Source organism: Perna viridis, chromosome 1 (genome assembly GCF_037379345.1).
Source record: "Perna viridis isolate PV_CMFRI_1.1 ecotype Kerala chromosome 1, ASM3737934v1, whole genome shotgun sequence".
Lineage (NCBI taxonomy): Eukaryota > Metazoa > Mollusca > Bivalvia > Mytilida > Mytilidae > Perna > Perna viridis.
The window spans coordinates 54,447,609-54,549,335 of NC_142445.1; the positions used below are offsets into that span (position 1 = coordinate 54,447,609).

The 101,727-nt window shown below is 31.2% G+C and overlaps 5 protein-coding genes and 1 long non-coding RNA gene across 10 annotated transcripts in view; 4 read left to right on the forward strand and 2 right to left on the reverse strand.

Annotated features, from left to right (window-relative positions):
• LOC148629408 (uncharacterized) overlaps positions 1-5,062 on the reverse strand; it is a 6,090-nt gene extending 1,028 nt beyond the window's left edge. Inside the window, exons 1-5 of the mRNA XM_088550442.1 lie at positions 4,931-5,062; positions 2,547-2,711; positions 1,998-2,094; positions 1,143-1,330; positions 374-479 (exon numbers count right to left, since the gene is read on the reverse strand). Of these exons, the coding sequence (XP_088406568.1) occupies positions 374-479; positions 1,143-1,330; positions 1,998-2,094; positions 2,547-2,711; positions 4,931-4,963 (589 nt within the window). The 5' untranslated portion in view covers positions 4,964-5,062. The remainder of the gene's footprint in view (positions 1-373; positions 480-1,142; positions 1,331-1,997; positions 2,095-2,546; positions 2,712-4,930) is intronic.
• On the forward strand, positions 5,028-16,447 carry LOC148629409 (uncharacterized). 2 transcript variants are annotated; one of them, XM_088550429.1, is made up of 10 exons: positions 5,030-5,151; positions 6,774-6,820; positions 7,458-8,115; positions 8,549-9,238; positions 10,838-10,962; positions 11,215-11,320; positions 11,950-12,154; positions 12,578-12,758; positions 13,685-13,857; positions 14,545-16,447. In XM_088550429.1, exons 3-10 carry the CDS (start codon positions 7,468-7,470, stop codon positions 14,823-14,825), a joined length of 2,409 nt encoding a protein of 802 aa, XP_088406555.1. In that variant the 5' UTR covers positions 5,030-5,151; positions 6,774-6,820; positions 7,458-7,467; the 3' UTR covers positions 14,826-16,447. The 2 variants fall into 2 exon arrangements, with proteins under 2 accessions (XP_088406551.1, XP_088406555.1); XM_088550425.1 differs by lacking the exon at positions 6,774-6,820 and having other exon boundaries at positions 5,028-5,151.
• A 4,153-nt stretch (positions 16,448-20,600) lies between these two features.
• On the forward strand, positions 20,601-36,471 carry LOC148629410 (post-GPI attachment to proteins factor 6-like). 2 transcript variants are annotated; one of them, XM_088550476.1, is made up of 13 exons: positions 20,601-20,678; positions 21,957-22,122; positions 22,469-22,667; positions 23,426-23,550; positions 24,028-24,290; positions 24,715-24,962; positions 25,395-25,609; positions 26,119-26,273; positions 26,937-27,115; positions 28,191-28,460; positions 29,445-29,655; positions 31,302-31,342; positions 32,562-36,471. In XM_088550476.1, exons 1-13 carry the CDS (start codon positions 20,618-20,620, stop codon positions 32,598-32,600), a joined length of 2,172 nt encoding a protein of 723 aa, XP_088406602.1. In that variant the 5' UTR covers positions 20,601-20,617; the 3' UTR covers positions 32,601-36,471. The 2 variants fall into 2 exon arrangements, with proteins under 2 accessions (XP_088406602.1, XP_088406594.1); XM_088550468.1 differs by lacking the exon at positions 31,302-31,342 and having other exon boundaries at positions 32,562-34,332.
• Positions 36,472-37,981: 1,510 nt separating this feature from the next.
• LOC148629411 (calcium homeostasis endoplasmic reticulum protein-like) lies at positions 37,982-91,530 on the reverse strand. The gene is made up of 19 exons (XM_088550488.1): positions 91,395-91,530; positions 88,836-88,988; positions 87,298-87,557; positions 86,809-86,946; positions 86,473-86,549; positions 83,985-84,059; positions 83,015-83,126; positions 82,676-82,726; positions 49,616-49,654; positions 46,229-46,415; positions 44,848-45,026; positions 43,886-44,069; positions 42,187-42,389; positions 41,599-41,732; positions 40,757-41,026; positions 39,890-39,985; positions 39,531-39,640; positions 38,965-39,156; positions 37,982-38,108 (listed from the first exon to the last, which is right to left on the reverse strand). Exons 1-19 carry the CDS (start codon positions 91,420-91,422, stop codon positions 38,074-38,076), a joined length of 2,523 nt encoding a protein of 840 aa, XP_088406614.1. The 5' UTR covers positions 91,423-91,530; the 3' UTR covers positions 37,982-38,073.
• On the forward strand, positions 63,000-64,873 carry LOC148629412 (uncharacterized). Its single transcript, XR_015916163.1, has 2 exons — positions 63,000-63,126; positions 64,709-64,873. It is a non-coding gene; the product is annotated as an uncharacterized LOC148629412 (long non-coding RNA).
• A 122-nt stretch (positions 91,531-91,652) lies between the features above and the next one.
• On the forward strand, positions 91,653-98,315 carry LOC148629413 (MAP kinase-interacting serine/threonine-protein kinase 1-like). Of its 3 annotated transcripts, none has more exons than XM_088550528.1 (6): positions 91,653-91,776; positions 93,143-93,436; positions 93,699-93,957; positions 94,173-94,428; positions 94,644-94,943; positions 95,288-98,315. In XM_088550528.1, exons 1-6 carry the CDS (start codon positions 91,768-91,770, stop codon positions 95,613-95,615), a joined length of 1,446 nt encoding a protein of 481 aa, XP_088406654.1. In that variant the 5' UTR covers positions 91,653-91,767; the 3' UTR covers positions 95,616-98,315. The 3 variants fall into 3 exon arrangements, with proteins under 3 accessions (XP_088406654.1, XP_088406647.1, XP_088406663.1); XM_088550521.1 differs by lacking the exon at positions 91,653-91,776 and adding an exon at positions 92,061-92,271; XM_088550537.1 differs by lacking the exon at positions 91,653-91,776 and adding an exon at positions 92,840-93,012.
• Positions 98,316-101,727: the final 3,412 nt, after the last annotated feature.

A 101,727-nucleotide genomic window follows, 5' to 3' on the forward strand; every position in this document is an offset into this window, starting at 1 on the left:
AAGGTTTGTGGGGTAAAAGCAACTTAAAATGACTGTAACTGTTGTGTAAATAATCCAATCACATTGAAATTCAAACTTGATCTGTATTTTATGATACTCAATACACAATAACTGTACAACACTTGAAAAATATCCTTCAATACTTACTAATATCATTACCTGGAAACCATTGGGGATGAACAGATACTCAACTACAATATTTTTTTGTGTGGTGGGGTAACATAAAAATTGACTGAATCTTTTTTTTTTATGAAATGGAAGCACAAGTTTATGTAGGACATTGAAATTCACAACCAAAATGTATCATACTCTGAAACAGCCACTATTCATATAAATTACTTGCTCACTTCAACTGTTTTTTTTTAAAACTTACCTATATCATTTAATGGTTTCTGGGTATGTTTTACATATAAATCATTAATCTGCTTTTTCATCTTCATTATTTCTTCTGCTTGAATCTGTATGTCTGTGGCTTGGCCCTGTTAATGAGGTGTAACATGCTTGTAATGAGAATGACTTCTCATGACTTGTTCTTGGGTAATGGTTGCAATTCAATTTGTCTTTATTTCACCAGGGTATGACATTAAAGGCTGTCCTATTGCCCTGGACAAGTAAAATTGACATTCGGACAAGTAAAAGTCCAATGATACCTGCCTGAAGGACAATAAATTTCTCTGAATTTTCTAAATGAATTATTAGTAGAGGACAACCTAACTTTTACTTAGGGCACATGAAAATTTCTTCAACCTGGCCAATATGAAAATTCCCAACAATGTTAGAACAATTCAAGGTCTTTTCATGATTTGAGTTATACAAAGAACATCTTTTTTTTAATGCAAAAGTTTAAAAAAAAAAATCGGAAACAAAATCAAATTTTCAACAAAAAGTATACAGACTTGGAGGTTATTATAATTCACTATTCTTTTTAAGTTACAGCAGATGTAGAAAAAAAACTAAAGTTAAATACCTCTGGAATGGAATATTCAAAAGAATACAAACAGAGTCTTTATACAATGGACATAGAAGGGTAAAAGAATTTTACCCACTCTTGTTTAAATAAAGTCTAAGACGGGCATATAAAAATGTCTACACATACATATAAAGGTTATAATGCACATTTAAAAAAAAGAAATAGGCCTTACTGCAGCTTGGCCTCTAGGTTGATGTATCATAATTCTCGAGTTTGGCAGAGCATGCCTCATTCCCTCTGTTCCTGCTGTCAATAACAAAGAAGCCATACTACAAGCTTGTCCCACACACCATGTAGATATTGGAGGCTGTATGTACTGCATAGTATCATAAATGGCTAGACCTGATGTTATTACTCCTCCTACAAAAGAAATGTTACAACTATTAACAAACAAAATTGGGTCAAAGACAGGAATGGCCAGGTTTCTATAAAATATACCATGCTGGTAAATAGGAAGTAAATGTATGACGGACCTGAAATCCAATTCCACAATATGGGACTCCATACTCAAGTTGCATTCAAAATATCTACTGGCTGTGATTTATAGTTACTGAGAAAAATATGTTTTAGTTTCGTCCCCTGCCTACACATCCACTTGACATTCACCATTCTTTAAGCCAGTAAGCCATTTAAGTGCAACAAACAATAACGTTATTGAAATGGTTTTAACTACACAAATTTTATGACTTGGAGATGTGATTCCACACATACATTTGTAGTAACAGCTAGTGGACCAATGAGCTGATTAATATATTTCAATGCTACATCACAAATATGTACAACTCAGTACATCAAGTTTGATGATGAGTTCTTGTCCTCGATCTCCATCGCTTCAATGTTAAAACACACAAATCTGTGAATGTTAAACAAATAAACGAAGTGACAAATACATAAACTGAAATCTTTTATCTCTAACCCAACTGTGGTGATCAAATACTCATTCTAATATTTTATTTCATTTTGGTGGGTTTTTTTTTTGTACTTTTAGGTGTGTAATTTTTTACATGATTTTGAATAAAATACAAACCTGGACTATTGATATACACATTGATTGGATCCTTCCAGCTCTCTGATTGTAAGTAAAGTAATTGTGCTACAACAACACTGGCCATCAAATCATCAATCTGAAAACAAATGTAACATAATTTATGAAATTTATACTAAGTATCTGGTATGGTATTTAGGTTGTTATCTGTGAACGGATAATCCAATACATTGTAACTACAAAAGCCAAGAGGTTTGTTAATGTCATATAAATCAACTTGCATTCTTGTTTTGTCATGAAATATTTGTATTGTGAGTCTTGGCCTTGTGGGAAATTTCTCAAAATTATTGGAGACTCTATGCTCAATCTTTTTGACAATCAAGCCTTATTATTTAAAGAAAAGTCAAAAAATTTAAGCAGAAGAAATAAAAGCAATCAATATGGTTTGTACTAGACCATGAATGGGGGACTTTCTACTTACAGCTAAAATTTTACAAAAGACCTGCATCACACATGTATTATTATTAACGTAAAAATGACATAGAAGATACAGGATTGTTTTACTTAATTTTTCTCACTCAGTCTTAATACCTGTCCATTGATGCACACAATTCTTTCTTGTAATAATCTTGAAAAAATATCCATTGATGTCTCACCAATGGTTGTTTTTCCTATTACTATGGGCATAGACGGCATCATCCTACATACTGACTGATGGAACATTCTGCGTGTACATTGTCTATGGCCTGCTAATCTCTGCAAGGTTAAATATAGATTCTCTTTCAGTATCAAGGGGATTACAGGATTTCTCCAATCAAGATAGTTAATTTTTTTATTTTAAGCCACGAGCATTAGCGAGAGTGGAGAAATCCTTTAATCCCAGAGAGAAATGAGGGAGAATCTGTTTCTCTCATGAATAAAACAATAAAAAATAAATTAAACACCCTAAATTCTCCCAACATCAACTACGTCATCAAGGACCTCCCCTCCAGTCATCAAGTCATTGCGTCATTGATATCACTACCATTATGATTAGTTGATACACTACACTTTTAAAATATGAATAAAATTCGTAAATCAACAAGTATTTAATTTATCAACAATATGAATAACAACTGTAAACATGGTAAACATGGTAAGTGTGGGATTCTTCACATAACATTTTAATTTCCTGACGTGGCGGTAAATTACAAATTTTTCATCACTCGCTCGTGCCGTGTGAATGAAGCCTATGAATGGGAGAAAAAATATTAAATCATTTAATACTGAAAAAAGTACTGTTAGCACAAGGGGAGTTGATTCTTGTGAAAATTACAGCATGAACAACTAAAAAGACTACATGATGTAAAATAAAACTATAATCATACATTTGCATTTCTCATACTATATAAAACTATTTTTCCTAATATGTATAAACTGAATGTCAATCAATACAACTGATTTCTGAAATAAAAGCTTTGATAGATAGTTAAACAGTATCAAACTTTACACACATTTACAAGCTTTGTTCTGTTTCTCCTTTTTCCCAATTTTTTAAAGTTAAAAAAGTTAATTTACAATCACATTCAAATGTATTTCAACATTACAAACCATTACTTTGTAAAGGGACAAAAACCTACAAAAATGTGACCATAGGACATACAGTTGTAGATACTCATGACCTCACTATTCCTTTTGCTAGTAGGCAAATGCAGCACTTTGCTGCATGTACATGTGATGCTGGATATCATCAAATTTGAAAAATTCACTTTTTACAGAAAAGCAATTTTGTGATATGAATGAGCAAATCATTTAACACAATTTAAAAATCTGTAGGCGTCAATACATAATGGCTTGATTACTCTTTGCACAAATGGTAAATGACATGAAAACTGCTTTATCTAAAACCTATTGAATGCTTCGCTTGCACTTAAGGCAAATGCCTTCCTCATGTTATATAGGCTGTGGCTGCTCTTCCATGATTCCTGGATGGGGAGCCTCTACAGGCTAATCGTCCACACATCTGGTTTGAGTCAATTACACAGGGAATCATGATGGAAACGGTTCATTTACTTTAATAATGTGGAAATTGTGAGAAATTCTTTTCATACAAATATATAAAAAATGATACAAATACAATTTAAATAGTAATTGACGTAACAAATAACAACTAAAATTCACTCAGAATACAAAATACACATTAACAAACTTGAAAGACTATTTTATACAAAGTTTGCACATCGAGAAAGATTGTTTTGGCACATGATTCAGTCCAGCACATTTTGAATCATAATGCTGCCATTTCAGACTGGCCCTTCTTTTCAGGAACTAAAATTTGAAGAACATTTCATGCGTGTTTTAACAAGTGGTCTATTTATATTTTTTTTAAACATCTTGTAAAGACGATGCATCGAATTTGGCACCCGTCATCATAACTTCTGTGACTTTTTAAGTGTCTGACTAACATAAAACCTGTCGATTTTCAAGCACAGGGGCTTGCTCCCACTATCAAATATGCAGTCAAACTAGTAACACAAACAGAAAACTGTTCAGTGTATTAAATGTGAACACAGTTTGCGATGACAATAACAGTAATATACATTTGTGAATAAGTTCGACAACATTTTCATAACAAATTTGACGTTTCTGTCATGATTCAGTTTGTTTTCTAGATGTGTAACTGCCTATTATACAAGACATTATGAGATGTTTTAAGAAATTAAGTAATGTAGAACTTGGCAAAATGATAATTTGTTAAATTCATTAAGTGCTTTTCATAAGATTTGGAAATGAAACCAGAAATGTTGGCTTTAATAAATTCAAAACGAGAAATGGTTTCAGAGTGCTGTGTAGTGTTAATCTGAAAATATTGTTTTATTTGAACTATAAATCAAGTCGACAAAGAAATTAGGTGCATACTTGCATCGGTAAATATTCGGCATGCTTTTATAAACATAGATAAACACAAAGAGCAACTATCAACAAACTCTACATACCAAGCAACTTTTAATAACTGAAAAGGTTCTCATGCTGATATTTTCGTCTGTCAAATTTTTACCGGAAATTACTTTCCACTGACACTATTTCCTGTTAAGCGAGTCCAAAACAAACACCTGTCTGCCTTCGACTGCTGCCTAAGAAAATTGGTTCTTGCTTGACTCTATCAGTACCATGACATGGCATCAATGATACGGAGGAATACTTTTATTCTAGAACAGTAAGAAATGTTCTATTTTCAATTATTCAACAATGCGTTAATTTCTTTGTGCCGAAATTTTGGTACAAATATTTGGTTGCTAGGGAAGCATATGGTCAGGATGCCTGTTACTGAGTGAAAATGTAGCTGATGTCTTATCTCTAAAACATTATAATATTATTACTTACCGAATCAATGAACTACTTCATATTGCAGTGTGTTTTCAGTTGTAAACTATAAATACATACAGATTCACATACATTAAAAACATGGAACATCTAATAACTTGGAGCTTGTTAGGTTTATCTAAAGTTGACATGGGTATACTACGTAAATTTAACAGAGAAACACGTAGAGCTCTTCAACCCACCTGGAGCTTAAGCCATATATTTTCATTACAAATAATACTCCACTCAGTATTGCTTTTTCTACGGTTTTCTTACAATGTTAAAAAAATGTGTGTGATTTCTCATGTATTTGTAACAATGTGTTAGACTTAATTGATCCAGCAGCCATAAAAACAGGTATTAATGTTTGAAAATAGTGTTTAATATGGTACATGATTCTCAGGATCTCAGATATATCAATGCAGTTTTCTAAGAATAAAAAAAAAGTAATTGTTCTCATTTTTACCATTCAAAATTTTGCTTGTATGTAAATTTGTTTAATTTTTATGTTGATGAGATTAAAGAATTACCTGCTCTGTGTCTTGATAAATTTGTGTGTTTTCAAACCATCATGCATCATCTAGGTTATCAGTATTCTTGTTTGTCTAAAATGGAAGCTTGATTTATTGTATTCCATGGATATAAACTTATATAAATTTGTATGTTTTAAGTCAAGACTTTATTTAATCTAAGTACCAGGTATTGACAATTATTCTTAATAAAGATACATCTGTTAAGATTTATATACATTAGACATAATATATTTCAAAAGAAATAATTGTGCTGTACAAGTGTAACAGAATAATAGTATTTTATGATCCTTTCCTGATTTTGCAATAGTTTTGTATTGTCTGGTCAATAAATTGGCATGAATGATTTCCATGAGATATCAGAAAAATGTCTTGAATTTGACAGTTTTCAGTTAGCCCCTAGTGTGTTTTGTATGGAATAAAAATCCACTTGGAAGTTTTAAAAAGATATTTTATGCATATGTTGTTTATGTAATTCTGACATACAATGTACATGTGTAGTTTGGAATAACCACTGAGTAGAATTTTTAGAATCTACCAAAGTACTTATTTTTCTAAATGGATTATTGTCTGCATCATAATTGAGAGGAACTATACCATTAAGCCAAATTTGGTTCCAATTTCTGAATTCCAGTAATTGTACAATATTGGGCCAAAATGGTCTTAATAATCATTTTCCTTTTTCTTTATTACATTCTTGAGTTTATTTACTGTATGAAATATTATGCCCTTTTGTTGGTTTTTTTTTCTTTTTTGGAACTTAATGCTTTTTGGAAGCATTAGCTGAACTTTGATGTTACTACAATGAGCAATTGTGAAATTCACGAACAAGTCAAAATTTAGAAGACTAATAATTTTTCTAGGTGACCATGCTGACATATTTGTGATACTTCTTATGATTGTAGTTTCTGGAATAATATAAAATGTATTTGGAATTTTGTTTCAGATTTGCATCTTTGAAGTAAATAAGATTTAAATATTAAAAAGAAAGAGGTAAATTAAATGTGCTGTGCATTTTATCCCTGTGTTTGTAGACCTATATTCAATTTGAATAAACAAGATCATATTGTTTACAAGCACTATAATGCATGTATGGATTGTGGACTGCACAAAATGTCATTAGCTAAATGTACCAGTATACTTGGTCTAATTTAAATCTCTTACATGCAATTGTACTTCAAAGGGGCTCATTTTACAATCATAGATTTTCCCTGTATATGACTTTGGCACTTTGGTATTACTAACTTGCACCCCTGCCAATATTTCCCACTTCTTTGCATGTTCCTCTGTAACACAGGAAACCCATTGTTTATTAAATAAATTTGCAATTGCATACATGTAAAGGGTGGTATGTTTTTTGGAGATGCTACCTCACCATTAAGTATTGGCTTTTCCTACATTCAAATTTTTTTTTCAAAAGGAGTAGAATCTTTACTAGCTAATACATGTACAAAACAATACAATTATAAAGATATGGACCAACCAACTTAATACATTTGTACAGAAATTCTTTTAAAAATAAAGAAACATTTCATGTTTTGATGTTTCTCTTTCTGATTGATATCATCATACATTTTATTCTAAAATATGTGATGTAACTTTAAAGGTATTTGTTATCTTTTCTATGTAGACCACAGGTAATGGAGCCAGCAGTCATGTCGGGTATTGATAGACAAAATATTATGAGGCTTAGGATCAACAGAATTGCCTTGGTCCAGGAACTCAGGGTAGAGTACATCCTTAGCTACCTCAAAGAGTGTGGAATTATCAATGAGGAGGATCAAAGAAAGATTGATATGGGTACAACACCATCTGACAAAGCAAGAAGGCTGATCGATTTATTACCAACAAAAACACACATTCAGGATTGGTACCAGAGTTTCAGGGAAGCTTTACTAAATCCTGATGGTAATGCTGAGGTTAAAAAGAGGTGTAAAGCAATGGTTGAGTTTCTAGACAATACTGTGATTCACAGGCCCACTTCTCAGCAGTCACGCTTCAGTGGCTCTGATGCATCATCCATGAAGCTACCACATTATCAGCCCTTGCCATCTATATCCAAAGAACAGAAGAAAAGTCTGCCACAGAATGTTTTGATTTTAGATGATAGACAGAAAGACCCTGCAAAGGAAGAATACACTGCAGAAAAAGGAGTGAGAGACAATGCTCCTGAGAAAGAAGATAAAATGGTTCCATGGAGTAGTGACAAAATGGAATCAATGACACTAGTAAAGGGATTCTTCCAACAGTGGGTAACCACCCCAGACAACTTTAGATCACTAATACAAGTAAGGAGAAATCTATTGAAATTCTAGATATGAAAATTCCATATGAAGAATTAAGATATTATTTAACAGCATACGAAAATTCAAGAATTTAGAATGTCAAGTTGATGCACAAAATCTAATTCTAGATATACTAAAGGTTTCACTTTTCAAGCATGCTAAGCTAATGAACACTGGAACTGAATCAATTTAACTCATCATTTTTAAGGTGCACATAAATTAGTGCTTTGAATAACTTTATTTGCAACTTCATTATTTGAATTACCCCACAATATTTAAAATTTGTATTCTTTATTGACAAATTGCATTGTAGTTGCAGCTTCATAGAAGATGTCATTAATGTCTTTGTGCATGGTTTAATTGGCATATAGAAAATATTGCAAGGAAGACTCTCTGAATATTTGAGTAGTATTAGATAGTGGTCTATTTTTTTTAGGTTCCAGAGGATGTTTTCAGAAGACTACAAGAATCAAGTGATCCAGAAGATAAACAACAACTGGCTATGGAAACTAAAGCATTGGAGAAAATGAGAAAGTTGGAACTTGTAGCAGTTCTGGCTAGAAGGAAGCTACTTCCTGAAGGGTTTGAATTGTGCATGTGTGATGTTGTTCATGAAATTCTGTTTGATAAAGAAAATTATCACTTTTACTTCAAATACCTTAAAGGTTTAGAACTGTCAGATATCAACTTAATGATTGACATTGTGGCTTCGTTTGGATCCATCATGAACAACATGGAACCACTTAAAGGAGGAGTAAATGTAGAACAAGCTGTAAAGTTAGGCTATAACATGATTGACTTTCTAGCAGAGTATGGTTACTTTACACAGGCAGAGATCATTATGACTGTTCTTTTGATGGTTCTCAGTAAATCTCAGAGTATGGACACCTGGATGGCTAAATATAAAGGCTACATAAAACTCATGCACTTTAGAAACTTGAACTATGATTTTAATGGTGTACAGCTTGCTTATAACTTAGCTAATGAAGTTATGTGGAAAATAGAAATGATGTCATTTGGCCAAGATCTTATCAACAAAGGGGAAATGTACATTGAGTTGAGCAATTTGATGTTAGAGTACGGATCTGCTAACTCTGCCTTTGGTTGGATACACAAGGCTCTAAAAGTAAGCTTGTTATGTGAATTCCTGTTACTGTAATTGTATTATTTTTTGCATTACTATTTTGCTATTGGATTTTTCAAACATTTTTGGGAGTATTACATTGGTGTTATGTTGAAAGTTACCATATGGCGTATTATTATGCTAAATGCTTAATATGCATTATTTATTTTTTTTCAATTATTCCTAATCCTGTTTTAGTGTTAATCACTTTTTTATTTTGAATTTGAAGGCTGTTCATGATATAGAATTTGAATATATTGAAGCAGAAGAATTAGTCCTATTCTTAGTTTTTGTTATTGTTCTTTCTGCCAAATTAATGTCATGATAAAGGAAATAAAAAAATGTATCATTTCTTCTCTACTTTGGTAGTTCATAGATATCATTTTTCTATCATTTTATTTTAATGACTTTTTGTTGCTTATTAAGGAAATCTCTGAAGAGGTAATATTTAAGTAGCAGTCTTCATAAAAATCAGACAGGAGGTGATTCATGCATTTCGAAAACCCACCAGTTTACTTTTATTTCCTATTCAGAATCAGTTCTTGACCACATAACCAGTCTTAGTTTTTCATTTTGGGTTGCGCTTTTAAGATAAAATTTATATAGATTGTACATGAAATTAGCACTTTGCAAGAGTTATTGTTCTTGATTTTGTTTGATTTGGTTGATTTTAGTGGGATGTTAAAGTATAGTTTTCTCAAAAGTACAGATCTAAATACAGAAAGGACTATTGCCACATAAAAATATATCATGTGTACAGCAAAAAAGCATCATCTGATCCATGGGTTTTTCTACACCGTGAATCACCTTACCATAGCCAGTGTCTGAATTTTATATGGACTGGTACTTATGCTTCCAACCACAATGTTAATGTGTATAGTTATTGCTCAATGTTGTCACACCACTTGCCTTATATTTGAGCTAGTGACATTCAAATTGATGACTAATCTGCTTGTCCCTTTTTCCACATTTTATTACCTTCATTTTAAAGACTTATCATTTTCTGGTTTTCTATTGTCCATTCTTCGGAACACAAGTTGTAGGATTAATAAAACATCCATGAAGGCTTGATATTTATTGGATACAATGTCTTTTTAACATAGAAAGAAGTTACCTTATGATTTTCATTGCTTTCCAATTGTGTTATAGACTTGAAAGACTGGAAAAGGGGGAAATGTGTATATCATGATTAATAGCACTGCTGATTTTTTTATTTGCATTTCTTTGTTTGTTAGTCAATCCCTTTGTTTGCATCATGTGTCTATTATTGTTCCCTGCACAAATTTATTGAAAAAAGCTATGAGAATGGAGGAAACAAAATGTAATGATTTTGAAAGGGGAGATATTTTACAATATTTATGATTTATTTTTTAGATTACCAAACCTTCTTGAGTAAAAATCACGATGAGGATGAATGATTCATTTCAAGAAAAAAATTCAGCAAACAATTTCGGATAATAAAATTATTTTACGCTGCTCTTATATATTTCTTTTTAAAGTAATCTATTTTTTTTCCTTTATGAGGCAATACAAGCTTCAAATAAAAGTACAAGGCTAAATAAAAAGTTAAGTTTCTCATTCTTTCTCACTATAATCTTTTAGGAAGTGAAAACAGATGAACCAGCTAATGTTGTCCATGCCTTGTGTGGAGCTGTGATGGTTTATTGTTCTAAATGGCTTATAAAAAGAGCTGAAACTTTGGCTATTGAAGCAGTACAACAAGCCAAGTAGGTTGATGTGTAACTAATGTTAAATAATCTACAAAATCAAAGTAACTTAAAATAAGAAGATCAATCTGTAAATGTAAATAAAAGACAAATTACATTGTTTGGAATAAGTGTTTTCATTAGAAGACATCATATTAAGTTGTGTCAGATGTATGGCCAATAATGTCTTCAAATACAGTTTATTTTGCTTATTGTAACTGTGTATATACAGCGTAACTTCAGTAAAGACCTGGTGTATTGTATATTTTGTAGAGAACACTTTGGAACTAGACATCCATTATATGTGAAGGCTTTGCTAACCTTCAGTCACTTTTCCAGTGAGTTCAAACAGGACCAAGCAGGTGTAGATATTGCTAAGGTAAACTCAGATAGCACTATTCCTTTTTAAGTATCAGGAAAAAGGGCACAAATATTATAGTAAAAAGAAAGCATTTAACATTAATTTACCCAAACTAAAAGGCAGCAATCAGTTTTACAAAAACTCGTACAATGTAAAGTGTTAAGTTGATCATAAGATATGACATCACAATGCTTTAATCTTTTATGATGTCATAAGTTCCGACTATTAGTGAAATTGACCACTGGTGCTCATTAATTTTAAGAAAATATTATTGCTCTGAATTAACCTTTTTTGTTCAAAAAGGCCTTCCAATTTTAAAGTGTTAAAACAGGCAGTTAGTGCTTAGAACTATTTAGAATTTCTGTATTCATACAATAATTAGTAACAAAAATATTACAAGCCAAGAGCAAATACAATGTATATAGTTTTTGATAGATTTTTACAGCATTTTATATTCTAATTTATGAAATAGGATGAAACAAACTTCAGAAACAAATGGAGACAATTCCATTCAATTTCTCTAAATTAAAAAAAATGAGATATTTTGCATGCTTGATAGATACCATCAGTTTTGCTCATAATACTCCATGCATGATTTACTGCTATATTTATTATTTAAATATGTGTATAATTGAATATTTTTGCAGCATGCTTTGGAAACTGCTAGAATAGTATATGGTTGTAACACTATCCAGATAGCATTAGCACACAGAGCATTGGCTAAGGCCTTATTAGTGGTACAGAAGTTTGACAATGAAGACTATCATTTCCATTCTACAGAGGCTTTGAGAATGGCCAGGGGTTTACTCCCAGACAAACATCCTATGTTACATCTCTTCCTTCATACATCAGGTAAGTGATGTGAAATGTTCAGATTAGGTATCAAGTAGTTTTTTTCTAATTATACTTCCCTGTTTGGTCCCAATATTATAGTAAAAATTAGCACATGTTGTAAGGAAATGTCACTATTTTCTTTTTACTATTTCTGAAATCACAAAATAAAATGTATGTGAAATTAACCTTATTATTTAATAGTACAAATGTATTAAGTTGGAGACGCAAATTTGAGATGTTACTAGTACCACTTAATAAAGTGAACTGTGTTCTTATTTTTGAAAAGAATATAATTTCCAATGATTAGTCAATTATAATAAAGGACTTTATTGACCTGATGTTGTGATTAATAAAGAGTACAAAAATTTCTACACATTCCTCATATAACATTTGTAATGTCAATTAAAGTTTAGTGCAATAGTCGGTTGTGTTTGGTTGTAGCCTCAGCTTTACAGTGGAAAGCGCTTCACTCCTCTAAAGACATGCAGATTGCTACATTGAGGCTGGCTGAAACAGAGGCTATAGATGCTTTAGAGATAGTAGCTACTCATTACTCTGAAATTAGTCTGGCTACTGCTAGAATGTGTGTGCTGCTTGGCCAAATCAAGTCAAAGATGGACATGTATGTACCATTATGTATTTTATAAAAGTTTACAATAACTAACTTTGAAATTCTAGTTCTGAAACCAGGAAGTTTTTGTGCAGTGATCTCCATTTGTGGAGTAATTAATTACCATAGACCTCATAGGTCAAATAGCAATATAATATTCTGTGATAAAAATGTTCAAGGCACATTAAGTTTTGCTTTACTAGTTTTACCACAGAAATAAAATTACAGCAAAAATTTCTCAACAAGCAAGTTATTACTTAATATCTTACAAAACAAAATATACGCTTTATTAAGTTTAAGAATCAAGCAGTGTGTGGAACATGGTATGAAAAAAAAACATTATTTTGATAGTGTAATTTGACTATTTGCACCATTAAAATTAGGGAAAAAAGATTTTTTCCATACAATTTTGGCAAATTGATTTATAATTTCATTGAAATGTACTGAAAATGAACATTTCATTTTTCTAAAATTCTATTAAAAAATATCCTGAGCATCAGTGATGCATGGATCAAATAATGGACTTTTCAAATAGAGAAAACATAATTGAGTGAAACTATGTAGTTATATTGTCATATCGGTGGCGTTTTGACATGCATTTTTCTGATTTTTCCCATTTTGCCTGATTCTTACAAATACTTACACTTAATTGGATAAATTCTATCTTGAAAAAATAAGGGTCCCTTTAAACATGGGTCAATGAAACTCATGATATAGCATAAAGCTTTTTACTTCACTCCTAAAAAACATAATGCATTTTAACTTGTAAAATTAAAATTGTACAGCTTTTAACAATATCATTTTTAGTTGATTTTGTCATTACTAATGCCTATATGATGTGCTTTACAACATTGTTTGCATATTTTGGTATCACAAGATTAAAAAAATTATCTTCATTGTATGGACTCCATAGACTGAAAGTTATATTGTTGTTTTAGGGTACCAGAAGCTGAAGAATTACTTAGAAGGGCTATAATTTACATGAAGTTGTGCCAACCACAGAACAGTAACTATCTGCTATTGGCAATGGCAACCCTGGCAACTTTACATAAGATCTTCAATAAACCACAGGAAGCTATTAACTTGTTTAAACATGTTGTTACACATGTTGGTAAGTTCACTTTTTTACTGTTGTAGTGATCATGCATTTATATTTTGTCAAATAAATAAATTTTAATTTTACAGAATATATAGGTTTCATGGATTCATTATATAATTATTACATTCACTGTGCATATCACTAAAACAGGCTAATTTCATTGGATAATTGGCGTTACATATGATGTTGCAAGAGTCAATGAATCACATTTCTATCTATGTATATAAGCCACTCCCTAAATTGCCGGACTACTTTTATTGATCGCTGTGTAATGCATTTCTATAATTAAATTAAATGTAACTAAAACAATATTCACTGGCACAGACGCTAGTGCTCTTCATTGAAAATGTGCTACGGTCAACACTTTTACACACAAATGAGACATCAAAAAATGAAACAATCAATTCTTAAATGATATTTGAATTAAACTATTAAAGATCTTCTGTTATGTTCACAGATACATTTTCACTAAGATTTCTGGTTTCTAAAGTACTTTTAATAACAGTCTATTAAGAATAGTGCCTTTGATTACCAAAGTACTTATAATGTGATTCAAGTGAACATCCATTTAAAGACTGCCCAATGGTCTCATGGTAGCATGCACACTTAGACTGCCGGAGGTCTTGATTTCAACTATTGGCCATGAAATGTATCTGCCAAAAGACTTTTGACCACCATCATGATCCATTTTAATTTCAGATTCATCAGGAGTGTACCTTAAGTGGGTTCATGTGTGCTATGACCACCTTATTAACACATTACAATCCATGAACCAGAATAAAGAAGCTGATGAATTCCAGATTCAGTTGTCTCAGTGGCTACGTGACAATCCTGTCTATGACAAACAAATCACTCTTCAAGAGCTTTCACAGAAACCAGAACCATATTCTAAATTCTTGGAAGAGTTTAATGTCTGGGAAAAACGTACCAAAAAGGTCTTAGACTTTGCTAAACAAATAGTAGCACAGGATAAATCATAAATGTGAGAATATATATTGTAATATAAAAAAATCAATTCCGTATGAATTCTCCATAAAGCTTTACTTATATATTGAAACTTAAGAATTTACTCAAATATGCTTGTTATTAACTTATTGTTGGAAAGATTTTAAATATCTTATTGCTTTACTTTGTATTGATACTCTTATATTTCTTAACTCATGTATAATAGGATAATATCATTGTTTCATTTATGATTGTACATTGCTGATATTCTAGATTACTAGTTAAAGCATTTGAGCATGTTGGTAATGAATGTTTTTTTTAAACATTAAAGATTAGCAATAAAAAAAATGTCCTAATGGTATGATTTAGGTAAAAAAAGTTTACATATGATAAAATAATTTAAACAGTACCAAAGAGGTTTAATGGATTAGTACAACATAATATGGTAAATGCAACAAATATAAATTGGACAGTATGAGTCTTTACCTTTTATTATACAATCATACAAGAGTCAGTGTCAGTTCTGTGCCAGACTTTTATTTGTATGGATATACTCAGTTTATTTCAGTGTTTTTAGGTTTTTTTTATTATGACTGCCTGATGAATGTCTGTACAAATTTGATGTTCATATCACTTGGTAATACTTTGCATTATTTATGTCTTCATTGTATATTAATTATTTCTGAACACTCATTTGGTGTTTTTTTTTTATTTTTTTTATTTTTTTGTACAAACACTTTCATTGTTGCATGTTTGTACAAATACTATCAGTTTCAAATGCCAGATGTTATTGTGTCAAATCAAGACATTATAAAGTGTTGTAGTGTAGTGTAATCAAAGCATTCTGTGATATACTATGAAGTCTCACTTTTTTTGTGGTTCTCACTTTTTTGTAGTTTCACTTTTCTTGTCATTACATTTTTTTAAAATGGATATTTTAAGATCAATTTTACCCTTTTTAATTGACTTTTTAAATAATCATTCTTTTATACTAGCTGTGTATTGGATGTTTTCTTACATATCATTGAGTATAATATTTACCTTGTAATTATGGATTTTCAAAAAAGAAGCATTGCAAAATTGTAATAACTGTTGTTTTTTGTAATAAAGCAAACCTTTCTTGCTTACTGTTTTTCCTACTTTAAAGACTTACTTAAATGTTTTTATATCTTTTAAAAGTGAAAACAAACTCACTTTATTTAGCTGTCCATGCACTGTGTGGTAATTACTTAAACTTGTTGTCTTGTTTGTAGTAAAATGTGTTTTGGAAAAATGTTCTAAGGAGAATTCAATATGAAATGATCGTGACCTACCAATGTATGGCTCATCTTTTTCTTCTTAACAAAAGTACATTTTTTAAAATGCTTTTGTTAAGAGTATACTTTATTATTTATTAAGTTCACAGATTTGAAAGGTTGCATGTCATATTAAGAACTGCAATGTAAAACTCAAATTATTGTATTGTACATGTTTAAGTTGTTAACTATGAAGTGTATTGGAAAAGATGTTAGTGTCTTGTTAATTAAAATCAGGTTCATATGATGTAGATAGTTTCTATGTTACACTTTAAATTTGTTTACTTACATGTAAATAAAAATATTTTATAACTTTATTGGTATGAAATTTGAGATGAAAATAAAATTTCTTATATGTGAAATCTTCTGTGTTTGTGGTACAATTATAAATTGAATAGCATTAATTTGAATCAGGTCTTTTACACATCTACCACAAAACCATTTTTAGCTCACCTTGCCAAAGGCCATGTGAGCTATTGCCATCACTTGGCGTCCATCATCGTCATCGTTATTAACAATTGTACAAAACTCTTCTCCTCTGAAACTACTTGACTGATTAGAACCAAACTTGGTGTAAATGTTCTTTGGGGTATCCTGCATAAAACAGATGCGGTGATTTTTGATTCGTCGAAAACATTGCCGCCGTTACTAAAAATAGAACATAGGGGTTTTTCACATATATCTCCAAAACCGTTAGGTTTAGCTAAATTCTGATGCAAAGAAAAGTGTTTAGCATGATGAGGTCTTTCTCTGGTCAAATTTTGGTTTTAATCCATTAAGCCATGTTGGAGTTATTGCCCTTTTTCAATGATTTTTGCTATTTTTAATGTTATTTCTTTCAAAAATCTTCTCCTCTGACACTACTTGACCAATTGAAACCAAACTTGGTATGAATGTTCCTTGTGACATCCTGCATAGAACTGATGTGGGGATTTTTGATCCATCAAAAAACATGGCCCCCATTACTAAAAATAGAACATAGGGGTCAGAGTAGTTTTTTGCATATATCTCAAAACTATTAGGTCTTTCAATTGCTGAAATGATCCTTATTATAAGCCCTTCAAAAGTCTTCAGGGATCAAAGTTGTCAGGCAACTCCTTGTAAGAGTTATTGCCCTTGAAAGATGAAATTTTTTTTTACAGTTTTCAGCCAATATCTTGAAACCTATGATAGATAGAAAGAAACTTTCAATTGCTGAAGTGATCAAAATTGTTGGACATCTTGTTAAATTTATTACCCTTGAAAGACAAACTTTAATCAGGTGAGCAATTCAGGCCCCTGGGAGCCTCTTGTTATTATAAATCGTACTGAAATTCTGTTAACATTTGACTGATTTGATTTTAATTGATTTTCCTTTAACGTCCTTGTCAGTGAGCTAAATCTATAGTTTTATGGCCTATATTTAAAAAATTCAAGACATCTGAGAAAATTAATATCAATCAAATGATGTTGATAGTGTGCTTATAACATTTTTCATTAATTTTAAAAACTCTCTTTTGTTACCATATATGGGCATTTTCTGAACTTTCTTAACCTTTCATTGGCTCCAAAATTTAAAAGTTAGGTGCACTCAAATGAAGAAGAGAACTAGTAAATAATATGATTATTTGCATCCATGATAAGAAATATGGGTATTGGACAAACATGTGGTATGTGTGTTTGTTTGATTAAAATATTACTTTTTCTTTTCCTCGTTATTGAAGACCTTCTGTTGATCTTTGAAAGGTATTTACTAGTTTGGATATAGGTTATATGCTAGTGCATTTGTTAAATTTCACTATATCAATTCTTTTTTCCATTGTTCAAAAATATCTTAAAATGAGCTTGTTTATTCGGGTATAAGGGTACTGGGTGGGTAGTTTTGTTTACTTTCAATTTTTGAACATTTCTGTGAATAGTTATAAAGTTGCTAATTATAAAGAGAATGGATATACATTGTATACAGTGAATATGTCAGAGACAACAACCCCACGGTGATGAAAAATGTCAGCTCAAGGCCAGCCATGGGTCTTCAACTGAACGATGAAGAAACCCTCACACCACAGGGCAGGTTGCATCTGGCCCCAAAACAATTAACATTATACACAGGTACAGTGAAAAAGTTGCCCCTATATGCTCTAGTAACAAAAAAGTAAACAGAAAGTGGACACAAAACAATACTGCTTCCTTTTCAATGAACATACTAGCTGTCGCCCGTCTATCTGTTGTACAGTAACTAAAATGTAAAAAATAAGTTTACAAAATAATAAATCCATTTTCATTGAAACCGACATGTTTATTTCAATGCAAAAACATAAAACATAAAGAAAAAAATTAAGTTATTAGTCACAGACCCATTTGATTTGGTTTTCAGAGGAGCTGTGACTTTTTAGAAATAATTTTCTGGCTCAGATTTTGTCCATAAAAAATAAACGTCAGCCAGCATCTGGAATGAGAATATTTTCTAAAAATGTTCTGGTAAACATTTTGCCCATCGGAAAAAATAACTTTCCAAAATAAAGTTTCTTGTATTAATCATATGAAAAAGATAATCTGGCCAATATGCAAATCCCAGCCAAGGTCTGTGCCCTACATACAACAACTTAATGTGGAATGAATAAATATAGTATATCACAGGCAGATCCAAAAGAGGGGTACCCCTTTCTTATGCTAAAAAAAATTGGTTCATTATATATAGGGGAAATGAAATCACTTGGCAGCCTCAAGGACTTTATAATAGGCACCATAATATCTGAGATATTTTTGAAAGACAAATATTGATTTTACTTGGAAGAGAAATAAAAAAAATATTTTTCAGTTTCAAGTCACAAAATTCATGATGTTATAAGGATCAACTAAATAGATATCAAGATCCAGAGACTTTTGTTATATATTAACCAATTTTAAACAAACTATTAGAACGATGTTCAAATTTAACACCCATTAGACAAAGATCAGAATAAGAAAAAAAGACGGAAGTATTTTTTTAGGAAAAGTTTAAATAGGGGTGTAAAAATAACAAATGTGGCAGACTGTGTTTCTACCAAAAACATTTACTACCATGCACTGAACATTATAACCAATTTAGATTTCATCTCCAACAGAGAAAAGATAAAAAAAAAAATGTCAGGCCGTCCGATTATTTCTCAATATGGATCTCCAACGGAATACTTGGGTAGATTTCTTGACTATTTTCTGCTGCTTATATTTTAACGCCTAGAAACTTACGTACGCGACAGCTAAGAACTTTTACAGTTTCTGAATGGCTACAAATCTTCTATTTACCTATGATTAACAAGTATGTATATAATCATGTCCAGTCATGGACTAATTAAGGCAACAGAAAACGTCTACAAAATGTACTTGGAAATGAAAAAAAGAAGAGTATGCTATTCGACTTTCGAGCAAAGAGAACTTATTTCTAATATAAGAATTAATTCTTATTATCAAGGAATTCAAATTTGCTCTCTCTTATTTCATCTAGTGCATAAAATGTGCAATGGGGACAGTCTTTAGCCCTGAAAAATGCGACATACCAGCGTATGATCTTATTAACTTTATCGTTGAAAAATTCTCAAACAAGCACAACATAATTGTGCATCGAAATTTCTGAGATAAAGACTTGATTGTCTTGAATGGGCCTTTTTATCATCTTGATCAGCTTCAGATAGTTTTTAACATTGCTAATAAAGAACAAGAACAACTAATATTTACTTATACGTTCTCTTAAGTCCTCTGTAAATTTCTTAGAATTAACAACTTACATAATTGATTATGGCGTGGGCTCTGTTATGTTTCAGAAGAAGAAAGTTGGAGCAGCTCCTCGCCCAACTCCTGGCTACAGCCATGTCTTGCTTTGGTCATGTAAACTTAAAAGGTAGATTCATAACAAAAATATGGGGTGGGTGGGGGATTTTAATTATTTTTTTTTTATTCTTCACCAGATATTTGCTAGCCTAATTTTAGCTATTTGATGTATAGATATGTTCTACATACATAGCCACACCAGTTTTAGAGAAGAAATAACATTTTATTCACAAAGAAATGAAAGATTTGTGTGTTATCGTACCTCAATACTAGAAATGGTATGAAAAAAAATCCTGATTTTGAAATTCCAGCCCCATTTTTTTTTTAATTTTGTCATTTTTTTAGGGGCGGGAGGGAACGAAAATCTACTAATTGATTTATTTTATTTGGTCTTATCAATAATGAAATATCTTATTGAACTGAATATTTCTTTCACATGCCCTCCCTTGATATGTATATGATATTTTCCATATATTGTTTATCGTAAAGTTGAATGGCAAAAAAAAAAAACCCAACAAATCTGTCATATGCCTGAAAAAAAAATATAATTCATTTGCTATCGAAAAAAAATAAATTTTAACACACATTTTACACTGCACATATTTAAAAAAAATAAAAATTTTCAGACTATTCGGGCATGAAATTATGTTGTAGTATAGATCGATTTGAGAAAGTGACGATGTGACCGACTGCAAATACAGAAGAATCAGTTATTTCTATCCACGGCAATAATATTCTCTTTTGAGATGTTGCTACGAGAAGAACAACAATTTAGTATTCTTGTGTTTTCTGTGAACATTCTTCATTGTGAGTAGAATTTTTACAAAGATCATTGTTCATATTGCTTTAATGAAAAATTAGAAGAGACCTTTTTACTATATTTTCTTCTCTCAATGTGTTACAGTAGATGTGGTATTTCAATGATTCATTAACACTTATTTCCTCAATTTTCAATCAGATTAAAAATGTCGTCATTTTTATATCCTGCTGAGGAAACTTAGATCAACATATTCATATTAGTGAGTAATATGTTGGAGGCATTTGCCTTAAATGTGATAGAAGTATTAGTAGGTTCCCCTTTCAATAAAATGCACATGGATTTCATGTCACTTACCTTTGATTTAAGATAATTTCATCCTCAGGAGCTGGTAAAAGATATATCAAATATTTCTAAATTTATCAGTCAAACAGATTTGGGATCAACATCTTGCTTTTTTTCAGCCAATTTTCCCGAAATTGATGTTAGCGATTGCAAGATGTGCTGCCTTCAAAATTACTTTTATATACTAGAGTACCAATTTTAAGCTTGACTACCATGCCACTTCAAAAACTGCAGGGACACTTTGTAATATACTGCTTGTTCTGGTAAACTGTACATACATGAAGATGAAAATTTATGTGAATGTGTTAAGTAGCAGTCTTTGTAAGAATCATGCAGTTTCTGTAATAATAATGTATGTGATGTATCCTAAAAAAGACAATGTATTTTTATTTTAGTTATTAAGTTGTTTTATTGGTATATACATGTATTATGAAATGTGTAATCATTCAGTCCCATCTTTGTTCTTATGAGATAGTTCACATCAAAATATAATATAGTTTCTATTGTATTTCAATGTAATTTACAGAGTTTTCTACCTGAATTTTGAATTCTACAGTACATTTTTTTATAACTTTTATCTCTTAAGAACAAGGGCTGTGTGAAAGTCCGCATGTTACCATCTGTTTACTATATCATTTGAAACAAAATATCCACAAAAAAAAATGTGTGTTTTCCAACCATGTATCACATTATGCATGATTTTTATCTGGAGTGCTACTTAATTTATTAAGTGGATACTTATGTAAATTTTGTATGTGTTTCATCAATGTTTTACCTGACTGACACTTCTAAGAAATAGATTATGTAATATAGGTCTAGAGGTGTGATATAGGGTAAATGATATAGGGTTTAAACAAACACTTATATAATGCATATACAAGAAAGGTATATTTCTAAAGCATTATACCTCAGAATTTAGATCTAATAATTTGATATTAATGGCTTATCTTTAAAAGAAATTAAATTATTATTTTATTTTTCAGGTTTCTCTTTGTCTTCTGTTTTTGAAACTGGATATTTACAAGAATATTCAGCATTCAGGAATTCACTTCCTTATATGTTTTCTGTACCAAGTGATGCCAATCATGCTATTATACAATTCCGTGCAAGTTCTAATCTAGATAGCTGTGATACAAGAAAAGTACAAATGTAAGAACCTTTAAGAATATTCATTTAACATTTTTTCATGTTTTGCAACTAACAACATTATGATTTAATTTTTTGACTCCATAAAAACAGATAGGTTCATTTGCATGTGTTAAGGATCTTGTAAATAATCATTCATTTCATTATTTTGTTTTAATGTCAGGTATTTTTAGGCTGTTTGTTCATGTCAAGATTTCAAAAGGGTAATTTCAAATTGTACAAATTTATTTTAATGAGCATACTGTTATTTAATTCTTTGCCTATGTCATTTTCTTTTTATTGTAATTTTATAGTATTAATTTATATATATTATTATGCTGCTATATAATTTTTTTTTTCACAAATTCAGTCAGTTACAATATGGGAGTTTACCACTAGGAAAAAATGAAACATTTCCAAAAGAATTTTACTTAGACAGAACAGAAGTACAAGAAATCAATATCCAAAGTGACAACAAAACAAGAAATGTTGATCTTCTTCATCCACTTCCTGGTGATTGGTTTGCCATAGCTTACATTCCTGACAAAGATACTAAACTGAGACCTAAGGTAATTAACAGAGATAACAGAAATCTTTGTTTATAAACAATTTTAAGCCCAGTAGAAAAAAAATTTACATCCCAACAAGAAATTCATAATACTGGTTTGACTTGACTAGGGAAGTTACAAAATGAAATGATCTGTTACAAACAGAATATTGTGATGAACAATTGTAACAGAATTGTGGTATTTATGTTAAGTCTAGTAATTTTTCGAAGTTATATTTTAGCAACACTGTTTTCTGGGATAAATTTCTAAGATTTTGATGAAAGAACTTCAGACAGTCTAATAATGAAATAATATTTTTGTATTAGCTCATAATTTACTCACAATCATCAAGAAAAATACATGTACACACAGTAGAAGTCAGCAAATACACTTAAATAGTTGCATTGGTAATAATTAAGTGTCTTTTCATAAATTTACTGGTAAGAGTAATCAAGGTAAATAAGATTCTAGCAGAATTCAAAAGAATGTAATTCAGGAACAAAGACCAAACAGGGAAACAGACACACACAACAAAGAACATAAATAACCAAAATAATACATACAAAAGAAACAAAAGTATATGTAAATGAGCAACTTAGACTCCACTAAAAACTGGAAGCATGGACCAGGTGTACTAGTAGGGTAAGCATCCTCTGCTTTTCTAGAAACACCTGCTTAGTTGTTCATAAAAAGTCATTCTATAAATTTTTATTTATGGATGAGGTAGACAAGAAACATTTTGATATTTTCATATCTGACTATCATGTGGTTGTTTACAGGGATTATTTCCAACCTGTTACTACAAACTTGATGTGAAGTTTACAGCCTCTGTGCTAGATGGAATAGATGGCATTCATTTAAACCATGACTATCAAGTTCAAATAACAAAGCCAACACTTTACAGGTTACTTACCTTTCTTTGTTCCTTCACATATTGTATGACCATACAACACAGAAATGCAAAATTTATACAGTTGCTCTCTCCAAGTTGCTTAAATGCATGTGTTAAACTGTTTGCATGGTCCTTTTTAATCTGATTACACCTGAAATGTTCAGAACTATGTTAACAACTCTTAGAAAGTCAGTTTTTTATTTTACAATCTGGCATTTTTACACTGATATGAAGAACCAGTAATACTGTAACATACTGATATAAAATTAATGAAACATATATGTAGTTCGACACATAAAATACTGAAACTTAAATTGCAATTAAAAAGATATTTCATTATCAAATCACTGATTAGATATCCTCACAGAGATGGATTTCATCTCAATTATTTCTAGTTTGAGTTAAGATATATTTTGATTTGAGAAAATGACCTCCTTAGTAAAGGTTAGAAATACCTTGTTTTCTATTTGTTGAATGTTTTCTGTTTAGGTTTAGTATCGAAGAGATGACTTTAGCCTACCATGTCACAATTTCTGGATGCTCAAACTCAACTGGAAATGCAGGCAACTGTTCTGTAGATGTGTTGACTAGAGGACAAGGGGTACCAGATAAAAATCATTATGACAACAGCTACACTTGTAGTGAAGCAGACCAATGTAAAATCACTGTTCCTGTACTTTACCAACAAGGCCAGCAGTATATCTTGTTTTCTGCAACAGACATAGCATTTACATTTAATATCACTACCTCAGGTAGGGTTTTATATTAAGTAAATAACTATCTGGCTCATTAATGAAATAATACCTCATTAAATAATGGGAGGTATGTTGGAATCACCTTGTATGTCTGTCTGTTCAAATATTGTCACAGTTTTTTTTTTACTACAAATTGATGAATTGGTTTCAAATTTGGCTTTCTATAGATGGGGCATTTGTTGAAAGTGATTTTGGTAACTGTTGAGTATCAACTTCCTGTACAAATTGAGGCAACTTCAAGGTGTTCTAGTAAAGGTTTTTTCATGTAATTTGTACTTAATGAAAAATGGGAATTCAGACAAAAGATGAAATATCTAATCAGAATGAATAATACATTTTTAAAGTATCCAGATTTTCAGTTCACCGCCTTTGTTATGCTAAAAACATTTATGTATGTAACTATGGCATATTTTTCTTCCAGAATGTGACTCTCAGGACATTTCATCAAGTGTATCAAATGAATCCTGCATTATGTACCCTCTGATGGACCGATATGAGTACCAAGCTATCTTTAAGACTAAGTATACATACCTTTTTAATGGAACTGAAGTTAGACGTCCTTACACACTTTCTGAGAATACTACATATATTGTACCTTATGAGGTCAGAAGTGGGATAGACACTGGTGGCAGTATTGTAGTCAAACTAACATCAGTACTTAATCCAAAGGTAACAACATTTTCTTGATAGAAGTTATTCATTTGTTTGTCTACACTAGTACTGCAGTAGAAATGTACTGTAAATTCATTAAGATTGGACAACTGCTGAAAATTGAATACCAGTATTTACAGACCATATAGATACTTACAATCCCTCAGTGCTAATTTTAGACTATCACTAATGGTATAACTTTTATCAAAATGCATAAGATGCTACCATATTTTTGTGCCACCTATAATATATTGTATCAGAAAGACTGACTAAATGATTTACAAATGCATTAAATGCCAGTTATGAAAGATTTTAGATGTTTTTTTTTCTTTTTTTCTTTTTTTTATTATTACATATCAACATTACGATGATATGAGCAACATTGTTTCTGTTGAATGTGTAAACTTTTGGGTATACCAATACACCAATTACTTTTAAAATTATTACTAGGATATAAATGAAGAACCTAAGGTAAAAGTTGAGGCATGTATTCATAGAATCATGCCAGAGAGGACCTTATCCAGTGAATGTCCATCTACTGCAGCAAAAGTAACCCTCAATACAACAGGATCACCTATACAACAGCGTAAAGTCATTATGCCTTATCCTAAAGCTGGGACATGGTTTACCACATTGTCCATGTCATGTTTTATATCTAACTCAAAGTAAGGATGATACTAAACTCATGTTTATATTGTGGTATAAAAAATTGTAATATCAACTTTGCATTTTTATTTTTGTAAACATTTGAGTTACCTCCCCTTATTTTGAAATCAATGTTTTACTCATTATATTTGAACAGTAAAATCACTAAATTTTACAATTTGTATTTTAGAAATTAGTAAAGTGTTTATTTCAATGTTATTATTCTAGTTCTGTAGACTGCAATACAAGATTTATATTTACTAGTAGTTGCTGTTTAGTTTACATCTCAATTTGTGCATCTCTTTTAGCCAAGCAAATCTACTGTAAATATAGTATTTTTATATACTGTACATATTTTCATATTTTTTCAATAGATATATGTGCATGGGAATTGGTATTCACAAAATTAATTTTCTATACTCTGTGAAAATGTTTATTTTTCATAACTTCAAAAATTAATACCTGCTATATGACCATTTGACAGAACCAGAATGCAGGTGTTACCATATTTATATGTATTTTGTTATAGCAATATCTCATTTGTTCCCTGTGGAAACAAGACATTTAATGTGTCATTAGAAATCCAGGCAGATAGATGTGTTGAGGGTCAATGTAATGACAAAGGTCACTGTGCTGTATTCCTTCAGGGGAGATTACTGGTATCTACATGTATATGTTCTGGAGGTAAGATAATTTAAGTGTTATTCCTATTTATTTCCTTACCCGTGTAAAAAAAAACATTTTTTACAGTTCTTATAGCTTGATATTTTCTTTGCCAGGCTGTTGCTGTGATGTAAAAAGATATTGGCACTTTATAAGGACAGTATGCACTACTGAGATTTTAATTAAGCTTTGAGATTCACAGTCCTATGTTTACCTCAACATTTAGGACTGAGTATACCTTGAATGAGCATCATTAATCTGTGTAGGATGGACTGAGTATACCTGAATGAGCATCATTAATCTGTGTAGGTTGGACTGAGTATACCTGAATGAGCATCATTAATCTGTGTAGGTTGGACTGGGTATGCCTGAATGAGCATCATTAATCTGTGTAGGTTGGACTGTGTATACCTGAATGAGCATCATTAATCTGTGTAGGTTGGACTGGGTATGCCTGAATGAGCATCATTAATCTGTGTAGGTTGGACTGAATATACCTGAATGAGCATCATTAATCTGGGTAGGTTGGACTGAGTATGCCTAAATGAGCATCATTAATCTGTGTAGGTTGGGCTGAGTATACCTGAATGAGCATCATTAATCTGTGTAGCTTGGACTGAGTATACCTGAATGTTCATTGTTAAATCTGTAAACAGTTTCTCTCTTTTTGTCTGTTTTGTATAGGTTGGACTGGGTATTCCTGTAATGATGGGTCTGACATAGCTCCAGGGAATGAACAGTTGATAGAGCTTATATTACTGACCATCAGCCATATCATGTTTATACCAGCCATCATCCTAGCTCTATATAGGAGACATTATGTAGAAGCATTGGTCTACTTCTATACAATGTTTTTCTCTGCAGTAAGTAAAAATTGTCACCATTTTTGCTTTTTTGATAATCATTTTAGACTTGTTTCACATAACTTCAGTTTTAGCAGGAGATTAGCTAGGTGCCACAATCAAAGAAGATATCATTTATGGGACATAAATAACTTGCTTTGTCTATGATTTGTATGTAATTTTTTGTCGTGTACACTTCCTGTTAATGATGGAGTCAGCAAACTGACTTGCTCAAGACAAAACTTGCAAGAGACATACACCAATTACTTCAATAGAATCATTTTTATGACGATTTAGTGAAATGAAAATAGTACCATACCGGTATATACCAAGTACATATATATAGAAATTATCTAGAGAGTCAATCATTGTTGACTCACTTGCCAAATTAGAGTGAATGGCACTATTTTTTTCTGTATAATATAACCATCCATCAGAAACAGTCTGTTGAGCCACTTATTTTTTAAGTTGCTAGTTGGCAGTATTTCAAAATTTAAAAAAAATATATTTTCATTCTTAAATGATAAATGTTCTATTTTTTTATAATGACATTCTCTTGGTTCATACCAGGATCATTCTGTGATGCTAAGTGACTAGTATAAACATAATGCCATTATATGTTCAATATCCAATGGTGTCAATTAGAGTTGAAATATTTGTTGTTTTGTCACTATTATTATATGATACCTCTACTCTAATATATTGCGATCACCTTGTCTGTCCATCTGTCTGTCCTTCCGTCTGTCCATTACATTTTTTCGTAACAGATTTCTCAGCTTCTATTGGAGGCAATGCTTAGATATTTGGTATATTGCTTATGCATGATGACTTGTACCATGATTTCTCTTTTCAGGTTCCTAACTCATCTACTTCCTGTTAACTGATATACTTCGTCATTTTGCATAATTGACATTTTTCTTACAGATTTATCAGCTTCTATTTGAGGGAATGCTTAGATATTTGGTATATTGTTTTGCATGATGACTTGTATCATGTCTCCTTTCCCAGGTTGAGTAGGGGTATTCTCAGCACAACATAGCATACAACCTCTTGTTTTGTTTAACATGGTTTCAAAGTGTATGATTTATGATTTTAGTTTTACCATGCCTGTGATGGAGGAAGGTCAGAGGAGTACAGATACTGTATAGTCAAACTTAATGTTCTTAGTTTCTGTGATTTCTTTGGATCAATCACTTCTATATGGGTGACACTCATTGCCATTGCTAAGTTACCACGGACAATAAAGAATTTATTGCATGTGGCAGGACCATTGTTACTAGCTATGGGAATAGAACTAGAAAGAACAAGTGTTTATTTATTTGCAGTACCTGGAGCTATAGGTTTGATCCTTATAGCTGTTAGTTGGGTAAGATAATTATTGGGAATAGTATACTCTTTAGAAAAGATACATATTTGTAAGTGTTTGGCCATTGATACCAGAGGACTTATAATAAGATAAGTCTCAATCAAGGACATGGCTAGTTTAACACAAAACAAGAAAAAAATCAGGTATACAAAAAAATAATAACCAAGGTTACAAAGGTACATTTAAAAGTCTTTAAGCATGTCCTTGATTATGATACTTTCAGTCCTTCTTACATGACAAGGAAGGAAGTAACAATGAGATTTTAAATTGCATCTTAGGTCTCACTAACCACTTCCAGGTAAAATGGCCACCCCCTATATAGTACCAAAAACAAACTGAAATTAGATATATGCATTGTAAGTGCTTTATTTGTGTGTATTCTGATCAAAATTAGTCAAAATAAAGCTGAGAATGTGTACTTTAAAATCATATTTGCAATTTACTACAAAAGTGTATGAATATTCTTGCATGTGTGAGTTATTTGTCTCCATGCTGTCAGTTAGCAGAAAATGTAAAAATGTTGATTTTCAGTATTAGTTATTCAAGTAAATTTTATCAAGAATTTCTATGATCATTGTTCCATTAGCATAATGATTTTGAAAGCTTTATTTTCCAAACTTAGCATTGGTATGCATCTTTAAGATGTCATTTGTCCTGGGTATTCACAGTGAAACTTGTGACATGTAAAATAATGTAAATGTTAGAAGTGGTTACAGGTTAGTGAGACCTTAGAATTACCTGTGTGGAAATGAGCAAAGTTATTTTATAAAAATTTATTCATTTTTTTTTAATTTGATTACATGTAATTATAAAAATTAACAACAATTTCTATTGACACAGAAATAATAATAATAAAAGAAATTCTACTAGTATTGTTATACACAGTTTCACTGATAACAACATGATATATATGTTGTACTTGTGATTTGTGTAAGTTTAAGTGAAATTGTTTCTGCATGTGAAATATTTTCTTTAATATTACAGTCACGAAGATGTTACCAGCGGAGGAAATGTTACCCTCCCTGTAAGCGTTACTTTTTTTGCCTGTTACCAGGGTTACTTACGGCAGGAGCTGGTCTTTGTATATTTGCATTTGCTGAGAATGCCAAGAACTATAAATATACTCACAGTGCATGGCACATGTTGATGGCTACGTGTACTATGTTTTTACTGCCACCAAAACCTAAGAAGAAAGGTGAGATTAAACAAATAAAACTTCATATAACCTTTTTCGTAGTATTTGATATAATTTGAGGAAGCCAGGCTTAGATCAAGAACTTTCCATTAAGTGTCTATTCTTTAATAACCCATAATGCATTGTTTCCTTCTTTTCCTTTTTGCTGTCTGTGTTTTAGGGAGTTTTTTTCTTTTTGCTTCTTGCCTCTTTTAGTTCTGAAAATTTGTAAATATGGAAAGCTTTTACTATGGTCATAATTAGTTGTAGAAGTTTTATAGTGTTTGTCTATAGTTTTCATCCTTTGGCTGAGGTATCTATATCAAATAACTGGTACTTTTATACAAAGGAGAAGTGAAATTTTTGTTATTTATTTGGCCACACACACATCATCTGGAAAAATATTGTAGCCACATGTATGTATTAGAATTATTAAGAAATTCTTACATAGTGTTTTATAATATCCATTTTGTTATATTATTACCATTTCATTCTTGATGTCTTATTATAACCTTTTCTTCTGCAATTCATCAATCAAATGACAGTTTTCAGACTAACATGATAATTAGTAGATAAAAATAGACCTTAACGGCACTCCTTCTTAATTCATTGGCCATTACAAATGTTTTATTGTATATCCTTCTTTTTGTTGTGAATATTTTACATTGTCATTATCAGTTTCCCTTCTTCTGATATATGGTTACCTTTTTTATTATAATACTGCAAAAAACTTGGAAGTCATATAACGGTATGGCATTTTTGACGTGGGTGTAGTCATTATCGTTGACTTGAACTACTGGTATTTAGGAGTTAGGATAAGAAAAAGGGCAAGAAAAAGCATTTTTCTTATTTCAGGTCAATAACTTGAGTAAAAATGAATGCATCTCTTTTAAATTGTATGACAAGGTGCCGTAAAATAAAGGAAAGTCTGGGATTGATTACTGGGGATGTGTGATTTGAGCCCAGTAAGAATTAGGGCCCACAATGGATTTTTTGAAATTGCATCATAAAGTGCCACACCTCAAAAGGAAGTTTTGGATTGATTTTTAAGGTTGTGACTCAAACTATTTATGAATTAAGGGCGAAAGAGGGGTTACTTTGCTTCAGGTCAAATCAATATCCTGTGACAAATGTCTATCATAATGATAATCATTATCAAAATTCAAGATGTATCTAGTTTGACTGGTGTGTCCATACTTGCTCCAACTGTTCAGGTTTTGACGTCTGCGGTAGTATCAAGCTCTACCCTGCAAAGCCTTTTATTAGAAGATGCTTCCACTTAATTTCTTTTTTATTTTGTTATCTACTTTTATATACCACATTTTTTGGGTGTTAACATTTCCAGTGTTAGATTGTTGTTTCATCCTTTGTTATAAAGATGCAGTTCAACTAAATTGGTAGGATCAGTACAATTTTAGGAGATTTATTTAAAAAAAATGTAAAATTGATCAAAATAGTATCATTCTGAAAAGTGACAAAATATCAATATGTGTGTAAATTTAACTCAAAATTTACAGCTAAAAATAATTATTTTGTCAATTTCCAGTAATAAAGATCACCTATTTATATTGTTACAAGTATGAGCTATTTTATAATCCCCTATCCCCGGTACATTTTAATTTGTATATACATTGTACCTAGTGGCCAGTCCGTGCTTTTCTTTGTAGGACAATACAAGACTGATGAAAGCAATTCTATAGTTTTTATGGTATAAAACTATATGTTGATGTATTATGCAGTAGCTGAAGTTATGTTGTGTTTCTTTATATTCAAACTTAGTTGCACAAAAATGAATTTGCAAATTATCCATAGTTAGGCGAAATAAAATAAATTGGTAGATTCTCATCCCCTCCTGCCCCTAAAAAATTGACAAGATAAAAAAATTGGGGTGGGAATTTTAAAATTCAAATTTTTGTTTGGCGTCGGTTTCTAGTAATGAGATACTATAACACACATATCTTTCATTCTTAGAGATTAAGATGATGTGAATTTTCTAAAACTGATGTGGCAATGGGTTTAGAACATATCTATACTTTAAATAGATAAAATAAGCCTAACAAATATCTGGTAAGTAATAAATAGTAAAAAATAAAAATCCTCCCACCCACCCCACATTTTTTGTGAAGGTTGGATGAGAATCTACCATTTAAGTTTACTTGACCTTAAACAAATTTATGTTTATTATTTTTAGTTAAATATAATAAAATTAAAAACTTCCTTGTTGTTAGCTGAAACATTCATTGTATAATTTTTAGACCAAGGAAGATGCCTAGACTCTATAGATATTTGTACTATTGAGTTGTCTTTTGTGCAACCTAGTCCTGAATATTTCCTTGTTCCCTCCCTTTGTATGTTTTACTTTTGTCTTTCTGTTCTCATGTTTGTACACTTAGTACTTAAGTGTTTCAAAAAATCATCTATTTAGTTTTCTGTAGTGCACATAGATATCTGCTATAATTGATTACTTATAAACAAGAAATTATGAAAATTGCTTTGGTTGAATTACAAATTTTTTATATGTCATTTACTACCATTATGCTAAAAAAGAACTTTCATCCTCACAGCAAAGTATCAACATTTAAATTGTCAAAGAAATCAATGTTGTTTCCTAAGAGATGTAATTCTGGATTAACAACATTAAACTTTGTACTTGTAAAACTATCATTAAAGAAAAGCAAGCATAGACATTTTATAATGAGTATTTGTGTTGAGTTTAAAATCCTGTTTACCTCTAAGTTTTACCCGTGATTCTGTCTACAATAAGACACCCTTTTTGTATGAATTTAAAACAGAACGTTTTGTGGTACCTACTTGTAGGTGCACTTTTTATAACATGTTAAGTAGATGACATTTTTCATATTAAGGTCACGAAGATAATAATGATTAGGAACTGAAAAACTAAAACGGAATTTGTTTGTGCTTTTCAGAATATGAACTCAGTGGAGAAGACAATGGATACTGTATAACAGATTGTCTGTCAGATGATCCAAACTCCACACCTATGACAAGACACAGAGAAAATGATTCCATCGCAAACCTTATTATATAATCTTTTTTCTCCCATTTTAAGCCAGCAATTAAAAATGCACAATGACTTTTTATTCACCTGGCAGTGATTAAATTTCTGCCAGAGTTTTCCTGCCATTTTACATTTTCCAAGGTTTCTACAGATTTCATGAGAGAAACTGATTCTCCTTTAGCCTATTCTTGATTTAAGTTATTTCTCCACTCTCTATGGTAAAATTAAGATTTTACCAGCTCCAATGGAGAAATAATTTAAACGACTCATTACTAAAAGAGAATCTGTTTGTAACTATTCAATTACTCTACACATTCTGTTTTATCTTTCAAAACTTAATATATCTTTACATGAATTTTATACGAGCCTGGTCTTTTTAGATTGATCTGAATATTTTATACAAGTGGCATATTGCAACATGTACAACATATTGTATATCAGGTAATTTTGGCTGGGTGTTAATTTTGATCTATTTTAGTGGTTTGTCTAAAAATGCCAAAATAATTTCCGCAAAATATTCACACTTGGCTTAAGTACTTCTGCACCACTTATCATTCACCAAAATTTTTCATCTACCCCTTTGCCTCAGGATTGCCAAATTTTACACCCACCAAAATAACTGACCATATGGTATTAATTTAAAAAAAAACTTTTCTCTATTTGTGGACCTTTTACAGTTGAAAAGCATAATATGGATTTATGGCATTACTTTAGTCTGCACTCTTTTTGCCACTTCTCACTTGGTTAGGAATTGTTTACTTGTACAAGACCATAGAGCTGGAAAAAAAGAAAAATGTATTAAAAATGTAAAAGAATGCTAATGAATTACTCCTCAGGTGTAGATCTGATTATAAGTGCAATCTCATTATTTACTAGTATACAGTCAGGGGAGGTAATTATTTGCTAGCCAAATAAACAATGGGTTACACTTAACTCTGAAGCATGCCATATAATTTTTATGTGTTGAAAGGCAATCTTATAAGGTCAAGTTTTATAGCAAGTTTGAAAATTAAGTATACCAATAACAATACAATATATATATGGTAGGCTAATGTGGCCTTAAATTGCTCTTTAGGTAGAAATCTGCCCTATATTATACCAATATGTCCTACTTTTTTTACCACAGAACACCTGTGTGATGTTTTGGACACTGTCTTTAAGTTGGAATAGCTGTCTATTTTGATGGGCTTAACAACTCAATTTTATAATCAACCAGTGCTTTTTGATAGCTATTCAAACTACCTGGGGGTCTAACTAGGTATGTATTGAAATCAGTATCACTTATTGTCAATTTGCTGCAATGCAAGAGTTCATTAAGAACATGATATATTATCTGCTTTAAAAAAGTTGTGAAGAGCCTGCAACATCTGATAAATAATTACTTCCCCTAACAAGTTTTTTAATCATATCATCTGTAGGAAAAGCCATTTTATCCTGAATGTAAAACTATCTGTGATTAAGTATTTTTTCTTATTTTCTTTTGATATTTTACTTTGTATTATAATTTGTTAGGATTTGTTCCATAAGGAAGTCAGTTTTATTTTTTTTTTAAAATGTACATATATTGTTATTTGTTGATTGTTAAATTTTGCTATTGATTTAATTACTTTATGTTAGGCACTGTGTTTTATGATTTGTGGCATTGCAATCTATACAATAAACAAGAGCTATTTCTTTTAGTTCATGTGTACTTTCTATTTTTTGTCCTTTTTATCATATCAATAATTATAGGGCTGGCAACAAATACTGAAGTAATCAAGTACTTGGACATGAGGCTGTGTACTCGGGTAACATTTTTATTTGGATACCTGTTTGCATTTTAAACATCTTGATGCAGTTCCCAAAATAAGGTCCATTTGTGCAAAATTTCCCTTTGTACTGCTAATTAATATCAATTAACAATGTATACAAACAGTTCAATGAAATGATTTGATACTTTTTGTAAAGGTGTTTGTACACAGATCAACAATTAACTTGGAAGCCGTAAGTATATCAATGTCATTGGAATTAAATGAACATTCAATGTTCTCTAGTTTATGATGCAATATTGTTAAGTACATGTAAATTATATGAAAAGTTGTAATCTCAGTTGCTAACTCCCTGGAACATATGATACAAAGTGTGTCTATCAAGTAGGACTTCATTAACTTAACAAAAATTTGTTGACACATCTCTTATTTGGTACATAAACACTGTAATATAAATTGCTATTATGAAAGTTTATTTGTTGAAACAGTATCCATTTTTTTATTGTGCAAGGTAGAGTAATACACATGCTGACAAGGTTGTTGTCATTGAATGTGTTCTTGTTAATTTGCATGTCGTCCAGTAAGATAAAGGGCGATATCATTACAGTTTGACTTGTAAAGAATAATAAAAATAACGCATTTCAACCAAAGTAAGTATATTTCACCAAATTTTGAAGTTGTACCCGAGTACACGAGAACCATCACCAAATACCCAAGTAGTAAACTTCATATCTTTTGCCATCCTTGATATATTATATTTAAATCTATTTTAAGAAACTAGTCACATCTGTCAGGTAATGTATTTTATGGGAAGTCTAATGCTTAAAGATGACAACTTTTTTTACCTTCAAACCTATAGTTTTCTTAGAATACTTTGCAACAGAAATATATTTAACTTGATCATCAAACATACTAGTGAAATGAATGCACTGGCTTTCTGTAATAATTCATCAATGCAATATAGAATAAGCCATAAATGTATGGTAGTACCAGTAATCAACAGTTTGTTTTTTTTTTATCAAACCAGTATGGATGAATGCTTGTCAATTCAAATTCCACAATAGTTTTTGATCATGAATTTCTTGCCAATTGCCATTTGAGATATTGTTATCTTTTGTGCTTTTTTAAAGGTGCATGTACATGTATGTAATTAGTATTTGATAGAAATATGAAATTTGTGAAATTAAAAAATTGCATGGTCTAGTTCAATTTAAAATACTTCATAATACTTTGTAAAGTTTAAGAATAAAAAACTTTTATTATACATAACTATTATGACAAGATCATTCAATTCTGCCAAATGGAAATAAGCACTTATTATGACAATATCGTTCAGATAAATGGAAATAAACACTTATTATGACAATATCATTCAGATAAATGGAAATAAACACTTGCAACTTACTGATGAAAATCATGATTTTCTCTGGCATTTGTTTACAGAAAGGGCATTGCTTAGTACACACATATTTAATCCAGTGAACTGTATATTTTGCTATAGCTATTGATACAAGAAGATTTTTCTACTGTTCATCATTTGTAGATCATTATTATCTAAGGTTAATGTTAGAAACAAGCTTTTTTCTCTTTAGAGATGGGGTCACATTGTCATGAAACTAACTACAATGTATATCATATGAACTAGTTCTGTTTACTGTACACTGTGTGACTTGAAAGACTGATTTTCATTCTTTTTCTTACTATTATAATGATAAATTCATTCTCTAAAGACAATTTTTTTACTGAGTTGTTTTCATGAAACAAAAAATTTATATTGTAGTTCATTAAAATTACACTTGAGAATTTATAAGCTGTCAAAATTGTACCTAAATTAAATGTCAATGCATAATCAAGTATTAAAGTAAAGGAAGTTCCTTTTTTATTTTTGTCAGATTTATTTCTAATCTCCAAATATTATACAATGACCATTTTTTTTAATATATGACAATTGTTTAAGACTTACTTTATCACTATAAAATCTCACATTACACTGCTACTGCTAGATCTTTTTGCTATTAAAACCATTTTATGGTCTGTTTTATCAACTTTTTAATAAACTTAAAAAAGATATAATTTATTTTGTTTTTAGTTGTGTTTACCTGTAAGTGTAAGTTTTTAGGGGAACATCCGAAACATGCAAGTCCCGCCAATCTGATAATATAATTTCACTCAAGGATGCTTCCTCAAACTGAAAACAAATTTCTTTGAACTCTGCATCACTGGATTTGCTGAGAAATTTTTCAAAAGAATGTAAGGATAATGAGGTTTTTGACAGATTTATCTGCCCTTGAAATGTGTTCATTTTCAGTACATTTTAATGAAATTATAACTTAATTTACCTAAATAATATGAAAAATCTTCATTTTTTTGTTTTTGTTTTGTTTTGTTCAGATGGTGCAAATAGTCAAATTAAACTTTTAAAATGGTAGGTTTTCCCATACCATGTTTCATCCACTGCATGATTCTTACAGTGACTGACACTTAATGACCTTGCATGGTTAAAAGGATATAAGAGTTTTTTAACTAATACAGGTATACTCCAAAATGCACATGTTCTTCACCCTTTAGAATTGTACATATGAAACAAGTTTACATGTAGAAGATTTAAAGATACCACATCTCTGTTAAAAATATAATGTTGGAAAAACAGGAATTAGGTGTAAAGATCAATTATAAGAGAAAATAATGGACTTTTGTACTTTTACTAGCAAAAGCCAAACAACTAGAAACTAACCAGAGAGAAAGTTGTTCTATATCCTATGTTTGTTTGCTATCCTTTTGCCAGTTTGAGATTTTAATCATAGCTTGTTATAATTATTGACAGTTTCAATTAAATATTTTCCGTTTTTATTTATAAGAGTGAATGTTATTAAGTCACTGTATTTCAGGACAAAGCTTGTTTCTTTGTGTTGAAATTTTTAACACCAATTATGCAAATATCATTGGTCGATATTAGCTTCCAGTCTAGTTGTAACCTACTGAGTAGGTCAAAATAAAACACGAAATTGGTGATTTTTCCCTTATGCGATTAGATACACCAATAAAACTTTTCACACTGGTGTTTCAATGTAATTTGAGCATTTTAACATTAACTTGTGAAAATTGTGGAATTTCCCTGCTGAAGTAGTTATATGAAGATTTATATGCCTCCACTCAACTACTGTCTGTTCGTCCATCATTCCACCATCTGAATTCAGTCGAAATTATCTCGCTTTCCAATTGATAGATTTTAAACTTATTGTGTAGATTTAGTTTTGGGTGCTGATATTAACTTCCTGTTTGGTAGGACTTTTCACTATATAGAATGATACTAGAGAAAATGTTTGTCACAAAAATCTTGGCTCCCACTAGATGAATTTATTTCAAATTTGTGAGTGGCTTAATATAGATGAGCCATACGTTATAAGCTATTTTGGTTGCGGTCTAATATCAACTTCCTGTATGAGTGGGGTTAAACCTAGCAGGAAAATGTGTGAAACTTCACGTTCTTACAACAATCAAGCAAATTAAAACTTAGTGAAATGAACCTTCACAGTAAAAACTTTGGTAAATATTTTAAAAAACAAGAAAAAAAAATTACTTCCACAATGTAATATTTAATGATTCTGTATTTCATGACATGATTAATGTACACCAATTATAAAACAATCTCTAGGTCCTTGATAATATTCATCAGCTTTTCTCTTCCTTACTCTTCTGTCTCATTGCTGAAACAAAATAATGAACTTAAATGAAAAATTCAGTTAAATACATGTAAGACTGCTATTAATGGATACAATGCTAGATCAACTTGATCATTGGTTTGTATTTAACCACAACAAAAATTCCCTTAAGGAACACCATTACTGACACCTTAATGGATTCTATTTATAAGAACAACACTGTATATCTAAATGACTTTAATCACACTGTGTAGTCTTAGAAGGTATTAACTCTCAAGGACTTTCAGGGCTATTTGTCGATTTATTTCTGTTTGACATTTAAATGATATTAAGTACTACATTTCTTGATTAGCTGTTGAATTTTGTAAATATTTCTTCTAGACATTTCTTTGGTCAGCAAACATCTGAATTATACCCTGTATATTTTGGAGAATAGAAACTGTAATGTACACACATGTATTGTTAACTAGATGTAGTTACTATGGTGATCACAGAAATCCCTTAATTTTAAATAACTTTACTGTATTTCATAGCTCAAAAACATAGTCTTGTTACAGTGAGTTATAGAGTTAAATTTTGGGAATAGAGGTTGAATTATCATTATCAGATGAAATGTCTTAGGTAGTTAACCGGACAATTAACGAAGAGATTCAAACTTTTTATTATTTCATAGGTATTTTAATCTAAGTTTGATAGAAAGTTTAAAAATCTTTGTAATTGTCCAGTTAACTACCCAAAAAAGTTTATCAGGTGATTGTCCTTTCATTAACTCTATTCCCTGAAGTGTGACTAACAGACAGACTTGAGGATCAATATATACCCCAGATTCTTGAGCTAGGTTTAAAAAAGAGAAGGTCTTGTAAATATATAATTACCAATAATGACTACCATAGTGCCTTACCTTCTCTCATTTCGTCTCTAGCTTTCATTCTCTGTATAAATCCATGACTTTTACTCTTCCTGAACTGTTCAAATGGATCTTTGAGATCCATGCCTATACCTTTAAACATGTCATTTCTATCCCTGGCATCAGCAGCACTTATAGGGTCTACAATACCCTGCTCCTCAGCTCCTAAACCTTTACCTCCCCAACCTAAAATCAAGTCAATAAGGTATATTCCGTTCTAAATAAAAAAATGAACTGTCATTTGAACATAAAATTTGTAAGTACACAAAAATATATCATGTGACAACTGACTCTCCTTATATATTTCGAGTTTATAACAAAATTGCAAATTATGCAAGTCTGTACTATGGAAATGTTGCTGAATTTTTTTTTAAATGAGTTAGCGCTGGTCCCAAAGTTTAAACTTTTCTATTTCGTCAGTCTTTCACTTTACAAACCGCAACTCAAACATCCACCTCAACTAATATACAATGACTGTTCATATCACCGTTTTTAAGTTCTGAGACATCGTTAAATGTTACAGGAAAGTGGATCAAAATTAGTAGGATATTTTGATATACCCATTTTCATAAGTAATTGATGTCCCTTATTATCATGTCCAAGTTTGCTGTCTCCTCCAACAGAGGGTGATGGTCCTCCTACAGACATAAAATCTCCAGCAGATGATGAGCTGAAAGACACAAGTTGATTTTATAATGGAGCCAATAAATCACTCTTATAATCATCCAACAAGTAAAATATGAATGAAGTTTTACACTTCCTACCCAAAGCAAGAGCAAACTCTATGTAAATATTTGTCTTTTTAAAAATTGAAAGATGAACAACCGAGAAAATTGTTCTGTATTTTTCTAATATAATATAGAATTTTTTTCTTACATATTTGATAAACAAAACCTGTTGTAATCTTATTCATACTTACAATGACCCCAAAGGAGGAGTCGGACTTCTTGAAATCTTGGTTCTGACTGGAGAAGGAGATTTACTACTTCTCTGGTAAGGTAATGGAGACTCAGACCTGGAATCCAATAAATAATATGACTTGTAGAAAATGACACAGATTCTATTCAATCTAAAATAGCACAATGTAAAACTAGTTATGAAATGCTTCTAATTTTCTAAAGTTATTTGGAATAACCTGCTTTGCAGCAGCTTACACTTGTAAATACCAATTAAATTAAGAATGGAATTCACTCAAAATATAAAGGATTGATTCATAATCAAAACTGTTTTGTTTGGGATCATTTGAAGCACAGACTGTATTGTTGATGACATTACAGTATAAAACATGATTATATAAAATAACTTGCTCTGCCAAAAGTCCACCAAACAACTAGTAAGCTTTTTGTAAATCAGATATAATCATATTTAGATAGAACAAATTTCCCAACCAAATAAAGTCATTAAGGTGTGTATGTTTGGAAATTGTGAGACTAACATATTATATAATGTTATCTACAGGTTAGTATTTTCACTAGACATTGTCATTTTAAGCATCAGTGTTTAATTGACTCAAATAGTATTTTGAGAACTTGTCATTTATATCACAGAAACAAATACCGGTAAAACAAATCAATATAAATTCTTTCATCCTAACATGTAAACATTTGACCCTGCATCTATGTATTCCACCATTGCCTTGAACTTTGACCCTACAATTACATTAACGTCAGACTAAATTGAAGGCTGTACAGCCTTTTTATGAATGGACTGACAGACAATGGGGCAGATAGTAGCACGAGTACATCCATGTGACAAGTCTGTGGTAAAGGGGAAAAACTAAAATTACCTTGACCTGCTCCTTCTCCTTCTACCCCTCGGTGGTGAAGGGGTCAATGATCTCCTTCTATAAACAGGTGACCTAGAGTTTGATTGTGATCTTGACCTAGATCTAGAGTATGATCTTGACCTTGACCTTGACCTTGACCTTGATCTTGATTTTGATCTTGATCTACCTCTTCTTTCTTCCCTTTCCATTTCCTTTTCTTGATCTCTGATTTTCTTTGCCCGCTGCTTAGCTTTGAAAAATTCATATAGACCTAGCTTTTCCCAACCTTCACTGAAAACAGAATTATGTGAATTTATCTTATATCTCTTTAAAATCTTCCAAAGTATTTATTCAATTCACTCTTGATATTCATTATTACCTACTAACTTTACAAAATAAGTCCAAATGATAAGCCCATTCTGCTACCATACAGTCTAACTACTTATTAATATATGCTAATGACCCTACTTTGGGTTAAATACTTATAAAATATAGATGGATAAAAATATTAATGGAGTTAATTATTATTTTATCTCCATGATTCAAATACCTTGAAATATTCTCAGTTAATGAAATGATCTGTAGCAAACAACTGAATTGCAAAACTATTATTTACTATCTTATGCCTTTGCAGTTTTTTTAAAATGAAACTGAAGATGAATCAGTTCATTTTGGCAAGTAAAAGTTATCAAGTAAAAATTTGAATTTCAGATATCTGATAATCCCTTTTAATTTAATTTAACTGGCACTTGACAGTTCTAACTCCTACACAGAGATTCAGAGTCCCTATATCATTTGAGTAACAATTCATTATAAGCATTGAGTAATCATCATTTGAAGGATAATAAGTTGATATTTAGTACCTGTCCCTTGGTCTTTCATGTGTAGGCATACTATAGAAAGCTTCCACAGCTGCCAGTAATCGCTCACTGGGAGGCATTGGAGGTGGGAGTCTGATGTCTCGAGGGTCTAACGACTTGTATTCATTCTCATGGAGCTGAAAAGGTTAACAGATATAATGTTATGTAAATAACCAAATGATGTACATTAATTTAAACTATACAAAACAATGCAATTTTACAAAAACACAGAAAAGTGCATGTATTTATTTTTTTCATTGGTGTAAAACACGATATCTAGTTTAGTCAATTTTTCTCACAAACTTCTGTTGAATGAAATATTTCATGGAACATTTTAAATTGCTTACATTAGCATTGTGGCTAATAAACCTCTAGCTAATGCATAAATAGTATAAATTGGTGAATTATCATACAGTTTCTAATATGTGTTGTAGTTTTCTGTATTAAGCATACCCAGTAGCCAAGGTTTAAATAGAGTAATTTAAAGTCAACCATTATCATAGATTGTATTACATAGCAAAAGAAAAGTGAGAAATAAGTCTCATTAAACTTAATTTTTTTCCAAACTTTATATCACTTTACATTACAAACCTTTACTAAAGGTGCCATCAAACCAGCCGGTAGCTCATAGTATGGTACTGATGGTGTGAGATCAAAGTCTTGTAGATGTCCAGGAGGAGGGCCAAAACCTGGAGGAGGTTTACTGAAGTCTGGCATAGGAAACCCTCCTGGTCCTGTAGGTGGAGGACCTGTAAATTCTGGTTGGAACCCAGGTCCTGGTATTTGTCCATGACCTGTAACAGAAACATTGTACATTTTTACATCATCAAATATGGATTACCGGTAACCTCTTGATTTAATGAATGGATTTCCTTTAATTTTATTCAATGTTTCACATTAAAGAATGATGGTGAAACACTGAAACTTTCAAACAGAATTTTTACAAATGATCACAAAATTTTGTTAATGAAAGAGTTTTGCGCTATTGCGTTTATTTGTAATGTTGTGCATGGGAAACGCCATAAATTTTTACTGTCAGCAATAACTCATTATTAGGAACAACTCTACATTTTGTACAATATGGCTTAACTCATTCTTTTAAAACGTTAAAAGTAGAACAAATAAGACAATACTATATTTTCTGGACTACAAGTCGATACTTTTTTCAATGTGTCAGCCTCAACTTATTGCACACGTTGACTTATATTTTTTTCAATTTTACAAGAAAAAATATTTATATACAATGTTGTTTCATTCACTTTTCATCGATTCAAAAACAAATTTTTGGGGGTAAACTGCAATCAATGAAAGCGATCACTCAAACAGTCAAACCAGTGAGCAAACTCAAAGATTATTGATCAGTGCCACTATATTTATGAATGAATACGATGATGTAAATTAAAACTTTGAAACTGATAAAATATATAAACAAACTCTAGAAGATACATGAACAAAACTTTTTTTTTACTGGAAAGACATTAATGAGTGTTCTGGAGTTATCAGTCCTTTAATATGCAAATTTATACCCATTTACGGTATGTCATAACACCTTCGCACATGGCTCAAATTATAATCAGTTAAGGTGGCTAATTGCAACCAAATTTACAGGTATCAATTTTTATATTGTATTTTGAAATACCAGGTAATATTGTTTATTAATTACCACTCGTAATTATGACCTATTCATCAAACTAATTTCCCGCTAATTATATACATGGGTGCCCACGCTTGACATGTGTACAATTTCATACACCTGATGACCTAAGGCTTCAGAGCAACTGACATGCAATTCAATAAAAATAATTTAACTCACAAAGTACACTTTAACAAATATACAAATATCAATTAAATTCTGAAATACTATACAAAGTAACATCACTGGAATAATATGCTGTTAAAAACAAACTGCTCAACTCGGATCTCTGCTGACACCTACGTCTACGATATAAATGCATATGTCTGACCCTCGACTTATCTGGCAAATTCAAATTATCTATGTTTTTTTCATCGATTTTGGACATAATTAGGCAATTCAACTTATACATAACATCGATTTATAGTCCAGAAAATATGGTATGATACTGATTTATTTATTTATTTTTGAAGATGAAATTCTCTTGTTTTACCTTTTTTAAACTAGTCAAATGCCATTGTTTTGCATTAATAGTAGTTTAACATCTGTTGGTAGATATTCCAGGCATTTCAGGGCAAATGCAAATGATCAATCAAACAGACCATCAGAAAAAACTATCATTCAATGATAATTCTACCTGTCTACAATTAAACTAACCATATTCAAACTGTTGAGGAGGGGGTGCTCTACTGCCCCAGCCTGGTTGATGAGGAGGTGGTGGCCCAAATCCTCGATGTGGTGGCCCACCAGGAGGTGGTCCTTCAGCAAATGGTGGAGGACCGTCATATGGACCTCCAAACTGACCAAAATCTGGTCCCTGGGGCTGACTAGAAGGAGGAGGCTGCAAAAATACATAACATATTATAATTATGCAAGGAGTGTCATTTATAATACATATTCAATATCTGATACTCATATTTAATTATTTTTCAGTACTTTATGAACAATTTATTATCACAACAACTATTGAATAAAGTGAAAAGGTTGAATGCTCATATGATGATACACTTGTTATTAACAGTCAGTCTTTGACGTCAACATAGAAACATTAAAGTTCTCTTCCAAGGTGTAGATCATTAACACTTAGCAGTAGTGTCCAATTTACAATTTTAATCTTCTGAGTAGCAGACATAGAACGCATTTACAACAATTAGTACCTCAAAAGCTGCTTCGTTATCCTGCTAATTATTTTTAACACCTGTTATTACTGCAAACCACTTTGTTTTTGCATGTACTTTTTTGCGATTTATGATGTCAATCCAATTATTAAACTGCTATTTAATTTTATCATCTTACACCTTCTTGAAGATATATTTCATTATAAAGACACTTATTAGCAGAGATTTATTTTCATGTTTCTTTTTGTCTGCAAGAGTAGCCAAAACAAATTGTTCTGACACAAAAATAAGTTTGTTTCAAAGTTTCTAAAATTGAAGTAAATTTTCAACTTTTTTTTCCAATATCATTTTGCTTATCATTTCTAAAATTGTTGTCTTGCTTCTCATTTTTATTTTAAAAAATACAAAAGAATAAGGAGAAGTCACATTGGCTGTACAATTAGTGTTGAATCCTATATCAAAGTTTTTAAATCTACTTGTTAATACATTTGTTAGTAATACCTGTAAAGCCACATCTGGAGGAATTATTTCTGTCTGTAACAGAGAAGGGATTCCAGAGGATACAACTGGAGTAGATTCTATAACAGGAGCCTGAACTGTAGATCCTGGTGGTACACCAATCACAGATGAAGGAATAACAGGAACTACTGATGTTGATACTGATGTGGGAATTACCACACCTATAAATAGATCAGAAGATATATACAAATATTATCGGAATATTATTCAAAGACCACTCATGTGGGAATCACCACACCTATGAATAGATCATAAAATATATATAATAGCATTTAAAGCATTTAAGGTTCAAGCTTTAACACCAGACGTCAATTGTTAAGGAATTCTCACTCCAGGATGGTCTGTTTATCAGCAGTTCATAGAAATATTATTTAAACCATGGTTTTAAGATGATCAAATATTTTCATTTTCATAACTTTTGGCCAATAAAAAGTTGGTTGTCTGTATGATCCATATTTGATAAATTGTTCTTCCTTTGTCTTATATCTATTTGGTTATGGTGTCATGACTATTGGTTGTTGTATCATGATTTTAGTTTTCTTCATGATTTATTTGGTATTTGATATCTTAATATATTTGGGTTCTTGTCTCATGATTTATTGGATGTTTGTCTCACATAATAGGGACTTTTTGTCTCACCCTAATTGGATGACTGGGATGCATCCTTTTGTGCCAATTACATTTTTTAAAGGTATCATTTGGGCCGCAAATCCTTTTTTTCTAATTGTTTCAAAATTTGTAATACTATACACACACTGATACATTCACAACACGGCATAAATCAAGGAGAAAAAAACTTTTCTGTTGTATGCAAACCGAGAAATAAGTCACAGAGAGAACGTAATTGCACTGATTTAAGGTTCAGCCATTAAATTGAATAATTCTTGTGTTTGACTGTACTGTTTCTGTTTGTTCATACATGATTTTACTTTTTATATGTATAACTTTAAAATAAGATGTGAAAATGATTTAAAAATTCTCAGTTCCTTTTTTCAAAGACTGAAATCAAATTATTTATTAAAATGGCTCCCTCCACTAGTTTATATATTGCCTGTTCCAGCCTTGATAAAGGAGGCAAATTTTCTTCAAAAGGTTTGAAATTCAACCATACTTTATTATATAAATGGTGCAATAAAATACAATAACTAGTGCAATGAGTTCGTGTTTTTTGTAAATGTGGGTGGTGCAAATAAGTTGTGGCACAAAAAATGTGAAAATGGATATATTCTGAAAGACCATTATGTCTCATGATTACTACGTTGTTGTTTCTAGATTATTTAGTGTTCTTATCTTATGTTTAGGTGATTGCTAGCTGAAAATTATAGGTGTAGCTACACCACTGTTAATGGACAACTGTACATACCTGGTGGGGGTATAGCCTCTGCTTTCTGTTGTTGTATGAGCTGTTGTAACTGTTGTTGAAGTTCTTGTACTTGTCTTGTCAGATGGTTGGCATACTCCTGATGTTGTGATTGTAGTTTACTGTACTGTAGATTGACATTATTTGTAATATTTGTTACTATTGTAGTGTAGGAGCCAACTAGTTCTGCCTAAAACATGAATAAAAACACATAAAGTATTATAATTGGAGGACAAAGTATGAAACTTTATAAGAATAAGAATTTTTTTCATGCAACGTGAGAATATACTTTATATATTCAATGTATTCTGGATTTTTTTTTGTATTTTTGACCAGTTCAAACTTTCATCTTCTGCAGGGCATAGCTTGATACAACTGAAGAGGTTGAACCCGGAACAGTTTGGGCAAGCATGAACCCACCATTCAAGCTTGATGCAGCCCTGAATTTTTTAATGTTATTAAAATTTTGTCTCAGGAAAAATCTTTGATCAGAAACTCAGTGGCCCCTTTTTGGCCCTAATTCCTCAGTAGCACAACCCAAAAATCAATGCCTGCTTTCCTTTGGGTGTAAGGCACCTTCGGTAAAATTTCAAAGAGATCCATGAAAATTCTTGCTTCTGGCCCCATATTCCTTATCAGTTCAAGTCACAACACTCAAAAACAATCCCAGAGATCCTTTGTTCCTGTGACACCATGTACTACAATTTCAAACTGATCCATTCACAATTAATCAAATTGATGTCAAGACCTAATGAAAATGCTTGTTTTGACCCCTTTTACTAGTTAAGGGTTTTTAACGTGCTTGACTACTTTAACAAGTCATGCACGGACAGCCAAATTATGAGGGCTTTATAATATTGCCATTTTTAATGTATAAATACAGTCAAATAATAACAACAGATAAATAGATAATTCAGTAAATAAATGAGCAAATAAAAAATATGTTTAATGAAGAAATTTAATAAAAATAATAATTATGTTGGAATTTCGAAAATGACTAAAATATTAATTTGTAAAACTTACCCTTACTAAGGGGACTAAGGGGTAAGGTTAGTTGGTTAACAAAAGGCAAGGAAAACTTACTAACCCATCATAGTCATGAAGGCATGACTAACCCCCTCAGTAGGGGTATGGCATGACTAACCCCCTCAGTAGGGATATGGCATGACTAACCCCCTCAGTAGGGGTAAGGCATGACTAACCCCCTTTGTAGGGGTATGGCATGACTAACCCCCTTAGTAGGGGTAAGGCATGACTAACCCCCTCAGTAGGGGTAAGTTGTATAATTTTTTTTTAATTATTTTCTTAAATGCAAATATAATTCCAAACTAAAATAATATTTTGTTATAATAATAATAATAATGAATTATTAAATATTTTATTACAAAATGCTTCTTCATTGGCACCTGTTTTGGTCCATAATTCCTAAACAGTTTAGAATTACAACCCCCAAAATCAATCCAAGCTTTCCTTTTTGTGGTAAGACACCTTGTACAATTTCAAAGAGACCAATGCACATTTCCTTAAATTATTGTCTGAACATTATGAAAATACTTGTTTTTGGTCCCTTTTTTAGGCCCTAATTCCTAAATGGTTTGAGTCACAAACCCCAAAATCAATCCCAGTCATCCTTTTGTGGTATAGCACCTTGTAGTATAATTTCATAAAGATCTATACACATATCAGTTATTGACAAAGCATGAAGTGTATGAGGACAAAGTGGAGGGCAACAATGAAAATGACAGCATGATACCATTATAAATTTTTGCAGTTGTATAAAAACGATTCCCCTCTGCTTACTATTATAGGTTCTATTGACATGATCTGTTTGCAAATACACATAACTTGGATTTAACATTTTCCTTTTTTTATTCTCTTCTCAAGTTTTCAAAATACAAATACTATGATAAAATAAACCACCGAGTTTGGCATTATAAAAATGTCATCATTCACGTCACTTTAGATGTGCCATATACTACTGAAAATACATTTCTGTGAAAAACAGAGTCAATTAAGCTAAAATATAACAAATGTGTGAGAAAAGGTTGGGACTCAAGTCACCGTTTTGCATAACAAATATTCCAAGATTACCTGGAAGTGCATTTCATACTAAAATTCCTCTAGATAAAATGCAATGTAGGGCACACCTTGATACAAACACAGTGGTCAAACCCTGAACAGTTGGGGCAAGGTATAGACACATTGTTCAAATTCAAGTTTTATGTAGCTAAGAGTTAAATGATTAAATATTTGACACAACATACATGACAAAGAATGAAAGTATTCATAGAATTTTAAAGTTTGCAAATAGCAATTTCCCTAATATGAAAAAATATTCATAAGAAAAAAAACAGTGAAAAATTATCATTAAAAAATGACGAATTTATTTTTTGTTGAAATTCAATGATATTTAGTTTTTAGTCATTGAACCAATCCAACAACATGAGACAACAAGTCATACATGTACAACCCAAAATCCCAGCCTGTATAAAGTTCTGTATACTTTTACTCAAATTATTGTCCAGACATCAGAAAACTAAATCATTCTGGCTAATTCCCTAACAATTGAAGTTACAGCCTTCCTTTTGTGGAACCTTTTTGTACAATGACACAGACATCCATATTCTTTTATACAAATTATCTTTACATCAAGAAAATGCTTGTTTCTGGCCCCTTTTTGGCCCAAAGTTCCTACCTCTTCCTAGTCACAACCACTAAATTCAATATCAGCCTTCTATGGTTTGGAATCTTGTAAAATTTCATAGAAATCCATAAACTTATACTCAAGTTATTTTTGGACACCAAATGCTGACATGGACAACAATTTACCATAAAAAGAATGCACTTCATTCACAACAGAATCAATCTATTGAAGAATTAATCTAAGTTGATTTTGTGAAGAGAAGAATTTGATAAACAAGAAGAAAACAACGAACTGTATATATAAGACTTGTTTCACTTCTTATGTTGTATTCTATGATAATTCTATTCTGTAACATGTTTATGGTTGGATGAACAAGTTTTGTCTCAATGACTTGATCTCACCATTTGACAATAATGTCTTCAACAATTTTTATGATTTACTTTTTATATTTGGATAACAGAACTAAATTATTAGGATTGACAGAATTATCATTTCATCTATACAGGCATTTTAATCATGTGATACTGTATTCATGTGAAGTGAGCTTCAGCTGAACTCACATGAAGCTGATACAAAATTCACATGTTTATCCAAAGAAAACGTGCCTGTGTATTTGAAATAGCTCAGTCTTGTAATGAACACTAAAATGGCAATACAATTACTGCACAAACCATTCTTTCCTGTTTTTTTTTAATATTAAAGCATTTCTAAGTCCTAATTATACAAAACATTATAGATAATCTTACCTGATAAGTTTGTAAGGCAGAAGAAGGATCCCTTAGACTCTGAAAAATATAAAAAATGGATATGATACAGAGATCATACCAATAGATGAAGCATAATACATAAACATCAATTCAATTATTTTTTTGAAATATAGAGGCTTTGATCTTGCCAAAATAATGTTCAAGCAAGAAATCATTAGATTTATCTCCCTTTTAATACTACATGATATAACATGAGCATATCCTAATTCAGAAAAAAATTGATCAACAAGACCAATATATGTGTGGACCTGCATCACCCTCATATATTTGTCAGCCCATATGTTTTTTCAATACGTCTTTAAACACAAAGCAAATTAAAAACTGCAGTGTGGTTTACAAATTTCCTTAAGTAATGTGCAAATGATAGCAAATACTGCTGAAAAACATTCAACATGCTAAAAATGTGGGAAAAATCATTACAATCCTCCATAATATGAGTTGCACATCTCAAATATGTATATAGTCACTGTGTAAAATTTGAATAATATTGGTTCAATACTTTTTGAGTTACATATTACACAAAGTATTGGTACCCCTATATGTACAAACAAATGGACAGATGGATGACAAGCAGATGGATGGAATGGAGCGGCTACTATACCTGCTTACACCATAGGTGACATAGGTAAAAATAAAAAAGGAAAAAAAATAATAAAAATATTTTATCTATATTAAAATATCAATTACCATTACTTTTCAAGATAAAACACACAGTATTTTATACAAGTGGCATAGTGTGTGGCATCAAAACTATATCACAAAAGTAATTCCAATTTACAAATTACAAAAATTGACAAAAAATGCCTATATTCTGAGTTTTATAATTTTTTGCAATCATGACATTACATCAATATTTCATCACATTTCTACTAATTCTACATTATCATGTTTAAGTTGGCAGAGATTTCATTCTATTTCATCAGCTTCCACATACAACCACATCATGCAGTACAACTTGGCAAGGCGTGTTATTCCACATCATCTCTGTACAGATTGTGATGATGAGTCACTGAGATGATGTGTGAAAGCCTTGTTGGAGCACCACAAGCTGTTGCATTTTATAAACCTATTTCCTTGAGTTTATATAATAACAGGCCAATATTAGCTATTGAGTTTTTATCGCATGGTGCAATTCTACAGATTTCAGTAGGTCATAGATGTATAATTCATGGTGTACTATGTAATACAATCTTTAAAAGGTACCTAAATATACATATAGCAGCTCATTGATTTTTCTTTCTAGATGACTGAATTTCTACATATTTTCAGCTATTATCAGCTTGTAAAAACGTTAAATTAGTGGTAAATCTACTTGCAAAATAAATCACAAAACGCCACATCAGCAATACTAGCAGTTGTGACAATAGTCCATATTACTAATTTCAAGAGATTGTATTGTATGCCATATTAATAAGTGCTGTTGTTTTCCATCTTTGGGTATTTTTACAATTATTTAATTTAGTCTGTAGCTTGATCCATCTCAAGTAACTAAAATCAGATCCCCCCCCAAAAAAATTACTGTGTACAATATTTGTCCTTGTCAGTCAGCAGAAACTCCTTCAGCAATATCAAATCAATAAAGTAAAAAAAATTAATTATTTTTCAAAAAAATCTGAAATTTAGCCCCCTTAAATAACAAAAAATTCCAACTGTATACTTTCTTTTTTTCATTGAACTTCTTTACTACATTAGGATCCTGTGGCTTCAAAGACTATCCAACTCCTGCATAAGCACATAACATACATATATTTTATGTTAGAATATACCTGAGACTATACAGCCAAAGCAACTATTTTGTACTTCATTTAATTGCAAATATGAATTTAATGTTGTCGTTCTTAAAATATTTACAGTAACAAAAAAAAGCAGGAACAACAAAAATCAAAACAATATTAGTATAGAAAAGTCAAGAAATACTGGCCAATATAGGCAAAATGACCAGACACTATTGCAAGTACATAGAGGTAACAAATGATAGGTCACAATGGAGAACATGTGCTGGAATTACCTTCAGGAATGTGACTAGGAGTAATTAACCTGCATTGGGGAGACAATGAACTATGTTCCTAGAATCAGGTCATTAATCATACCAGTTTTTTCATAAATTTACTGGTAATCAAACATCAGAAAAAGGTCTTTCTATCATAATACTAGAAGTCACCAGGCAGAGACTTGTCTTCCTTGTTTTTATTTAAACTTCACAGTACAATCTAATTCTCCAGCACCTAGGTCTTGATATAGAAAAACTTCTTCAATAGATAACAGATTTGTTAACATGCTCCCTTAACTCTGCATGTTGAAAAACAAAATTTGTTCATCCCTACTGGAGAAAATAGGAGGAATCTGTAACTTGAGTGAATTTATCAAAGCATTAAAACCTGAACTAGCTGTGAACAGAAGCAAAACTTGTACTTAAATTATGATGCTGTTGATGATGCATGACCACCACATTGACCAACAAGAATATGCCAGACTACCTATAACACACTTATAAGTTCACTTCCTAACTGTATACCTTAATTCTGACAGACAAATTTTGAGCCATTTATGTTTCAGAGCATCTACATAATTAAATAAGTCATCACTGATACTCCATCCTTATCAATAAAACCTAGTATATTTGTACTTAATATGGTAATTACCAATTAATTTATTAAATTAATCATTCAAAACAACTTTACCAACTTTTTCACTCCTTGAACAAACCATACAATCATGAGTATTGTACATGCATGTTCTGAGCTTACATGACTGAACTACATTATACACGTGAAGATGAAATGACATTGCCATCACCCAGCTGTTTGGAACATGTATTATAGTATAATAGATCCATCTGCTGTATGTCATGACAAACCATGATTGCTGCATGATAGCAAAAACTCAACTCATTTAAATCAAAAATAGACATTTAGCTTTTCTCTGCCAATTTGTGGTTTTACCACAACAGACCACAAGACATAGGAAAGCTAACTCCGATTATCTATTGCTTAGATTTAGGCTTCCATAATTAATTATCTTGAAAGACTGGAGAGTACTGTAATTTATGTTTTATGACATGGCATTAACCACAATAAAAACACCACTGCCCTTGAATTAGAATTAGGTGTTTTGGGAGGTGGCAAGTTGACATACATTACCATGTCACTCGGTTAATAAGTTCAAACTTATACTATGTGTATAACACATGTAGTGTAATGATAACTAATTAATAATTTAAATAACATGTAGTGGAAGGTCAATGAGTATAATTGTTATTCAAAGTACAATACTGAAGGAACAACCAGTAAGTGTACTCCCAACTTTCCCTAATCTGTTCATGTAATGAGATGACTTCTAATGAATTGGAAATCACTTCCAGTCTGAATTATTGTATAGCACCAAAAAATACTTTAATCAACCCATAAACTACTGGAAACTATGAAGGAACCTCAAATCAATGTTTGAGGAAATGAACACTCATATGTTTGACCTTGTTGTGAATATTACATTTTCTTCAATGCAGACCCAATAAAACAATGAAAAAGTAAATACAAGATGTCACAGAGCAAGCAAAAGGCTAAAACAAAAAATTTACAGTTCTGGAAAACTTTATTTATGGGCTTACACCCAGAATAAGGAATCATAGTGAAAAGAGATTATTAGTAGACAGGGGTAATATTACATAAACCATATGTACCAGCAAAAACATTACTACTTTTCCCCATTGTAACTTTAAAGTAAACAGCAGAAACTTCATGACATTGTCCACATCTTGTGGTGAAACTGTTTATGTAGGAGTGAAAAAGTTGTATCAACGTGTATGACATACATCCTGTACTCATTGAAAAATACATGTATCTTTAGTACTTACATTGGCAAACAGACAATACTACATCTTGTTACATTTTATCTTCCTTTTTACTACAAAGGATTGGTCTGTAATTAAGGATTGACAAAAACCTACAAATTCATTTATTTTTAAAACTGTTAATCAACTTATTCACAATCTACAAGGTACAATTACATGAAACAACCTTAAAAGAAAGAGCTTGCATGCTATAATCTGTGTTTAAGTTCTCTGACTTGCAAGTACTTCATAATGAAAGATGTTGGTTTTGAAATATTTCATACAACTACTTTAGATCCAGAGCATTATTTGTAAGATTTCATTCAGTAAACTCTTATTATTATCAGAATGTTTTTTTTCTTTGAAGCATTCAACCCTTAAAACAAAGACAGATGAAGAAAATATGCCATATAATAAGTTTTTCCCAATCCCTTTTAATACAGACTGTTACAATATGATAAAGCATTTCAACAAATGACTGAGAATAGCTTGGCAATCTTATATATAGGTTGGAGATCTGTCACTTCCATTTCAATGAGATTATGCAATAATATAATTCAATAGTGCTTCTAAATTAATTGTCAATATACAGACCAAGTTGATGATCTATCTTTAAGTGTTTAAAACTTGACGTGACAAAACACATGTAAAACTGAACTGATAGAACAAGTAATCATGGAAACCAAATACATTTGAAGGATTCAAGTGGTAATCAAAAAATATATTCCAGTGAGAAAGAATGAATAGGAAAACATGTCACACACAACAAACATGAAATGATTAAAATTACAGGTACAAAGAAACAAAAGTAAATCCACTAAAAACTGGGAGCACTGACCTGTCCTCAGTGTCACTAAACTTGAAAAATTACTGAGAGCACGGACCTGTCCTCAGGGCCACTAAACTAGAAAAATTACAGGGAGCATGGACCCTGTCCTCAGTGTCACTAAACTTGAAAAATTAAGTCTGAGAAAATTCTTAACTGTTTGTAAGGTTATTATTTTCAAATACTTTGATTGGAGTTACCAAGGAAGTTAAGAATATTCTCAAACTTATGTATTTTTTAACTTCTGTGGTCCAATGGCCAGGTGTGCCTGAAAGGACCAGAAAGTTCTCTGTGAAAAAAAACAGCAGAATTAAATAATTGAAAGAAAACTTATAAAAACTTTGAAAGGTACAACACAAATAATGAAGTTAACTTCAATCTAACACTACCAGGTCAAACACACTTATCTAACTATGATAGCAATCACAAACACTTCAGTAGACAAAAGATAGGTTCAGCTTTGAACTTGAGCAATAATTACAATAACAGAATTGAAATTGTAGGATCTCTATAAATGGAGATGCATATCTTCAATAGATATAAAAACACTGTGAAAAGTTAGGAGTTTGAATAGTATTGCATGGTTTAATGCTTTTTGAGTTACAGAAGTAACTAACAGATCTGCTTCAACAGTTAAAAAAAAAACAATGCAGATATATAAAGTGGAGCTCTAAGATCTAAAAAAAAAGAACATTGACTCTAGGATATCATATTTTTAGTAGTAACCCTTTACTCATTTGCATAGTATACAAAACACTACAATTAGTCAACAATTACACAAATGACCTTGTAAGCTGCCAAATGACATCATTTTGTCCAGTGAAAAATGGCTATATTCAACTTCACAAACATTTAAGGCATTAGACTTTAGAAATTACAGATACAGGTGTTACTTCATTTAATTAGCTATATTTATGGTGTAAATTTTATTCTTCTCATTAACCAAGTTTTAACAAATCATACAAACTTTGAAAAAGTGAGGACATTTCATTCGGTTATACATGTATCTAGGGAAAAGGCAACTAAGACTTCAACTATATCTGAAACATGCAAAATGCATAAGTATCCCCAGCCTAAGATAAATTGGCCCTCGAAATCTTTGCAATTGGACAAGTAAACCTTATTATACCCTCAACCTGTCTATGCAAAAACTTTTTTATCAACCAATTAAAAAGCATGGTTCCAACATTCCCTTTCATAAACTTCATATAAAATGTTCGGAAAATTCTTTTAAACAAGTTTTCATCTAAACAATCATGTCTTGAATCAGAACACTGCAGTTCATATGTTCACCTTATTTTCCAGATTTCTTCCCAAAGAAAGAAAGTACATTCAACCATATAAAAAAAAACTTTGTGACCTACTTAAGTAATACATGACATTAAAACATATATAACAGTTATTAGCTTACGTGGCACAACTGTTATCATATTAGGAGATTTACACAAAAAAATTCCTATTTTACTTCTTGGTTTCTATCATTGTAATTGGACAATACAGTGGAAGAGTAATTTCATAATTTCAGCTGAAATCATAATTTGCAATATAGAAAGTTTTAAATATGTCATTAAGTTTCAGTTTCTGCTCTGAATACTTCAAATGGGGTGATATTAAGTTGAATGAAGAGGACTATTAAAAGAATTTAAAACCATACATGATGTGGTTTGGCCATGTGACAACTTGGCCAATACCCAACCAATTGAAATTGCTTAATGTTTACAAACTCAGCATAATATTTACAAATAAAATCTGGGTCACCTTGACTAAAAGGTGAGTTCTACCTGCAGCTTCATATTTTATTACACAATACACAGTGATTTAAAACTGCAATCTAACTTAAAAAGTGACAAACACAACACAAAGCTCAATAACCTGAAGTCGCCTGCATAGAGATAAATGCTTAAGATTTTAAATTTGGTAACGTGAGAAAACTCAAGTGATATTTATAGGATGGGTACATGCAACGCAGTCTGTTTACTGTACCATCAGATTAAATGCACTTTCTTGGTACAAAAAATCAGGTTTGCATAAAATCTTTGTCTTTATGAAAAGCATAAATTCACATATAAAACCATGAAATTTTGAAAGTAGTAAAAAGCTAAATATATTTTGGCTTCTATGTAGACAATATAATGTTATATTTACATACATGCGTTTGTCTGATTCTAGTTTACGTATGCATCAAATTCTTGATCAGCTTCCAAATATTCTTTTGAATGAATCTAATAGCTAACATGATGCACTGTCACTGACCCCTTGTAGTGCTTTTGTATCAAAAGACAGTAGGAATGGGGAGTTAACAAACCTAATAAAAACATAACAAATCACCCAAATGCCTTTGAGTGCATACTTGTATTAAGTACACAATTTCCTTAAGGCAGAAAAAAGTATAACAAATCTTAAATAGAATTTTCAAGCTGAAACTCACAATCAGTATGACTTTAAAGCATAAAAGGTACAATATTCATTTGTTTCATCATGTCCAACTGCTTGCAGCAAGTTGCATTAAATTTCAAAAATTGCTTTACAGACATTCTCCTAACAATTAACACAGGACATGAGCTAAAATGCACATCTCAGAACCAGAATGTCATCTTCAACCAAAAGTTGCAATATCAACAAAATTTCATGGTATCACAAATTAGTTGTGGGAGGGTTCTATCCATCACAAGAAGATGTTTTATTCTGCAATTCATTAAAAATGTGTAATATTCATATCAATCAAAATTTGGAAAAAAATACTCTTACATAAACTGTCAATATTAATAAGGAAAAAGTAAAATAGCTATCAAAAAGTAATAGTCTTGTTTACCCATCAATCAAAATTTACTGAACATCAAGATAAACAAAATATAAAGACATATGCGATGGAAATAAACAAATACCAGTTAACTTCTTACTATCAACCTTTTCAACTTCTATGTTAAACACAAAGTGCAAATAGTATCTTCCAAGTAACAAATATACTAAGGTATTAGTCACTTCTAGCAACACAGGTATCACTCAATCCATTTAAGGACAGCCAAAAAGAATGACAATTTTTTTTATTAAGATTCAATAATAGCAGGTTACTATTAATAGAACAATTCAGTATTCACAAAAACAAAAAATCAAAATGAAATATGACCAGGCATGTATATAGAGATATAAGATGACTGGGCATGTATCTAGAGATATGAGATAACCAGGCATGTATCTAGAGATATGAGATAACCAGGCATGTATATAGAGATATAAGATGACTGGGCATGTATCTAGAGATACGAGATAACCAGGCATGTATCTAGAGATATGAGATAACCAGGCATGTATATAGAGATATAAGATGACTGGGCATGTATCTAGAGATACGAGATAACCAGGCATGTATCTAGATATATGAGATAACTAGGCATGTATATAGAGATATAAGATGACTGGGCATGTATCTAGAGATATGAGATAACCAGGCAAGTATCTAGAGATATGAGATAACCAGGCATGTATCTAGAGATATGAGATAACCAGGCATGTATCTAGAGAATTTTTAGGGGTTTTAATAACAGGTCCATATTCCCAGTTTTAAGTGGATTCCAGATTGCTCATTTACTTTCGTTCTCTTTTAATTGTGTGTCTATTTTCCTGTCGTCTTTATCCTTGGAACACATTCTTTTGTTTATTGCAGAATCATGGCTCCCAAGATTATTCCTTAAAGTGATCAACTTTTTTTTTGCTCACTTTTACCAATTTCTATTTTTTTCCCCAAGGTGGGGTTCATAGTACCCCCTGGGCATTATTTCACAAAGCTAATGTAAGATGTATGTACATGCAAGTCCTATTGGTTTGTTAAGGATTTACATGTATGTAAGTCTTACGAGAGCTATGTGAAACAATGTCCTGATCCTTAATGTCTACGGGTACAATGACTGACTTTAACATTGAACATGTTTACATCAAGGTCTTTGACCAAGAATCACGATAAATGTAACCTTAGAGAGTGTCATTGTTATGAAGAGATGAAATTATATTACAGTATACTTAGTCGAGTTTATGTAATCTTTAGATTAATACTTTACACTGAAATACTAATAATGGCAACAAAATCTGATCATAAAGAAATCAGGGTCATTAAATGAACAATGTCCGACAAAACAACTAACACAAGGGTCCTAATACAAACAACCAGAGGGATTCCTTGCCAACCACTGTGTGATAAGAGATAAACAGTTTAAATAGCATAAAAGATCCGTAAAGAGTAAGTATCCACTTGCTGAGGGTGATTTACAGTAATAATGAATGTTGACCAGGCCAATCCAGTTTAGTGACCTGAGATTTTTGGTCAAACTTGGTCAGTATTGTAATATAGTCAATATAACTACCCAAACTGTTAACCCCTGGTCAGTTAGCAGTACCTTAACTTTTCCTGTCTGCCAACTTGTATGTCATGTAACTCTTTATCTATGATGGGATGCACAATATAATAGTAACAGTACTTTAACAGGAGATATGAACAGCATTGACTGAGTTTTGAACTTTAATAAATTAAAATACTAGGAAATATTAGGAAAGTTGGTCATAATCTTTTCATTAAACATTTTTTTTTTCAAAACTAGGAGATGACAGTTATTCTTGTACATCAGCATGTGAATAAACCTTGATGGATTTCTAAAGCACTTACTGAATTTTCATAGAAAAACTAGTGTGTCAAAAAAATATTTTTAGATTTACAAGAGCCCTGGTTTGGTCTTGCGGGTAGTGTACATTAACTTATGTAATCCTTAATGATGAACTATCTACTGTTTATAAGTTATATACATATACATGTTATCATTAGACTGGGGAAAAATTCAACAAGAAGGTAGTATATAATAGCACTATTGACTTTTTCAATAAAAAAAGTTCTTGTTAATGCTATGATCAAGTCCTTACAATACATCACAAATCAATTTATAGTGTAACCCCCGGAATCATTGGTGCCCATGAAACATCAACTTGGTCTGTAACTAATTAAGATACATTCAAAAACCAAAAATTCACCTAAATATCTGCAAGTGTTAAAAAAAGTTCTGAAAATGCAAGGAAAACAAGCATAAAACTGAATGCACAATGCACATAATGCTTAATTAGTTCATCAGAACATGGCAAGGTTACAGAACACTTCACCTATCATACATGTACATCTGTCTTCCCATATACAATGCACTAGTTTAAATATACTAACAAATGAAAGCAAATACCTGATATCCATAAATCAGAGCAGACAATATAAAGTGTCAATAGATATAACTGAAAATCAGAGTGTACAAAATGGGATGTTTGATGTATTGATAAAACTGCATTTTCTGTATGAACAGTTAGAATTGTATCATTTGTCAAGCATTGTTCCATTAACCAGGAAATTCCACTCTGTCATGATCCAGAATTCTCATGAGCTGGAATTTCCCTCAATGCTGATTCAATAAAATACAACACAAAATATGTATAGACCCAGTCAAGTCTAAGCAGGTTACATTCGTTTCACTTTCTTTGCATATTTAATATGGAATTGATCTTTGGCTAGTCTTCAGGCCTAGCACATCTGTCTTATATACTTAAGGAACCTTTTAATATTCTAAATGAACCATTAAATCACATCCTGTGTGTGTTAATACCTATAATATTGATGAAATACCAGCCTGGTAGTTCAGTAAAACCTTGAACTGTTGGTGAACCAACTGAAACAATTTCCCTGCGCTTCCTGTTTGTAAACACAAAACATTTTTTTTAAAGGCATAATTACTAATAGTACTCTACCATGTATCAACAATATGTTTAAAGGACAAAGACAAGACCAAGCAATTAAGAAAAGCATGATCTAACACATTGAGAAATTTTTGAAGTAAGACTTGGGTTATAATTTGTGTTGGAAATGGCATGGAGGTAAAATAAAGGTGATATAGAATTGTTTATTCACCAATAAAGGGCCCATAAAGGGCATGATTACAATACAATTTTTTTTACATACAACAGTTTTGATTGAACATATATAATAACATATAATATCAACAATTAATTTACAAACTAAATAATTGTCACATTTTTTTAGCTTTTATATAGTATGATATATAAAGGTCCTTTGTAAAACAAGCACATATTCATATCAATATCCTCTCTCTTCATAACAATAAGCAACACTTGACCTTGACTCAATAATTGATAAGGTCATGTTTTACCGGTAAACCAAACTTTGCTAAGCTAGCTTGAAGTTTTCTTATGAAAGTAAATTTACTGAACTAGAAAAATTTGTTTTACACAAGTTTAACAAGACCTAGAAGTGAAACTATACAATGATTAAAACCAACACAAAAAAAAATAGCTTTGCCGAGTGCAACAGTGGTAAAACCCTGATCAGCTATTCCTTAAGAGTGACCACAGCAACACTGACCCAAATCTATTATTCATATCCTGTTGATGTACTACATGGCTTGTATATCAAACAAATATAAATATTATCTGCCACATAAAGATATGATTCAGTGTGCAACATCTGCTCCTATGGTGGTGTGATCTGATTTATCAAATAATTTAACAGGACATATTTAATCATTTGCTAATACAAATTTTCCATAGGATAAATATAGTGTAGTACTTCTGAGGTGTTAACATTTATATGTAAATTATTTCTATCGTATGGCCTCTCTTTCGACGACGGACCGAGCACCTTGTGACCAGATCATTCCATAACATGGCTGCCTAACAAGGGTAATCGACCATGACATGACGACGAACAATAATATTTACATCATTAAAGTTTATGAATCATCTTAGTTGATTTAAATAGCACTATATAGTATGATCCATACACAGACAAACACCTGATTAAATCATGCCAGGTCTTCATAATAATATGAAGTCATTGACTTGATTTTGCAAGATTTCTTTATATCAATTTTTTGAACAGGCTCTATTAATCAAGAAATACATGCAGAAACATGCAATCCCAAAACTAACTTGATCCACTGACAGACTCCATGCTTACTTTACAAGATTGTTTTGCAGCTAAGTGGAAGTTGTTTGCAAGATGCATGATAAATATCAAGAAAAGTCCTGCAGGTCATCATTGAAAAATAGCCACAAAAAACTCTTTTATTATTCATATGTTAGAGTGATAATTCTTTTTAAATTTCTATCAGTCTCAAAAAGACTAACAATAAGAAATCATTGTCAATCTGCCTTATTGCTTAATCATAACACATTCCAACATATCTATATATTTGTTATTTATGTGTCACATTGTTTCTTGAAGGCAATTTCTAATTGATGCAGCTGTTTTTATTTTCTTATAACTTGATAAAGAATTCCAAATTCCCCTTTTAATCATCTTCAGAAAATTAAATAGTCACATCTTATATGACAAGTAGATATTGAAACAACAGTGCAAATGCACTCTACAAAATTCAAAACATCAGTTGGGGATCCCCCAGTAAACACTCCTACCAACTTAGATAATGGATTAACTACAGGCTCTAACTTATTCAAGATTTTTTTACAGCTTAGTTATAGTACTGGTTTTAAAATAAGGGAAGAAACTCCTTTTACCAGTGAGTAAAGATATGTCATTTACATATAATCTCTGCATGTTATCTTAAAAGATTAATATAGCCACGTTCTTTTTTTAATAAATTATTTCTCTATCAAATTTTAAAGGATGTTTATTGATAAAATGCTGGACTAGAAACAACTTAGACTTTAAAATGCAAGTCCTTTCTTGTTTCAGTAAATTATAGCACCACTGCTAACATTCCGGCTAAATTTGCCATTAAAGTTTCATTCAAATAAGTCTAGACCAATCATTGATGAACTAGTGAAATTTACAACAAGAATACAATTAATAGCTATAAGACTAAGAATCTAAGCACATTAGTTTCTAATTGACAGGGTGTGTATAGAAAAAAAATCTTAAATCAATAGAGATAAAGAAACTATGAGAACACAGAATTGCACATGTGATTCCTTATGTCTAGATTGTGGGAAGAAGATTGTGAATAGCTTTAATTAAGCTTCATTCATGTACTTCAATTAGATGACAAACAAAGTCATGGAAATGTGTAACTTATCTGTAAAAAGTCTTTAATACAAGTAGTGTATTTACTGCAGAGCAACAAGGAAAAGATAAAATTCAATGAATAATTCAAACGTATCCTTGAACTATAGAATATACATGATTCACCTTTACATCTGCAAGTCTATAAGCATTGCCAACAGGAAATTTCAATGATTATAAATCTCTTAGTTTGCAAAACATTGTTTATAAAGTAATGTAATTGGTGACATGAAATGTTTCCTCAGGTTAAAACTGTACATAGAAATGGAAACAAACACAAAATGTTTTATCTCATTTGAAAAAAAACAGTGATTTATGCAATCACTTCAATAACTTGAAGGCCACATTTATCAAATGTTATAATGAATTAAGTTTGTATGAAACTGAAATATCAATGTGCAGAAAATACTATTTTAACTACCGGTACACATTATTTTTTTCATTGTTTTTTTTAAGATATGTGAATTTAGAGAGTTTTCAGAAAATTATTAAGTTATGTGAAGACTGATGTCAGCTGAAAGTTAATATTTTTAAAACAAGACAAAAAGAAACAAAAGAGACACATAAATTTTGTTTCCTGAATGTGATGGTGTAACATGATGTAAACAACACTTGAATGTATGGGTCACCACAACAATAGTCTTCATGGAGTTTGGCAGTCATTTCTCAGTTTATTGTTCTTTTACTTGTTTCATGAAACTGTAATGGAAGCTTGATGGATCATACCACAACTGCTTAAAACTGACCATTTTTTTTTATACTTGTTATCACTGGTAAGTTTAAAATGTATCACCTGATAAGCCTATCATACTAAAATAAGTTTTTATCAGAGAAAAGCAATGAATAGGACTAGAGGTAGTAGAATCCATTATGTAAGACTACAAATGATGTATGTAAGATGTTCATAAAATAGGTAAGTACATCTGTGACTGGTTTCATCTAGATAAACTCATTTTTCAAGACAACCCAAATCATGATATGAATTTTAAGTAATAAAGGTGGAAAAAATTAATTATCCTTAAAAGACAAGGACAAAATCTAAGACGCTGATGATTAAATATCCTACAGCTTGACAGAGCAAGGGAGTTCACTTGAGTGCACATCAGAAAACTGTGTGGTTAATGGGGGAATGACACGTGGAATGATTCTATCAAAAAAGGTCTAAGAACGTCTTTGCTGCAGGTCCAAATATGTTCTGATTGTTTAAGCTTAGTCAGCTAAATTTGACAAAAATTATAATTTTGTTTTCCATTCTAAACAAAGGCAATGAACTTAAAATCCCCATAATTGCATGTAGGTAGCCTTTTGTTCACTGACTTTAAACACAATAAGATAACAAAATAACGTCAAAAGCCATTGTGATAAGTAAGCCCAGTAGATTACCAATGAACCAACCCATGTCTACCTACTTTTCTGTCTGTAAACAATACAGAATATTTAAAACAAAGTTAAAGGCCACTTAGATCAGATATATAAGGTGTCTTCAAACAAAACATACTGACGTCTTTTGTATTATAAAAGTACTGACATGCCTAATCAAGGTAGATGTTCATAATCTATACAGAGATATATCAAACAAAACCATGATTAGCAATTCTTTAAATTAAGAAGATTGCTTCAATTGTATGATGATTGCAATAGGTAGCCAATGAAATGATCTATCTGGGTGGGAAAATCCATCTAAACACAGACCCTGATTAATATTTTCGTAATTGTGATGACCTTTTACCACCCTACTTTATATGAACTGATTGATAATATGCCAATATCATACTTATAGGTAAATATAATATTTATTGACAATTGCTAGATTAATGACTGACATTCACATGTATAAAGCCCTTGATAATATAAAGCTATTTTGAATTGGCCCAAGTTGTGGAAAATAACTGTACTTCCAACTCTATCAATAGAGAACTGAAAAAGAAATGTGTTGAAGTCTTTAAAGTATCCTTAAATCTGTCTTATTTGTACTGTTTTTGGATTGAGAGACGTTTGGTTTTTACAGGTTCAAAACGTATTGAAATAGATATGAAGGGATGATTGATTTACACAAGATAATGGTTTAGACAGGGTGTGTTGAATATCTATTTAATATAAATATATTTCAAATAAAAGAATTCAATAAATTTGTTGATTACACTTCTGATTGAAAAAAATGTCAAACTGACACATATCTGTAAGAACAGCATAATCAATATTTGATGAAATGTTTTATCATATGCAAAAAAAAAAAATACAACTAGTTTAGCACACACCTAAGATATGTTTTAATAGCTGATGATCATATGACTAATTGTTTTCTTACATTTTTGAAATAGCTTCAATAATCGTGTTGATTTTCGATCTATACAGTGCCAGTCTTGAAGAATGACGATGTCCCAGCATGTCACCACGCCTGACAAATTACGAACAGCTGATTTGCTTTATTGATATTTTAATGATGAATTTATTTCCTTATTAACAAATCATAATTTACAATATGTACGATGAATTTTAATTAAAGTAGTGTAATCACGGTGCCAATACTATGAATTCAGACGATTGTCTATTGTAATCGAAATATTAATGTTCAATAATATTCTAGGAAAAACAATATTAATGTTCAATAACACTCTAGGAAATTTCCATATATCAACCTTAATTTGGATTTTAATTTATCAAAAAGTACAAATACACCACTTTTTTAATGAAAAACCTTCCAAATGAAAGAAAGTTATTGACAGATATTGTGTAATCCTCATCAAAATGAAAGATGTTTTAATAAGAATTTATTTACAGACCTCCCTGGCAAGTAAGCATGAAACTGCTAATTAACCATGAAGTATGGCATCAGCATACAACTCAAAATCATCACATTAACCATGAAACAATAAATCTGAGACTTTACTATTCTTATCAGTCATATCTGACATCATGGCAGTGACACCTTGGTTAGAAATCAATGGACCATTTAATTTAATAGATTCTTTAAGCTGTTTACTCAACCAAGATTCCAATGAACCATGCAATCTAAGACTTAAGTAGTTCCAAGGTCAGTTTCTAAGTTCTTTTATCTTCCTATTACATAGTACATAGTAGAAGTCCACTTTTTGATGTAAGGCTATTGAATCTGTATACCTTCTATGTATTATTCAACCCTATAATTATTATCAGCATGAACTTTCTATCTAAATTACCAAAACCAAAGTGTCAAATTCTGCAATTAGTTAAGGTGCTATCAGATCAATTGAAATTTCAAGCATCAAGTCTATCAAGTAGAACAAATTTGATTCCCTACATAATAATAAGGTAAACAAAAATAAAATGCAATGTATCAGTGAGAACTATCTCTAAAAGCATTAGAGTTTCTTTTTCTGAAGGAAATGACATACAAATTGATTACAACAGACTCTGGTAATTGATAACCACAAACAAACTGATGAGAATAGACTCTGACAACTGTCCTTAAGACCACTTAAAACCACTTCAATACGGCATGGAAGTGCAGCTTATATGTTTTGTGGTTGAAGACAATCACTGAAGGTCTCCTCTACACTACGTGAGGTTGAATCTGTGGTTTGTGGTATTACATGTAGGCATTACTAGTTATAATGTCACTGTTCATTTCTCATATACAAAAAATAATACGTTTACATGTACAAATTTGTCCTTTAAAAAGTTGGTCAGTGACTCTACAAACACCATTAAACAATTCTTAGCTAAAGGAATGCTAACATCTAAAAATGTCATTGACATAGGAAAGATTAAACATAATCTAAGAGGTGTCGTTATCTTAATTTTGTTGGAACACAAAACAAATCCATACTCTGAACTTGTCAGTATACTAATATCATGGAAAGGTCATTCTAAGACGTATTTTGATGGCATTTGAAACAACAAATGACATTTTGTTTCAATGTTTCATGTTTCCTACAATAATAACATTACATCAATTTGATGTGGAATTTCAATCAACAACCCAAGCGACCTAGAACATGTATCTAGAAACATCGTTAGAATATTTTTCACCTTGTAATACCTTAGTAAAGTAGGTGTTTCCCTTCCCTAATGATGTCCCTATCACAACCCCCATGTAATTACAATTTCATTACATGTTTATTTAGTGTAAGTTGTATTCCTTTGACATCATACAGAGTGTCCTTGCCAAATGCACAAACATTTCACATGACTACAAGATTTAGCCAGAGGCCATTTCACTGTAAAGCATCAACACTGACAACTTGACAAATATATTCGTAAACCAAATGTAAACCTTTAACCCTGGACAGGTTTACAATATTGTACCTAACATACTATAACAAATAAGAGTCACATGATACACGTCAGAAGATTTTTTTTCAGGTTTCGTAGAAATTCTAACATGATGTTTAAGGATGTAAACCTTTTCAATCATTGTGTTTACTAGAGATGGTTTTTGTTTTTAATCAAATGTTGTGCGTTATGTTTTTGGGTGGGTTCAGAAAATATTATTCCAAAATGCCTGAACTTGTGACCATAATTTGATGGATTTTATCATTTGGTACCACTTATGGCTTTTACATTTATTTCTACGCACTTCATTCACGATTTGTACATTATTAACATTTGAAATTCATTGATATATGACATAAAAATGATCAATCAAAACTCTCCTTTTATAACCAAAACCAGAGCATGTGATTCAAGTTTTACAATTAAGTTCTTAACATTCATGTTGACATCTATCATGCAACAAGAAAGTGACGTGTACAATTTTTAAGATATATCTGTAACATTAAAATTGTAATAATGTTTTTGGGGTATGATTCAAATTTGCCAGCTGAGAAGGGTCCAATATAATTCAAATTAAGCCTTAGAACATACTTGAAGTTTTTAAACATTTTAGCATAACAACAGAACTTGTTTACTCTATAATCTGGTTTTAAGTGCCAATCAAGCCTTTTATCTGAAGAATCAACATGTGCCATGGTATATAGGGAATCCTTGAGGCAATCTAATACTATCTTTGACTTGGGACCTTTGAATACATCATATCAAACCTATGAATAAGACCACTGTGGCTATGATGGTTAGTCATAACTTCCTAGTACCTGGGTATAATACTATCCTTGTCATGGTTACTAATGGAGAAGTCTAATAACATCACACTTCCTGTTTCATATCTATTGACTACAAAGTACCCTCAAATATCTCATTCTTTTACTTATTTCTGTCAAAGATGGATGAGAGTTATACAACTTGGCTAGCACAATTATGGTCCAGGAAATTCTATAAAGTTTAAAGAACAGGAAACATTGAAAAGAGAATCAAAGAATCTACCAACATAATGACACCCTATATAAACAATGATATATAACACCAGGATGTAACATATAACCAAACTGCTAGGTTTTCATTAAATATAACTCCTACAGTTCTAGAAACTAATCTTTAGAAAAAAATGAATCTGTATATTATAGGTTTATTGAAACTAATCAGTATTATGAAACAATTTGGATGAATACATGTGAACTAAGAAAACCCAAGAATCAGCCTTCTTTTTGAAAAAAAAAAAACTTTAATAGCAGTTTAAAATAATTTCTTGAGTTCAGTGGCATGTGTAATAATTTCACTGTTACATGGATAAAAGAACTGTAAGGTTTTCAAAGAAAAAAACAAAGGTTTTTTTTTAAAGAAAAAAAGATGAGAAGACCAAATTTACATAAAATTTCTAAGTCCTAAAACCCATTAATCTTAATATCTCATTAGATGGTTATTCATAATAAGTAATGATTTCCATTTCAATTATTCACGTTTTTGTTTTTTTATGAAACTTGTTTTATATGACAACATTTTATTATTGAATACCTACCCCAGTAGTTTAAGACTATTTCTGTGGTCAACTGGAAAGTTTTTTGATAAATTTAATATGATTTAGTTACAATTATTGTTCAAGGCCAAGATTAGAATAGTTTTTTAACCTTGTTGTGTGAGATTATGTTCAAGATGGTGGTATTTCATATTTTATATATAAATTTCAATGAAATCTTATAGTTTCTGTTACCGCCAGACAGATATCTTACAATTTACTGATTTTACCATTGTCGATATTTTCTAAAGATGAAATATAATTAGTATAGTTAGTATATCAAAAGACTTTCCTACCAACGATAAACTTTGCCATTGTAGTTATAGGTATTATATTATAGGTAAAGGTAATTATATCATAGGTATTATATTATAGGTAATGGTAGTTATATCATAGGTATTATATTATAGGTAATGGTAGTTATATCATAGGTATTATATTATAGGTAAAGGTAATTATATCTTTCTTGTGAGTTTTCTGAATGATTACTGTGCATTTGGTAAAGTTGGTAAAAACATTTTACTCAACAAAACCATTTAACAACTTGTATCATTTTAACCTAACCCAAAAGGACTTGCTGATAACTAATAGAGATATCAGCAAGAATATCAAAACCCTTGTTAACATCAACTTACTGAAGACTACAAAAAATATATTTCATAGCGATTCCTATAAGGCTATTTTTATAAAAATTCCTTTTATAACCAATCATTACTCCAATACTCCATAACTGTTAAGATGTAAGTGTGAAGTGATCTTTATATTTTAATTTCACAAAGTCTGTATCTCTCAGTCTTGATATGAACCCATCAAAGTAGTACTTAGGGTATGTACTGAACTTCTTTTTGAAAAATGACATAATCTGCCAGGTTAAAATGTATGGTCTATTTTCAAACATGGAAACTAAGTGCCCTACACTGGTTTCCATAGCAAACATGCAAAAGAGTAATCATGATGTATCAAGCAGTATAGAAAAAAGATTAAATTTTGTAACAATTTATGACAAGCCAAGGTCAATTACACATTGTGCAAAGCGCATTATAGCTCCTACCTTTTTAGATTTGACAAATTGAAAAAAAAATGAAAGACAATGAAAAAGGAAAGACACACATTTTACTAAAGTTTTATTATAATTCCTAAGCATATGGAATTATTGTACTAAATGTAGGAGGATGGATTGACTTCTTAGGACAGGAAGACAGGCGTGTAGCATACATACTGACAACATTAATAAGGGTCAATATGCAAAAGCCAAAAGGTCAGAATTCTGCATTGCCACCAAAAATTAACTAGTAGTAACATTTCGTGCAAGTCAATGAACATATAATTCTCATTCTGTAACTATACAGTCACAAATAAAATGTCAAGAAGAATTTTATAAAAACAACATTACACAACCGATGCCAGAAACAATAATCCAGTCATGTGAGGTAGATCAATGTGCCAAATGTCCTATTTGTGTGCCAACTGAACTGACGTAACAGTTACGCCTAAGATCCAGATCAATGCTCTAAAGAGGAGTCAAAATAGTACTATATCACAAGATACTTTTTATTGCTATGATATATACAGATACAACAACAATAGTTAATGCTATTTTTACTGGTGGAGGTCTTGCTACACGTGTATACATTTAAAGTGCAATTTCTCAGTAGCATTGTATTGAACAAATACCTAACTATTTAACACTGTTACTTAAACACAGCATCTCATATTTGGAATATTCAACACATTTTTTTTCCGAATAAAGTGCATGTACAAATTAAATTGAAATCTAACATCTTTCAATGGATGCCATGTTATGCAGTAATATGAGTCTACAGCTGTCAAATATTAAAGAAAAAGCACATTTACCAAAGGCTGGTCCAGGATTTCAGGTTAGGAATGACTAAATATTATAAAGTCCAAGTGAAATATGGCAAGAAAAGCTTTAGGTAGGATTGTGAAAAATCCTGGAAATCATGCAAAAAAAGTATTTTCATTTTTAGTGCTCCAATGCCTTTCCTGAGATCTATGTCTGTTTACTACTAACATAACAGTCAATAAATAACCCCAAGATTTAATTTCTTCCATGTAACCCATGTATGCTTACCAATACCTATATCCTTAAGGAGAACAGATACTTCAAACATGACAAAATTACTGACACTATGTACTAGAAATTTGTCAACTTTCTAACAAAAATACAGTATCTTTTTTTTTAAATCAAGCCATGCAGATGGACTTAAGGATAAAGATACACATATACTTCAAACAAGATGACTTTGTTCTTAATCTTGTATAAAACTCTGTAAAAAGTGAATTGGTAAGACAAAAAAGTTATCCTTCATTCAAACATTCCTAACCAGTATCTGAGAAACAAGAAGACTTGTAATAGAAGAAACATTTTCATAATACATGTACATGTATACTGTAAGTTTTATTGATTCAAATAAACAAAGAAGCATTTAGTTTTTATTGTTTTGTACCATGTAAAACATACAAAGTGATCCTTAATAAAGTTTCCATAAATATCCTGTAATAAGCTTTGGGTGAAACAAAGCATGGGACAAGCAACAGCTGATCAGTACGAATTACTAAGAAAAATCAATTCTTAGAAGTCGTGTGATGATTTGTTAAACACCATAAACACGGGACTGAAACATATGCTTAGTTTGTAAAAACAAAATTTTGCATCAAAAACAATGGTAACTGCACTATTGTTGGAGCGATGATGTCAGAGGAACATCACTTTAGGGATCTCTGACATAGGTCGAAAGATAAAAGTTGATAAGTACCAATAAAGTCCTTTTGAGTGTTAAGGTCAACCATTATTTCTATTGCTGACTAAGGGACAGATGTTCATTCTTTACCGGAACTATCACTAAGGTCAAACGATAACTGAAGATAAGACCACAATGTAGACCCTTAACAGGATTTAGGAAATTCCAGGCTGATATTACATCATTCCAATGGTTTGACCGACAAGACCAAAGGTTGTTAGAACATTGATGAGCTTACATGTCAGATAGCATACATGCTAAAAGAGTAGAGTTGCAAAGGCAGCATACATATAAAGTAGAGTTGCAATGGCAGTATACATGCCTGTAGAGTAGAGTTGCAATGGCAGTATACATGCCTATAAAATAGAGTTGCAATGGCAGTGTACATGCCTATAGAGTAGAGATTAGAGTGGCAATAGCAGTATACATGCCTAGAGTAGAGATTAGAGTTGCAATGGCAGTATTCTTTGAAAAAGTTTTATCTAAAAGACAATTAACAACTATCCAGCACTGATTTTATTTTTCAGAACAAAGTCAAAAGTTGCAAAATACTCAGATAATATTTATTTCAAATCCTGTACTTCAATTTATGGATAATTTTTTTTCATTACCTAATGCTGAAAAGCAAACAATTGAGATCAAGAGAAATGTCAAAGTTACTTTGAGTCCCCTGGAAAATTGTTCCATCCAGACAAAATATCATCCATCCACATGCCAATAATACATGTAAATCAGCACTACCAGTGCATTCTTGATACATAGAATGACACAGCAATGAATAAAATTTATTTAATTTTCATCATGTTAGTTTTGTTTCATATAGAAAACTGAATTATAGTTTTTAAAAAAAAGTCAGAAAAGGTCATAATCTGTGACACAGTGTAAAAACTAATCTTATCTCTAAGATAAATAAAACCTGCAATCTATTTTGTCTGATCTGGAAGTTTAAATACAGTTTTGTTGCCATACATGACAGGGATTTGGAGACAATATTCTTGCATGTAACAGACCTGCTTACAATTACACTTGTACTGATGTTACAGTCAGTTTGAATGATGAGCCACTCTATGTCTAAGGCAAAAGTCATGTATAAGCTAGGCTGGCCCTAACTATATATTATTAACCTTTAATACCTTATATGGAATGAAAATATAAAGATGATGAAAAGATAGAAAAACATTGTTTCTGGATGTGATGTTACTGTCTTATGTTGCTTATACTGGCAAGTGGATGAAAATATTTGTAGGCATAAAATAAGATAATAAATTAATATCACTGAAATTCATACTTGAAGTTCAGCAAGGGGATGATACAAACATCCATTTCCATCATAAAAGGTTAAGTCTCATTCTGAAAATGATAACTCCCATTTAAGACATGGATTATTCTTAGACTTATTCAACAATGTTAAGCTACTCCAAGCAACTAAATGTGCATAAAGATAATTGTTATTTGTTGACATCAATTAACAGGTGTTCTTCTAAACCTTTCAGCTCAGTTGAGATTAACAGCTAACTTTACAATACATTTATAAAAATGTACAATGGTTTCCTATGCCAAGTTTCAAATATTTCCAAGTAATACCTTTTGTAAGCTTAGTTTATTGTAAGAGAATGGTGCATATATTACAGTGAAACATAGTATTAAGCCATAAAAACATGTCTACAATAGGAAAAAGAACATATTTTATTTAAGAATTGGCTATGATGAAAATTTTGTCTATTGAAAAATAACAAATTTTCTATGAGCATATTGTTTATTGCCCAAAGTGCAATAAACAAAATATGCACATGGAAAATTTATGTTATTTTTCAATAGACAAAATTTTCATCATACCCAATTCTTATAAATTAATTTTAAAACATATTTTTATCTTTAAACATGGAAAAAGTAGCTCTGAATTTAACTAAATAGGGGCATGTCAATATTTTTTTTATCCATTGAGATATAATAAAATTATTTTAACCAATCAGATTACAGTATTTATCTCAAATTAATTTATTGCCAATTAAATGCCCATCAAGGACTACATAAGCAGGATGAAGAGATAGAACATTGATTTAAAAGATCAAAAAAGTACAAATAGCGTTGACAGACTGGCAAAAAGATGTAAGTATCATCCTCATTGAAATTTAACAATTTCATAAAATAAAATTTCAAGAAAAAATTAGGGCCTAAATCAAAACAAAATACATAAGGATAAAATCCCAAGGACATTTGAATTTGAAAACTGATGATTACTGCAGTATAGTAGGAAGATATCTATGATGAAACCTTGACATTTAGTCTTACATCTGCCTGATATGATGTATACATTAAGTCAACTCCTATGGTAATTTGTGGCCTTGGAATGACAGAATGGTACAAAGTATTGTTACAGTAAAGTTGTCTTTCATATCAATGCACAACATGTTTTTAAAAGTTTAAAAGTCTTGTAATTAAAGTACTTGGCCTTATGAACTTATGAACATCTATCCTTGAAAAAAAATGACCAGTTTGTAAACTGTATATGGCAAGGGAAGAAATAAACTTTTGTGAACAAATCACATCATATAAAATGAACCAGTCGACATTTAAAGGAAATGTACCAGAACATCCTAAAAAGAAGACAAATTTATTGTTTAAAAGTTTGTAACTTTAAGGGTAATAATTTTGAGGTTGCTCAAATCAATTAATATCATTTGATAGCTCTTGAATTCAGTGTTTCATGTTTATATAGTTGTGTTTCTATACTTTTTCTAATGGATGAATACCTTTTATATTTATCTCTTAATCCATGAAACCCACCCACATGCAGTCTCCCTTCCCCGGGAAAATATGTGCATGGTCAAGGCAGTGCAAAAACATCCCTTTCTTCACTACCTATCTGTAAACAAGACACAGTGACTGAGTGAAAATAGTGAAGTTAACTTATTCCTGCAAAATACTTACAAAAATAAGGGCATTAATGGAACCTTGATAACCTGCCACATAACAGTGAAAAAAGGGGGATGACAAAATATTCAAAATGGCCTCGAAAACTACATTTTGGATTTTGCTGAAATCTGAACTTAATAGCCTGTATTTTATGGAACTAAACAACTGTGTAAAGTTTCAACTAGCAAAGACAGCACTGTTTCTCTATTCCATATTGATAATCCTACTATCAGGTTTTCTACTATTAAGTCTAAACATTATCATTGTACTTTTAAGTCCAAATGATTTCCATTTACTAACTAGCACCAAGGTATTAATAGAATGACGTCATCCTTTTCCATTCCTCTTCTAATAGGAAATGACTACAAGACAATTAGGTTACCAGTTAGACCATCAGTTCATGACATCTACACAATTCTTTGCGTAAGTAATGAGAAACTTTTCAGTTCAATATTAAATAATTGATTCTTTAAAAAAAAAAAAAAAGACAAGAAAATGTGAACACAAAATAATATTTATACAGATGTATTGTAATATAAATGCCCAGTAAAGGCATTTCTGCATTATTTTGAAATCTTTCACTGAAATGAAATGGAATTGAGGGAAAGTTGTACCATGAGAGTAATATAAGAAGACAGAAACAACATATAGAGTCCATTTCCTATAAACAGTGTCTGGGACATATCTTACCCATTCAATTCCATGACACATCTAAAAACCAAAAGCATAAACACTGTACACAGATAGTATTGGCAACCACTGTTTCACCAAAACACATACAGTTTTCTATAGTTAAGGAAAAAAATTGTCATTGTCAAACCATACATGTACATGTATTTGTTACAAAGGAGCTACATCTTTAAAAATACAATGTAAATGTGTTAGACAGATACACAGGCTTAATCTATCTTACTAATTGGTGGGTATTAGCAAAAAGAGAATATAGAAAAAAAAAACAAAATAATTAAAAAGCTTCTTTAATTCAAATGAATTCAGTTTACTTGTCAGTTAGAATCAATACATTTGTATTCGAAAATTGAATTCAAACACTAATTCATAATTCATGACTGGATGTTTATAATCATGAAAACAGTACTGAGGAAGATCTTCCGAAGCCAAATAGCAGAAATACAAATGATATGAACCCAACTTTCAGTACTAGTTATACAACCAGTCAATTAAGATATACATGTACATGCATTAATGAATTAACAGAACCAAGTGTGAATGACAGTACTTAACATGACAATGACAGTGTCTCCCTTAATTCTGTTCATTTACTACAGTGATGTCATTCACAGAAAGTATAACCAGAATCTGGAGACCATAGACTGCTTATTCATAACTATAGGTGACATTCCTGTGTTAGTGTCAGTTGAAAATTTGCATTAGCAACACTGTTATAGAAATAAAGGTATAGACAAATGTTGTGGCTAATGTCCAATGAATTTGAATAGGCCATCCTTAAAATTTAATTATCCATACTCAAGCTCCGCTAGCATACCTTCTACTAAAAATACTGCATTCCCCTTTTTGAGAACGCTACAACAATTAAAATTAATTCTTTGATTTTTTTTGTCCATGAAAGAATATGATGGTTCTCATATACAAAAACATGTCACAGAAGAAGAATGGTACAGTTATTTATTTGTACTACGGACATACTTAGAAAATAATTGTACTATAAATCAAACTTTCCAATCAATTGTAATATTATGAACATAAACACAACATATCATTCTCGAAAATGACAACACTTAGCTCAAGTTACAAGATTATATGAACAATTTTTTTGTTTGTACAAATGAACTTTTACCACTATAACATTTCTAAATAAAATGACAACACATAGCAGTATATTACAAGAATGTATGAAAAATCAATTTGTTTATGCAACTGAACTTTAACCACCATTAATTAGATAGATACTGGTGGGTATTTTAGATCCATTAATTAGATAGATACTGGTAAGTATATTATTTGGTATCATAATGTTATTGTTATATAAGGTAAAAAATGTACATATCACTTTACTACCATTATGTTCATGCAGAAATTGAAATAAGTTCACTTTTGTAACACAGCTCATAAAAAATTGTTCTTTGTGTCAACTAATGTTGCTATCTTAATAGAGTCCATTACCTAGAGTACAAATGACCTATATATTATAGATATAATAGAAAGTATACCAGTACAATGTAATAGCTAGTTTTGGAGGAAGGGGATTTGTAGAGGAAATTCACTTTCATTGGGCTATCATTGAATAAATTCATGTAGATTGACACTTTAAAGGACCTTTATTGGATCTTTTACTATATTTTCACAAAATTACTGTTGGAGTATTATTGTTCACTGGGTACCAATATTCGTGGATTTCGTGGATTTGGTAAACCACGAAATTTGGTTCCCAACAAAAGGAAATTTTTCATTTGTTTGTAAGATGGAGTTGTCGAACCAACAAATTCAAGAATCCACTAACTGATCATTTTCCTCTAAACCACGAAAATTGGAACCCATGAATAAAAGTACTTTCATAGTATTGTAGTTTAAAGACTGAAAAAGAAAGTAATCAACAATGTTAAGGTTTTTCTGATTCCACAGAACAAAGTCAACTGTAATACTTTTACTTGTAAGTACCATAGCAAATTTAACATTCATCCAGTGATGTTAATACAAAAGTAGAAAAAATGAGCAAAGCTCACTTGGTGATATCCCTTTCTCTCCTCTCTAGAAACCACATAAGAAACCTCATAAGTCATTCAAATGAAGAAAAAAACAGAGCAGGAGGTATATTGTGTGATAATGAATATGTGAAAGTTTCATAGAATTCCATTCAGAGGTTGAAAAAGGAGATGCAGATCGCCTGGTCAGCAATATGACAAGGTCCATATTATGCATCAGGAAACCCCAAATTCTGTCACCAGACAGGCATTGCAATGGAACCCTTATGTGAAAATAAAGTTGAAAGGCCAAAAAACACATGAAAAAGAAATCTACAAGCTGAAATGGTAACAAAGGGATACAAGTGGCAAGATATGGTAAGACTAGCACAAAACAGAAGTAGATGGAGGAGTGCTACTGTTGAACTATGTATCCCATTGGTACCAAAGGCTTAAGTAAGTTTACCAAAAATAAACAGATTACAGGTATACAAACAGATATAGCTTCCTTCAATTGTAAACCTTTTACATAATCTATAAAGATAAATTTATAAGGACATGTTGCTGAGTACATTGTATGAGTAGTTTCATTAACCACACAAATAAAATATTGTACTTTTCAAACCAATATAAAAAGAATATATCACTGATGTTCAAAGTTTAAGTATAAAACACTGATATCAATATCAAAATGTTCATGTAATTATATATTTTACATTGAGCTCTAATGAAAGCCTTGTATGTCATCAGGATAAATTTTAGCAAATGTGCAACAATTTGTTCTGAGAAAATAAAAAAAAACAGTGCCTGAATCAACATGCCATTTCTTTTGCTTCTATTAACAATGTCTTTTAACAGAAAAATATGAGAACTATAGAGCATGCAGCACCATTACGGATATTGTGTAAATAGAAACCTAGTAAACTCCCTTAATCTCATCATGAGGTTTAAGAAAATAAGTTTTTGTTCCTATCAAAATTTACAGGTAAAGTATTGAATCAGCTTTTCATTCAGTAAGATACCTGATCAGGAACATTCTAAACATTTAGGAAGATTAAATAGATGTGAATAGACTCTAATAATGTGTGGAACCCTTCTCGAGTTTTCTTCCTGCAGTAATCCATATCTAGAACGATCTATATAATCAGTGCTGAATTGTGTTAACAAAATATATTACTGACGTCTTGCACCAGAATTCAAAGCACAAGATTAGAACAGGTTCAAATTGTAGATTAACTTAATATATTCTGGCAATCTACCCATCAAACAGACCAAAAATAGATTCAACATATGAGAGTATTCAACCAATTTATAACCTAAGGTAGTTTTAGGATACAAGTAATAATGTCTTAAATATCTGAAATAAACTAATTCAACATATCAAAAACCTCCCCAAATAGGCCATACTCAATAGAATCATAGTGATCTATATTACAAATTTGTATTACAATCCAACATGTCAATTACATTTCATATTTACACAAAACATTGATTTTCAACTGCCATTCTATATTATCACCTGTTCTAACTTTAAACATACCTCTTCATTACAAACACTAGAGCAATAGGTCAATATCTTTAAGCACAGTATGTTTGTTTGGAAACTTAAAAACACGCTCAGCAAAAAAGATCTGCAGTGTAGGTTACACATAGTAATGTGTGTACATGTATATATCACATTAAATATGTTTTCTAAAATTGTTAATTGTTAATTACTAATATACCAGAATATACCCCACTTTTGAAAATCTTAAGATTATATGTACTATTCAAAAAACTATTCACCAGTTTTATTTGTAATCTTGAAATTCCTACAACTACCCAGGGCATTCAAACTCTTTTACTGTGAGTTGGTCATGGGTGTAGCTAATTGTACCTACTGTCTCACTACAGGAAAATAAACAATGCCCAACTGATGAGACTAGAAAGATAAAAACTCTTTGGAATCCATTAAATTTAATACCAATTTTCGTGCATTAGGTAAGAAACACAAGTTTGTTGATTCTTGAATTTGTGGTTTTAAAGTTTTAGATATACACATCAATGGAAATCTCCTTTTCATTGGAAACTAAATTTCGTGGTTTCACTTACCCAAGAAAACCACGAAAATAGGTACCCCACGAACAATAGTACTTTCACAGTATATTGCAGCCTGTGATTTTCAACATTTCCAGTAAACATTGATTAGCAACGCTGCATATGATCTGACATGATTTTCCAAATATTCAAGAAACCTTGCAATTATTGCAAATGCACAAAAAATAAAGAACTTTTTGTTTATTTCTTTAAAAAAAATATCACAACAGAAAGGTTTAAATTTATACATTTGTATTAAGAATTGTTTCATTAACATCTCAAACAACAATTTAAGACCCTTTTACATTAACAAGTACTAGCATGGCTTCATATCTTTGACAATATAACCATCTATTTAACTGTTATTATAGTACTAAAGGTAAGCAGTTGTTGCTGATAAATTACCAATAATACAACTCTCCATCACAGCATTTAACTTTCAAAATAAATAACATAACATTTAGATAAACAAGTTGTCCTTGACTTTGTACCAGACTTGTCAAAGTAGGGGTATGAAATCTGTCAGTTAATATATCACTTGGTTTTGGTCACTACGTTACAGACACCCCAAGGCCAAACTTCCTATTTAGAAACATCATAATCTAAGCTGTCAATTAACAAAACATATTACTCCACATTGACATAGCACTATACAAGTTTATATATATTTTATGTGTATTAGAGTACTACTGGTTTTGGAAGGGACTTTCCAGTTGTTAACAGTAAATAGAGTTCCAAAAGGCTAAATATGACTTTGACAAATATCAAACGCCTCTCATTAATCATAAGGTAAAAATAATGCCAGGCACTACTCTTCCTTAAAGTTCATTACCATTGAAAATAATGTGTCCTCTAGTAAAGAAGCAGAAGTTGGATCACAAATGCATGTACTTATAAAAAAAATTGACATGGAACAAGCTAAGTATTATTGTCAAAAGGAAATTGAATTCCCCATTTTGAAGACTTTTCCTAATGAAGTAATTACTTATAACTATCTACAATAGACTTGAGTAAAGAAGTTCCAATAATGATAAACCATTTTACAAATCAAGCAGGAAAATTTTATTACAATGCATTAAAAAAGGTAAAATGATTTTGCCTCAACCCCTTTTTTTTTAAATTTGAACTATTTTTTTAACAGTATTACCCTGCCTGATCACAATGCCCTCTATATAAAGACTTCCTTATTGCACTGTATTTGTAGGGATTCGACATTTCATTCTCTTGCTGACACAATAGATCCATGTAAAAATATCCAGTTTTTTAGTGACCTTGTACATTTATATGAAGAAAGAATTATGACACCTTATGAGACAAACCCAAAATGCTCATCTTTCTAGTTTATTTGATGTTAATGTCTCGTGTTCTTCTTTAAAAAATCTACCAGAAATATTGACACCAAAATGTCTATAGTAAATAAACCCTTTATTTTCTATTCTAAATCTGTCATCTTACATTACATGCTAGCACGTTTACTGTTAAATCAGCTAAACCAATAACACATATGTATGTCAGATTTCACAGCTGTGAGACAATGAAACTTAGATTAAAAATAATCTGGATATCATGATCAACATGTTAACCAATATACATTGTAAAATGTTAAAAGTTTAACATATTGTTTTTAAAACACTTTTGCATCGATAAAATATAGTTTATCCTCATTACGTGGAGACAAAGACAAATTACAAAAAAACTGAGAGCAAAGCTTACTAAAGGAAACCTATGCTCTTGACCCTAGTATCCATATGGTCAAAATATAAACATGCTACCCACCCTAGTAACCAAATGGTCAAAATATAAACATACTCCCCTCCCTAGTAACTATATGGTCAAAATATAAACATGCTCCCCACCCTAGTAACCATATGGTCAAAATATAAACATGCTCCCCACCCTAGTAACCATATGGTCAAAATATAAACATGCTCCCCACCCTAGTAACCAAATGGTCAAAATATAAACATACTCCCCTCCCTAGTAACCAAATGGTCAAAATATAAACATGCTACCCACCCTAGTAACCAAATGGTCAAAATATAAACATGCTACCCACCCTAGTAACCAAATGGTCAAAATATAAACATACTCCCCTCCCTAGTAACTATATGGTCAAAATAAAAACATGCTCCCCACCCTGGTAACCATATGGTCAAAATATAAACATACTTTCCACCCTAGTAACCATATGGTCAAAATATAAACATGCTCACGCACCCTAGTAACCATACGGTCAAAATATAAACATACTCCCCTCCCTAGTAACCAAATGGTCAAAATATAAACATGCTCCCCATCCTAGTAACCATATTGTCAAAAAATAAACAGGCTCCCCTCCCTAGTAACCAAATGGTCAAAAAATAAACAGGCTCCCCTCCCTAGTAACTATATGGTCAAAATATAAACATGCTCCCCACCCTAGTAACCATATGGTCAAAATATAAACATACTCTCCACCCTAGTAACCATATGGTCAAAATATAAACAAAGTTGTCAAGCAAGAAGTTAATGTAGACTGAAACAAATGATATGGCAAAATTTTTTTTAAAATCTCAGATTCTAATCCCCTCTTAACCCAACTTTTCACTTTCCCCAAAAAATTTGATTCTGATTTTTTTCTCCTTTTTTTCTTTTTTTTTAGGTCAAATTGACAGCATTTTTCACTTAAACTGATAAAAAAATAAAGTTTTACCCCCCCCCACCAACTTCAAAAATGTTGGATGAGAATTTAGAAATTTTTTTTATGACTGTCAATGGCATAACTATATAAAGCAACTCAAAAAGTGGCTGTGTAAAGTAGTTGCAGAGAAAACGGTAACAAAAAATTGTGAAAGGACAAACAGTGGTATGAATGGACAGGACAGATGGACAGACAGGACAGAAAGACAAACAGTGGTATGAATGGACAGGACTGAAGGACAGACAAAGAGGTTTACATAATGAACACTATATGTACCAATATAATGTTTTTACAAAATACAACACAAGTTATCTTGTCATTAATTCATGACACTTCAAAGCAAGAATGGTACACATAGCCACACGATGATGGTGAAATTTGTCTCAAAACCTTCATAAAATTTGTACAGCTAAATCACAATAGGGATGCCAGATTATTAAATATATATTGTGTTAAACCACACTACACATGTTAAGCAAAAAACATCACCAGTATGAAAGGAGTTGGGTTTAACAAAGTGCCTATAATTAAAGGACAGAAGGATAAGCATGCATACACCCATGCATGGATAGAGAGAGAAGTATTTCCTCTGTTGTGTAGGATAACAAAATATGTTTAATATCAATGTGTTGTGGTGTTTACAGCCCAAAATCTTCAAGACAAATATATATGTAGGTATTGTTAGAAGTAAAATGTCTTTCCCAGTTACTGAACTGAAGAGGCAAATATATTTTCTACAGTACATGTTTTAAACAAGCTGAAGTTGATACATAATCTAATATATGATGTATTAAAACCTGAATACTCCAGGAAATAAATATATCAAATATGATTTTAAGTACAAGAACATCTTCCATCATTACACTTTCAGCAATATACCTATAATACAGTACATGCATGACATTTAGTGCATATTATTTATTTTTGCTTCATTAGGTTCTGAGAAAACAATTCTATCCTAAATGGCTATAAATAGAAAGATTTACTTAGTATTTCCTTTAGCACAAGACAACTATTAGAACGGGATCAAATCCTATAAATATTTTCTCAGGTTTCAAAGTCAAAATGGAACATGAAGAAGCTGTCAAGGTTTGTTCAGAGAACTCCCATGCCACCAGACTAATTAAGACCAGAAAAATAAGTTGTTAAATGTACAATATGGACTAGTCACTAGGGAAACATTATAAATTTTGTGGAGCTTCTTGACTTTAATTACATTTGAATTGTTTTTTTTATAAATTAAGATCCCCGCAAATACACCTACATCCCTTTCATAGATGTCTTCTACATATGTATATATCATACTGGTGACAGTTATTGTGGTGTACCTGGAACTACATGATGATTACAAGGTGTATTTACACCTTTACCAGGTTAACAAAGGTACAAAACACTTACCTCTATGGTAGATGCTTTGAAGTAGTGGTTGGTGTCCCACAAGTTCAAAAGCTACAATCAGAAATGCATTCCATTAGACAAAAATGCATGTAACAAGTCATTATTAGTGATAAGATTCAACGCCCTTCAAGAACATTTCCAGTGCATGATCAGAAACATCAATTAGTTTAAAATGCCTTCATATTAGGATTTTTTCCTCTATTCAAAAGAATGTATGTAAAGCATTTCAAACCACAGCATTCCATTAATATAAAGCTTTGAAAAACAGAAATAAGTATAAAAAACAACAGAACAATGTACCACTTTTCATGACAAATGTGTATTATAGTCAGCTCATACCTTGGTTAATTTTTGCTTCTTTGAATCCTCCAACCCAATAAAAGATTTACAGAACAAAGGAATGACCACCTTTTCTAAATTTTCTTTTAATTCATCTGCATTCTTCCTTTGACTGGAATGAATAAGTGTTCCCTATTTAGTATACTATTTTCTAAATATGGAATCTTAAGTATAATGAATTTTTGGATAGCTTACACTGTGTAGAAAGACAGAAAAAAAGCAAATTTTCATTACTGAAAACATGATTTAGAATAATTGAGACATATTAAACAGAGATACACTACAGAATTCATTATTTTCAATTATCAGTACAATTAGATATAAATCATGATTTATCATGGTTCCATCTTATTTTTAGAGACTAAATATAAAATTAGGAAACAAACATTAATCAAAATAACACAAAAGTAAGACAAGAGATGTATGTTACACATAAAATACTGCATGATGATTTTTTACTTGCAGAAAAAAGAACAGTTATGGTGAAATATAACAAATGTAACAGCATATATAACCTAGATATAAAATAGTATATACTTTCAGAGATCACCAAAAGGTCTTCATAATTGTAAACACACCTTTGAAATAATAATATTTTGTCCCTATCAAGAGTCATTTGAATCAAACTGAAGGGCCTTTGCAGTCACACAAGAAGTCAAAGTTAATAGTTCGTGTACACAAGAACAGTTCTGAACTTCTGAGTCAAAGTTGGCTTTTTCAAAAATTCTAAATTTTACCCTAACCAATAACTCATCAATAATACACTGAATCTTTATGCTATCCCACAACGAGCATTTTTCTTCAAGGTTGTTGAAATGACCAATATGATACATGCATGTACCTGTAGAAGGCGTGACTCCATTATGAGTAGCCAATTTTTTTAAATATGAGGTCAATAAAATGCACAATTAAAAATATTTTAATACAAAATATCAGGATTGAGATGTGCTAATCATTAGTTTACACTTACCAGTGGTGTAAAAGATCATTTATGAGATAAATCAAATGAAGTCTCAGTTCAAATGTGGCATCACCAGCAGTTATTCTAAAAATAAAAATCCAACCATCAATAATGAATGAAAACTAGATTATAAGACAAAAAAGACTGTACAAAAAAATTTGGAAATTGCTGTTACCACTATTATATATTAATAAAGTTTGGAGTCAATGGTGCTGTTGTCAAAAGTACTGGTCTAGAGGAGATACCTCATAATGAATCTGGTTACTTAAAAGCAATCCTTGTGGAAAGTACCTTCAACAATAACTGAAAGGTTTTCTTTAATGTCTAGAGATAGTCAGGTGGTAATAACCCAAATTAAACAATTGCTATGGCCATATCTAATAGGTCTCAGTATCGTATTAATTTTCCCATTGACTTCTATAGTGAAGTGCACATTTTTAAGATTTTTTTTTTTTAAATATGTAAATTGATTCAATAAAACTTTCACTTATGTAGCATTTCTAAGGACATGTGAAAAAATAATTTCCCGCAAAGAAAATAGAGTAAGTCCAAGAAGATCGGACAGAAAAGTAGTCTTGAACTATAAATAGCCATTTTCCCTACTTTCACTTTCCTTTTGCACTCACCAAACCAACCTTTTCAGTGGAACATTTTTATGTTATTATGTTAGATTTTCTTTTAAAAAAGTTCTTTATCTTACAGTGTGATGTTTGCTCTATTTTCCAAGTCATTGTTCATATCTTTTGACAAAACATTAGTTTGTAGAGAGGCAAAAAGAAAATGCACTATATTTTTATAGCATCCATGTGTTGACGTACACCCACTCAGGGATATGCAATATGATACAGGAACCAATATTCAAGTTCACATCCTATACAAAACTACTGATGCCATTATTATTAAATTATGTTATGGCAGTGTAACATGAAGCAGTGTTCCCAAGGCAGGCCACTATAGCACTGTACTATTCATCAAGTTAAAATTTTAGTACAGTGCTATCTGAAATTAACATTGTCTAGAAGGAAGGGCACTGTCATATTATTTTTGGAGGAAAAGATATTTGATCAATGATTGTTGTACATCAGACATTAAGCATTGTTCTTTTTCAAGTTAATGGGAAGAACACTGCAAGAAAGGTTTCCATTCTCTTCTTCGTAAAAATGTGTGCATTGAAAAAAAAAGTTCAGTAATTCCTGTTGCCCAAAATAACAGTTATTTTTTTTGTTTATTACATGATAGTACATTCAGAGTAACACATAATTTCATATTTCCATCTATCACTGGAAATGTCAGTTTCAAAACATGGTACAAGTTTGCATTCATTTATTTATTCTTTTGTTTCATATCAGAATTCAAAGGTAATAGTACTTATTATGTTTTTTTGTCAGATTAAACCTGAAAAGGTAAATGATTTCAATGGTATAGTATCAAATTTTCTTAAATGTTCATTTTACATCATTTCACTTTTTTGTCACCTGCAATTTAAAACAGTTTGTATTTGGTGAAACAACATGTGTCAGCTAATATGTAATTTACTTATCCTTCTAACATATATAGACAACTGTTAGAATTTATGTAGTACGTATAGTCATTGTACAGAACATTCTAGATCATTTCTTTTCTAGATTAAGTCATATTTAAATGGAAAAAGACTGTACAGGTATTGACCTTCATAATGATCATAAATAATTTTTAACTTCAGACATTACATCATATTGCATCAGAGCTCTCAAATCAAATTAGAGGTGAAACCCATTTAAATAGTGTGTGGTTACCTATTCAATGGTTTAAAATAAAACAGGCATAATCAAATTTCAAACAGAGATCAGATAAAGGTAACAAAAAATCTGATAAAAATAGCCAAGGGAAATTTCTCAATTTTCCAGTCAACAATAAATAAATGCATCTAATTATAAAATTATGTAACATTAAGTCCTTAAGGCCCCATCACCTGTATACACAGGAAATCAGTCAATTATTGACAGCAAATAAAACACTTTAGAGTCAGTTCTAACTTTGCTGATCACAGCATTCCTACATTATGACATGTTCAATTAAAATAATAGCTGACTTAAGACAGGTCTTAGTCTCAAGTATAATCTGATCTTAAGTGGTTTAATACCATATTACAAATCCAGACAACAGTACACCTTCTAGAAAACAGTAAGATGCCTGATTTTTTAATGAAATTAGAAATATGTCATGAGACACTCTAGTCCAAGGGGTATAAAAATTAGGAATCTCCTACGATAGATCTTTCACCCAAATAAGTCTTAAAATTATCCTATCTATTTAAAGACCATTTGCCAGGAAATGTTCCAAAAATAATTTTGATGTAAATCTCTCCCTTGATGAATTGGATATAGGTAGACAAGACTGAATCACCATTATACAATCCAGTAGGCTAAAATGCAACAATATTTCATGAACACTACCATATCTGCATATCTTCAGATATATTTCAATACATACTTGTATAGTAATAAATTGTACAAACCTTGTAAGAAGATACCGTGACATGAGTTGGCAATGCTCATCTGAGACACACCTTTGGAATATCCATGCTTTTCCACTCTGCAACAAAAAAGGAAAGGGTAGTGACTATTACAATCTACTGATATATTTCCTACATTTTTACCGCTTTTTTAATTATTACTTTAAATTAGATTTAAGTTCTTATTGTCATCTCATTGTTTAAGACACAGTATGGAAGTAAACATTAATGTATCTGATATCTATAAGTTGTTACACATGCATTTATTCTTTATTTACAGTAAGTATCATTAATGACTTGGTCACTGGGTGAAGGAAATAAATATCCCTCAATTCTTACCTGGATAGCATCTTTGGTACATGAATCTATGATAGGCTGAACAGCAGAACCAATATCTTCTTGGTGTATTTCACATTTATCAGCAAGTGACTGAAGTTCTTCTCTCTGGGCTTGTTCAATGGCTTCATCTATCTTAACCTGAAAGTACAAACATCAAAATGTGTGTTCTACATGTAAGTGTTTAAAATGTGCCAGTAATTACAGGGAACAATGGACTATAGGCAGTTAATGATTGTAGAAGGAAAATTTTAAAAATCAACATACATTGTACATGTAAAACTTTAAGAACAACATCTAAAATCCTAATCTACTTGCCAAATTTCTGATTTTTCAATATCATTAACTCATATTTGTAATAAATTTAATTAGTTTTAAAAAACATGTCCATGTTGAAATATGAAAGAGTCAGTTACAATTTGACCTTACACAACTTACGTAAAGTACAAATAAAACAATGACCTACAAGTTCAAAAAGAGATTATTCCCTACCTGCTGTTGCTGCATAAGACTCTGATACTGAGCTGCTAAGTTTTGCTCACTCTGCTTTATCTGTTGGTCATTGACAACTTGCTGCTGAGCAATCTGTGTTTGCAAAGCCTGGATTTGTTGGCTAAGAGCTGATGACTGTGGTGGTACAGCTGCTGGTATTGGTGTGCCTGGTTGCCATGGTGCTGGTGGCAAGGACTGTGGGGGAATAACTTGTTGGACAACAACTTGTGGTGGAGCTAATGATTGTTGTTGTTGATTGACTGCAATCAGATTTTGTAAGATATCACACATAATATTAACAAGGATCTTTAATTGGCATATCAACAAGTGAGATTTTCACAATAAGAAGACAAGTTAACAATTAATGTTTGCTTTTTGTATTGTTTATTTCATGTTCATGTATTGTCCAAATTTATTCCATTAAAGGCATTTTTAACCTCTAAAGAAGACATGTCTAAAATAGAAAATTAAAACACTGCATTCTCGTACATGAATACTTGTGTATGCCCTTTCATTAGCATATATTCCATATTCAAATAAAATAAAATCTTAATTTATGTTTGTTGAAAAAAATATGTACTTTCTTTGAGAAAATTATGTAATTACATTTACGTGGACATTCATACAATTTGATTTTATTTTGTAGTTCCTTTGTTATTTTTTTTCAGTCCATTTATAATTATTTCAATTCCACATATAATTGAAGGATACTAAATGTCACATGTATTTGATTAATTGTCAAATTTCAAATGAGAATTAATGCCATTCACAACACCTACATGCATAGTGACACTCTACAAGTGTCATTTTTTTAATCTCTGGATTAATTACATTATCACTATCATCAAGTAGATTACAAAATTAGCACTTATAACAAACATGATGCTCTAACATCACAGGACAAGAAATTTAACTAATAATTGACCAAGAGTGATACAATAGTCTTCTTATCTGATATAATCAAAACAATTAATATATTTGACAAGATCAAAAGGACATTGTTGGGAGTCATTGTTAATCACTCGAAACAGTTCAAAAGGCCACCTCTTCCAAATTAACACCTCAGAAGAAAGCCATACCATTGAGAAAAAGATCAAATAAAAATTAAGTGTGAGAAATTATCATTTTCACTACTTAATAATGTAGGACTGAATAATAGAGCAAATAAGTCTTGCTAACATCTTCATTTAATTAAGGATATTTCTTTTGTGATCAAATACCAGTAGTAACATTAAATAAGATTAAAGAACAATGGTTTTGCAAAATAATTGACTCAAAGCAATATTACCTGATTGATTTTTTATAGGAAAAGTAAAGTAAAATACTATTTTTCAACTTTATCATTTGTAATTTTTATCTGCAACATTTTTCCTTTGACTTTTTATTCATTCATTAAGGAAAAAAATTAATCAGAAATATGTGTAACATAAGAAAGACACTAATTAATTACAACACAATATAATTATTTATTAAAAATAGATGGAAAAAACATACAGTAACGGAATTTCCTGGAAAGCAAATCTAAATTACGTACATACCTTTGAACTTATAATAATTGAAGTGTTCACCACCAAAAAGAAATGAAAACTTTGGATTATCCTTCTGCTTTTGTTTAGTCATCTGTTCGAATTCAGGTCCATTTCGAGCCACAAAGCTAGCTAGTTTATCAATGATATTCTTTAACTCTAGGTCTAAAAAGGGAAAAAGGATTAATGAAAAAAATATTTTGACAGTTCTTCTCAAGCAGTACATACATAATACAAAAGTTATGTACATGCACAATGTACATTGTACATGTACCAAAAACATGTAAAACTGAATTATTAAATGAATTAAATTCTATATGTGTATCACAATATTTTCCACATAAATATGAAATACATGTACCCTAGTGCTCAATAGCAAAGCATAGTTCTTTAGATTAATACTTAGTGCCTTTAGCACAGAATACATGGAGTATGTCCATTCTTACATGTAGCTAATTATATAAGACAAATTGCTACAAAATGTACATTATATGATACCATAGTGCTGCATAGGCCTGGAGAGAGCATTTCACAACATTAAATTAAACTAGTCCTGTACTACATGTATTAGTTTAAGTAAAAAAAAATTTAGACTGAAGAGTTCTAAAATTATCATGAATGGAAACAAATAGTATAACAGATGGACTAGAAGACTAGATGGTGCTTTCTTCATGTTTTTAAATTTTTACATTGACATGTACATTATATACAATTTTTAAATGTAAAAATGTATGACTACAGAGGTAATTATTTCATGGACATTTCAAGACACCCTTTTTTTATAATCCCTGAACAGTTGCATGTACAATATATATATGCGTTGTATGTACATGTACCTTGACTTATTGTGTAGAGAAGTCAAAAAAACATTTTTGCTGAGGAAATAAAATTTGTTCATCTACAGAGCACATTACATGTATATTTACATGTACAAGTACATTGTAGATTTATCTACATCTATACATGTACATTGTAACTAGTCAAAAGAACTATGTTTTAACAAAGGTTAGTTTCAATGTACATTGTACATGTCAATTTGATGCCATGATGGTTCGACTAATTTTAGGGCTATGAGAATGAAAGCATTTCAGGACACCTACAAAATGTACAAATGTACAACCAAAAAAACAATCTATATTGAAGTTGGTACTTAAATGATAAAGGGGTTCCCCATTTTAATACTTTCTCAAATTCAATGACATAGCGCAATATGGAAATTCCTAATACTTTGGGAATAGGAAGTCCTCTAGTGGGCTAAAAATCTCATACCAGGGACTTTTAAACTTTAAATACACACTACCTAAACTGGGGTTGTGAAAAATCATACCCATTTGTTTACACCATAGACCTGTAATTACAGAGATCAGCAAGACATCAAAATCCCACTTTATCATGAGACTAGAGATGAGACTACATTACTTAAATTTCATTTCATTTCAAATATTTTATTGATCTAAATCAAACAGATTGGGCAGCAGGCTATGCCCATACATGTGCTCTCTAATTACAAGATGAGAAATACAAGCAAGAGCATCAAAGACATGTAATTACTATAGGAACACAGAATACTGATAAGTCCATTTGCAAACCATTCACACCGATACTTTTATCTACTATATTTAATGTAATACATTTTTGTGTACTTTACAAATGCAGATTTGTGCAATATATCCAAGTACTAAGTTATCTATTGTAATGTGTGAAAAGCCTGTCAATGGACATTCAGTTTTATAATATGCAGATAAGTTCATTCATAAATGAAATTAGTGTGCAAGATTGTTGTTTAGTTTCAAGTAAGATTTTTTTTTAAAATATAAGTAACAATATAAATTGCGAAAAGAAGATGAATTCAAATAAACAGAAAATGAAATGAGTTGTATTTTGAGAAACTAAAATAGTTGAAAGAGTTAAGGGTATATCAGATTTTCATCCCTTCCTGCCCTTAAAAAACTGACAAATGTAAAAAAAAAAAAAAAAAAAAAAAAAACTAACAATCACTCTAATATACAACCCCTGCATTCAAGGATGGCTGGTGACATAGACATACATGTAACTCTGTCAGTTTCCAATGTCCAAACTTAGTAACTACCATTTCAAACATAAATGATGACATTTCTTTCATTTTTGAAAAAGGCTATTATTATCAATATTATACTGTACACAAGTTAAATATTGCACCATTTTGGCAATTCTTGAACTCAGCAGCAAGATTTCCAAATCAGTTGGTTGGTTAACATTACAATTTAACATCGCTTTATTAAATTACAGGTCAATGACTGTTTGATGTGATAAAAGTACTAGTCCCTCTCTTAAAATTTAAGAATAAATGAAAAAAATGTTCATTATTTGCATGTATCTCTCTGAAATCTACTTATTGTTGAAAGAGTGAACGTCATGATTATCTGGACTAGACTCATCTAGGGACTTGAGATTAATTTACACTCCCTGAAGGCTGAATTGTACCAGTACCATTTTCCCCGACTCCCTGGTCTGGGGCTGAGGGAGCAGAAACAATACTGAGAAGAGTAAACGAAGGCATAAACTTAAATTATGAAAGACCAAATGTGTTACCTTCTGGTGGATTTGGCGTTATATCCATTTTTCTAAAATGTAATAAATTATTCAGTTTTAGAACAGCACATGAAAATGCAAATTGAAAATAAAGATTCAACGTCAATTCTTATTTTGATAGATAAACGCTGAACACAATAATTTCAAGCGTTTCATTGATGCTAAGAAATAAATTATTTTTTTAAAAATTATTTTTATTTTTGTTTAATCATATCCAGTTATAATCTTAACTATCTCCTAAATGCATATTGATACAATAAAAAAGGCAAAAAAAAACTTTCGTTTAGTTTCGTAAATTACCGATTGATTGTTTTGAGGAAAATGTTGACAGCGGCGGGAGGCAGACAACAGAAAAGAGTAAAGCGAAAACGAAATGATAGAGGTAAAATGCATTTTATTTGGATTCGCAAACTACTAATGAAACTTAAAGCTATCTTTTATTGTTAAAATTTTAAGATGTTATTCAATTTTAAGCTATAATTCAGAATTTCAGTTTAGTAGTAGGTCACGCCATAATAAACATGGCTGACCTTGTTGAGAGACGGATGTAAACAAACTTGCGTGGATTTGCGTACGTAGACTGGGGTCACAATCCACTGAGTCAACCAGTCAGCGTTGAGCCACGTAGCTGACTGTACATAAATAGCAGACTGACGTAAACAAGTTAGTCTTGAATGTTTAGGGAAAGTGTATAGAACGATGAAAGAGTGATCTAAGAAATTCAGGTCTTTTGACCTTTTAATAATAATAGTTATACCGGCTTTCAGATATATTGGATTTTGATTTAAATTCGACTGGAAATATTAAATTTTATTTGTTTGGATTTTGATCAGCGTTCATTTAACAAAGGAATTAACACAAATTCACAATGATCGATGTAAGTACAGAAGTGTGTTCTATGCTAATGCATTAGTAAAAACAAGTGCTGCTATTCTGCTTATGATTTTTGTATGAATATTATGAGTTTCATATTGTAAGATTGCAATTAAAAAGTCATAACATTGTTTAGCAATGCTTCAATACACCTTTTTCAGACATTGAATGTTTTCTATTGAATTTAGTTGTAATAGAACATGCTGAACTTATGTATTCCTGTCATGTTTTAGGACTAAATATGTTTGATTGCATTTTTCATTATTCTGAAATTGGAAATGACAGTAAACAAAAATATACTGTTGACCTACTTTTTTTAAGTAATGATATGAACCATATCTTTGGGTAATATTTTTTTCTGTTTATTGCATCATTTTTAAAACTAATAAAATAAGTCTTTTGATAGTAAAACTCTTATCATCATAACTGCATGGTCTGGAATATTCCAACTTATTTGGCTGGTCGCCCAAATGGAAAATCCTACCCATAGGATGTTTAAATATGTAGTATTTGATTGGCTAAATGAACAAAGCCTATTCTATATATAGAAACATAGCTCAACTGCTTCTATTGAATTTTTAAAGAGTTATTTTTAGCCTTTAGCAGTATTTTGATGATGAAATTTGATTGACTAGTTTTGTGAAATTCCAGTTGGTTCATTAAAGGGATTTAGAATGGGTGTTTTTGTGGACTAGTGTGATTTGAATGTATTTGATCCAACTTAAGATAAAGCAAGTCGGAAATGGTATAGTTTCACTTGTCATATACTTCATATTAATTTTTATACATTTTCATTTTCACAATTTCTTTCTGTAAATAATTCATTTACTTCTGAAATGTAGGCAAATCTATTTTTATATCAATGACATTTACAGATTGACCAGAAAGCAAAGTATTGTTCACAATCACCTCCACGACCTGACAGCTTAATGTTTGATGGAATGATGACGAACTTGGATATGGAATTGGCAGACTCAGAAAATAACAACAGCATGTGTTCTATGAATAATAGAACAAGAAACAAGAAGAAGCGAAGAAAGGCAGCAGACATACCGGTCAAAAAGTTTTCAGATCTGTATACCGCAACTGGGGAAGTTCTTGGTAATGGAGCATGTGCAGCTGTTAAAACATATAAAAACAACACTACGAACAAAGAATATGCTGTAAAGGTGAACTCAATAGTTTTCTTTCTGCTCATATACAAATGTATATCTACATATTCTATTACAATATTATCATCGTTTGAAGATGAATGAGTACAATTAATGCTTATAATGCTGTATCAGGTTTTTAACACAATGCTATGAAAAAGTTTTTTTTTTAACACATTCAGATGTATAATTATTTTTTGCTAAGATTTTCACCATGCAACAAAAAGATGATTTAAAATGTATAAAAATTGAAGGGAAAACTTTTGTTACTTATTTTAAGGTTATTGAAAAAGACTACACTAGATCAAGAAATAAAGTGTTCAAGGAAATAGAGATCTTCAGTATCTGTCAGGGACAAGAGAACATTTTACAGCTTCATGAATACTTTGAAGAAGATGATCGATTCTATCTAGTATTTGAGAAAATGAAAGGAGGAACTTTATTGGCCAACATAGAACGACGGGGCCATCTGAGTGAGCGAGAAGCAGTCATGGTTGTCCAACAAATAGCCAAAGCATTAAATTTTCTTCACCAAAAAGGTACTTATTTTTATTTATAAGCCTAGTCTTTCCAAACATTTGATATGCATTTGGAACAATTTCTTAATCATTTGAATATTGCAATCACTGATTGCAAGGATAATTCATATATCTCAATTTTAAAATAAAATGGCCATCAAGATGAACATGGTATTGTGAAATTGGTATTACTCATTTGACACATCAGTGATATTGGGCTCGTCTTCAATTTTCAGGTATTGCACATAGAGATCTCAAACCAGACAACATTCTGTGTGAGCGTACTGATGAAGTTGTCCCAATCAGGATCTGTGACTTTGATTTAGCCAGTGGTGTCCCAGTCAGTCAGGCTGATGATAACTGTACCACCCCAGAACTTTTAACTCCCGTTGGTTCTGTGGAATACATGGCACCAGAAGTTGTGGATGCTTGGGTCGGAGAATCCTTCTCATATGACAAGAAATGTGATCTTTGGAGTTTAGGAATTATCCTGTAAGTCGAGCCAGTTGTCTTAATTGAAATAAACATGAAATACATGTAATTCTAAAGTAAATAAGGGTTAAATTTAAGAAGATAATTGGCTAAAAAAAAGTTCAAAGAATGTTTTTAAAAAAAAAAAAACAGTTCAAAATCAACAATATAGGAGTAATGTGATATTTACATTACCTTTCATGGACATATTGAGCAGGACTTTTTGTTATTTTTAGGTATATAATGTTGTGTGGATACCCTCCATTCTATGGACAATGTGGGGAAGACTGTGGCTGGGAGAGGGGAGAAGCTTGTCAATTATGTCAGGAGACTCTCTTTACCAGAATACAGGATGGAATGTTTGATTTCCCTGACAATGAATGGCGAGAAGTATCTAATGATGCTAAAGATCTTATCCAGAAGTTGCTGGTTCGGGAGCCAAGGAAGAGACTGACGGCTATAGAAGTTCTCCAACATCCATGGATTACCTGCCCACCTGCGGCCACTCCATTGGCTACACCAGGCATCCTTACTAGGTATGTCTTTTGTCTACTTATTTGCATGTTAAGTAACAAGATTTCAATTGCAATTAATGAAACAGTTTCATCATCTTTTTTATGCACTTGTTAATGTGTATTAGGTTAATAGATGATGGTGTACATTACTGAGTACATGTATCCTGTTTCCTTTACTTCAAACCATTATGGACGTATATGACATGTTGTTTATTATGTAACATCTTAAATGGCTTATTTCCTGTGAATTAATTTTTTTTTCTGTCATATGACCTCTTAAATAGATGATCAAAGGATGTTGTTTAATTGCCAGATGTTAATATTTCTAGGTCACTAACCTTTTTGATCCTATTTTCTATTTATAGGAACAACAGTACTAAAGATCTGGAATGTTTTGCTGGAGAAGCAGTCTCAATCAACAGAATGATGCAACAACATCTCTTTATTTCGGAACCTCCTTCATTTTTCATCGGAGGGAGGGACAATTTTGACTGTGATGCTTACGATAGTGGTGATGATGACAATTTCACAGTTCCATTCAAACTGTCTCCACCCAGTTCAGGTCTTGCCAAAAGACGAACAACGGCCAGGAAACAGAACAAGAACAATTTAAGTGAAATAACTGAAGACAGCAGTGACAGTGGATGTTCATTGCCAAGCTCTCACTCTTCTAGCTGTGGTATCAGTATCTAAGGATGAAGACACAAGACCAAACCATCTGTTAATTTTTCTGGTTGTGTTATTTTGAGTGCTTAAATTGGCAGATTTTTATGTTTGTATGTTTATATGTACTTGTGATTGTCTTGAGAGTAATTGTGTGTGTGATTGTGTGTATGTATGTTAAGTTTTAAGTGTTGAAAAGGATAATTGGTACATATCAACCACCTGCAAAACGAAGGTACATTGTATATTAATGTTTAAGTGGAAATCCATCTATGATATATATACAAGTTTATTTTTCCACATATAGGAAGTAAGATGTAAAAAAAAAAATCCTAGTCGTTTGACTGAGTGTAAGGGAAGGAACATAAGTTATGTATGTGTTTTGTCAATTGGTTCAAGTTTCAGGGATACTCATAAACATTTAAGTTTTTCCATTGTCTTTCAAGAGGTTTTAATTGTGTGTGGTTGTTCATTTGAAAGTGCTATATCAAGTAAAAGTGGGTCCAAATTGAATGATTGTTCATAGGATTATTTCAAAAAAAATAAGCGAAGTAAAAGACTTATAGAACTAAAAAGTGTTCATTAAGTTGGAGAATGTGTCTGTTTATATGGTTGAAAACTGTGCCTGTCTTTTAATGTGAAATGTGTCTTTTATGTTTTGTACTTTTTCATGTTTTCATTTTTTATACTTTTACATGTTGAATTTTAGTGTAGAAAGTTGGTACACAAAACCATGCCTTTACTGAGCAAATTGTGAAGTGTTATAAACTTGTTAAATTAACTGCCAAATTATGTTTTGTTGCAAGTTTTATTAACAACTCAGTTGTTTGACATTATATTCCTGTTGTTTTTTGTTTTATCTTCAGATGATTTGATCTAAAAGCAGCTTGTTTGATCAGTATTATTAGAAAGCTTGTGGTTACAAACATTCTCAATTATGACATTCCAGTCACTCCATTAACCCATGTGTGCAAATGAATTTTTATGTTATTTTTTTTTTGTCAATATAATATTGTAAAAGCATTTTAATTATATATCAGAGTCAAGTTTCCATTGATTCAAAAAGTTTGCTTTTTATGTCAAGTTTTGAAAGAAGTGGAAGTGATGCAGATTATGATATCTAGTTAAATTGCTTGAACCAGCACATTATGTTGAAAACATGTTTGTGTGAGTGATTACAAGTAACTGGAATGTAAATTATAGGGCAAAATGTAAATACATGTTTACTGAATTAGGCTTGAGCTTCTTTTTTTCTCTTTTTTTTCGTGTTTTGGCCTCATTTCATTGATTTTTACGTTTTTACAGTTTTGCAAATTTTTCATTCATTTTGAAACAAATTCAGAAAGGTCTAAAATAATACTGAATTTTTTAAGTAAAGTATTTCAAACAAAAGGGAATATGATGTTTTAATTATTGCATAATAATTATTTGTAAGTGTCAGAAAGAGAACTGGCAGTTTATAATAAATACTGATCTCTATCCGAGCTTTGCTGCCAGTTTTCTTTCTGATAAAAAAAAAATCAAATAGAAATAGAATTATTTTATAAATACCTCAGAAAAATAAGATATCATGAATCATTAAATTTAGTCATTCCAATCATTTGAGGTTGGCACATTTGTGTCAAAAATAATTGAATATAGAATGGCCTTGTATCGGTTTGACAATCCTTGCTTTTGAGGTTGTATTTTATATAGCCAATTTTTAGCAAGTAAAGATATCAAAAATCGATGTATGGTCAAAAGTTGATGTTGAAGATCACATGGAGGGAAATCCATAAGAAGTACATTGTTAAAAGGTAGACAATCTCTCCATGTACTTAGTCATGTATCCAACAGGGCATTGTATTACCTACCATGTAACAATGTAAAGAGGTTTCTGTGATAGGCCGATCCAGTGTCAAAATGGCCAAGATATGACATTTTTGGATCTGGTTAGAAATGATGAAAGCTGTAATGTTAGCATCAAATACATGGCTACCGTGAAGCTTCATTTTACTAAATCATTCCTTCCCTTCTTATCATATACTCGTAGAGCTTAGATAGCGGAGAAAGTGTTCAGTTTCATTCCATTTCTAACCTCAAAACTCTATGACAATATGGTAGCCTTGTGCTTGCTGCTAGCATTGCATATATTATGTTAAAGGTGCTATTTATTTTTGAGATGCAGAATGCATGAAGAATGAGCAAATTTTATTTTTACTTGTCAAGTTCTGCTAAGGCTTTGAACATATTGAAGTGGTGCAATATTTTTTTTTCTTCTCAAGTCTGAACATTATAAATACTACTTCCAAGTTTTACTTGAAATAAATGTTAATCAAACATTTTAATTTGGACTCGACAGTCTTTTGTTTGGATTTTTTTAAGTCAAAATTGTTTTGTTTTTGTCTATTTTAAATAGACTTTGGTCCATTTTTTTAACAAAATCATTCTTCAAAGACATATGGAACTTACCTTAGTGCTTTGTCTTAGTTTGTTAGGTTTCATGGGGTCACTTTCCGAGAATTGGCCATAATTTCACATATTGTTGAAATGCAATATTCTAAAGTAAAATTGTTACATTTTAAAAAAAAATTGTTTTACAAGAGGTGATCCCAGCATGTGTCTCAGGGTTGACTAGACCAGTATGTTGGTCAATGATTATGTCTTTGAAAGTATGTAAAATTCTAATTTTACATTGTATTGGTGATGCATTTCAGAAATAAAGTTGAAATAAAAGAGTTTAAAACCATATTAAGTTAGTTTTCCAAAGCCTTTAAAAAGGTATTCACATTCAATAAATACAGAGTGCAATGAAGATACAAAAGCATGGTACTTTCCCAAAAAAGCTCAACAGAAATTGTCAAACTTCCACAGAGCAAAACTATTATTTTAATTAACAATTTTAACTTAACAGTGCCTATGTGTACTAGAAAAGTAAAACATTTAGAAAACTAGGATTAATTTTCACTTTGCCATGCATAAAACATCTTACATCTGATAGAAAGTGCAAATTAAATGCATGAAAACAGAAAATTTAATGCACCAGCCCTCTGTAATGAGTGGAAAAAAATCAATTAGTTAAAAATAAATGAATATAACAATAAATACATCACAATATATATCACAGGAGTGGATATACAGTTCAAGTATTGAAAAATAAAACTACCTCTCAACTTAAAAAGAATCAGATTAATATGGATGGTTCTTCTAGTGGAGGTTTCAATATTATTATAACGTGAAAGGGTCAGGGTTTTTTTTTTCTTGCTCAAGCCCAAATATTCTTGTTCCATATGTCTGCTCATATATGTGGATGCATCTCCTTTGAATGTAGATACATTTTGTTTATCAGAATTGGTGTATCTTCCTTAAAGCAATACATCACTGTTTTTGATTTAATATTTTACTGGAGTTAAGTTAAGGACTTCAGTGTTCTGCATTATGACAGTGGAGGCAGCTCCTAGGATACTAGTGATGTAATTCTGCTGTAGGATAGTTGGACACCAACTATTGTTGGTTAAGTCATACTGACAATATAAGTAAACAAATTCGAGAGGTCTATATTTTTTTACTTAACTCATTTTGCTGCCTTCAAGGACTGTTGTTACTGAATCTGCTTTTCATTTGGTAGAAGTGTGAACATTAATGAATGAATGTTGAATTGCAATATCAGGTAGGGTGGACAGGGGTTGGGGATACGTATAGGGGATGCAGTTGATAGGGTGCGGAACTGTAGTGGAGGGGACAAGGAATGGTGGTTGAAGATGTAGGGAATGGGAAGTGGGGATCATGGTTGAGAACAATAACTGGGGGTAAAATGAAAAATGTTGGGAATTAGGGATGAAGTACCCCATGTCCACCCTCTCATATCAATTACATAAATTTTGTTATGGTGATACAATAGACAATTTGATTTTAAAATGGCTACCTTCAATCATTTATAACATTGATATGAAGTGCAGCATGTGCAATTTGTAGTGGAATTAAATGTACTCCTATCTAGGAATTTACCACAGAAATGATATATAAAAATTGAAGAAAATTATGAATAAATAAAAGCTGTTTTGACAGAGAGAAATGATTTTTTTTTTTTTTTTTTTGCCGATATTGAACTTCTTTTTGTTTTTGAAATTATATATTAGGACAAAGAAGGATAACTCTAATCAGCATTCAAACATGTAAACCTTGTCAAATTTCAAATTTTGAAACATTGGCACACAACCCCATGCAACAAACCGTGCCAGTATACTATGATGAAAATACAAATACTTAAGTAAACATATACATATACCAGTATTTTCTTTCCTTGTACAGCGAAAATAGAGTACTGTTATGCAGCATCCATTTAATTTTTAGTGGGTGGATTTTTGAAAAAAAAATTGGTTTTTTGGAAGTGGGGAAAATTATTTGTTTTTTGACTCTTCCAATGAGAGGAAAAAAATCAGTTTTGTATTAAATTAAAAAAAAAAAAAAACAACATTGGAGTGATTTCAAACAATAGTCCTAGCATAGAGTTCCGACTAACATAAGTCAGGTGCACAGAGTCAAACATACATAGAGCATTAATTACAGTGATTGCCAACTCACAAAAGATCATCTGGTCTTTCAACAGCAAGTCTTATTTTAGTAGCCACTGAAAACCCCTTAAATATGCCATTATACCACCTGCTTTGAAAGCAGGAGGTATATGGTGATTAAAGTGTCTGTTTACTTATCCATCTCCACCATTTTTGGTCCAGTTTTTTCTTGTGACTACTCATCAAAGCCACTTGAGAGAAACTTCATACAAGTATACCAAACCCTTGGTTTTGAGCAACATTATCTTCTTGTAAATATATGGTTTAATATATATGCTGAGATCTGTTTTATGGAATTCATACCCATCCTTCCTATAAAATTACATCAAAATACCTTGAGCGTTTAAGTAGGAGTTGCACTTACAAGGTGTTAACATGTAAAACACTTAATTTGGATTACCTCCCTTAGGAGTCCACTGACTATTTATATCCCTTCCTGCACATCTACGTATGATGCCCAGTCTTCCTATAAAATTGCATCAAAATGCCACGAGGGGTTTAGGAGGAGTTGTGCTTATGATATTTTAACAAGTAAAATCTTTAATTTAAATAATCTCCCTTTGGAGTCAGCCGACAGTTTTATATTCCTTCATGCACATCTACATATAATACTCAACCTTCCTACAAAATGTTATCAATGTCCCTTGAGCAGTTTAGGAGGAGTTGTGCTTACAAGGAATGTGAACTGACAGACAGATAGACAGACAGACAGGGGAGGGAGGAATTCCTATATACCCTCTAAACTGTTTACAGGGGGTATAACAATTTGTTATTTGAAGAAATTACATTCAAACATGACTTGAAATAGTAATCTAAGGGGTTTTATTTGTAATGATTTAAATATATGATAAAAGAATTATGACATTGCATTGTGATAAAAGAATTATGACACTGCATTGTTCCATAATGTCCCTTGATTCAGCTCTCAGGATTGATATGGAAGTCTTGTGCTGATACATGGGCGGAAATGGAAAATGCAATGAAATATCTACAACTACTGACTACAGCTGATTTTTAAGTCACTAATATTGTTAGAGACTTCTTGCACTTGTAATTTCACTACTTTACATTCACAAATTATTTGCATAATTATATATTACTACTCCACATTAAGCTGCAGATCGGTGCCAAGTTTACCATCATAGCTTTGTAGTTCTAGCTTCATTCAATTCAAAATGTATCTCTCTTAAATGTATGCGTGTTATTTGCTTGTATGAAAACGGGAAGTTTACATTAAAAGATGAAATGATCAATTAGCATTGAATACCCAGTTTCCAATTCAGACACAGGGGCTCATTACAATTGACTATCTAGGTCATATACATTATCAAGGCCCCAATATCTATAATAGTCACTGCCAGTTGTTTTAATTGAAAACCCTCAGGTCATCACAATTAGGAAAGAGTAGTCATATCAAGGGAACCAAGATTCTAGCAGAAGCTTTTAGAGCATTTCGCATTCATGTCATTTCGGATGTTGAAAGTACGCCAAAATCAGTGGCATAGAATATTTGATGATTAGTGACTTCAGTCTTTGATTAAAATAATACACACAAAATACTTTTTCCCTGTGCAGGTCCCGGTGTTAAA

What these genes read in the sequence shown, in the direction of transcription:
- LOC148629411 (XM_088550488.1), bottom strand. Translation starts at nt 91,422, where the DNA reads ATGGATATAACGCCAAATCCACCAGAAG. An exon ending in AGAAGCAAAAATTAACCAAG is followed by an intron (nt 82,727 to 83,014) that starts GTATGAGCTGAC and finishes TTCTGATTGTAG; the next exon opens with CTTTTGAACTTGTGGGACAC. An exon ending in CTGCCTTACAAACTTATCAG is followed by an intron (nt 46,416 to 49,615) that starts GTAAGATTATCT and finishes TTCATGTTTTAG; the next exon opens with GCAGAACTAGTTGGCTCCTA.
- LOC148629413 (XM_088550528.1), top strand. An exon ending in AAATTTTCTTCACCAAAAAG is followed by an intron (nt 93,958 to 94,172) that starts GTACTTATTTTT and finishes TTCAATTTTCAG; the next exon opens with GTATTGCACATAGAGATCTC. An exon ending in ACACCAGGCATCCTTACTAG is followed by an intron (nt 94,944 to 95,287) that starts GTATGTCTTTTG and finishes TTCTATTTATAG; the next exon opens with GAACAACAGTACTAAAGATC.
- LOC148629409 (XM_088550425.1), top strand. Translation starts at nt 5,111, where the DNA reads ATGGCATCAATGATACGGAGGAATACTTTTATTCTAGAACA. An exon ending in AATACTTTTATTCTAGAACA is followed by an intron (nt 5,152 to 7,457) that starts GTAAGAAATGTT and finishes TTTTCTATGTAG; the next exon opens with ACCACAGGTAATGGAGCCAG. An exon ending in TCTCTTCCTTCATACATCAG is followed by an intron (nt 12,155 to 12,577) that starts GTAAGTGATGTG and finishes GTTTGGTTGTAG; the next exon opens with CCTCAGCTTTACAGTGGAAA.
- LOC148629410 (XM_088550468.1), top strand. Translation starts at nt 20,618, where the DNA reads ATGTTGCTACGAGAAGAACAACAATTTAGTATTCTTGTGTTTTCTGTG. An exon ending in CATCAGTACTTAATCCAAAG is followed by an intron (nt 24,963 to 25,394) that starts GTAACAACATTT and finishes AATTATTACTAG; the next exon opens with GATATAAATGAAGAACCTAA. An exon ending in TACATGTATATGTTCTGGAG is followed by an intron (nt 26,274 to 26,936) that starts GTAAGATAATTT and finishes TGTTTTGTATAG; the next exon opens with GTTGGACTGGGTATTCCTGT.